This window comes from Centroberyx gerrardi, chromosome 13 (genome assembly GCF_048128805.1).
Source record: "Centroberyx gerrardi isolate f3 chromosome 13, fCenGer3.hap1.cur.20231027, whole genome shotgun sequence".
In the NCBI taxonomy this organism is placed as follows: domain Eukaryota; kingdom Metazoa; phylum Chordata; class Actinopteri; order Beryciformes; family Berycidae; genus Centroberyx; species Centroberyx gerrardi.
This window is the reverse complement of record NC_136009.1, coordinates 5,002,259-5,146,437: the sequence shown is the minus strand read 5'-3', so window position 1 is coordinate 5,146,437 and position 144,179 is coordinate 5,002,259. Positions and strand designations below refer to the sequence as shown.

At 40.7% G+C, this 144,179-nt stretch overlaps 7 protein-coding genes across 10 annotated transcripts in view; 3 read left to right on the top strand and 4 right to left on the bottom strand.

Annotated features, from left to right (window-relative positions):
- Window positions 1-8,610, bottom strand: part of LOC139917188 (uncharacterized) — a 33,334-nt gene extending 24,724 nt beyond the window's left edge. For 2 of the 3 annotated variants that reach the window (XM_071906267.2, XM_078287482.1), the window contains exon 1: window positions 631-792. In XM_071906267.2, coding sequence (XP_071762368.2) covers window positions 631-706 — 76 coding nt within the window. In that variant the 5' untranslated portion in view covers window positions 707-792. Of the gene's footprint in view, window positions 1-630; window positions 793-8,494 lie in introns of those variants that run through there. The other variant, XM_078287481.1, reaches the window with a different exon arrangement.
- A 16,852-nt stretch (window positions 8,611-25,462) lies between these two features.
- ttpa (tocopherol (alpha) transfer protein) lies at window positions 25,463-41,245 on the bottom strand. The gene is made up of 5 exons (XM_078287747.1): window positions 41,031-41,245; window positions 31,776-31,929; window positions 30,324-30,517; window positions 28,059-28,169; window positions 25,463-27,917 (listed from the first exon to the last, which is right to left on the bottom strand). Exons 1-5 carry the CDS (start codon window positions 41,223-41,225, stop codon window positions 27,702-27,704), a joined length of 870 nt encoding a protein of 289 aa, XP_078143873.1. The 5' UTR covers window positions 41,226-41,245; the 3' UTR covers window positions 25,463-27,701.
- Window positions 41,246-51,918: 10,673 nt separating this feature from the next.
- Window positions 51,919-91,160, bottom strand: LOC139915821 (xenotropic and polytropic retrovirus receptor 1 homolog). Its single transcript, XM_071904538.2, has 16 exons — window positions 90,743-91,160; window positions 75,306-75,357; window positions 64,049-64,150; window positions 63,147-63,370; window positions 62,467-62,616; window positions 62,246-62,329; window positions 61,685-61,766; window positions 60,413-60,502; window positions 60,065-60,162; window positions 59,598-59,777; window positions 59,309-59,474; window positions 56,219-56,413; window positions 55,460-55,626; window positions 55,215-55,354; window positions 54,140-54,361; window positions 51,919-53,587 (listed from the first exon to the last, which is right to left on the bottom strand). The coding sequence occupies exons 1-16, from the start codon at window positions 90,809-90,811 to the stop codon at window positions 53,533-53,535; spliced, it is 2,076 nt and encodes a 691-aa protein (XP_071760639.1). The 5' UTR covers window positions 90,812-91,160; the 3' UTR covers window positions 51,919-53,532.
- Window positions 91,161-120,626: 29,466 nt separating this feature from the next.
- On the top strand, window positions 120,627-128,198 carry LOC139915855 (dual specificity protein phosphatase CDC14AB-like). Its single transcript, XM_071904609.2, has 12 exons — window positions 120,627-120,683; window positions 120,870-120,962; window positions 121,040-121,119; window positions 122,919-122,985; window positions 123,685-123,747; window positions 124,713-124,800; window positions 125,097-125,327; window positions 125,516-125,654; window positions 126,015-126,231; window positions 126,616-126,704; window positions 127,355-127,492; window positions 128,150-128,198. Exons 1-12 carry the CDS (start codon window positions 120,642-120,644, stop codon window positions 128,196-128,198), a joined length of 1,296 nt encoding a protein of 431 aa, XP_071760710.2. The 5' UTR covers window positions 120,627-120,641.
- Window positions 128,199-131,033: 2,835 nt separating this feature from the next.
- On the top strand, window positions 131,034-133,505 carry tyw3 (tRNA-yW synthesizing protein 3 homolog (S. cerevisiae)). 2 transcript variants are annotated; one of them, XM_071904634.2, is made up of 6 exons: window positions 131,034-131,322; window positions 131,624-131,704; window positions 131,960-132,058; window positions 132,304-132,375; window positions 132,893-132,982; window positions 133,102-133,505. In XM_071904634.2, exons 1-6 carry the CDS (start codon window positions 131,155-131,157, stop codon window positions 133,261-133,263), a joined length of 672 nt encoding a protein of 223 aa, XP_071760735.1. In that variant the 5' UTR covers window positions 131,034-131,154; the 3' UTR covers window positions 133,264-133,505. The 2 variants fall into 2 exon arrangements, with proteins under 2 accessions (XP_071760735.1, XP_071760725.1); XM_071904624.2 differs by having other exon boundaries at window positions 132,893-133,026.
- A 1,705-nt stretch (window positions 133,506-135,210) lies between these two features.
- On the top strand, window positions 135,211-140,786 carry fam151a (family with sequence similarity 151 member A). Its single transcript, XM_071904516.2, has 13 exons — window positions 135,211-135,269; window positions 135,373-135,542; window positions 136,456-136,605; window positions 136,730-136,879; window positions 136,979-137,141; window positions 137,580-137,637; window positions 137,726-137,815; window positions 138,055-138,131; window positions 138,305-138,441; window positions 139,187-139,357; window positions 139,591-139,697; window positions 139,862-140,041; window positions 140,123-140,786. The coding sequence occupies exons 1-13, from the start codon at window positions 135,235-135,237 to the stop codon at window positions 140,465-140,467; spliced, it is 1,833 nt and encodes a 610-aa protein (XP_071760617.2). The 5' UTR covers window positions 135,211-135,234; the 3' UTR covers window positions 140,468-140,786.
- A 334-nt stretch (window positions 140,787-141,120) lies between these two features.
- Window positions 141,121-144,179, bottom strand: part of acot11a (acyl-CoA thioesterase 11a) — an 11,647-nt gene continuing 8,588 nt past the window's right edge. The window contains exons 12-17 of the mRNA XM_071904568.2: window positions 143,933-143,999; window positions 143,120-143,203; window positions 142,822-142,955; window positions 142,493-142,648; window positions 142,075-142,201; window positions 141,121-141,832 (exon numbers count right to left, since the gene is read on the bottom strand). Coding sequence (XP_071760669.1) covers window positions 141,593-141,832; window positions 142,075-142,201; window positions 142,493-142,648; window positions 142,822-142,955; window positions 143,120-143,203; window positions 143,933-143,999 — 808 coding nt within the window. The 3' untranslated portion in view covers window positions 141,121-141,592. The remainder of the gene's footprint in view (window positions 141,833-142,074; window positions 142,202-142,492; window positions 142,649-142,821; window positions 142,956-143,119; window positions 143,204-143,932; window positions 144,000-144,179) is intronic.

The following is a 144,179-nucleotide window of genomic DNA, read 5'->3' as shown; positions in this document are numbered from 1 at the left end:
TCACAATAACTAACTCCATTGAAACAAAAGGCCTTACTATCAGTTTTGAGCTCAGAATTTGCTCCTATTCAAATCCTTCATAAGAAACACACTGTAATCTTTGCTAACCCTGTTCTGTATTAATCTCTAAAGGTGGACAAGGATGCGATCAAACTTACTGCGACCAACTGGAAGTGAAGTAATCTAATACAACATAAGGAAATGAAACAGGCACACTGCAGCCAGTAAAATCCTTTAGTCAAGCTACACAACTCATGACATTTGCCTTAATTCATTTGCCTTAATATCCAGCTCTGCTTTGACTAGATATCCCTGAATGCAAAAATAAATCTCTCAGCACCACTATCTGATTTCATATTTGCATAAAAATTAAACTTAGTCTGTTTACATTACATGGTGAAAAATGTAAGCCCTCTAAGACATCTTAATAAATGTAAATAATTTAGCCTCAAATTTAGATAAATTAGGACTTTTTCAGACTTTTAAGGATCTGCAGATATGCTGTTGATTCAAGACTCCCCAACCCATCCACTTGCAACCACACAACCAGGCCTGATACAATGACCTCCAGACTATTTTGTCCTCCTCTGGTCTCCGGGCCGTACCCCTTACACCGACCGCCATCCTCACCTCCGGTGTCCGCGGCGATCACCGTGGGGACGACAGGAGGCGTGGTGGATTCCACCAGGGTCACCGGATCGCCCATCCCTGCCGACTGATGGCCCGGCTTACCGACTGACCGACCGACCGGTTGACTGACCGCAAGAAGTGAAAGCCCAGCCCTGCCCCACTGTCTCGTCTTTTCTCTCTCTCTCTCTCTCTATCTATCCACTGGCCCTCCCCTCTTTCTCTATTGCTTTTCTGTCGCTCTAGTATGTTCGTCAGACAGTCATCCTTTCTCTCTCTGTCTCTCTCAGGTTCTCTGTCTGAGCCTGATATGGCCCTGGAGGTCCAATGAGAGCTATTTATAGCGCTGTTAGACCAGCTGGCCCTGACACTGAGAGAGAGGGAGAGGGAAAGAGACGTCAACATCAATGCCAGGCTGGCAGGGCACTGCCAGTTTCAGAGGGGAATGTCCCCTTTCCTCTGCCCGATCTGGAGGAACTGAAAGTAGTAATCTTCGTGTAAATAAGTGTCTGTTTTGCTACTCTCTGTCGCTGATTGATATGCCACAACCTCTATCCAGTACATGAAAGCTTTTATAGGGCCACCTACAGAAACTCAAACTCCATCAACAGAAAATCCAAGGAAAAAGACGTCACAGTACTGGACACACCGTTTGATTGACAGGTGATCTATGGGAAGTGCAGTGCAGAAACACAGCAATGAAAAAAGAAAAATGGGGATCACAAGGATTACTACTTTCAGTTTTGAAAACTCTCCTAAAGCCTAAGTAACAATGGAGTAACACAGGCAACAGCAGGATGAATTTATCTGAACTCTTCCACTGCACAAGATGTTGCTATATTATGTAATCCGTGCAGAAATGTCAGCATTGGCCTGAAGGTTTCCCAAAAAAGTTGTATACTCGAGTCTTTAGATGCGCCCTCTAGAGGACAGACAAACCTCTATTTTAACAGCCTGACAGCTCAGCTATGTCAGCCATTTTTATGATCCTTTCTTTGGCCTGGGGCATTCACAACTCCACTGAGCCCTACTGACTAATACAGCAGGAGAGAGAAGCCTTTTTACTCTAGTAGCTACATTGTACAATAGCATGACAGCCAGAAAAATTACAAACACGATTAAAATGCTAATTCTAATTCAATCCAACCCTGTCTTTAGGCATTTCAAACTTGTGTCTTGTATGTTGGAGCGTAGCATGAAACTGCAAAGACCTGAACGTCGATACACTGTTACACCAAAATGTGAAGCACTGTAAGAAGTGTCCTCTTTACAGCAGCACTCAAAAGAATGCTGCTATACCATCTGGCATCGCTACAAAGAAACCCACAGGGATTAACATACTGCCTCAAGATGTCCTATGGTGTATTGTTATTACAAACAGTACCTGTATGGTGAGATATTCTACAGATAACAAGAAATACAGGTTTACGAACAGTCATACCATTGTTATTGGAATTTGTACTGTTTCACATAGTGAAATGGAGATTGAATGCATTGGAAACAAAACTTCTGATCACTTAGCAGAATTCCAATTCTTCAAATTCTTACAAACTGTATAGTGAAATCAATCCAACAGCAAAGAATGCAGGGCTACATAGAAACTGGATGCGCCAGTTCATTTTGATGGGCTAAACAAAAAATCATCTGCTTCAAGATGTAATTCTGGTAAGTATTCAGTAACTAGTCAACCATTATTCAACTCTACTGTGCTGAATAGTCTAGAGACCCAAAAACAAACAACTCACACACACATCCCTCACATGAAACCATCACTTGCACATGCACAAGCCAGCTAATGTGGGTGTGTGTCTCTCGCTCTCTATCACACAAGCTAAAAAAACTCAACAAAACCTGCCATCCAATCACCAATCACCCCCCTCCCTGCCAAACAAGCACACACTTGTGCACAAACATAAAAAAAAACAACATGCAATGACGTACCGTTCGGTCCAGCTGCATACGCCATGCTTGTACCACCGCGGCAGTTGATTCACACACACATGCGCTCGCTCACACACACGCGCACACTCTTCCTTTGCTAAGCGAATGGAAACTCTCTCTGCTGTCTCTTCTCTCTGACGCTCAGTACATATTGTTCAGTTGGAGGAGCTCCACTCGGTCTTATGTAAGGGCTGCTGTGGCCCGCCTTCTCCAACTCACTGTTCTCCCCTCTGGCTTTTAACATACACACACATTGTTCTTATACCTGTGAGGACATTCCACTGACTTGCACTCATTCTCTAACCTGCCCACTAAATGCCGACCCCTGACCCTTACCCAACCTTAAAATGGCCGCTTTTGAAAGCCAGGACCAGCAAAATGTCTTCACTTTGGAGGAATTTCTTCATGTGGAAACACACACACACACACACACGCCTCTGAGGCCATGTTGATGGAACCAAGATGTACAGAGTGTCTCTAAATAAATGTAAAGAGAGTTAAAGAGTTAAGCAGAACATGTGCATATTCCTATGCATACCGAGCTGCAAAGTACATCCACACCTTTCAGTTCAGGAATCTCTTTAGTAAATTGTTTTAAAGCTGCACATTCTGCACATTTGCAGCCCCAAATTGCAGCGACAGTTAACTCTTTGAATTTGGAGGACATTTACTAAGATGTTCTCCCTTCGTGATTTGTTCATGTTGCTTTTCTAAGGGGTGATGTCTGGTTTCCACTCCAGTTGGCCTGAAACGCATCTAATGCAATGAATGTGTGAAACAAGTATATTATTCCCCAACTTCCCCAGAAAATTTGCAAAATTCCCTCATTTTTCCTGACTGGAATACACCTATGATATTCCAGGAATTCCATGGCCAGCGGGGCAACTGCATCAGCCAGGACCCGACTGCTTCAACCCCATGGCATCAGGATCTGTGACATTCCAGTGTTGGAGGATGTGATCGAGGCAACACAATAAAAACGTCAGAAAATGAATGCCATCCCATGCTTTGCTCTGAAGAGTCTGGTATCAGCTAGAGATGCTGTTTGTTGAGCTAATGCTTACTATATGCTAATAACACAGTACCACTCCCAACCAAACAAGCTGGTCAAACACAGCACACACACGCTGCTAGTTTCAACTTCAGCAGAGTTCCTATAGGGGAGAAGATCAAGTTTGAATCTGTATACACTTTTTGTAAAGCACTCTGAATCTCTATATGCTTTTATACAAGTGCTAAATAGGTCATCAATAACCCTACTAATACTGATACTAATATTACTACTACTACCCTGGAAAATTCACCACATGCAACAGGCAGAAGTTATTCCTCTAATCTTTGAACTTGGTAATGTTTGCTTTAAGACTCAACAGTATGATGCAGCACCAAGCCCAAACTAAGTCCCTGACACACACACACCATAGCACTTCCATGCAAGGTTATATGGTGGTGTTTTATGACAGCAGGGGTCAGTTTGCAGAAAGTACACACTCTGCAAAAACAAAAACACACATACACACACAGGCAAAACAGAGCAGGAAACACAGTCTCAGTGCGGAGCAGACAAGGCTGTTACCCCTTCAGTTCTGCAGACTTCAGCAACTGAGCCCTTAGGAAGGGAGGAGGAGGAGGAGGAGGATGAAGAGGAGGAGGCCTGAAGGAGTGAAATGATAGATCATGTAGAAAGTAAGAAGATGTGACAGAAAAGTAAAAACAAACAGATAAATGAGTAACATTTGAAGCCAATGCAGACGGGCAATACTCATACTAAAGATATAGTCAAAACATGGAGATGGGATTGTGGACTAGAAGGAAGTTTGTGGCTTACAAAGTTACCTGTCCATGAAACATTGACAGAAAATTGCTTTAAAATCAATATAGGACTATGCACTCCCTGCAGAGTAAATACAACAAATAAATCTGCTAAACAGTGACGTGATAACACAAAGATAAACCCTTCAGTAGGAAGCAAACATGCAATATGTCAACAAAAAGAAAACAATGAATGCTGAAGAAAGTGACACGTCTCATCAATAACTTATCATTAACGACACCTGAGGTGCAACTTATTACCGACACCGTAGTAATGACATTACCAATACCTTATCAAAGCTCTATGATTCAATCAAATGTATGATCAATACGTCTTTAGGATGAAATTAACACACATAATGGCTCTTGACCATTTAGTGACCCGTTCAAAACATCTGACATTACAATCCAGTGTTTAGTCCCCTTTCATGCTTGAACATGAGCCAAACTCAATATTTGATAAGCCAACATCGGTTGTTTGTTCCTATAATCTAACTCAAATAAATACAGACAAGGCATGCAGGCCAACATTTCCCTGCTGGTTGTTTCATAAGTATGAGCCAGAGCGCACTTCTCTCACATCTTAAAGAGACACACTGACTTTTAACTACTTAAACCCCAAGATGACGCAAAAATAGTTTATACTGCTGCTAAGTATACAGTGCGATAAATCGTTAACATGTGAAAGGTGTGTCCTGTCCACATTTTGGCAGGGCCGGGACGTCTCCATGAATACCAATGTGACCCTCCAATCATTCAGATGGCGTTACAGAAGCTGATTTGCATCCCACTTTGAAGCTGCGCTGCCTGCTATGAGCTACTCACTAACCTACTTGGCTGCACTTTCCACTTCATACCAATGCAGCTAGAAGTGTGTTTACCACTCTGCATCCTCAAACAAAGTGCAGTGACCGAAAGAAAACTATGGTAGGAACATGAAAATAGATCAAGTAGCGGGTTCTGATTAATAACACACATTATCTTATCATTATGTGTCCATAAAATGCAGATAAGTATCCACACATTCTGGCCTGACATGCATGATCTCATCCCTAGCACAATCTGCAGAATGAGCATATGTTCAAAACCCTCCTTCCTTCATAAAGCAGACGCATTGTGCCGACTCACTGCTCGTTTCTTCGCAGTCAGCAGTGTTGAATGAGATAAATGGGAGATTAGGGCAGCGTGCCATGTGCTGGTGATGTCCAGCTTATGACCCAAATTCCATGCCACCTTTCTCTCTCTCATCTTTCCTGTCAACTGTGCACTGTCCCATAAGACAGATGCCATAACAGGATTTTTTTTTTTAATAAATCAGACCAAATGCCTATATGGCAGAAGAAAGACTCTATAGCCCAGAGGAATTAACCAAACTTCTTGTCTATATTAAAACCTAGTGAAATGTTGCTATATTGGACACAAGGAACAAAACTTTCCTACTATCCATCACTTTGAACTTTGGTTACCCATCAGCATCTAAATATACTTTTGCCTTTTATACTTTACTTTTATTTGCAAAACAGAGTTTACCCACCTCTATAGACTGACACACATATTTATGACATAAATCCATAGCACACATCATAGTAAGCAGTATCAGACTGATACACAACACAAGGATATGGTGTTATAAGGGGAATAAAAGCAATAAATCAATGTTTTTCTGAATATATATAACATTGCATTTTTGTTTCTATTAGTGGTTGTCTGATTATCTTTTTTATTAACCACTACATCACTGGTCACACCTATGGTTCTTATGAATATTGGAGAGATAAAGGATCAGCTAATCTATTTAAATTGCATAGGGAAACAGCATAAGACTGAGCAACTGTTGAACCCACATGCATTGGCCGCTTAGGGGGGCGGGGTTGGGAGAAGAACCTTCAAAACTGAACATTTTGTTCCCTGGACCTTTCCTGCCATGAGACCGCTGTTTGATCTGCGGCAACATACACTGAATACCTGCTAAATTCATCTGCCATCGCTAGAATGGAAGAAAAACTCCGTGTGCGAGTTTTGACGTTGGTATTATATTTCTTTTCAGTACGCTCTCTCCCTCTGCACCTCATTCAAAAGTTTGGAGCGACGAGTTGCGCAACCATAGGCTGCAACATGCCGTATTTAAGCATGAAAAAACTCACAGCCTACGGAACCCGACAATTAAAGTTAAGAAGTAATTTGTTATTGATCTGGATTAGTTCTTTAATAAGATATGAGAAGTTGCTCTGAACAAAAATCACTATTAAGATTCCTATGGTATTCCTATAATATACCTATAGTGGTTTATAGTATGTAGATCTTCTATGGTATCCCTACATTCCAACAGGACCGTATAGTTTTGCTGCAATATCCCTATAGTATCCGTCTAAAACTTACTATAGGATGACTATTGTTCTTTTTCATATGGGGAAAAGGTGGGAGGAGTGTCCCGTGCGGTTGATAAAGGACATCGAGTACTCAAGACTGTACCAAACTCTCCCCTTATACCCATTTATATTTACCATCAACATAGGCTACATAACACGGCTCTTTACTCGTCTACCCACAGCCACGTGTCAGCGTGGGGGTGGAGTGGAGAGGGGGCGGAGGAGGGGGAGTGGGTCCACACATCGAGATCAATTTAACTTTGATGTGCCACTGGTTTGCAGTGCAAGTGCACTGATCTGATCAGAAGATCTAGGTACAGCTATTAAACAATACACTGGGTGCAGGATTAGGATCAGGACAACACATAACAACAGGGGGAACAATGAGGGGAGAGGCGGGACAACAGAGAGCTCCATTCAAGGATAAATGGGGGAGTCTCGAGACCCCGAGATTCGAAAACAATACAATACTCCCACTATAGGTAACCAGTTCGTTCTGAGCCAGATTCTCTTATTATAAATCCCTATGTATTGCCATCAGTAGTATCTGTATCATTATTACCCAAGCTGCGTCCCCTGGCACGGTCTCACCTAGGTTGGAGACCGTCACCCCACACCCCGCACTCTATTTCAATAAAACTTGAAGTAAAATGCATGGCCCTCAGAGCGAATTGAAGAATATTGTGAGTCACAAAAGCTTATTGTTTATAGGCTAAGTTTTTTGTGAAATAGGTGATGCTTTGCGCACTTAACGCTTGCCGAACTGATTGACTGTACAGAAGATAAACTGCTTTTGAGTTTGAGTTTGGCGTAATAGCCTTTCTCATACACGAGGGCTGGTAAAGTATCAGGACTGCGTAGAAGTAACTCCTATATGGGGTCCCGATATAAAAAACTAACGGCGACCCCCAAGAGCCACGTGTAACCCCACCCACGGCCTCTCTCTCTATTGACACGTGAGCATTTGGCAAAATGACTGGGGCCACCGAATTGGGGGGGGGTGGGGTGCTTTGCGCCCCGGGGTGCATTCTAGCAAGGCTGGGTGTATCTGCGTAAAGCGTAAAATGCTGACAATGGATAGGCCTACAGTACAGGCTAAGCTTTAGGGCCTACAGCACTAGACACTCTCCCTTAAAGCTATAAAACCCACTCGAGAGAACGCGCGAGCTCTCGTGCGAGCCGGTACAGAACCAGGTGCGCGCGCTCCGAAGCTGGAGTCGCCAGGGGCAACCAACCTGGACACCGGAAGAACCGATATATCCATCAACCGCGAGAGTAGTTAACTACAAGTGGGAGAATGTCCGTTAGCCTTCAAAACACTACGTTATGTAACAAACACCAAAACATGCAAGCACTGTTGGTAGTGTGGCATTACACTGGAAACCTGAGTAAAAGCAAATAAATCATGGCGACGTAGGAGGCACTGTGCGTAAAGGGCCAACAATACACCATGTTGTCGTTACACAATAGAAACGAAGCTGCTCAAATAAAATGTGTTTATGTGCTCCAAACCTATAAATCCCAGACTTCCACTAGCCATACGGCAAGTCCTAGCCAACACGTCGACACCATTTTCTAAAGCTAAGCAGGCTTGCTACCAACGGCCCTGAATGAAATAACAGACAGCTTGACGCCCGATTAACTTTGAAAGGCCTTGCTTGCTGACAGTGGAGACTGAAGGTTGCAACGCATCATCCCCACCACTGCAATCTAGGACACAATGAAAATGAAAAGCAGTAACGCACCTTTGGCTTTTACGTGTACTTTCGCGTTTTTCCTGGGAGCCATGGCGAGTCTCTGGCTGTTGGGCTTGTAGACTGCTGCGAAGAGAGTAGAAAGGGGGCTGAGGTGGCCTAGAGTCTGTATTTGTAGCAGTAAGAAATCAAAATCTCCCCTCCTGCCTCATAAAACTCAGGACCATAGCAACCCCGTCCACTTTCTGACTGACGGCGCTCTGAACCAGTGGGAGACTTTCTACACTAACGTGGGCGTGGAGAGGGAAAATGCAAACCAATGGCATTCGAGAGGCGTTTGGCTTATTCAATCGTGTGGCTAGCCTTATCTTAGCCCCGCCCCTTCCGTCCCTCTCCCACTCTGCTCTCTGGAACGTGGCAAGATGGTAGATTCCCTGGCATCGCGGTGTTTCCCTCTGGCTAAGTTGTAAAGTCAGAACTCGTCAACACTTTGACCTACAGGCTGAGGATAAACCCCAAACTTCAACAAATCAATATTAACCTCATGTCTGCCCCGAACCTTAAACACAAATGAGACATAGTTGTGACTTTCGAAAATATTACTGATTTTAGATATTGCAGCTTGGAAAAAAAAAGTGAAACCCCCTGCCATCGCGAGATGTGGCAAGTGTTTTTCACAGTGTACTGTAATAGCTCGGCTCTATTACATAACACGGTAATCTCCGTGCCGTTTTAACTCGCACTAAAGCTGCTCTAAAATCATTGTGCATTTGATTGCGAAAGTGACTTTGATACCCAGCTCTTGCTCTCTATCATCCCAGTCAAAGCGTTCAGGTCTAACAGACTTTAAGCTGCTGCCTGCACAGCAGCACCTCTGATGGCACGCACGTTGGTTTATTCGTGCGCACTGGGCCGTGCAGTGACCGGGCAATGACTTCACACCTACCACTATCCACTGTGAACGAATGAACTGGCCTAAAAATACATGCAGATGATGCAAAAGCAGGCAACCTCCATAAATAGCTCTTTTTCTTAGCTGATATTGTGTCTCCACTAGTGATTCTGCCACAGCACACTAGTATAAATGCCAGAAGCAAATCAAAAAGCTGGAATTAATTGAATAAAAACCGGTTTTGCACTTCTTCTGGAGTATGATTGTATTCCTACTGACAAGCTATGAGTGCAAACAGCAGAAAGTGTGTGAGAAAGTAGCTGTGAACTCCAGCCCTCCATGTCTGACCCTCCCCCACCCTGCAGACTGCCCCGGCTCAGCAGGGGAGGATGTAGTGCTTTGGGCCACATCATCCTTAGAGTGTGAGGTCAGACCAGACCAGACTGGGCCATCACACGAGGGATTGGTGCTTTGTTTTTGCCTGTTTTTTCTCTTCAAAACCTAACTCTAATAGTTTTTCGGTGGTCACCATATTTCCAATAGAAATACCTGTTTTCCTGCCTTTGTGTAACCTTGATCATGTATCCTGCATAGACCACATACAGCCTGGTGCAGCTTGAATAAAAAGTTAAATGAATGATTTACAGTTGGATAAGATTATGCAAGCTGTGGGTGTGTGAGTTGGTCACAATAAGGCTTTGAAAGTGAAACAAAAGTTACAAATAAGAAAGTAAGAATATTGTGAATATTCACTAAAAATGATGTGTTTTATTGTTATTTTCTAAACACACAACCAGTCAAAAGTTTGGACACACCTGATTCAATGTACTGTGTTTTTCATTCTCTAAAAGCCATTTTGATCTAAAGGCTTATGCTTAAATGCTTGAAATTAGTTTTTTAGACAAATATAAATAGTGAAGTTGATCCTATGTATGAATTTCTTTCCAAAGCCTTTGCCTTTCCATCGAGGCAAAGGGCAGCTACTTTAAAGAATCTGAAATATAAGATAGTTTGGATTTGTTTAACACTTTTTTGGTCGCTGCATAATTCCATTTGTGTTATTTCTTAGTTTTGATGATTATTTACTATTATTATAAAATGTGGAAAATAATAAAAATAAAGAGATATGTGGTGTGTCCAAACTTTTGACTGGAGTGTAAATAACAAAGCAACTAGTCTACAGTTGTAGATAATTCCCAACACAATCTGGACCAAAACTGTGGCTCATCTGTTGGATTCCAAATCATTTTCTTGTGTCTGGGTTACAGGGTAAGAGCTGGGGTTCTAGGGCAAAACTGAAACTTAAACCCAGCTGTGTGAGTTGGCTTGTAAAATATAGATAATGAAGGTGTGAAGTCATTTGGTGTGTGGAAGTAGCGTAGAAAACCTTTTGGCACCTTTCAATCAAATGTGAGATACAGCATGCGGGCGATGTCCTGACCCACAACACCTATGGAAAAAAAATACACTCCACATATGGGTCAGCAGAGATGGAAAGTAACTAAGTACATTTACTCAAGTACAATTTTGAGGTACTGGCACTTTACTTGAGTATTTCCATTCTGTGAGACTTTCTACTTTTTCCTCCACTACATTTCAGAGGGAAATCTTGTTCTTTTTCCTCCACTACATTTATCTGCCAGCTGGAGTTACTAGTTACTTTGCAGAATAAGGTTTTACATGCAAAACATACGATAAGCTCATAAAATACGTTGCATTGTTAGAGTTTAAACTCCCCAACAGTATATGGAGCAGTTAGACAACATTAAAATACTTCTTACAGGTTAATGCTTCAATAATAACACTCTGAAAGAATGACGACTTTTACTGTTGATACTTAAGTACTTTTTACTGATAGTACTTCTATACTTTTAGTTAAGGGTTAGGGCATCTGGGCGCAAATGGAGACCAGCCAAAGCAGTGGAGGAGGCAACAGCAGCTCTCAGACATGCGGACATTGTGGGACAAGTTCAGCAAGGAACAGGAGGCCTTGGGCTAACAACTAGCCGCCCAGCTTGGATTAAGGCCACAGCACCAGAACGGAGAAAGATGGTGGTGGAGGAAGTACGCCATCAGGAGGAGGCTGCAAGGTGGGCCAAGGCAGTCTCCCTTGGCAAACAGGGACAGTGGACACGATGGGACAGTGTGGAGAGGAGGAAGATCAGCTGGAAGGATGTGTGGGCCATGGAAGCGAGGCAACTGAGCTTTATCATCAGAGCTACATACGACGTCCTTCCAACACCAGTTAATCTTCATCAGTGGCTGGGTGAAGATCCAGGGTGTGCCCTTTGTTCCATGCCAGCCTTGTGGAGGTGGGGTGCAGAGGTTTCGTGGCAACATCTACCACCAGATTGCTTAGAGACCTAGGAATCAGAGGCCAGAGCCTGCGCTTAGCCATCAAAGCTGCGTCGGAGGCAGCAGAGAGAAGCAGTCAGTGGCTTTGGATGAAGAGGCAAGACCCCTGCTGGGCCCCGAAGTAGCAGGCCAGGATGACACAGAGGGGGGTGTTTCTGGGACGCCAGAATTCACTGGCGTCCCGTGGGCTCATCAACGAAACGTCAAGGAAAGAGGGTGCCCACTTGAGAACTCCTCTGTGTCAACCTTCCATCGTCAGTCACTTCATTGTTGCGGTCACCATCAGCAAGAAGACTCTCTTGTAAGTAATTGCACAAAGGATATTAACATCTTATCCTGTGTTTTTGAAATTTATACTTTTAGTTAAGTAAAGGATTTGCGTACTTTTTCCACCACTGTGACTCAGTAGATCTTTAGAGATATGTTTAAAAAGTATACAAAATTTACAAATATATTTGCACTTGTAGACAACATTCATTTAAAATTGATTTTGGACATTGGGAATATATCTTCTTCCTATAAGTGTTGTTGACAACATATATTTGCAATGTCATCTACATGTATTTTTTATATTTTGAAACATGCACTGCCCATCAAAAGTTTGGACACACCACATTTTTCTTTATTTTTAATATTTTCCACATTTTAGAATAACAGTAAAGACATCAAAACTATGAAATAACACAAATGGAATTATGCAGTGACCAAAAAGTGTTAAACAAATCCAAACTATCTTATATTTTAGATGCTTTAAAGTAGCCGCCCTTTGCCTTGATGGAAAGGCAAAGGCTTTGGAAAGAAATTCATACATAGGATCAACTTCAATATTTATATTTGTCTAAGAAACTAATTTCAAGCATTTAAGCATAAGCCTTTAGATCAAAATGGTTTTAAGATAAGGAAAAACATAGTACATTCTATCAGGTGTGTCCAAACTTTTGATGGGCAGTGTATTTACAGTTTAATCATATTGTGAAGTATATGTGACGTGTGTTTTTGCAGTATGGGCCGGTGGTGCTGAACCCAGCCTCGTATGATGGAGCATCCTCACAGCAAGGAAGCATTCAGCCTGTTATTCTGCCCAAAGCGTGAGCCTCATGAATAACTGGTTTCTGCGAAAGTGGTATCCATTGATTTGATCAACTGAAACAGTGGTAAGAACAATTCACACCACCCCACACCCCAGTCTAAGTAACCTTGCTTTATGAAAAGGAACTATGGAAAACCTATTAGAAATTTAAAGGATACTATACAAATACCTTAAAGAGAACTTTAAACTGTATATAATATCCTGTGTAGGTATATTATAAGGATATTCTAATGATCTCTATCCACAGACTGACAACCTTCACCCCTGCCCCCTACACACACACACACACACAACCTCCTGACCGAGTGTGTCGCAGAGCGGTGACCATTTGGCTATCTCCTTATGCAAACACACCCCCAGTTCACAGACAACACAGCCCCAGGGTGTGTGTGCATGTGTGCGCTGTGGGAAGGACAGTCGTTCTCACATACTGTATGTATGGTCGAGTGATTGAGGTAACAACAGGCTCTAAAGACAAACAAAGGACGTTGAATTGACCTAATCCCCCCAAGCTGTGTGCACATTTGTGTGTGTGTGTGTGGGTGTATATATGATTGTGTGTGAGTATGTAGGACTGATTAAGGGCGTGAGGATTGATCTAATCACCTGGATGGAATGTAGTGTGAATGGTGTGTGTGTGTGTGTTTTAGTGTCACACCCAAAAACTGTAGTATGTAACTCCTGTCAACTCCCCCTGCAGGATGGAATAGGGAGAGTTACAGTACAAGTACTGAAAGTGCAGAATTCCTTTACTGCTGCTCACAGGTCTTAAAGGAAAAATCCCTCTGAAACTCTTTAACACTGTTAAAAAAAAACCAAAGAAAAACAGCTAATTGCGATGTAACTTGCATTCCTGGGTCCATTTTGTTGTTTGGTGGTGTATTTTTTTTAGTTTGATTATCTACAAGTCCCATTTCCCATTACTTCTGTGATATATGGTCTCCCCAAAATCCACAAAACACCCATATAAACTTTCCTTTAGATCCATCGTATCAGGAATTTGTCACGTATGAGGGATAAGGAGGCTGGACCCAAATGCAAGAACCGGCAGAGAGGGAACTTGGCTGAAAAAGGCTTTAATGAAAAAACTAAGGCAGAGTCCAGAACTAAAACAGGCAATCCAAAAAAGGCAGATAACAGAAAACAGGTCGAAAGGCAACTAGAACAGAAAGTCCAAACCTGGCCAGATGGCATCTTAGCAGACTAAGACAGGACTACACAGGTAACAAGGCAGGTAACTCCACACGTAACAAAACTGAACAACGAACTGGCAAAGACTACAAGGAAACAAGACTAGATATACACACACAGACTGATTACAAATGAGGGACAGCTGGCTGGCAGGGGAGAGTCCGGGAGGTGATTGGCTGAAGCAGGCAGGAGAAGAAGGAACAAGGTAACTGGGCTAATGGGTGATGGAATACAGGTGTGTGGGAGCAGGAGGGGGGGACAGGTGATGAGGGGAAGTCCGAGGATATCTAGTGGATGTCTACAAGATGGCAGGGCTGGGAGTGAAATGATGTGATGGACCAGACAACAGGAGCAGACAGGGGCAGACAATGACAGGACACAAGGGCTAGGGCTGAGATCATGACAGAATTGGTGGTTTGTTGATTTTTTTCTTAAAGATCTCGTCACCCAAAACAGTCCTACCTTAAAGACACTAAGAACTACTACTAATAAGAACCAAGAAGCTCCTTATTCTTTTGGATGGCTATCATGTTGAATCCACAGAGATTAAACCATTTTTTTAAGCTGTGTAATCTCTATGAATTCAACATGATATCTATCCAAAAGAATAAGGAGGTTCTTGGGTGACTAGATCTTCAAGAAATAATCAATCAATCAAAAAAAACTAAACAGATACAGATCGATACAGATCAATGGTACAACAATAGGTACAGCTGCAGCCCCCACATTTGCTAATCTCGTGGTTGATGTTATTTACAGTGAGAACAATCCTTTCCACTCTAAAATAAAGTTATGAAACCACTATGCTGATGACATCTTTCTTGTCTTTAATGGTACTACTTCAGAATTTGAGGATTCTGTTATTTGTCTGAATAATAGTAGTGACTGTCTGAAGTTTAAATGTGAGACTGATTTGCGCAGTGTGAATTTCTTGCAATTTTCTTGCACCTCTCAGTCTTCAAAGGTCATGGCAATACCATTCAGACCTCAATTGAGTAAGTTGAGTGAACGGAATACACTCTTACATGCCAGTAAGCAATCATCCATACCATCTTAAGACCAATATTCCCACTGGGCAGTTTGTGAGACTACAATTGCTCCATATTTGATGATTTTTTTAGACAAGGGTAGTGACATGTCCAAATGATTTGTAATTGAGAATGCCTTAAATCATGCTAAATCAGATCTGACTGAGAGAACTAAAAAAAGACCATGATCCACATGTTTGCTCTGCAACAGACTGCAACCATTGTTCTGTAAAAATCAAGGAAATTGTAATTGAAATTGAAATTGGCATTTCTTATACGCTGAACCAATACTCCAGGAAGTTACCAAACATGCTCCACTTGTTTTTAGACACTCTCCCACCATACGAGACCTCTTTAAGTCCTTTTCAAGACCAGCTGGTTATCTCTTCAAGGTAACTTCAGATGTGGTAATTGTGCTCAATGTAACAATACATCAAATCGTGAATACTTTAAGCACCCACTGCATGCATAGGACAAACATATAGGCATGTGAAATGACGAATTTCCGAATGTAAAACTGCTATTAGAACTGCCAACTTGGTGAAACACTGATCCTTCTCCACCCTCATCTCAGTTTTTCATTGGTCAAGAACAAGTCTCCTCTATTCGTGGAGGCAACATCCCCAAACTGTTGTCTCAAAGAAAAATGTTTTGGATAGACAAGTTGAAAATATTAAGGCACTTCAACTTAAAAACATAAGTTTCCTTGCTGCCTTAAAATTGTGAGTTGACTGAAATAGTACTGAATTTTTAGGTCAAAGATCATTAGTTCTAATGTAGTAAAACTAACTGATTGAACTTAAGACAATAAGTTCAATCATCAAATGTCTAGTGATGCTGATAAGTGTTTACAAGTTGAATGCATTAATTGATTAACTGCATTCCAGTGTTGCTTATTCTTCCACTAGTGAGGAGGTTTTAGTGCGAGTTGCTCATGTATCACACTGCAGTACACATGCTTGAAGTGGATACTACTTGCCATGTAATAGAGAATGTCTGCTTCACCTTATCGAATTTCCAAAATCTGTAGATACTAAATTTGATCATGTTTTGTTTTTGTTTCTTTTTTTAAAATCAGAAATTGAGTGTGGTCCTATTCTCTTTTGGATAGGCCAAACTATTGTTAGTGATCTATTGTGATGTGTATTTATGTAATGTTACTACATGAAACTTAAACCTTCACTTTTGCAGACCAAACCCTTAATATTTCAATGGAAGTCAATGAAAGTGTCAAAGATTTGATCATTTGTTTTGTAATTTCTAAGGTTGTTGTATGTAGATGTGCACATGTGTGAGATCTTTCATTCTAGTGGCCACGCTGAATGTTTCTATAGACTGGAATAGATTTGATTTCACTCTTCTCATTTCCATTATCTTTGCCTATAGTCAACATGAGTAGGTCTACCTTGTTTTGCGTGGACAAAGCTGGACTTCTGGCCGCACCCTTCACACTTGCTGAAAGGTATCATGGGTTGAGTATCGTTACTTTCTTTTTGTAACCTGATTATATTATGGAGGGATTACAGTTTCAGCTGCTATCTGATACTGAAGAGAGGGATCTGTTCTTCGGTAGATGTGTGGGAGTTTTGATGTGATGCAAACAGTGATGAAATCCACAGGTTAATCAACAGTTTCCTGCTCCCTCTCCACTTCCTCTTCAAAACACACAGAGGAGACACACTGGATGTCCTGCAGTTTGTTATGAGAATAATTTACAGTTAGTAATACTAGTGTTATTGTTACTGCTAGTGTTTCTCAAAATTAAGACTACATTTCCCATAAACCCTGTTGCTTCCTGTTGCAAAGAAGGTGTTGGTGCTTGTCCCCCATTCCTGGCATTGTTAGCTTTTAATTTGGCTTTATTGAACAGGATAAACATTTTGGAAGTGGTTTTTCCATCGTTCTTTCACTCCTTCCACCATCTGCTGCCAGAAACTCTACTTTCTGGCTCTATCATTCCTCCCCTACACTCTTGTCTCTTTCCTTTTTTCTTTGACATTGTGTTCATCTTTTACTCTGACTTTTATTGAATGTAAAGCACTTTGAGATACATATTATGCATGAAAAGTGCTATACAAATACATAAAGTTTAAGTATTTTGTAAGTTTAAGTATTTGGATTTAAAGGTGCTTTATTAACATCAATATATCATTGTCAAATGAATTGTGATACATTGGTATAATTACTGTAAATAAATGAGACCATGATGGAGATGATTGGTAGTCTCTATCTCACACCAGTGGTATTGTTAGTGTTTCTCAAGATTAAGACCAGATTTCCCATAAACCTCATCGTTTCCTGTTGCAAAGAGGATGTTTCAAGAAGATAAACATGTCAGAAGTGATTTTTCCATCAGTCTTTCTCTCCTTCCACCATCTGCTGCCAGAAACTCTTTAGCTTTATCTCTGTTTGCTCTGGAAGAACAGCGCCCTCTTCCTGTTTTGTGCCATAAAGCAATACAGCAGATTTCCCTCCAAATCTGACCTGGTGGCTCACAATGGAAAATGCAGAGTAGTGGCTGGTAGAGGCTGATTTATTGATATTAAAATGCTAATACCTTTTAAATGAACAGACTAGGAACTTTCTGGTACAACAGGATAATCTTTGATGCATCTAAGCGTTTTGAGACTTGCTCCTGCAAGTAGGATATATTATACAACTAGTATTTTTCTTTCCCTTTCCCTCACTCTTCTTTATTTTGCATTCCCATGGAATTCCTTTTCTACTGTATGTATATCAGATGCTTTAAAAGCACCCACCCATTTTTCATCATAGTGCAGCACTTGACCACAGGGTGTTTGTTAAATTAAACAGTCACTCTGATTTATATTCATCAGAGCTTACTCATTATCTGTATAGTAAAATACATCCCATATATATGCTCTAAAGCTGATGTTATGCATACGCCAACATACAGACAGACATTGAAAGAGACAGGAGACTTCTGGGTAAAAGCATTTAGACCATCATGAGACACTAAAACTCTCCATTGAAACCCTGACTAATGAAATTCTTTTAGTGTCAGCAGCTCTTTAAGGCAGAGTCACCCACCACACCTATTCAGTGGCAGGGAAACTCATACATAAGGCCTTTAAATGAAGAATTAATTCACAAAAAACATTATTGAACAGTTAAATGGATGAAAAATTAAATATAGTAATCTAACTGTAATCAAGCATTTGGGTCTAAAGGATATTCAGCACAAAAACTGACACAGGATCTGTTGCTGTGTGTCCAACCATGCAGACATGGACTGACCTTGTCCCTCCAAAAATAAACACAGTTTTGCATTGCAGCTGGTGTTGATATCAGTCACTGTCAATTCCAAAGTTGACACAACATTTCAGTAGATAACAAAGGAAATAAAAACATTTTTGCATCATTTCCCTCAATAGCTACTCTGGAGGTGTCCCAACAGTAGATGACTGTGGTTATACTGGGCAGCTGTCAACTGTCCCTAGGAAAATAAAAATCTGCTATTTAAATATCTCTAGCCAAAAGCTATTTTTTGTGAGTTATGCTACCCAATAAGCTGTATTTATTTGAAAGTAATCTGTAAAATCTCCAAAATTCATGATGAAAAATTTAGCTAAAAAACTGAATAGCTCATTTTATTGTTTGTTTCTAGGAGTTTTGACTATCCACCTTGACCCCCCAAAATGCCCTTAGTTCTATTCTAAAGGCTACACACACACACACACACACACACACACACACACACACACACATACACACACACACACTCATTCGTTCATGTACTGCATTATTATTTGAAATTGTCTCTATTTGGATTTTTTGCTTTTGAAATCATTATCTGCATTAAATTCCATGCAATCGAGCTCACTTTTAACTGTTTGTCACCCTGTGCAACTTGAAAATGTGACTTTATGAACTCTAGGTTTTCTTATTAAACTAATCAGTGAAACAGTAACACTGAATGGAGAATTGCTCATTTTTTATTTGATTTATCAGGATGAAAAGGTTTGGTAATTCTGTGTGGTAGGATGGTGTTATGGGTATTTTGGTGGTGGGTGGGTAGATGTGGACAGGGTGGTGTGTGTGTGTGTTTGTGTGTGTGTGTGTTGGGGGGGTCTTTAAACATAGCAGTGTTTGGCTGACAGCAGCTGTCTTACGCCCCCTGCTGACAGCTGCTTCCACTCGCTGCTGCTTCCTCTCTTAGAGGATGTTTTCCACCCACTTTGGCACTGGTCCACCCATAAGCAGCCCCCTCAGAAAGCACTGAGTTCTGTTGGTGCCGGACACCTTTGGGTGCCCAGCGGATGTCCCTAAATATGGCATCTAGCTATAGATTTTAAAAACGGTGCTTAGTAGTTATCTAGTAGTTACAGCCATTAACTATGCCTCAAAATGACAGCAAAGTAATGGAATAGATCATACTGTCTGTCCTTTAAGAAATCTGGAAGCAAATCTTTACACAAACATTTAGTATGAAGCCAATCTTAATTCAAGGCTGTCTGTGTCTCTGTCACATTTAAGTTAACAAAGCAGCCTAGAATTTAATAGGGAGGAAAAACAAGGATTCAAAAGGAAAAGGGTTATTAGATCAGCAAAACATCTCAATCTGTATGTATCAAGTCATGTCAACAAGACTAATATTAAGTAAGACACTGACAATGAGAGACAACCAGAGAATTAAGTTTAAAAAATGGACTTCAAATTGAAAACAAAATAGACCCCAAATTGACTGTAGGGGAAACCGGGTATAGTTGTAACACAGGATAGTTTTAACTTCTCTAATTATGAGCAAGATAGAAATCAGGTGATCACATGAGTAGATGCTCCATTTAATCCCAGGCCCACATATGGAAAGAAAAGAAGCTCTGAAGAAAACTGCCAATTTTATAGACAATTTTCTGATTTTAAGGTGAGAAAGTCATTTTTTTCATCAAAATTGTTTTTTGGATAGCAGAGTGTGTTTTACTGTCAGAATTACAGACGTAGCTTAGGATAATCAGCAGATTTTTGAGGTTAAAACGATATGGTTAGCTTATGCTAATATTACACCATGAGGCTACACTAGCTAGCTGTTTAATAGCTGATAGCTGGGGTTGGGGATGGCTGTAACAGAAAACACACACACACACACACACACACACACACACACACACACACGGTTCTGTTCAAAAGGTCACACTCTATGCTCATTACATTTTTGTTAAACTCATGCACACACACAATGTTCTGTCACAAATTGCAGCTAATTTGAAGGTTCATATGTGCACAGCAAATGTATAACAATTGTTTGTTATTAATGTTAAAATCTGTTGTTAATGTTGTACTAATTAAATTTGCTGTTAATGTTAAATGTGCACGTGCATACACACACACACACACACACACACACACACACACACACACACACACAGGTGAAACTGCTACCAACATCACCACACAACTGTTAGTTGATTTGTTACATTTAACCCCAAGTGTTGTTACAATTACCCCAGGATGCGGGCTAGAATGTAACATTTCTCTCCCTGTCTTTGAGACAGAATAACTCTTTTTCTGTGTACCACGGAGATGTTGACACTGCTCGGTTTTGTATCAGACAAACGCAAAAAATTTACACCAGACTTTGAAAGATCTATCTCAAATGAGCAAAGAGATATGGACAGAAATGTGAAAACTGTTACAATCATCCCATGTCTCCCCTAAAGCTCCTGTTGGAACGAATCAATAAAACAACACCACCAAATGAAGAGTTGAAGTTGTGCTCTTATTCAACCAGCAGTTGGCGCTAAAGTGGCACATGTGAAGCTGAAATGGGTTAACTTCATATGAACCTACTTTGCTGCCTGGGGTTTGGATAATAATTAACAACTCATAGCAAATTACACTGACTGACAACTGGAATTTTCTTTAGTAATGATAGATTTGTTTTTCTTGAATGAATCAATTCCATATTTGAGATAATCCATATGTCCTGCAATGATCTAATATATTTATAGCCCTGTCTAGAAGTGTTTAAAATAACCCCTGGCACTAAAGCTGTGTCTTGGCAGTGAGGCTGGTAAACAGGCCCTGGCTGTATCAATAGCCCACAGTGTGAAATGTCACTTTGTCCATGAGGTAAAAGGGCTTCAGAGTCTTAGCTTTCATTTACATTTACAACCTCTCACCCACACTCCTCTGTGCTAGGGTGACGAAACAGCCCAGTCAACAAGCTGCTCATTTCTCGTATGTGGTGGAGAACCTGTTTTCTTGTGTCATTTTACCGTGGAAGTCAAGGAGGAAATCAGACGACTACAGGAATAATCCATTGTGAAGTGACCCTGTGTATTATTGAAGATGATCATTTATTTTTTCTGTGACACTTTTAATCCAAGCTCATGTTTTCTATATAGGACTATTCTACAAGCTAAAGTCCCATTGAGATGTATCTGCTATCAGCAATACAAGCCAGAATTCTACACATGAAGAAGAACATACTGTAGATGTGTTGCCTGGTTCTCTGGTCCTAAGTGACTTTTTACTACTTGAAAAGGCCTAAAACAACAAAAGAGGGGTTGGAATATAAAAGTAACTGTAAATTATGAATGTGTTGCTTCTCATAACAAACTGCAGGACATCCAGTGTGTCTCCTCTGTGTGTTTGTAAGAGGAAGTGGAGAGGGAGCAGGAAACTGTTGATTAACCTGTGGATTTCATCACTGTTTGCGTCACAACTCCCACACATCTACCGATCGACCGGTAGAACAGATTCCTCTCCTCTTCAGTATCAGGAAGCAGCTGAAACTGTAATTCTTACATAATACAGTCAGTTTACAAATAGAAAATAACAATACTTAACCCATGATACCTTTGAACAAGTGTGAAGGGTGTGGCTTGTTGCAAATTTAGCCAGAAGTCCAGCTTTGTCCACTTTACTTTGCTTTACTGAAGAGGATAAACATGTTGGAAGTGATTTTTCCCTCCTTCCACCATCTGCCATCACCAGAAACTCTGAAAGCTTTATCTCTGTTTGCTCTGGAAGAACAGCGCCCTCTTCCTGTTTTGTGCCATAAAGCAATCCAGCAGATTTCCCTCCAAATTCTCTCCAATATCAACAAGCTGCAGCCGTGGAGACTGCAGTTCCAGACCAGCGTTTCAGACCAACGGTTTTAGACGAGTTCACGTGAAGTACGGCGACTCTGGAGGGAAAATAATGTAATTTCCACCTCAATAAAGACAGATTTTTAAAACAACTAACTTTTTCATAATACTTTGCGTGAGCTGCAGCCACGGAGAACCACCGCAGTTTCAGTACACAACTGTAACCTACAGTCATGCTTTTCTTACGCAAATAAAAAACTAAAGTGCTTGATATATAAACAGCTGACAAAATTAATTAATGAGAAATACTTGATAATATTAGATTTTTCATGTTTTACTTTAACACACATTATGCTGTCCTTAGTAAATTTAAACTTCTTATTACTCATAAGATTCAACCCGGTGGCACGCAATGACTGGCTTCAGTGTCTTGTACTGCTCTGATTGCATTTCTGCACATGTGACTATTTAAAATGTTGATTATTTAATCCAATCTACATTGGCTCCCTTGTACTTAATCATCACTCACTCTACAATCCTCGAAATCACTGTGGATTTCATGCTGCGTGGAACTGAACTGAAATGTTGACCAGATCTTCCTGGCACTTTCCCACTGTCATCATGAACACCTGCTACTAATGATTAACTCAGAGGTTTCCTCTGGATGTGTGCTTGGTCACCAGACCGTTCAAACATAGGAAAGTGACATTTATTTCTACATTAATCTCTGTAAACTTTCAATTATAGGCTTAATAAAAATAATAGCTGTAAAAGCACACAGTAATTTTCCTTTTATGCTGACATTATCCCTTAGTGACAGCAGGGAGTTGTGTATAGACTGTAGGTGGTGTAATGTTGACCAAGATCTATTGCAATACCTCCAACAGTGGTTGATCAAAGCCACATATCTGCCCTAGATGACAAATAAGTGACACTCTACTAACATGTAGTCAATAGCACACAGGGTTCTTACATCAATCTGGAAAGGTATGAAAAATGAATTTGATCATGTTTGATCATGTTATACAAAAGTCTGGGTGAGTCTGGAAATGTTTTGTTTTTCAGTCCCCATACACATATGGTTAGCCATCTTATATACTGTAGTTGTAAACCTACTGTTATTCCTTAAAGGATAAGTTAGGTGATTTTGGGCCTATATATAATTTGTCTCTTACCAAGGGCGGATATTTCATTTCACTGTTGGGGGGGACAATAAACAGAAAAATTTCTCAAGAGCAATTCTTGAAGGGGACACCAAAGGTGCCGCCAAAAGTACTGTTGTATTAAATGTATATAGAGGTCCATTATGAAACATTTCCATAAGCACTTCATTCCTTTCTTATGAAGATTTTATCAAATTGCCTTTGATATTACTGGGGTCTTTCTACTTGGCGTTTCGGTGCACTGAAAAATGATCGGATGTCTGTTTTTCTTTTCTCTGCCATTTTAACTGACCTGGCTGGCTGACAAATAGACACACACACACACACACACACACACACACACACACACACACACAGCATGCAGGTTATTTACAGTAGTAGGTGAGATGCAACACCCATTAACTGAACTAAAGCTAATATATGCCTAATTAGATTTAGTTTTCCCGAAAAAGCAGATCTCTAATGTTTTGCTGTCAATGTGTAAAAGTCCAGAACGCTATGAAGCCTGCCAGAAACTTACTTCAGGGTCTTTTTTAAGAATTAAGTCTTCATTTATTTCCAAAATTATAAACAAAATTACACAGTGGCAGCCTTTTTACATGCAGTAAGAAAAAAAGAATATACTTAGAACCTAATTACGTAGGGTAAGTTAATCTTAAATATTATATTATAGAAATATTACTGTTACCATCTACAAAAGATAATTTTGGTATGAAAACCCGCATTTTAATTTAACCAAGTATCCTGTATCATAAATACATGTCTGGCATTTGTAACAAACCAAACCGCTTGAAAATCGGTCGCAATCTTTAGAAACTTAAAAACGCATTGTTTTGTGTCTATAATTAGCACAAGTGCTTTCAATGCATATTATTATATTATTTAAAATTATATAGTTATGTTTACAATGATATATTGAGGGGGACAACTCTCTGTTTTTCCCAGGAAGGGGGGGTCTGGACCCCCCTGTCCCCCCCGTAATTTCCGCCCATGTCTCTTACATAGTACTGTAGTACTTGGAACCACAGAGAATATTGGCTCTAGAGTCAGCAGTCAGTTGAAACGGCGAGCTCTGTTGCCTCTTGCTGCTAACAATGAGTCCAAATGAGGTTTGTCAAAATATCGGCCAAAAATCGCCAGTAACAGTAACAGCATACCTCATACTGAATACCAACTACAATCTTCAAATCCAGTCAAGAAATGAAGGCTTGGACAATTATACATAGGTCCGACTTATCTTTTAAATACCAGATTTGAACCTACAAGTACATGCAGCTGACATAACACTGGGACATTCAGCTTTTGATTTGAGATCCATGTTATACTAGATGAGTAACTGAGTCAACAGGACAGGCCTAATGCTTACATATCTCCATATACTCCATATAAATAGTGGACTATGGTATCAGTGGTGATTTCAGTGCAGTTAAATAACTCCGCTATCATGAACTGCAGTTTATAACATTACAAATTGATGGAGGTGAAAGTGGATTGAGCCCAGGCATTTACAGTGCTGTAGACTAGATAATGCTTATGGGACTAAACACAGCTGTACTGACATAGTAACACCGAACAAAGGTCTGTCTGGGCAGGGGTGGGGGTGGGGCCAAAGACACAGAGGAGAAAGAGTGGGAGGAGGGAGAGAAGGAAAACATCCAGGGTCTGAAAGTCAAATGTAACACTTTTTAAGACCTTTTTCCTGCCAATTTAACTCAGAATTAATGTATTTCACCCCCAAAAATAAACCTGAAGAGTAAAAAAAAAGTGTATTTAAGACTCAAAGGCAACTTTTAACAGTAATATGAAGTAGATTATCAACTGATGAAGTCACCCAAAATATGGTTAACCCAAAATTATTTCTGAAAACATAGCTGTCACACACTTCAAAAACAGTTTACTTTTGTAATCTGGTTATGTAATCCAGTTACAGCCATTAGAAGTGTAGACATTTGACAGCTGAGCATTTGTTGATAGGTTATGAAATACCTATCAGTATGGGGGAATTCTCCTTTAAGGTGAGGCAGCACAGGTGAAGAGGAAATAAAATCCTAACCTACCAGAATTTAAATCCCCATGAAAAGAACTCCCATTAGCTTTACTTCCTGGATATCAGTGCATCTTTAATGGTGACCTCATGCTGCACTACTAGGAGAAAATATAAACTGATATTCCATTGGTTTACACTTTTGAATGAAAACGAACACTTTTTGCATAATAACTTTTTTTATTTTGTTATTAACATATTCAAATTAGCTCATATTTCCTAAGAATGTGCAAATTCCCATATCAGTTACAAACATTTTTTTCTCAGTGGATAAAGTCAAGCTGCATTTTCCCGTTTCATTCTGATGAATAACTAAATAGTTGGTAATTTACAGAGGGACTTGGAAAAATTGGAGTTACTGACAATACCATTGATATGATGAAAATCTGAGATGTTTCACAATTTTGGACTGTAAAATACCACATAACATAGAAATGACTGAAGATATCAAAAAGCCTCTGTAAACTACCAGTTAGGCAGCAGCTCAAAGGTTTGCTCATTAAAGGTGTTTTTTAGCTGGTATAAAAACACACAAACGAACTATTTACAGTTATTTTTGATGATTGTTACATATTTTATGAAGCTACAGTACTTACAGAAGCAAAATTTAGCAATATCTCAAAACTGACCTGGAAACCCACCATGAAACAGAATTAATACACATCCTTCATATGATTTTGGCCAGTTCAGTCTAGATTTCCATCTGGAGTTTCTTGTTTTAATGTGACACATTAATGTGCACAAATATTAACTGCCTGCGGTTTAGAACAAACACATGAAGTGTGTTTTCAGGGTGGATCTTTGCCTCAAGTATTAATATGATCTTTCCAGTTTGTGTACAAAGTCAACATCATGTACATGTTATAAGGAGAGTTAAAAATGTTTCTCTGCTATCACATGAAAACCTAAGAACTCCAACTTTAGTCTTTGCTTCTTCTTCTTTTTTTTTTTACTTAATTTTTGTATGTGCTCAGCATGAAAGCACCTAGAAAATTCAATTCCATTCAAACTCTTTCTTTTCTCTTTCATTTTCGCCAATAAATCAGATTCACGTCTAACCTTGGTCCTGACATAGTAAATAGCACCAGAAATCACAGCTGATACCACACGCATACCCATAAACATTTCTAATAAAAAGGCACCTCGTCAATTAAAACATTCATTACTGTCAAAAAACCCCACCCTCATTTCATTCGTAACTGATATAAAAGTGTAAAAATTGGTAAACCTTAAAACTACTGACAAAAAAAATGAATGAGTGAGTGGATAGATGAATGTCTAGATGGAGTCATGAAGTGGAGAGAGGGAAGAGTTCATGCTCATCTGCAGTCTTTGTGTCACAGGTGCTGAATCATTGTCCTTGGTCATATGAAGAGCACAGTGTGTAGTTTGAGTGATCTCTGCTGTACTTCCAGTCATGTGATTACATCCTGTAGGGGAATTCTCGTCCTGAGGTCTGGCTCTGCTACAGAGCAGAAACCTGCAGCTGGTAGGGATTGGTCCTTGCTCAACACTTCGGCAGGGAGGACGCTTTAACCTGTCGTCCCTACTCACTATGCTGTACTGACACACTGTAGAGGCTTTGCAGCTGTGTCACAAATCTCCTGTCAACTACAGTACATCTGGCACCATCATGGAGGTCCAGTAGAGAACTGGCTGCATGCAAATAATGTCTGAATATACTGTATAACAACCAGGCTAGAAAGAGAGAGAGCTAGCTGAAAAAGACTGTTGTGTTGTGGCTGTAGTTCCATACAGTAATGTTCTCAGTAAAAGTGAAGAGTTGGATGAGGTAGATTAGTTTCCAGATGTAGGTTACTGTGACAGTAAACTGTCTTGTCTTTAGCTCTAGTCTCTACTCCAAAACACTCTGAGTTGTAGCTTGAGAAGAGTCAGCTCAGTTAACCTGAACAAACTGTTAGCTAGCTAGCTAGCCAGCAGGCTCATTTAGCAAAGCAACAAATGTTAATGTTAATATAGAACTACTAACATTCACTAGTAACGCTAGCTGCTGCTAGATACGTTAGCTAGTGTGCTAATCAGATGTGTTAACAACAAGATAGTGATGGTTAGCGAGCAGATACGATGGTTAGTTAACTAACAAGCTGACATTATGATTAAACACCAAATCAACCAGATAGATCAGTGTTTAAAAGATCAGTTCTCAGTCAAAAACAGCACAGAAATGAACCAAGTCTATTGAATTCTGCAGAGAAGGTAAAGTCCTATGTGTAGAAATGCGTCAACCATTTTGACCCTGAACGCAACACAACATCCATCCAGGAATGGAGCCAACACCTACATATACAGAGTGAGAGTCAGCATACACATCAGCGAGAGAGAGGAACATGAACAGGCATTTTCAAAGTGTGCAAGTGTGTGTGTGTGTGTGCGTATAAAATCCCTAGCATCGCCCCTCAGAGAGATGCGAAAGAGTCTCCATCTACGTGGGGGCCGAGTCGCCAGGGGCGATGGCGATGTCGCCCGTTGGGTGGGCGGCGATCTGCTCCAGGAGATTCTCGGACTGAAGCAGCTGATTGGTCCACTCTTCACACGCCTCCTCTATGTCGGGCCCCTCCCCTCCGTATTCCGGAGGGAGGAGGGACAGCGGGAAGAAATCAGTCAAGGTGTTGCAGAAATCTGAACCATGCATATGGATCTGTAGAGGAGAGAGAGAGACTGGTTTAGTTTAATGGCATTTCTGATTTGTTAGTACCAGTAGCCTATGTGGTGGAGAGTGTAACAACAACAACAACACTATATCATTATAATCAGTATGGTTGACTGGCAGTGTACCGACCCTCTGTTTGATCTTCTCCGGCAGGAAGGGGCGGAGCATGGCGAAGACCGGCCGGAAGAACATTGGCTCATTGATCAGATGGATTCCTCTCACCTTCAGCGGAAAGGAGTCCTGGAAAACACACACACACACACACACACATTAGACAGACAGGCTATCAATCAGCCAGCGAGCCAACCACTCTATCAGCCAGCCAGATCTAGAAAATGGAGGCAAATGGTGAACAACTAATTAGGGCTGCAGCTATCGATTATTTTAGTAATCGAGTATTCTACCGATTATTCCATCGATTAATCGAGTAATCGGATAAGAAATACTTTTTCTTTATTAAAGAGCAATAGTAAATATACAAAAGAGAAAAGCTGTCCGCACGAAGCTGTCCATACGACACTGTGATTTACTGAAAACGAGGTGAAATAATAATTATTATTGATATTTATTACTAGGCCTAAATATCATACAAGTTCATAAGACTGGCTAATGTACATTTATTTACTATGTTGAAGGGTTGCCCTACACCTGCTGACCCTACTCACTGCAATCAAACTAAACTGAATATACCTGCTGTATTGGACTGGTGCATTTTAGGCTCCAATTGCTACTTACACCACCTGATATTTTGCTTTCTGGGGTATTTTATGCATCACTGTGAGGGGAGTAGGTGTGTGTGTGTGTGTGGGTGTGTGTGTGTGTGTGTGTGTGTGACTATCATAATAATAACATGAATGAAGCTCAGGCTTTCACAAATTGACTGCAGCATTTTATTTTCTGTGGTTATTTTCTTGAGCAAAACTTAGCTAACTTAGGGACATCATAACTAGCCACTATATTGATTTACGTTCTTAACTAGCCATTACATATAGCCATAATTAACGTGCATTCTTTACTAGCCTTCATCTCATCCCGTTTTAATATTAAGTGCTGACTCCGCCCACCCGGCCAGTTTCGGCGTACGCCGGTAGCAATTACAAGTGGACCATATCCTACAGTCCCTGCTCTCAGCGGAGGGAGGGAGCTACACTGTGTGGGAAGCGCTGTGACCGTCAGACCTCTCTGGATTAGACAAGCAAGTAGAGAAAACCGGCATCAGCCGAACCAATTTATTGCCAAATGCTTTGGGATTCAACACATTAACATTGCTTCCCATGGTCAGAAAAAGTCGGCAGATTTGTCGCTAGTCGCTTTTGAGAAATAAAGTCGCCAAGGGGGTCTGAAAAGTCGCTAAGTCTAGCGACAAAGTCGCCAAGTTGGCAACACTGGATCCGAAACTTTGGACACTTTCTGTCGTTTTCTCTGGCCTGTCTCTTCTCTTCGCCCCTCGCTATTTTCTCTCTCTTTCTCCAGCGCGTTGTGCAACAGTAATAATCATCCGTGCGAAACACTGAGTGTGTATATAGTTATATGGATTAAACGAAGCTTCGATGCAAAGAATTTGCATCGATGATTTTTAGTAATCGAGTTACTCGAGTTTCTCGAGGAATCGTTTCAGCCCTACAACTAATCAGCATATGAGCTGTTTATTCCCACAAATCATGACTCAACCTTGCAATACTTATGCTGCATTCATGCCATATGGGAAATACAGTAGATATGAGCTTTCTACTAGAAAATACCATTCATTTAAGCTTTCAGACGGTAAATACTACAGGTTTGATTTCTCCAACTTCCTTCACCAACAAGGAAATACCTGCAGTGAAGTGTGATTCATATCAAATGAAACAAAACAAAACGAAAGGACACAACTCCTCCTTGCTGCATTTTTGGTTTTTGGTTGACACTGCAATATTTGGTTTGCTGTAAAAACATCAACTCAAATGTGTGTGTGAAAAAAGCTGATCAGGAGCATGCAAAGTCTACATAAAACTACAGCCATGGTGTCTTAGTGTCTTCAGACAAGTTTAAACATGTGAACAAGTTGGTGCTGGAGGTGTGGGTGACGTGGCCTGATTGCAACAATATGCTGCGTTCAAATCATATCAGAGAAAGTGGAAGATCCGGATCTTGTTATTGCAGCTTAGAAGCATTCATGTGTTTAACTCGTTGGAATCAAGCCCAGATGCAAAATAACTCTTATTTATGAAGTTAAAATCAACCATAAACGAACTGCAGCAGACATTACTCACTTTTTCGTAAGTAGAGTTGGTTGTATTAGTATGAATATAACTAATAATTTTGACTTTTAATTACAACCAGTGGGTTATTTCCCAGTCGGCAGCTCGTATTTACAGTAAATCCGACATGACCTGAACGCAGCGGTAACCCTACCGACAGTACAGACGATATCTTCATGGCGAGGGAGGGGTTAATCTGCAGGGCGTGGCCTAGGGTCCAGCCCTGCAGGTCGAAGATGACCTTCAGGCCCCGCCTCTGGGTCTCCGTCTCCGTGCAGATGATCTCTGATGTCATCAGGCTGACCCGGAACACCTCGAAGGCCGACCAGTGTTTAGGCTTCCACTGGCCTGGAGGGAGACACACACACACACAGACACGTTTGTATTACTATACTTGCATTACATTCATGCCTAACCTTAACCTTTAACCTAATCTAAAACAATATTTTCTTTAGGGACTATTTTCAGGCGGAGACGTACATTCTGTTGTGTGTTCGACAGAGAGGAATGGTGCATTCACGTACTATCAGATAAATCCGAAAAATTTCCTTCTTTGTAGTTAGCCAGACTATCACAACTTTTTTAAAGCAAGAAGAAGACAAATCCACATCATCCTTTCCACGATGCCCATGTCTGCTTATCATTCGTCTTCTGGGTTTGATTTTCCGACCAAATGGGCTAAAACAAAAAACACCGGTATGGTCCTTTAAGTCTGACTGTGTCTTTATGTCATGTGGTTGGTGGCTAGATGCTGTGTTCATGATGAGAAGCCAGAGAGTTTGGGTTCATGCGTGATAAACTGCTTAAAGATGTACAGTACAAATTTGCATCTGGGCGTGGGAAGCACCACAGAGCTCTTGATAAGATATTATCCCTGAAACACCTTTTTTTTTTTTTTTTATACAATGTATTACTGTTTTCATTTCACAGTAAAGAGCTGGGATGTAGTGGAGGGTGAATCCGCCTAAATCCAGTTTACCTTTTTATTTGCAGAATTGAGTTTACCCACTGTTTTTGGCCAATATCAACCTTTTATGAGCTAAATTCATAGTGTACATCATAGTAATGTAAGTCTGAATATGGTCTATTGAGGGGAAAAAACATAAATTAATGCTTTTCTGAAAATATAATAAGTACTTTTTTGTTTACATTGGTAGTGGTAGTGCCTTATGATTTAAGAAATCTACACTCTTTCCCATACTTCCCACTCATACTTACTTCACACTTCTCACTCACTGAACTGCCAGCTGCATTATGTTTATATAATCCCTCAGTTGAATATATTCTATTTTTATGTTTATACTATATATTTCTTTTTTTCCCAGTTTTGTTTGTGCAACGGCCAAATTTACCCACAGTGATCAATAAAGTTTTGTCTTATCTCATGATGATCACCGACTGCAGCTCATAGTTTACCCACCTTTTCATTTTTTCATCACTGCTTATGAGTAAAAATCCATAACTGGCTGACTTTCCTGCACTTTTTTAATGACCACACACTCTCTCCCTCTCTGTTTTCCCCTCAAAACTAGGTCAGCCACCTAACCTCCAACCCTGGGACTGAAAACACACACACACACACACACACACACACACACACACTCACCAATCCTGTAGACCAGCACCCTGCTGCCGGCGTGGTCCCGCTGCGGGAGGACAGCATGGTAATGGTTGTTGAGGAGGCCCAGGACCGAACAGGGAGCCAGGCAGCTGCTGATCTCAGGACACTCCCTCCGCCAATGCTGGTAGTTCAGAAAGAGCTGGAGAGGAGAGGGAAGATTAACTATAGACCAGCTGATGGATAGTCTGTCAGAGAGCCAGTCAGTCAGATGTTTAACAGCATGGGGTTCCCACTGGTCATGGAGTTTTGAGAGTTTGTATTCCAGACAGCGAAAGTCAGGGAATTTGATAAATTCTCTGTGGAAGTCAGGGAATTTTACAAATGGCTCAGTGTACAGGAGAGAAAAAGACGAAGATGTTTTGTCTTCAGGTGACTCTCACTATAGTCCAAACATCGGTGCTTAAAAGAGGATATTTTCTATAAGCTTGTGGGAGTTGACACAGATCAAATAGCCCCAGTGGTTTGATAAGCCTTAATCGACTGCCAGGCCCTCAGTGTAAATAAAAACCTGTTCTTTATTCCTGTCGAGATCAAACACAGTTCAAATAAGAATACAGGTTTGAGTTTTTGGTTTGTAATAAAAGCAAAATGCCTTTTAGACACATACAGTATGACTATATCTTTTCTTCTGAAAAAGTCTGTGGAAAATGGTTAATGCAGGAAAAGTTTCTAGGAGTGTTTGTGTATAAAACTGTGCAAAAGAGTGAATACATTGTGGACTTACAGATGTTTGGGCAGATGGATTTAAAGTAATAATCCATAACATTTTCATATAACTAAATGTCCATTTTGTTATTCTCGATTGCCGAAGCTAAATTGTAGGCCGAAGCCTTCCCGTGGTTGACTAGCGGCTAAGTGGCTAACAAAATTTTCCATTGACCGTAAAGTAGTTTGTCTTCTGCAACTAAAAAAAGCAACAAATTGGTGTTGAGATTCACCTCTCAACTCACTACGCAGCATAAGCTTTTAGAGGATTTGCACGTTTGTTATTTTAGGGTGTAGAAACTTACAGAAAAGACTTTTTAACAATGGAGAACTACAACGCAGAATGTACAAACTATTGATTAGGGAGTAGACGCTGTCGCTCATGGCAGGATTTCATCTCTTCAGATGCAGTTTGGGACTTCGCTGAAGTTTGAGTTCAGGCTCATGATAGTAACTGCCGACATTTTTTCACTGTAGCTGTGAAGCTAGCTAGCTAGCTACCGTAGCTTGTTCCCTTTGCAGGAGATGGAACATTCCAACTAGCTAAATGCCTGCTGGGTAGTGTAGTTCGGTAACTAATTTTGTTGTTCATGCAAATAAGCAATAAGCCACAATAAGCCTGTCTGTGTTGCTGGCAGCAGTTTGATATCTCTCCCCAATGACCTCAACTCCTTCTATGCCCGATTTGAGAAGGATAACAGTACCCAGTTAAAGGAAGTTATCGACAGACTGACTCCTGGAGATTCCACCCTCCATATCGAATTGGATGATGTGGTGAAATGCCTGAAAAGGACGAAGACAAACAAAGCCTCTGGGCCGGACAATATAAGCGAGCAGACACTGAAGTTTTGTGCTGAACAGCTAGGTGGGGTGTTTCAAGCCCTGTTTCAGAGCTCCCTGGCCAGCGGGACAGTTCCTCAGCTGTGGAAACACTCCACAGTGATCCCCATACCAAAAAAGGGGAACCCTAAAACGCTAAACGACCTGAGACCAGTTGCTCTCACCTCCCTTGTGATGAAGGCCTTCGAGAGCATTGTGAAAAGCCACATCACCAGGATAACCACTGCAAAGCTAGACCCTCTTCAGTTTGCATACCGTGCTGGCAGAGGTTGATGATGCAAAACTATTCATTTTGGACACTATACATAAAGGGTCCAAACACAACAGTTAGACTCCTGTTTGCTGACTTCTCCTCAGCTTTTAATACCCTCCAACCTCACATTCTGGCAGATAAACTGTTCAACCACTTTCATTTAGATCACCAGTTAATTATTTGGATCATGGACTTCCTCACTGATAGATCACAAAGAGTACTGGTCAACAACACATACTCAGATCTCCTGCACACCGCCACTGGCTCCCCCCAAGGTTGTGTCCTCTCACCTCTGCTCTTCATCCTCTACACCGATGACTGCAGGACTACACATCCCAACTGCCATCTGGTGAAGTTCGCTGACGACACTGTGCTCCTCTCCTTGCTGTCTGGCCCTACATACAACCATGGGGCTGCCGTCCATGAGTTTGTGGAGTGGTGTGACAGCTCTTATCTGGAGCTTAATGTTTGTAAGACCAAAGATATGGTGGTGTCCTTCTCCAGGCAGCACGTGGACCAGGCCACATCAGTGACTACATCCATCCATGGGCAGCCAGTGGAGCTGGTCCAGCAATACAAGTACTTAGGCACCATCTTTGATGATAAATTGAAGTTTGATGCCAATACTGAGGAGATTCTGAAGAAGTGCCAGCAGCGTCAGTACTTTCTGAGGAAGCAACAAGAGCATCCTCACTACCTTCTACTACTCCTACATAGAAAGCGTATTAACTAGGGCTGCAGCTATCGATTATTTTAGTAATCGAGTATTCTACCGATTATTCCATCGATTAATCGAGTAATCGGATAAGAAATACTTTTGCTTTATTAAAGAGCAATAGTAAATATACAAAAGAGAAAAGCTGTCCGCACGAAGCTGTCCATACGACGCTGTGATTTACTGAAAACGAGGTGAAATAATAATTATTATTGATATTTATTACTAGGCCTAAATATCATACAAGTTCATAAGACTGGCTAATGTACATTTATTTGCTATGTTGAAGGGTTGCCCTACACCTGCTGACCCTACTCACTAAACTGAATATACCTGCTGTATTGGACTGGTGCATTTTAGGCTCCAATTGCTACTTACACCACCTGATATTTTGCTTTCTGGGGTATTTTATGCATCACTGTGAGGGGAGTAGGTGTGTGTGTGTGTGTGTGTGTGGGGGGGGTGTATGTGTGTGTGACTATCATAATAATAACATGAATGAAGCTCAGGCTTTCACAAATTGACTGCAGCATTTTATTTTCTGTGGTTATTTTCTTGAGCAAAACTTAGCTAACTTAGGGACATCATAACTAGCCACCATATTGATTTACGTTCTTAACTAGCCATTACATATAGCCATAATTAACGTGCATTCTTTACTAGCCTTCATCTCATCCCGTTTTAATATTAAGTGCTGACTCCGCCCACCCGGCCAGTTTCGGCGTACGCCGGTAGCAATTACAAGTGGACCATATCCTACAGTCCCTGCTCTCAGCGGAGGGAGGGAGCTACACTGTGTGTGGGAAGCGCTGTGACCGTCAGACCTCTCTGGATTAGACAAGCAAGTAGAGAAAACCGGCATCAGCCGAACCAATTTATTGCCAAATGCTTTGGGATTCAACACATTAACATTGCTTCCCATGGTCAGAAAAAGTCGGCAGATTTGTCGCTAGTCGCTTTTGAGAAATAAAGTCGCCAAGGGGGTCTGAAAAGTCGCTAAGTCTAGCGACAAAGTCGCCAAGTTGGCAACACTGGATCCGAAACTTTGGACACTTTCTGTCGTTTTCTCTGGCCTGTCTCTTCTCTTCGCCCCTCGCTATTTTCTCTCTCTTTCTCCAGCGCGTTGTGCAACAGTAATAATCATCCGTGCGAAACACTGAGTGTGTATATAGTTATATGGATTAAACGAAGCTTCGATGCAAAGAATTTGCATCGATGATTTTTAGTAATCGAGTTACTCGAGTTTCTCGAGGAATCGTTTCAGCCCTAGTATTAACCTTCTCCATTACTTGCTGGTTCCATTCCCTGGCCATTCAGAACAGAAAACGGCTACAAAGTGTTGTGAACACATGCTCAAAAATGATTGGGCACCCCCTGAGATCTCTGTCTTCTGTCTGTGGTCAGCAAATCATGCAGACAGCGAATCGGATTATACATGACCCCACCCACACTCTGTCTGCAGCATTCAAGTGGCTGCCATCAGGCCGGCGCCTACGCTGCCCTGGATGCAGGACTTAGAGGAGGGCAACCTTTGTACCAGAGGCTGTCCGCCCTCTGAACTCTGACTCCTCCTTAGCCCGTCCCCACTTATGAGCCAACCTCATGCCGGATCATTTTTTAACATTTTGCACATAGTGCCAATCTGCACTTTATTCTTGTTGTTGTCTGTGACTGTATTTTTATGTCCTACTGTGCAAGCCCTTTTTATCCCCCTCGGGGATAAATAAAGTTTTTTGAATTGAATAATACTGAACAGATTTTTGTGAAATTAAGCCAAGTGAGATGTGTTGATGCTTCCTAGAACATATTTCAAAATCAAAGTCATATGCTTTTTAGATTGCTTATATGAAGTAACCTCCCATACACTGACATATCGGGTAAAGTCAACCCAAGGGTTGACAGAAATTACATGAACTTCGGTTCCCTATAGTCAGTTCATGAAAGCTTTTACATTTGCTGTTCGAAACACCCAGTGGCTGGTAGCTCTTTCAGCTGTTCCTGGGGGCTTGATCTTTCCTGGGAAAAATCCTTTCCAGTTTGTTTGGAATACACAGAAGAAGAACAGATAAAGAAAAGAGAAACTCAAACTTCAACATATAAAAGGAAAAAGACGTCACAGTACTGGACACACTGTTTGATTGACAGGTGATCTCTGGGAAGTGCAGAAACACCACAGCAATGAGCGCTGAGCAACAAAGATGGAGACAAAATGAAAAAAAAAGAAAAGAAAAAAAGATTAACTTTCAGATTGCCATTTTAAAACTATAGGCTTGCTGGGATTGCCATTTCCCCTGCTTCCCCTACCACTCAGGTCACCAATACAGACTGCAGTCTGGCTGCTCAGTTTATACACAGTTGGCTCAATGCCAACTCTTTTCAAATGAAAACAAGCAACCCTGCATTTCTGGGTTGCTTGTACAAGTTGTCCCAAGTGACAATTCCACATTCAGTCATATACCTAACACTCTTATTAGGAGCTGTTTACAACCTACAGTGAGACTCCCAAATCTAACATGTTGAGAAAAAAACACAACAAATTCCTTCTTGTAATCATGACACCATAGGAGATAAAAATACCACAAACTATGACAAAGTCACTGTTATCTCACTATTAAGTACCACAGACACACTTCTCTACAGTAATATCAGTGACTATAGGCAGCCCCTGGCTAATTAGGTTTTGACGTGATGTTTCAGTCAACAATTCCTAAGACAACTTCATCAAATATTGCCAGAGGGATGAAAGTGATGACAGTGAGCAAAAGATAGGGTTGTTTTTTTACATGATTCAACACAGACACAATGAAAGAGCCAGTTAGTTCTTGGTACATATTTGTCATTTGATGTGAAAGTCATGCTGTACTCGAGCAAACTCTGATAATTCAGTTAAGTCAACACTAAACTGAAAGCCAGAAAAACCTGCACCAGGACAACAGGCCATCTTTGGCCACACCACACAGTCAATGGCTTCGAGACCCAGAATATCAACTAACATACAGTAGTAAAGTTTCTCTTGAAGAAAATATTTAGCAAAAGACTAAATTATCTGTGGAGAATTGGCTAAATTAAATCAATTAGAGAGACAGTACATCTTTTCAGTGTTGAAAATGATTTCTACATAAAATACACATACACTGCATTATTACTTAGCTACTCTGCGGTTTTAAAAAGCAAGAGCATTTTTACACAAGACATCATTTAAGATAAACTTTCAATCTTCTAGACTTATGAATTTGTCCAATATGAAGATGTCCTGGAGCTTATTCCATTTACATTGTGCATAAAAGGTAAATGCTGTCTTTCCTAGTTCGTACATGGTATATATAATGAAATATATCTCTGTGAGTGAGGATGCTGCCCAGTTATTCTAAAGAGAGGAAATATAACCTTATACTTAGGATAAATTCTCATCTAACCAGATAACTAAGTACTTGTGACATTGGACCTTTTGAATTTCAATACCAGTTATAGTATAAATATTAGAATTTATTGGACCTTTTACTTTTGATCTAGTAAAGAGCATACACTGAGTGGGATTAGTACAAGTTTAAGATTGATCAGGGCATTCTGAATGGCAAGGAAGTTCAGATCAGCCTGTAAATTACTGAAAGCTTAACCAATACAGGGTGCTGATGAGTATATGATCGCATCGTCTGCTTAATAATGAACGGTGCTATTTGTGACTAATGAGTCTAGATCATTTATGTATAATGTAAATAACAGAGGACTGGCATAGACATAAATGCTTCAGGTACTTCCTTTACAGAGAAAAGCCTCAGTGTAGAATTTGGCTCACGTAGTATGTTTGTAACAGATCCACACCCTTCCTCATTGCAGACACTAGAGAGCAGAGATGATTTCTCAAACAGATTTCCAGCAGAAGTGAAATGTTCATTAAAAACATATCTGTTTCTTCTCAATAACGGAGCCATGATTGACATGATTGGGTAGGGAGAGATGATTTAGTGCTTTAACTTAATATTTTGCAGGATTACTACTATAATCAGATTTACACACAAAGTAAGATGTTTTGGCATTTCTCATTTCTCTAATACACTTATTTCTCAACTGCCTAAAGATTTGCCAGTCCGTGGGGGACTCTTAGGGTTCAGCTGAGAACCAAGGATCATGTCTATTCTTCACTCTGAATTTCTTAAAGGGGGCATGCTTGTTTGCAAAAGACCTAAAAACATCTGTAAACAGCTGAGGGCTAATTGAGGTTCAGGTATAGCACACACACATTTGTGAAATCACTGAGGAATAAGTCATGCAGAAATGCTTGATCAGAAAAGTGCTTAAAATGCCATTTTACATGGACAAGAGATGGAAACTTGCTTTCTGGTATCCCTAATGCAGGCGATAGGACAGTGATCACTCAGGTCCAGGGAAAAAACACAGCTGGCTGGTCTAGTTGTTAATATTAAATCCAACAGAGTTGACTCATCAGGGTTCTTTGCATCCAGTCTAGTAGGTGTAGAGATAAGCTGAGTTGATTCAGGTCAATACAATAGTTCTTCAAACTATCAGAGGATAACCAATCAAGAATTACTACAGGCTTAGAGGCCTCATGTAAGGATAGTAAATCCTCCAAGTTACCTAAACATTTAGAGACACATCAGAGACACTTAATGTTAAAAGCTCCAATTGTTTTGACTGAGAGTGTAACACAGACACAGCAAAAGAAGTTAATTAATGTCTTAATAATCGACCATACCCACAGTTCAGTTTCTTGGCTCAAACCATACTTTACTATGTTGCATTTTTGTGTTTGGTTTGTTTCTCTTCACACTGCCCAGTTACAAGCAAACCAGGGCTTCCTGCCAGGTTAGTGAATTTGGCAGCGGAGGCAGTCAAAACAAATCTGACTCCAGACCTTGGAACTTAAGCTAAGCATGATGGGCTTGTCTGTGCTCTTTGCCGTAATTTCCCCTCTCTGATGTTCATACCAGTTAAGAAAACATCACACATAACACACACAGAGTAGATGGCAGTGTTGTGCTTTGTTAACACGGAAGTCTATCTTCAATCTGCTCCATGTTGTCTTCGCTATCGGCGGACATCAACCGGATGGCCTACAGGTAGGAGTAAATACGAAGCGACCCAAGCAGGTCTTGCGTCACCCTAAAAATGTAACTGCGTGTAGGGCGACGCAAGACCGCAAGTACCGTGATTGGCCCGCTTCGTATTCCCGCCTACCTGTATCCGGTTGATGTCCGCCGAGAGTGAAGACAATGGAGCAGATTGAAGAGGGACTAGCCGAGGAGGTTCGTAAATATGTTCATTTGTATGACACCTCATCTCCGAATTATAAAGACCACCAGATGTCACTGAATTCATGGTGAGAAATATCCCAGAACACGAGCTTCAGAGAATGTAAACACGACTACTTCTTCTGTTATTACATCCGTGTTAACAAAGCACGCCACTAGTGTTTCGGCGGTCTATGTGCAGAATCACCAACGCAGAACTAAATGCTTGTACTGGCATAGACACCTACGGCGCAGCAATGGACGTATTTCGACGCATAAGTGTAACTTGGCTTTAAATCAGCCTTTATAATTCTGTTTCAATCAGTCCTTAGAAATAGTAACACAAAAAATCCCAGCCCTACACTATCACTGCTCTTCCTGAACGGTCCACAAAATCCTATCATAATATCAAATGCAGTCCCCATGGTTACCTACTTCCATGATTGACAGCTCTCCCTTCCCATTAGCTCCATCTTAACTGAAAACACTGTTAGGCAAACTAGACTTCTTCCGTTTTGGCTGGGAGTCGATGAGAGTCTCGCATTCAGACCAATATCTTTTTTTCTGCCAGAAGCTTCGCTGATTTAGGCAAAACAGCGTCATTCATGTTTAAGGTCTTGGTCAGCTACAGACAGCAGTGTGAGATCCAGACGGGTCTTTACATTAGTAATAAGCAACTTTGTTTCGCAGTATGGTAATATTGTCATTTTAGTCAGTTGTAGGCATGTGCGAGATGAATTACGTCCTTCTTCATTAGATTATGTAGGGTCTAAAAACCATAACCCTAACACACACACCAATTTCAAAATGTACCTATTTCTGGACTCTAGTATGGCATGGCAATAACTGATGGTAACAGTGATGTAACTCATACTATATGTCATTGTTTGAAATCCCATGTAAATGACAAGTAGGCTATTGGCTGTTTCAAATCTCACTATTTGTTTAACTTTTAGTGTTCACACATATTTGTTTTAAATAAATTAAGACAGCAAGCCAATTACATGCCTGACAAGGACTTTCTCCTCTTCATTCTACATTCTAAAAACTGCTTTTGTTATGAGCTCCATTTTGTTGTTATTGTCGACCAAAAGCACGTGTATGCCTGCCAAGTCGTCTTTACGTCATTCGGTCTCCGAAGTAGGAGCTCACGAGGAGCATTTAAGGACAGCATACAAATTGGGAATTTCCGGATCCAAACTTTGATTGTAACGCAGCATATCACTCAAATCTACGCCGCCTTCTCTTGTTTCTCCGGGCCAGAGGCTTCCGCTGGGTCCTAAAACCAGTACGGATACTCAGTCACTTAACTGTTAGTTTTAATGGGATAAAAACATGAAAAGCGGTTTGAAACCTCCCTATTTGCGTCGCCATTGACACGATATACAAAAAAACCATAAAGTCCTTAACTTTCTAACCTTCACACGCACACAATACGCGCCCACAGGCATGTTATAGCAACGTGATTTGTCCCGTACCTTGAGTGCGAGCTCCACGTCGAAGTCCCGGGCTCGCAGGAACCTGATGAGAAAGCCGTCGGAGAAGTCGAGCGTGCAGAGCGGGAGCAGCTGGGCTCGCGCTCTCTGCCGCAGACCGGACACGTAGGGCCGGAGCAGCTCCGAGTCGTCCGGCAGATCGTTGAGCTGCGGTCCGGTAAGCTGAGACCCGTTCATGTCGGACAGGTCAGGTCACATTTCACTACGGCACCGCTCACTGGAGGGGGAAGGCAGCTGCAAATATAGAGGGAGGACGGGAGGGAGGGGGAGGGGGTGAGGGAGAGAAAGAGGGAGGGAGTGTCCAAAATACACTACTTTTTTGAATGATAGGTTTTGGAACCATCTCTCGAAACGTTTTCTAAAGCCTATGCAAACTGTTGTTGTTGTTATTGTTGTTTTTTTGCAATAGCCTATGTAACTTTTTATGATTAGTCAGGCCAGTCAAGTCACTTGAGTTGGAGAGAGAGAGAGAGAGAGAGAGAGAGAGAGAGAGAGAGAATCACTTTTTCATTAACTGCCCAAAATACAAAGAAATTCTAAGAATTCTTCCCAAATGAGAGACTAATTCAAACAGTAACACTGTAAAACTAGCAGGGAAATATGTAACACTATACACTGCATAGAACTGTAGCCTATGTAATGAGCCTTTTCGTACCTTTTATTTACCTGTGTTACATGTGTTAGGCTATGTATTTGTCAATTTTACTCATTATACTGGTTATTACAAATTTTCATTTTCAATATTGCTTTTTATTCATTTTCCGAATTGAATTGAGAGAGAGAGAGAGACAAATTATTCAGGAATCAGAGATTTTTACCTCCCCAAATTCAAAACCATATGCACATATTTTGAAAACCTTCCAACAAATGAAAAACTCGTCATCGTCTCAGACAGAACCACTGACAGTGTAAAAATAAAAAAGTGTGTGACCAACACTGTTTGAGAATGCAAAATATATGTATTTAGATAAATTGGTTGACTGATAATTCATTGTTGTATTTACTAATTTAATGGCGTATCAGTTGTATATTTATTGTTCATTGTCACTGTCATGTGGTCAAGTTTAATTACTGTCATTTGAATTTGTTGACTTTGCTTTGGCAAGAGACTGACAGTGAGACCAACCACACACACACACACACACACACACACACACACATTGACAATACCGTTACTGTTACCATTTTTTTTGTTTTTTGTTTTTTGTTTCATGTTTTATAACTGTTGCTGAAACTCCGCCAAGTGCGAGCACAACTCGATCAAAAAATCCTCCTTAGGTGCACGGCCAAAGATTAATAAATGAAGAAAGAAAAGCCAGCACTCATAATGTCCTTTTGTCTTTTAATTCAACGGGCAGCTATAGAGCGCAAACGACGGACGCGTTTCAATGATGTCTCATTGCTGAAACGCGTCCGTCGTTTGTGCTCTATAGATTATTGTTTATTATTGTTATTTTAATCTTCAAAGGCATAATCATTCTTATTCTTATTCTTGTTACTTTGTTATTGACCTCAGGAATGTGCTTTGGCAGTACTGTACTGATGGTCATGCCAATAAAGCCTCATTGAACTGAAGTGAATTGAATTGAGTGAGAGAGATAGAGACACAGACAGAGAAAGAGACACACAGACAGACACAGAGAGAGAGAGAGAGAGAGAGAGAGAGAGTCAGACAGAGATAGAGAGAGAGACACACAGACAGACACAGAGAGAGAGAGAGAGAGAGAGAGTCAGACAGAGATAGAGAGAGACACACAGACAGAGATAGATAGAGACAGACAGAGAGACAGAGAGAGAGAGACAGACAGAGATAGAGAGAGAGAGACACACAGACAGAGATAGATAGACAGACAGAGAGAGAGAGACAGACAGAGAGAGAGAGACACAGACAGAGATAGATAGAGACAGACAGAGAGACAGAGAGAGAGACAGACAGAGATAGAGAGAGAGAGAGACACAGACAGAGAGAGATAGAGACAGAAACAGAGAGAGAGAGAGAGGTCATGCTGCAATCAGCTGGTTGAGACAGTTCCTCCACTGTACACAGCACACTGATCTACAAATATTGTGTAAGAAGGCAGCATGTGTCAATAATCTACCTGACAAACTGTTTAGAGGGTAACTACTAACAAGAAACAAAGCTTTATTTATCAAGGGAACATGGACTGATTATTAAACAATTATACAGTACTTATGAGATAAAATACCATAAGGTATGATGAAGTCACTCTAAACTCACTGTTGTGTATCATAGACACACTGTAAGTCCCTATAGTAATATCATAGGAATATTATAGTGCTTTTTGTTATGGCATACTGCTACCTCCTGGTCATTACCATTCACTACAACACAACGCCTCTATAAGCCTCAGCTCCTAATGGAAGAGAAGAGAAGAGAATATATACAAAAATATAGTACATGTGTATGGCATTCATCAAAATCTATATATATATACAATATATATTTGTTTATACTTGCAGATACAGTATGTATTGTCATCAGTGCATAGGAAGAATATTTTTGTATGTTTTGAAACATATCTCTAATATATGTGAAATATATTTTTTGCAGTATGGGGATTTTATGATTATCCATCAAACAAATTTTACATTTATCTACAGTTTATCCAACTTTTAAATATTCAGCTTCTTTAGGAGATGTGCGGATGTATTTGACTGGAGTTTTTTTTGCCTTTGTACCTTTCAGGATATTTAAGCTTTAATCCTATTTTTATATTTTCATATTTTAGTATTTATAATTTATATAATAATGTGAAGATGTGAACAAGGCAGAGAGAAAACACTGCTTGCCTCACAAAAAAAAAGAAAAAGTCAATCAGGTTTTGTTCCTTCAATCTGCCAACTGATTCAAACAAGAGACAAGCAAAAAATGACATGTAAAAAGAGATTCCTCTGCGTGTAAGATGTGAAATGATTAGTTCAGGGGTTCCCCAGCTTTCTCAAGTCAAAGACGGCACAGATTGATTTGCTTTAGGCTGCAGACTCCATCTGATGATGACATTTTAACCTCCGGACCTTCACCTGAAAAGATTTCTCATATCTGTCTGCGCTGTAGACGGGGAGAAAACAGTGGAAAGTGAAACCTCTGACCAAAACTGTCAGTTGTAGATGTTCTCTTATTGTACTATCTTGAAATAATGGATGGTGAAACTGAACTAATCACTATTTTGTTGGAGACCCCGTGGCGTCTCTGGACTCCAACTTGAGAACCACTGCATTAAGAGAATGACAAATGTCTGCAGTCAACATTATCTGACTGTTTTGTTTGATGATTGATGTACAAAGTTGTGTGATTTTATCTGTATAGGTTTAGATTCACCACCAAAGGTGAAAGGTCAGCCACAAGTCACCGCTCTTATCGAACAAACCAAAGTTGACTACATGTGTTCACTGCTTGGTCATCCGGTCAGGTCCAACTTACTAGTGATGACATGCAATAAATGCAACAGTTGGTAAAAGATCATCTTTTTTTTTTTAACTGGTCAAGCTAGCTCAAGGCTAAAATACCCATTTATTTCAAGGAGGAATGCTAACAACGCTAACATCCACCTCTAATATGATGCAGTATGATTGATTTCATATTTATTATCGAATTGATCAATACTACACTGGTTGTCTATGGGAAGACCTTAACCTGAATTGATTTTGATTGGGCATTTTGATCAGATTGAACACATGTATGCATGAATATGTTTTATTATTATCATCCTGGGTTTCAATGGCGAGTTTTAGTGTCCCATGATGGTCTAAATGCTGTTTCAGAGGCTTTTCCACCCACAAGAATAAAATTCTGGAGGAAAAACAGAATACTTGTCATTTTCTGGCATGAAAATTGTCAAATTTAAAGAATAATTTAAAGAATATTAGCAACTTCAATCCAAAAACATTAGTATCGGTCTTCAAAAACCCCTACATACATAGAAACATCATGGTGTAACTTTGACTGAAGAACAGAAATAAGAACCCGGTCACAAACAGTTTTTGACCTTTAGTCGTTTTTTACTGAAAAACTGTAACAGGGAAGGGTTGGTGAGCCAGGCACCTCCGTAGCATCACGCTGCTACTGTACATACAAGACAACACCCACAGCACAGTCACCGATTATACAACGCTTCTAATCAATAGAGTAATCATTATATAATGTATTGTATAATCAACAGCTCTGGGTCACACCATGGTGGGATCAGAACATGGATCAAAATGCTCTCTGGGTCGGATCATCCTGCCATTAGGTTAACGTGTTGCGTCTTCAATCTCTAAAACATACTAGAACTCTTTGTTATGTGAAGACCAACCATGAAAAGTCTCTTTCTCTGTCTTATCTTGGTTCTTGGTCTGTGTTATAATTCAAATTTAAACATTATATGCTTCAACAATATGGATATCAGAGAGTTTTCGATCCACGTCCGGGTTGCGTTCATTTCTCACAACCAAATCAGCAGTAATCCTCAATGTTCCACAGTGCTGAGAAACCTTCGGGCCTGTAGGCAAGAAGCATCTCAGAGCGAAGAGTGCCGATCTGAGTCAATTCGACCTGTGTTTCCTCAAAAAGTGCAAAGCGTCTGGTGGGAACGCACAGTAAAGTTTCAATCCGACTGCGCGGACGTGTGTCCAAATCGTATCCGTGGATCGGAACTCTTGCTCTGAGAGGCGTCATGCTTCGCTGGCCCTGAGTTTCAGTGAGTACCGGAGGATGATTGGTGCATATACAACACAACTGAGGGCCAACACGTGTTCAAAAACAGAACAAGAGAACAAACGCACAATGTCCCCACAGGGCAGGGGACGCCGAACACGTCACCGACTGTGTTCATAGGTCGGAGTTTGAATTTCGCGATCCTTCGGTTGAGGAAGGGCCTTCGGGAAGTTCGTGACAACTGGCAACTGGGACGTTTCTGAGCTGAAGAGAGGGTAGAGTTGCTGTCAAAAGCCGAAATTGTGGGCAGAGGACATGCTAAATGGTAATTTTTAACGCCCCAGATCAGGCTTCAGCGATGACAGTGAGGTCTTCTTATGGATTCCTTACAGCTTTGAGGACAGAAACATCTTCGTTGCCAATTGTCTTGATTGCCCTGCAAAGTAGGAAAGCGACATACAGTTTCTTTAAAGCAGAACTCAGTCCCCTTTGTTCCCCGTTTTTCTTTTTCCATCATAGCAATAAATTCTGACCACAATCCCATGCTTTTACATCTTGCTTATCTAGATATGGTTCTCCACTACAGTCCTAACAGGCCACCGGACTCTCCAAAAGTCAACCCAAAAGAACCCAAAGGATGTCTTTTTCAACACGCACACTTTGCAAAGAGACAAGTATCTATTTAATTTTCAGCTTATCCATGACCTGACAAATTTCATTATTCAAGGAAGTGCTAAAGCAATGGCCATGGTAGCTTGAGAACTGTACGAGAAAGGCAAGACATTAGATCATTTTCATTTACAGCTTTTTACCAACATGTCGCATTACAGACTGAGCATTAAGGTGTGGAAGCAGACATGCTTAGTGTGCTGTTGGGGTTGATTTTTGGAGTCTCCATTGGCCCTATGGGACTGTATTGGAAAGCCACACCCAGGCAAGCTAGACATAAGAAGCTCTATAGGGAAGCAGCTGATGAGATTTTGGTCAGAATCGATGTGATGATGAAGATGTGAAAACAGGGTCCAGGTAGAAAATGGCCAGAGTTCTGTTTTAACATTCCTCAGACTTTCTGAAAGAGCTTCTGTTTGGTCCAGGCATTGGAAACAGCAGCTCCTGTACTGGTGGGTTTTATTTGATTGACAGCTGGGAAGGAGGCAACGATCCAATAAGAGGGGAAAGGGGAAGGGTTCCACCTGTCTGTCACAGTCTCAAATCAACTGGTTAAATCCTAGGAGCATCTTTACATCAAAGCAGTGTGGTGTATATGTAGAATGGGAGTGTGTATTTACAGTGTGTGTGTGTGTGTGTATGCTCCATCCCACTCAGTGGCATGAGGCATCATCTGGAATGTAGAAAAAGAGAAGAACTGAAAGGATCCAATTTCCGACCCATAACCCCTAAGAAATCAACAACAATGTGGTCCTAAGAAATGAGTCTGGTCACCACCCTGGCAGCTGCAATATGACATAACAGAGATAATAAAATGTTCAATAATACAGTTGGTGGCAAAAGTGACAGTGAGTTAAAGTTGGTCTTTTGGTGTTGACGTCATTTTTACATCAAACAGCCACAGTCAAAAGCCGACTGTTAGTTCTTTTGACTAATATTCATCTTTTGATCTTAAATTCGTATTGCGCTGTAGATCAGTCAACAACAAAAAACTTTTGTACTTAATTATTTTGCTCATGTTTCCAGGTAAAAAAAAAAACAAACAATCTCAGCCAATGAGCAGCTGTTGCTTCATGTGGCTCTGCAAATATAAACCAAAGCAACATAGGTTTAAAATCATTCAGCCCTCGCAAATTCACTCTTAAAACAACTCTTTCGATAGATGGATTTGGACTGCATTATTAAGACATAGATCATTCAACCAAAATCAATATTGCTTGTATACATAACGTTATTAGGCTTGGGTGTGGTATTGAAGGATTGTCCTGCTGGTCAACTTAGCTGTTAATTGATGAGAACAAAGAAATTGAAATCATCCAAGTTTGTTTTTTTTAAGCATTATCCAAATTAAGAGGACTGAACTTTTAGTGATAAAAAGTTGTTGGTGATTATATTCTATGGCCTGGAGATCCATTTTTTTTTTAATGAAATATCAATATAGCTGATGTAGCCAGGTTTATTTTTGATGAGCAACCACATATTCATCCACCGTGCAGTGATTTTTACCTGTACACAGTCTTCCATCACCCACCACATTCACTTCCTATGGAAACAGATAAAGTAGTCCCTGCTAGTATGTTTTGAACTAGCAACTTATCATTATCATTCAAGATTACTTGCCATTTAGTTTTAGAGGGCTACTACAAGTTCTCTTTTTCTCACTTTTGAGATAATGAGTCTACTATCACTCAACATAGCGTATGCTAAAGTGTTAGCATGGCGCACAGGATCCAATGGGACACATGGATGATTTTGGTGTCTATATGTTCTCATCACTTAGCGGGTAAGTTGACCAATGGAACAATCTACCAAAAACCTGGTGCATTCCTTTAAATTGACAATGGCTCTGAAAGTACAGTTGGAGAACTAAAACCCCTCAGGTGGCACTAAAGAAGAGGAGGTGGAGGATGGAGAGAAGAGAAAGAGGTGAGATGGGAAGACGATAGAAAGGAGGGAAGGAAAGCAAGGGATCGCAAAATAAATGGAAAGGATATGAGGACAGTGTTTAAAGCTTAGACTTTGCATCGACTGCTGTCAAGCATGTGCACAGTCAAAAACACAAGTATCAGGTAATGTTGGTCTTTTTTGGTAGTGTCACGGTTTTAACATGGAGGCCAATAAAGACCCGTAATAAAAAAAAAAAACAGACAGCCTACTAAGTTCACTGCCACAATACTTATGCTTACTGTATACTGTGTTATTTGGTGCATACAGTGCATTAAGATGTGTAATTGACAACATTTAGGTTTCCTTTGACAAGCTAAAGCAGATCTCTGGCTGTATTCAGTGTGAGAAAATGAAACATTCTTACATTCGTGGAGTGAGTTTGTACACAATATATTCATAACATTAGGGTTGCGTTGTCTGAAAAACACAAAAAAGCAGGAATAAAAGGTGACAGAAAACCAGGAATCTTCATTAGTGCTTGTGAATCAGCGGGCTAAGGTGCAAATGTGCTCGCGATGTCCTGAGTTCAAACCTGGCTCGTAACTTTTATCACGTCAGCCCCACTCTCCTGTCACTATTAGACTGTATGCTCTCTTATAAAGCAGAAATGCCTTAAAAATAACCTTAAACACCTTCAAAAGGAATGAATGTGTCTTCAAAAACATGAAATCCTGAGGAAAAAATAAAAATCACATCCCTGACCAAATGCCCTGCATTTAGAAGTAGAAAACAACTTTCTTTGGATGGAATGATTGTTTCTGCTACATGGAAATGACAAATTCAAGGAATCATAGTTATGTCAAGTAGTGAATGAAACGTATTTCAGGCTTTTTAAGCTGTGTAAAAACGCTTGCAGATAAAAAATAAATATATATATGTATATATATATATATATATATAAACACCCAGGAAGTGAATGTCGTGCAGAGATGACAGACAGGTGAAGAGGGCACTCCAGTTGCTCTCATCTTCTCACTGTGATTGGCTGTGTGTGTGTGAGTGTGTGTGACCCTGAGCTCTAGTGGTGAAATAAGATGTGAAAAGTAGAGAACTGAGATGTGCTGCTTACTGTTCCCACCAAAACAGACAAATTCAAGGCAGTCAGAGTACTGCAGCAATCTCAATGCGCAAGGCATTCTACACTGCAGAAAATATCCATCTAAACAAGTCATTTGTTTCCAATGCAGTTCCACTATTCCAGGAATTTTTTAGACTTTTCTAGTCAGTAGCAACCATCGTGGGTTAGCTATAACCCAAAGGACAGTGTGGAGGTATGGAAAATAGCATCTGTTGAATTGATTTAGGACAAATTTACTCAAATTAACTAGAATTAAGAATCAGAAACCTTTAGAAGAGTGAGAGCTCTTTCAATTCAATCAGCTCAGGAAGTGGATTTTCCTCAAGATCCGAATGAAAAATGTTTGGCACAAGAAGGTTGTCAACCTATTAAGAAATGAAGTGTCTTTCACAAATGATTTGTTGTTTCCATGTTGATTTGACTGAACCGACACCTGTTCCACTATCCAAGCTAGCTAGAGGATCGGTAACCTGACTTTGTCTATAGAGCACTAGATCTCTTGTCTTGCGAAGACCCAAAAGAAACAAGACTCACAACCATTTTTGGGTGCCAATCCAGTGTTTAGGAAACGCTGGTGTAATCCATCACACATCTCAGTCCTCAAAGGAATGTTCTAGATTTTGGCAAGCTCCAAAAATAGACAGTAAAATAAAATAATATGCTAAAAACCTACTAAAATTAAGCTAAAATCCTAGTTACCTTCATCAAGTCTTGGCCAGAGAGACTGCTTTAGCAATGACAAAAAAAACAACACAATATTAAAATGAAGTTTGGCATTAGGTGCACATAATCCTTCAGTGACTCTTATTGCTCAATGGTGACTAGGGCTGTCAACGAATATTCTAAATTCGATTATATAATCGAATTGTAAAAAAAAACAGACATTCGATTGTGAAAATTAAAATTCGATTGTGAAAAAAAAAAAAAGTTCTCGCGTGGGCCTGGGCCGCTGCACTGAATGCACTGCATGACGGACAGAAGTCACACAACGTCACTTTCATTGATTGAAAATGAAATGTAGGTCAAGCTGAAACGAGCGAATAATTCAACAACAACCGTGTGGTAATGATGGCAGAGAGTTCACAACCGCCCGCAATCTAAAAAGCCCTGTTTGGAAATACTTCGGATTTTGGTCAGACAGCAAAATTGTGGAACCTCGAGATAAAGTTGTGTCAATTTGTTTATTTAAACCAGTATGAATATTACCTAACCTGTATAAAAATTAGGCTATCGAATAACATATCAGTTACGAATCATTCATTTGATCTCGCTTCGAGAGACAGCGCGTTCTCAGTTCTCACTCTAGCACCAACCACGGTGCAGAGAGAGAGAGAGAGAGAGAGAGAGAGAGAGAGAGAGAGAGAGAGAGAGAGAGAGAGAGAGAGAGAGAGAGAGGTCTACGGTCTTTAAATGAAGTTTTACGGTATAGGACATTATTTTATTTGTTTATTTTGTAATGTATGTAGATCTTTTAAAAGACATGTTTATGTTTAAATAAATATACCTATACAAGTCGTTATGTCTCTCGTTGTATTGGTTTGCCCTCTTATGGACATAATGCGCAAAAATAGATATTCGAATGGTTCGAACCTATGTGTTTTTTTAGAAGGAATAATCGAACGTCATTTTTGGCCAATTTTGACAGCCCTAATGGTGACTGACTTCAGTATTACTAGTTTGTGCCGATGGATTGATCTGAATCGGTCACTGCTGGTGGATCGGAGGGAAAGAAAGAGAGGAGAGGGAAGGGGAGGGGATTGTCCAATCAGAGCCTCCTGACGGTTTTTTAGAAATGGTCTGCTTTCGTTCGCCCCAAATTGCATCCACAAGTGAATTTAAATAACTCTTGTTAGGATGAATGCAAAATGGTTAGCCATTAATGAAAGCAATGGACTGGAAATAATTACAACCTAAAACAGAACCAACTAAATGAGAACAGGAATCTACAGGAGAACCAAACCTACCTAATGTCATTATTACAGTCAGTGATGACTTAGCGTCTCTGAAACATGTTTAGCAAATATGCAGATGATGTGATGGTTGGTTGTTGAGAAACCTTTCATGTTAGGAAGCTGATTGTGACCAAGCAAATAAACCAATACCACCCAGCCTTTAAAAAATACACTCCATACAAGAGATGTGTTGAATAACACAGATTGTGCATCAAGAATACACATACAAATATATTAAAATCACTTTCTCGTAACAAATTTTTTGGACCAACTTGCGTCAAAACCGGTGCGTTTAAGGAAAACAACCTGAGTTATAACAGCACATGTCTCATAAGAGTGTGAACAGTTAAACTACACTGTCATTTAAAACCATTTGTCTCAGTGTCTGACAGACAGGTCACCGTCCCCCCTTCTCATCATCATCATCATCATCATCATCATCATCATCATCATCATCACAATGAACCAGTTTCACAAACATGAATCCACCCTGTCCTACACTAACTGCATTTTCAATAGAGATTTCAGTGGGGGGGGGGGGAAACAAATTTTAGTATGGGACTAGGCTTAAATCAGTTATTTAATGTTTCCAAAAACTGATTGGCTTAAACTTGTTTACAGGGGGTATTAGGCATCTCTCCCACTCATACATACATAAATAACAAGTCAACATACATTCAGCAAAATCATTTCAACTTTCCCAATGGCGGATATTTTTTCACATGTGGTGACTGGGAGCTACCGTAGGTCAATGATTAAGATAATCTTCATCTTCATCCAGAAACAACAGTAAAAGTCCTTCTCAGCTCCGTGGCCGAAACAATCGTTCTGACTGCTGTTCCTCACAGTCTAAACTCAGGAGTTTTTTGTTTTTTTTTAATTGAATATTTTAAGATATTTTCTGAATAATTATTTTCCATCTGCAAGAAATCACACCGTCTCCCACTTTGGTCCGTAACATATTTACAACCACGTTGACAGATAGTCTGTGTTTACGTATGTGTGTATGGTTTTGCTTCCTGGGAACTGATGTCAAAAATAGTAATGGTCGGGTGGTGTCTACTCTGTGTTGCATGTCCATGAACGATAAAGTGAATTCAACCATTGTCTGTGTGTGTGTGTGTGTGTGCACATGGCGATAGGCAATTCAGTCACTCTTTCTACAAACGGAGGTCAAGTCTTTCTTGTGTTTGTGTGTGTGTGTGTGTTCGTTTCTAAAGCATGTAAGGTGCAGGTAGGCAGCTTTGTGATGATCTGATTGGGCAAGCTAAAGAGCGGGGGGAGGGGCTAGTGCTTTGATCAGTCAAGCTAGTGACTGATTAGCGTTACGCAAAGGGACAGGGCAGGTCTCTGGCAAGGCGTAGTCTGTTGACCTGCATGACCATCGAGGGTTTCAAGAACCGTTCGATGGGTTTAAGTGAAGGACATAGGGATGCCGAAGAGTAGGAGGTCACTTTTTATAGTCTTGTGGAAGAAAAGGGCTCATTTAGAGGTCCAAATCACAGGTTGACTTGAGTTCTTGGGAGATGCCTATGGTAGGTTATATATGCAAGGCCTTTCCTTATGCGTTATAGGGCTGCTGGGAGTGTAGGTCGAGAGTTCTCCGCCAATGCTTTGAGCTTTGGTAGGAGAGTCGAAGGTAAGGGTATTATCAGGGGTAGGGAGGTAAAAATTTGGCCCTCAACAAGAGTAGGCTTTAAGTTCGTGGCCTATGTGGGAATGATCTGGCTAGGAGGGGGTATAGGGAGACATCCTTTGCGTAGGTAGGTTGGTAATCAGTCTGCGTCCCATTTTGCTGGGGTGTTCGCAAGAGTCTTTGAGGAGGGTGTGAACCCAAGCAATGGCTGAGGGTTGGGTTGGGGCTGGGGTTGATGTAGGTACTTGAGATCTAAGCCCGCCCTGGTTATTTTCGAAGGTAAGGGTAGGTTAAGAGTTCGATGGCCGTCTCGCTGGGTTTTTTCGTCAAGAAAAAGGTGGAAGTGCCTCCTCTGAATTAGTTCTGACCCCAGGCAGAGGGCTGTGGGTTGGAGATAGGGTTCGGTAGGCATATGAGTTCAGAACTCATCCTTGGGTGTTTTTGACAGAGTTCAACGCCCGACTCGCTGGGTTATTCCTTTGTTAGGAGGTGGAGTTTCCTCCTTTGAATAAATTCTGGACCCAGGCGAGGGGCGTGGCCTGATGTCAGGAGTCATCGTCGGTGTCCTCGATCAGAACCTTGGTGTCACGAGTCTTGGACCTGGAGGGGAGGAAGGGAGAAAGTGCTTACAGTATGAGTTCATGAATATTATCATTGATCTGATCTGATATCATTTGCTGAGTTGAAAACTCCCGCTTCATCATCTATTTGGTTTGAAAACCTGTGTATTCCACTTCTTTCAAACTGCCGCCGCCTTTATATTTTCACATAAGGGATTAGACGAAAAGCCTCCGCTTTGGAAAAGATGTGTAAAAAGTTTACAAAAGCTCAACTTTTAGAGACCACATGACCTGGACGGACCAATCACAATGAAGAAGAGACAGTTAAATCATTAAGAATTTATTACAAGCAACCCAAAAGCATAGACTTGCTTTCAACGCAAGCAAAACACTTTTGATTCAACTTATTTCTTCTTGCGTATAATGTACTAAATACACTGGTTTATTTGGCAATTCCTACTTGTCACCAATAGAGGTTGATAGAGGTCACTGCTTACTTAATTAGAATCAGGTTTATTTGCCTCTTTAAATGTTCAAATGGCATGTTCAGTTTAAATGTGATGAATTGTGCAACCCTAGCTCCTAGACTCACTGTGAGGCGAGTCGTGGCCTGCGTAGACTCATGCTGTAGCTCCTCTTCCAGCTCTTCTTGCCCTGCCGGTTCCTCACTCCATCCTCCTGGTCCATCATCTGCTCCAGCAGGGTCTGGTCGTCGGCGTTGAGCGGAGCCACGCTGATGTCTCTGACGGCCCTGAACTCACCACAGTTGTTCAGATGCTCGTTCTCCAGTCGGAAGAAGTTCCACACGAAACGCCTGGGGGAGAGAAACAGGGGCTGTCAACTGTCAATTTTCATACGTGCTGTAATTCACCTATTGTCATGCTTGAGTTGGGCGATAGCGTGCATCCTCCTCTCAACCAATCGTCATCACATATATTGCCGATCCCCTATGTTTTCAACCATGTCAGGCAGGACGGGAGTGATGACTTGAATTGAAACATAGCTTTTAAATGCAAAAGGAAGGGGCATTTTCACAGTTAAAATTAGAATACAAGTCATTGAAGTCAAGAAAACTAATTCTGCTGAACTAGTATGAAGTGGCGGTGCATTCCATATAGATATCCCTATATCAAGTTTATTGAAATCGGAATTTCCATCTGTGATGTATTTGATCCAATTTCATACTTTTAATTCATATATTTTTTTACTTCATGCATTCTAGCACAGTAACTGTTGGTTGTGTTACGTTTAAAAACCCCAATTTGCTCAATTGTTATTTCTATCCTATTTTCTCTTTGCTGTATCCTATTACTTGCTGCTGTAATAGGCCTAGTGGTTAGAGAGGATCAAGGGATCAAGCCCCCATTCTGCAAGCATCCACCCTGCAAGACACTGAATCCCTACCAGCTCCTGGGCTGCTGCTCTGTAGCTGAAAGAGAAAAGAGGATTTTCCCGCACGGATCAAAACTGCATCACATTAACATTATTGTGGAAAACCTACACAAGAGCTTACATGAGAGAGCGAATAAAAAGAGCAATTATGGAGATGCTCGTTTTCTAAAAAGAACAATTTCCACGCAAAATGCCTCTTGAGATTTAAGGGGCAAAGCTGGCCAGAGAAATGGAGAGATACAAGACAAAACTAGTGGAAAAATGATTGTGTATACCTAAAGACCTCCATTGGGGCCAGTATAGTAGCCAGTATGTCCGAGATGCCGGGGTAACTACAGACTCTGCTGAGGGAGACGGTTAAAGTCCACGAAAAACGCAGCAGCACGTCTTCCACTATGGCGCTGTAGTAATAAGCCTGGAGGGAGAGACAGACAACAAGACAGTTATAAACACATTACACATTAGATACTACAAATCCACCTCTGATAAAATGGAGGTTCCTGCCTGTATGGGGAAGTACCTTATGTGGGTAGACGATCTCCTCTCTCAGAAAGGTGTTCTCTCCGGCGTTTCGGTCGAACAGGCCCCAGTCCATCTTCAGATCCCAGATCAGAGTGTAACACGAACTGACCACCGAACAGCCGATATACAAGTAGAAGAAGATTTGGGTATCGGCGTGCTTTTCAGCTGGGGAGGAGAGAGGTGGCGTGGCGTGAGGTTTGTCACTTGTAGAAGAACAGTGTTATGCATTTAAAAATGTCAACATCTCTGGCCAGAGTGTCACTTGAGACTTTTTCCAAAATGTTAACAATCCACCTTTAAATTCTGCGTACAAGTGATCCATCAAGGAACTCATCTTACAATAACATTTCATCTTTAGTAGCTATTTCCTTTGTCTTCTTTGAACTTTCCAACTTCTGGTGTACTAAAGGAAAAGGTATTCAATACCACCACATACAGTCACCAGGTAAAAGCTCTGAAGCCTCAGTGAGGAAAAAAACACGACATGCATAAGTGGCGTTTTCTCTGAGAAAACACTCAACAGATTCCTCTGTCTCCTTTTTCTCATAGAGGCTTCTTAGCTTCTAGTCAGCCTTAATATAAAGGAGTTAATTTATTGCGTTGGAAGCTGGGAAACCGAAAGAGGACAAAGGTGTAACAAGTTAAACAGGTACAAAAAGTTGGGATTCTAACAATTCAGAAAAGGTCTTGAGTGATGTTCTCAAAACGTCTATCTCTGGTCAAATAATGCTCTGTCACCTGTGTGTGTCCACCCTACCTTTATGCGTGCTGTAGAGGGCGGCGAAGGTGACGACGAAGAAGGAAGTGGAGTATTTCCCAGCGTTCACCAGGTGAGGGAAGGCTCGCTTGGTGTCGCGGTAACGCCGCAGACACTGGACGAATCGAAACCAGGCAGGAAGACACTGGATCACGGCGCGAACGCCGTAGGAGTAGGAGTGGCACACGTCTTTACCTGGGGAGAATGACATGCAAAGTGTATAGTCGTTATGGTGTGTGTGCGTGTGTGTGTCACTGGATCACAGCTTGCACACCCTAGAAGTAAGAGTGACATACATCTTAATATGAGGAAACATACACACACACACACACAAAGCTCACACTCTGTATGACAGGGAGTGAAACACATTGTTACATAAGGGATCATACACTTGATGTTTGTGTGTGTGTGTGTGTGTTTCTCTATTCATTCAGTAGTGTGTATGTACATCTGGACACCAATTAATTGTTAATGATGTTTATCAAAAATATAACTTGTACATTTATTAATTTCACTGTTATTGTAGCAAATATTATGGAGCTTTTTTCCTATCTTTATTCAAGAGCGTGGTCTTTCAATTTGAGAGCATGATTGATTGATTTCACGTTCAGATTTTGTAATGCTTTCCCTCAAACCCTGCCCTCGCACTCAAATAGCCCCTGCTTGCGCTTAGATTTGCTCTGCTTCTGCTCAAACTGTATGCTTGCACTCAGATATAATGTTGCTTGCACACAGATTTCCTGCGCTCCAGCTTCAGCCCTTCTCCTCGCACCGCTGCTTCTGTGCGCTCGTGAAACGTCTGCTCTAGGGGTGGGCGGATCGATCCCAAAATATCGATACTACAGATACTACGTCTTGTTTTTGAAGATCGATTCTAGCGTCAATAGGATCGATACCAGTTTCATCAAAGAGTAGAACTATCTGTGCAAACAACGTTCCGTTGTCGTGAACACATCTTAGTGCATGCATGCACTCTTTGCTTCTCCACTGCTGTTGTCGTGTCGTGTGCACTCAAACAACCAACATACGCGTCGCGCACGCGCAGCGCGCCACGGCGCGCACCCTGAGAACCATTGCTCTAACTGAAGGAAAGAAGAATGGTTGAGGGTAGTTTGTGCTTTTGTTTAGTTATTTGCAATTTGCTTATTTATAAAAGTTGTGAAAGTTTTAAAACATTCATTGTTCTCCACAAATAATTGTGTGCAATTTGTTTATTCAACTTTTTTTTTTTCCATGTTTGCACATTCAATTTACAATAATAAAAAAAATATTTGTGTTATTTGCCTTTAAAAACTGTCCTGTGTTTTAACATGCATTTTTTGCTTTGCTTGCTACATACATGCTTCAGTTGGGAATCAAACCCGGGTCTCACAGGTGGCAGGTAGAAATTCTACCACTCACCTTACAATGATTGCTAACTTTTGGCAAATAATTTAGTAGTCATGAAAATGTATTCAGATTTAGATTATTCAGATTATTGATGATGCATTCACCTCATAAATCATGATACACTGCTCTCCCCTACATGAAAGTACATAAGCCGCTTTTAATAATAAAAAGTATCGGTATCGGTATCGATATCGACGATTCTGGCCCTGTATTACTTGGTATCGGATCGAAACCAAATTTTGCAGTATCGCCCACCCCTAGTCTGCTCTCAGATTTCTGCTCTGCTCTTGGATTTTTTGTGCAACAACCCTGTCAAAATTCCCCAACCAATAGAATGCCAGGTGTAGTGTTGACCAATGAAATGATCCCTGCCTCGTTGCGGGCGCGTTCGCTTTACTTCTTAGAGCGTCCAGTACGGGCGGTTACTGTTTAACCGGGTTCATCCACTCCCGCCCTCCGGGGCTTTATTAAATACGACTTTTGGAATAAAAGGACAGTTAATGTATATACCAGCGCCCGTACTTTTTCTTTTACTATAATAGCTACATAAAATAGTAGCCGTATAGCACACCGGCCTCCCGTCGGTGTGCTAGAGGAGAAAACGACGTCACCTTCATGACTCGCTGGCCAACATGGACCGCCAAAGTCAAGGACCTCAAGTAAGTTTTTTTATTTTAATGGTGCTATTACTTCCTTCAAATTGAATTGGTTAAGTCATATTTGCGGCACAAGAATACATCCATGATAATATGCTTGGCTTTCAAGTGTTGTATGTTATGGGAACATTGTTGCTAGGCAACTAACAACAAAATGGACGCCGCCGTGTTTCTTTTTTTCCTGTATTTTAGTGTTTAGGAATGGGAAAAGTACCAACAGCAAAAGTAACAAGCTAACACATTAAGACAGTAGAAAACAATGAGAACAACATTCAATGAGCTACTACATTTTAAAAACGCAATTGGTGTGTTGTGTATATATCCTTCTCTTCAAATGATGTTTACCGTTGCTGTGTCAAAGTCTGCTCTATCAGAAAGGTTTCACATATTGTAAATACGGTAAACACGTCCCCACTTGCAGATATCATATTCATATCTGTAACATATCTACAATTAAATCAGTTACATTGCAGACATTAAGCACTAGCTTTCCAGTTGAACAACGAGGGGTCTGTTACTGTTAAAGCTGAGGAAATCCTTAAGTTGTGTCACAGATATTATTCCAATTTATTCCAATCTCAGTTAATGCTACAGCGTGATTACTGGAGATTGAGATACACATTTAGCTACTCATAATTTCTCTGGGTTTGACTGGGTTTATAAGCATTAATTAATGGCTTCATTAATTGTTAATAAATCATTTACTAATGCTTTGAAAATCATTTAGAAGTCATTAATAGGCAATGTAACTGATTTAATTGTAGATATGTTACAGATATGATACCTGCAAGTGGGGACGTGTTTACCGTATTTACAATATGTGAAACCTTTCTGATAGAGCAGACTTTGACACAGCAACAGTAAACATCATTTGAAGAGAAGGATATCCAAACTGCTGCAATCCAAACTCTTCATACTGAAATTGCCAGTTGAGTATGTTTATATACCCCCGCATTTGCTCTGTTCTTATTTACATTCTATTATTTTCGCTGTATTCTATTACCATTCTGCTGCTGCAACGACCCCGACTTCCCCACAGCCTCACCTTCACTGCTGATGAGTCCGTCGTGCTTGTGCCAGTCCAGCTCGAAGCTGTAGAAACAGATCATGTACTCCAGATCCATCAGCACGACCACGAGAGAGTTCAGCTGGTCGGCCAGCCAGAAGTCTGCAAACTCCACGCGGTGGAATGGAGCCGTCACCACTCGGAACTACGGGACGAAGAAAGACGGAGAAACGGAGGGGGATGAATTGATGTTTTTAATAAACCAAAAACACGTAGCCTACGCAATATGTTGAGGAAGTAAGCCGTTGTATTAACACAGTGATGTTACCAGCAACTTGAGCAGCCAGAAGCGCGACTTGTAGTAGCAGGTCTTGAAGGGGTTGATGAGGAAGAGGAGGAAGAAGCCATACAGGGCCAGGGGGTTGGCCTGCATCGGCACCAGGATGTTGTCGCTGAACAGACAGGACAGCAGGCTGACGCACCACAGCACTCCCAGCAGACCTGCGATCTGCACACACAAACAATTAGAGGTTAATTAGCGACAGCATTTATCATCATTCGGTTTTTCCTGTAGGACTTGTTGTAGATGGTGGAGGTGATTTTGGCTCCGAGATCCAGATCAGGATCAATTCCAGTAGGTATTGCCTTTGAAGAATGGCTCTTATTTGGATATTTACATCATGATATATGGACAAATGTGCTGGAACTGCTATTATGAATATTGCAATATTCAATATTATCGAGTATCGGCCCAAGCCTGCCCTTCTAATCCTGTATGCATCTGTGTGTTCATACCTCAAACAGATGTTGGTGGGACAGGTTGTTTCTGGGGTTGAGTTCAAATATGAGCACATGGTTAACTCCTGCCTGTCTCCAGCCATAGGTGTTGATGCCTGGAAGATAAACAGGGTGCAGACTGGTTAGACAGGTTAGTGTGTGTGTGTGTGTGTGTGTGTGTGTGTGTGTGTGTGTGTGTGTGAGCGAGGGGTCAACACACTTTCAATTCAAAATTTAAATTGAAACTGCAGTTTACATAACATGTAAAGAAATTCCACTTCCTGAACTGAATGAACCGCAAGTGAACTGACTCCCAACTCTAGCGTTTGCGTAAGTGTGTGTTTAGGTGTGTGTAAGTGTACATACCTAACAGGAAGAGGAACTCTATTAACAGGAAGCCTCCTCTATAGATCCTGACCATAGGCCAAACATCATCGCTACGAATCACCACAGCTCCTAGAGGGGGAGAGAGAGAGAGAGAGATGGAGACAGACCGGAGAGAAAGAGTAAGAGAGAGTGAGAGAGATGAAAGAGAGACAGCGGGAGAGAAGTGAGAGAGAGAGAGAGAGAGAGAGAGAGAGAGAGAGAGAGAGAGAGAGAGAGAAGAAGAAGAAGAAGAGAGGGAGAACAGTTACACCAGATCATTTACCTGGCATCAAGGATCAGCCAATAGCAGATGGCAATTTCAGTAGCATGCTTTTTACCATTAGATGTCAGGCTTTACACAGATTTGGGTTTGGGGTTTAGTTACTCTTTAATAATAGCCCCCTCATCAGGCTGATCACTGTCATTTTTTAAATGCTGGAACACAGTGCGAAGATGCATCATCCCTCCAAGTTTCACCAAAATCATACCAGCGGTGTGTGAGATATCACCTGAGATTTCACATTTGACGGATGGATGCACAGCCTGGAGCAGGTAGTTATGAACTGTATGATTGATTACTTTAACCTACTAGTGATATTAGTATCAGTTGGTTTTAGTTCCATTTCCAGTCTCATTTAAGTCACCATTTTGGTTCTAATGCTGACTGCAGCACTAAAACTATTTGTTTTGGATACCGTATTATGAATAAAGTAATAATCTGCAACAATTTCATAAGGGTATATTTTTGTTCTGCTGCTCTCTATCACTGATTGATATAACAAAGTAGTGATTCAACCTATATCCAGTTCATGAAAGCTTTTCCATTTGCTGCTCTAAACACCAGGTGTCTGGCACAAGAAGTGATTACCATTTACAGATTATACATTTTACAGATTACCAATTTAAAACAGTATTTGTAAATGCTGAGCCTGTAACTCTCTGTGTTTTGAGGGAAATTGAGGCAGGTCATAACGTTTTGTCAATGTCACATTTTCTCTTGCAGCGGTGGCAGGTGACTTGCTGCTGTGAACGTAGAGGAAAGATACATTCATTCTCTAGTCTGATGGGTTTTTTAAGCCACAAGTGATTCAGTTTTTACTTCGTGAAACTATATTTTGCTGCCGAACAACATACTGTAAGTGTATTTCTAGCCAGGATATTAACAATGAAATTCCAGGAAGTAAAAACTGGATGATTAGAGATGCACGGCTTTGGACTACATGGCACCTCCAGTTTGAGAAGTGTGTGTGTGTGTGTGTGTGTGTGTTTTACCTGTAATAACCACGGTGACTATTAAGACGAGGAATACTCCACAGTAAAGCCCAACTCTAAAGGTGGTCCAGGCAGGAGCAGGCTGCAGACAGACAGACAGAGAAACACCAGCCTTAGACCAAGATAATACGACATGACAAACATTTACAGGTTCATTTACTGTCATCATAAAACATTAATAGGGCTGTTTGTTTTCCTGCTTCTGTTGAAACATCAGCAACGTTCACAATAAAGTGCTATCAGGGGGAAACCCAGTCATCTCCAAAATGGCAGTGTTTCATCTTTCAGGAATTACAAAAAAAACATTTTATTTTACTGTTATTCGTTTAAAGTGTACAATAGTTTTTGAATGGGTTTCATAGGCTTAAGGGCAATGAAAATTACTTTCAAAAAACTATTCATAAACAATTCAATGTTTCAACTGTAAATCAGACAGTATCTGGTATCTAAAAACATTCATTCATAGTCCTGTATTTCAGGATTTTAAAACATAGGCAACTATGTTTATGTGTGTGTGTGTGTGTGTGTGTGTATGTGTGTGTGTGTGTGTGTGTTTCTGACCTGTGCAGCTCCCAGGGGCGGTACCCTCAGCCTCTTCATGGCCTTCTGCCTGTCACCCCCCTCCAACTCTGCTGTTACCAACGCCTGGAAGAGAGAGAGAGAGAGAGAGAGAGAGAGAGAGAGAGAGAGAGAGAGAGAGAGAGAGAGAGATTAAGTGTAAAGGTGTAAAATATATGTGTGTAAACCACTATACATGTGTGCCTGTGTGTGTGTGTGTGTACCTCAGTCTCGGAGATGAGCTGTGTGATTTTCTTGCAGGTGTAAAACGGAGCCACCTCAACGTGGGCCACCCTCCAGTCGGCCCCCCTCGACGTCTCCAAGATCTTGTCATGCTTCTTCAGGATCTTCCTGAAGCCGGTGAAGTTCAGGTTCTGCAGAGAGAGAGAGAGAGAGAGAGAGAGAGAGAGAGGGAGAGGGAGAGAGAGAGGGAGAGAGAGAGAGAGAGAGGGAGAGGCAGAGGGAGAGGCAGAGAGAGAGAGAGAGAGAAATAAGACTTGTAATAACTGTATTGAAGACATTTTAAGGCTTTAAATTGAGATAATTTAAGACTTTGTCCAAACTTTTTCAGTACCTCCGGATACACTGGAATTGGCAGAATCAAATAAAGCATGTAAAACCTTCTGTACTGTTAACATGGTGGTTGAAGTAAAACTAACTGAGATACAACTCACTGCACTGCAGCTATGATGTTTCTGCACTTACATTTGCTGTGAGAGTGTGTGTGTTTCAGGTGTGTGTGTATTTGTGTTTACCTGTGAGTTCTTTTTTCTGAGAAATTGGGAATTGGTATCAAGCTGAGGTAGAATTCTGAGAAAGCCAGTCACAAGGGCTTTGTATTGCTGTGTTTACAACTCTGCTACTGAGATGGGGTGTGTGTGTGTGTGTGTGTGTGTGTGTGTACCTGGTAGTTCTGCAGCAGTATGAGGCTGAGGTAGAACTCAGAGAAGGCCAGCTGCAGGTCCTTAATGTTTCTGTGTTTAATTCTCTCCTGCTGCGACAGGGCAAAAACGGTCTTCCTCCTCCTCAGGCCCCGGGCGTGGGCGGAGCTCTCCCTCTGGGCGTCCAGCGAGGACTGCAGCTCGTTCTGTAGCGTGGCGAAGCGCCGCTGGGCCTCCGCCAGTTTTTCTGGAGGGAAGAGCAGGGAGAGGGGCAAGACGGTTAGCTTTAAAGACAGAGGGTTTCTGCAGGACAATATGCAAAACATACACAACACCAGTGAAATATTTGAATGAAACTGTGAATATCATTAACTCAATATAGCTGATGATTTCAAGTGAGACCACATTCACTTTCTATGGAAATAAAACAAGTAATGGTCCAAGTCTTGTCGGATCTTGCTAGCCCCTGTGAGTTCAAAACAGTATGTTATTTTTGTATCGTATTTTGACTAAATGATACCAATCTTCTATACAAAACTGCCAGATTTGGCCACATATCATTTAATATAGCTACAATATAGTTAATGTGCTGCTACAAGTTCTCATTTTCTCACTTTTGAGATAATGAGCCTGCTATTGCTCAACATAGTGTATGCTAAAGTGTTAGCATGGAGCCTACTATCGCTCAACATAGTGTACGCTAAAGTGTTAGCATGCAGCATCGGAGCCAACGATCTACCAGGGACACATGGATGATCTATTTTATGGTCAGGTGTAAAGTTAATCTGACTAAATCATATCTAGATACACTCCAGACATGAGGCACACGTTAAAGCCAGATATGAAGGGGGTCATTGATATACAATATATGACCGTGTGTGTTTTTATGTGTGTACACAGCAACAGTATTACTTGTGGTCATTACCAGAGTAGAAAGTGTTGATCTTGGCCAGCTCCTTCTCACACGTCTGGAAGAACTTCTCCTCGAACTTGGCGTAGTACCTCTTAACTGTATCCTCGTCTGTGACTGCGGGAGGAGACGAGATGTTAAATTAGTGAAACTCCAGTATCTTAACACTTTAATGGAGATGGGAAGTAGACAGGGGCGCAAGAAAGATAGGGGAGAAGAGAGGAAAGCATAAGGTATGGGTTGGTGAGAGTGAAGGACGGGGGAAAGGATACAGTTAGGTGAAAATATAAGAGATGAGAACATGGGAAGTGGGTGGGGTATGGATTGATTGATGTACATTATGTGAGTGAGTATGTGTGTGTAGAAAATGCCATCCCTATGTTACAGTACAGCAAAGCCCTTCACTGCCCTCCTCTGACCAGCAGATGGAGGAGTAACACAGGACAGCAGCAGAGTGTGCAGTACTTGCTTCCTAAATGATGATGTGTATATGTAGTATGTATATATATGATGTAGTATGTATATGACATGTACTGTATATGATGCTATGTAAAAGCCCTTTGAGACATCCTTGTGATAAAGGGCTATATAAATAAACAAGACTAGACTAGACTAAACAGCCATGCGTTTGATTTTCTGTGTGCACTTTAAGTCTTCGACCCTCCATCTTGTGGCTGATATCTGATATTTATTAAAGGGCCAATATCAGCCTGATATATCTGTCTAACTGTAATGATTAATGCCTTTTTCAAATGACCACATGAACACAAAGCAGCACAACGCTGCAGTCTTGATGAGCTGTTTTAGTTTGCATAACAGAGGAGGGGGGCATTCTCTCATCTGATGAACACGGGTCACATGCATAACACAGTTCACACCGTAGAGATAAAACTGTTTTATCTCTGTGGTTCAACACACACACACACACACAGCTTAACAGCAGCATGGCCAGGAGCAAATTCGTAGGCGAACGTGAAAGGCCGACTGTGGTACAAGGTGGAGGTACAAGATAGCGTACACTGCGCAAACATATGGAGATGTAAATAGACCGTTACATGACAGAGGCCTAATGTGTCCCAGAGTTTCCCTGTCATTTAAAGGGTGTGTGTGTGTGTGTGTGGGGGGGGGGGGGGGGGGGGGGGGGGGCACTCTGCCTTTTTAATGTCCCATGATGTCTAAGTACTGTTTTACAGGCTTTTCCACCCTGACAAGAACAAAAAAATTGGGGAAAACACTGAAAACTTGTCATTTGTTTTAATCGACATGAAAAATCAATCACCTATCTGCAGCTTCAGTTCAAAAATATCAGTATCAGCCATCAAAAACCCACATCGGTCGAAAAAACAACTTATTCACCAATTGAAAATTTGATACCAGCCCTTCTAAGTGGAAACTGCACTTGCAAATTGAGATAAATCAAATGTAGATTAGGTTTGTTCCAAGTACTCCAAACTACTGTGTCGCTCTCTGTGAAACTGGGGGTTTGCAGGGCGGTAATACAAGAGCCACCAACTTCTAACCACCGTCACGTGTCTCTTTCCTTGTGGCTGAGAAAAGGAACAAGTGAAACAACCAAATGACAGACAGTGCAGGTGGTTTTGAGTCAGTCTCTGCAGACTCGGTGATTCACAGTGTTTCAGACTAGCTGGTTTTAGACAAGACATCAAATTAACTAAATTGGAGTGTCTCGGCCACATACGCACACACGCGCATACACACGCAACACACACGCCAATGCACAAACACACAAACAGAAACCGCAGTCATAGACTACAGTAATCTCCTTATCCCTTTTTGGCCTTATTCTGCTCTTTTCTCTCTCTGTGTCCGCTCATGTCATCATGATTATTATCATTATTATCATTATGACATGTCTGTGTCAGTAATAGGCTATACTTTCCATCCTGACAATTGATGTTTTTTAGGTCTATTTTTCAGCAACACCCTGCCGCGCGCTCATACAGTTACACATATTCACACTTGGAAGCCACCCAGTGCATAAGTCTTCTAATGTTTAGTGGGGTTCAGTGTATTTTTATCATTAGGGATGAGCCAGAATAGCTGAATTGTCAAAGAGTCGTTTTAGAGTCTCACAGTGTGAACTGGAATGTGGCCAAACATTAACATTAACAACGCTATATATGCTTGAAAGAACCAACACAGCACAAGTAATGGTGCTCTAAAAGAAACACAGGGACTTTTGTGGACCATAAATGCAGTTATTGGCTGTGGTAACAGTTATTGTACTGACACACTAGAGCGTGTTTGAGATAATTTCACTTGTTTCCAATGCAGTTTCATCAGTTTTTTCTACAATCAAGTAACAACATCTTGAAATAAGGCATCTGACTCCACTAGTATCAAGATAAAGTCACTTGGTTCAAAGAAGTTACTAAAACAAGCTGATTTGTATTGGGAAATAAGGTGAAATCATCTCACCCCAAATGCAGATTTTCCACATTTTAAGTGTCAATACTACACCAAATGCTAGATATTTTTTGCAGAGCGTCTTGTACCTGCCAGAGGTTACTCATTAGCCTGGGTTTCCATTACAGGGTCAAACAGGGCTAGCCAATGCTTACTCATTACCTGTGTCACTGAATTTCATCCAAACTGACATTATCACAACACACATCATTTGTGAGCTTGGCTGCAGTTTCACATAAACAAATAGTTTCCAGTGATATGTTATAAACATGATGCGTTGAACAGATCAAGTAGCATTTGGTGCTGCTGTAAAAAAAAAAGTGGTTAATTTCTACCAAGTGAAGCAGAGTGTGCAGGCTACAGCAGAGAGTAGCACATACATGTCAGTTATACATCATGCTCCAGTTCTCAACTTAACTCTATTCCTCTTTGCCACCTATGTTTTATATTTGAACCGTTAAAGGAATATAGCAAGTTATTGGTAAATTGTAAACACCAAAATCATCCATGTGTCCACGATAGATCATTGGTTCCGGTGCTCCATGCTAACATTTTAGCATACACTATGTTGAGTTATAGTAGGCTCAACACTAACATTTTAGCATACACTATGTTGAGTTATAGTATGCTCAACACTAACACTTTAGCATACACTATGTTGAGTGATAGTAGGCTCCATTTTAACACTTTAGCATACACTATGTTGAGTGATAGTAGGCTCCATTTTAACACTTTAGCGTACACTATGTTGAGCGATAGTCAAACTAAACTATGGAGCAGGCTATGGAGCACTGGAGCCACATGGATGATTTTGGTGTCTATGTTCTCATTACTTAACAGAGAAGTGGACCGAAGGGACAATGTACTAAAAACTTGGTGTATTCCTTTTTAGTATCATCATATTGGTTCTGCCCAAACTGTGTACCAGTCAATCACTCTTTTTACAGCTGAACCCTTCAACAGGAGTCAGTTGATATCATTAATGACACCCCATTACCCTTGGCCAGTAAATGTAAGTCCAGGAGGTTTATGCAAGCCGGATGGAAGAGGATAAGAGTCTGCAACTTGATGTCTAAACTATAAAACATCACTCACATTAAATGGCAAATAAATCAGGTTTTATACTAAATTAATTTTCTTCCCTCTAAAACAGTGTAGGCACTGTTTTGTTGTAGTAAGAACAGTCTTAGCACTACACCTGCAGGAATTTTCAATGGGCGTGCGTGGTCAATCTTCCTTCCACTGTTATGCAAACACTCATAGATAGCTAGAAACTGAAGTTACAAAATTCACTAGAGCTGAGCAGCTGATACCTCAGTCACATGGAGAGGGGAAGAAAGAGATAGACAGTAATGGAAAGGGAGTGAGCAAAAGAAAAAGAAAGAGAGGGATCATTAGGGAGGGCATGGTAGAAGAGGGATGAGTGGAGTGATAGATGGTTAGTCGGATTGATATAACAAGCCTCTGTTTCCATGTGAAAATCTATAATAACTCATCTTTTGTCTGCCCGCTTGCTGTCCAGTGCTTTAAGTTGCTTTCAAAGCGCATCTCCTAAATATGCTAAATCAGACACATTCATACTATGTAAAGACATTAGAGTTTATGTTATTTCAGGACATTCGCAGATTATTTGGACTTACAAAAAAGCATGCTTTTTTTGGTCGCTAAGAAAGATTTCAACCTGACTTCTGCGTTAGAAGGACTTCAAAAAAGTGACCAGTAGCTGAGTAGGAACCAAAGAAATCAATGTCTCAACATGGTGAAATAAACACCAAATGCTCAACAGCCTACTCTGAAAAGGTTACAGTGTTAAAGGCTTGAGGTGTTGGGTGCGGTGTGTAGACATTCTCACATATTTGTGTTCTTTTAACACTTTTGTTGGTGTTACAAGTGCAGAGATTGTTTCATGACCCTGGGAGCAAACCATACCACTAATAATACACTGTAAAGCATACAAAAATACAATACTGAAAAGCTGAATTCTTGGAGAAAGGAGGTTTTTGCAGGACAGTTGCAAGACATTGAGAAAAACACAAAGCGTCTGGAGATGTTGAATAGTGAACATTCTCCAGACGCTTTGTGTTTTTGTCTTCAGCTCTCCTTCTGAGTCGAAGACAAATCATGGAAACATTCTTAGAATAAAGTGAACCTGGAATAGATAAATGAAAAAAAAAAAAAAGGAACAAAATGACAGTCAGTTAGTCAGTCAGTGTGTGACCAAGAACAGCTCAGTGGATTTACTTATTGGTTGGAAAATTAGATTGGAACAGCCTGTGAATCACAGCATCATATCAGGCAACAACATGTATAAAGCCTATATATAAAGACAGTGAGACTGCCACATTGGCCTGGCTAAACACCGGTAAGTCAGTCAATGAGCAACACTAAGAATACAACAATGGACTCATATCTTTGCCACACAATCAGAGGTCAATAACTAGTACATGGGCTATATAGACGAAACAGAACCAAATATGACTGTGGCCATACGGCAGTGTTAAAGGTGCTACCTGTAGCATTTTCAAACATCAATATATCATTGTCAAATTAAATGTCATTCCTTGGTGTAATTACTGTAAACAAATGAGACCATAGTGGAGACGTTTCGTAGCCTCTATCTCACACCAGTGGTACTGTTAGGACTAGTGTTTCCCAAAATAAAGACCAAGACTTTGGCTTTTCTGAAGGAGATAAACATACCTAAACAAAGTACATATACTGTAGATCTCAAGTGCTAAATAGAGTTAAGGATTAACAGAATACAGAGTACTACAATGTACAAAGGTAATAGTATTAATAAAGCTTGACATGTTAGCCTACTAATACATTGATCTGTTAAGGCAAACAGGCAAAAGCCTCCAAACTAAAACTTATGTGATCATATCTCCAAATATCACCACAATCATATGACAAAGTGTTCAAAAGCAGACACTGCCAATGCAATGCTTCAATGAATGCTCTTGATCATAGGAGACATAACTAATATTTTGATCACACACTGTCAGAGTGTAAGGCCTCACACACACTTTGGCTTTAAAATGTTTTGATGACTGCTTCAGTGCAAGTATCTGTTACCAAACTACAGGTCTAAGTAATCAAATGACCAATGTTTGCTATTTAACCTGTGAAGTCATTTGCGTAATGTATGTCATTTAAAGACGAGATGAAATGAAAAATGCCTTTTTAACCCTTTTAGATCACATCCCCGGTCATACTGTGCACCTATTTAACAATATATGCCAAAAAAAATACCAAAAATCAATTTCATTGTATTCTTATATCAAAATTCAATCATGTTTTCTTCCTGTAAAACAAAATATGCCGTGTGCTTACGTAAGCATGCCCGTAACTAATTTCAACCAATAATATCATGACATCCACCCATCAATCAATCTTCAACTTTTAGCGCACAGAGCTAAGAGGCTAAGATTCATTAGTTAGCTAGCTAGCAACAGCATGGTACTTCGGTGTGTCTTCGGGTGTTATGACACACCCACTTTTCAACGTTCAAATCAAATTCCTCCCAACGTTATGTCCCGCCTGTCTTTCCTGTTTCACTCGGAAATACGTCACGATACGGAAGTTAGATACTCTCGAAATGCCGTTTCATCTCGACTTTAATGTAGTGTGAAGTATGAAACGTCATGAGGACACTATGAATATAGTTTAATGAACGCGGCTCATTGTGTGTTGACTGTTGTTTACAGGGACAATATGATCGCCACTCTAGGAAAACGCCCAGTTAAATAACGACTTAATCACAGTGGCTGCCCTGTCAGTCAGTCAGTCAGTCAGTCAATATGGGGCCCAACATGGCTCATCATGTGACAGCCGCTCAGACTGACAGTAGGTAGAAAGAGTAGAGACACATCCTAGTCACATAATCATGGTGGATCAGGGGGCTGAAATACATACTGTGTTGCTTGTGAGCTTTAAATACAGGCTATACCTTTGAATCTATGACCTGTATCATACTTCAATCCCTCCTCTCAATCTTAAATGCCATAAAACAAACTAACAAGAACAACACATCAAAAGGCAAATCCTGTTTATAGTGAATAATGATGCTTTTAGATGTTACATGTTTCACAAATCACAATATAAAGCCAATTATGAAAGAGAAATAGAAGTTTCGGAGTTTCGGAATAAAAAATAATGAGGATTTTACATCTTAACGACACAACGACCCGTTTATTTCTGAGGAAAATAATGACATGATGTTTCAGAATGGAAATGATAACAATTACAGGGGACTCATTTAACAGCCTGGAAAATAATAACCTGTTTGTGGGAAGATAATAGAAACTTTAGAGGTGAAAAAATGATCGCTGTGCATAACTGGCTAAATGTTTCTCATACATTTTTCTCTGTATTCTGAGGCTTATTCCGAAACAAAATGTTTTTAGAATAGCAAAGGCCCTTACTGGTTGCCTGTCGAAGAGGCTTAGACTTTAAGTAATAATCTGCAACATTTTGATATAAATAAATGTCCGCTTTGCTATTCTCTACTGCAAAAAAACACCACAGCAGTTAGTGTTTAGTACCAAAGATGGCCAAATAAAATTCCCGTGGATTACCACTTTAAATGACTACAGGTTTAAGGTAGACATAAACCAAGAAGAGGGAGCCCGAGTCCAACTGGGCCTCTGGGACTGGTGCTCAGTGTCCCCCCGATTAGCAGAGATGGATGGGTCCCATCAGGGCCTAGGAAATCCCTCAACTGACCTCTCCCTCTCCACAGATAGCCCACTTCTTCATGACGTTTCGCTGAATGATGCTGAGTGACACTGACTGTTCTAGGCTGGCACTGCGAATACTTATCCTCACACTGGGGTATGCTGCAGCTCCCTTTGCTATATTTGCAATGTTTGATCCAGAAGATCTTAAGATAGCTAACAGAATACATTCATGCACGTCTTCTGTTGCTGCTGTATAGACACATTAGATATAATGAAATATGAAACAGGTTTGAAGCCTTTCGGTGTGCAGTGGAATACTTTCATCGTTGTGTGAGCTGCTGTTCCTGTGTGGAGCGACATCTGAGAGTACAGCTGTACAATCACAAGCTGATATTTCCCTGATTCTCCAGTACCCTGCTTCTCACTGCTGCCACGTAAAAGCCTTTAAACTCAGGTTTCGGTGGTTTTCATGTTTTTACATAAATTGAAGCGTCACATGGTTCTAGATCGAGCACGACTGATGGCCCTAGGGCCCTAAAACTTAATGTGATTTACAGGATAGTACCTGCCTGACCAGTTCAGCTGGCAAATTCCATACTAATAGCTCTCTCTCTATCTCTTACTCTGTGTGTGTGTGTGTGTGTGTGTGTGTGTGTCAAGTGGGTCACAGGGTTTGACTAGGCTGCAAAATTAACCACACACAAACACAGAACAAAACACGCAACCAGATCGATAGGCTGCTGGTAGACGTGCAAGTACAGTGCAGAGTACAGAGCTATGTGTCAATAAAAATTACAGCTAAGGAAGCCTCATAATTAGACCTAGAGTTACAGTCTAGTTTCATTTGTCATTTTTGCACCAATGGTTAGCAGTCCGATTTGAACCCATAATATCACAAGTACACGACATTTGCTTTAGCCCACTGGCCCACAAGAACACACCAGACTTGCAAGCTGTTAACCTGCCATAGGACTGTATGTGCTGTATGTAACATGATCAAAACATTATATGGAGTCTTTAGTCAAAGTATCAGACAAATTTAAGACCTTTTTAATGCTACCTGGAATTGAATTTAAGACCAATTTAAAAACCAAAATAAAGAAACGAAGCCGTCAAAACCAGCCATATTTTTGACTGAACATTGCTAAGGAAACTTGTGCAACTATAAATGGCCAGAATAAGAAAAAAGACAACCAGAAATTAATTGTTGAGGGTGTTTAGTAAAGCAGATAGGATGTATATTGAACTACTAACCCTGTTCTGGATTAATCTTAAGAGTGAATAAATACCTGTCATCATTGCATGGTGAAAAAATAGGACCTCTAAAAACTGGATTTAAGGACCGTGTTTATAATTAAGATTTGTGGAAAACATGTTCTCCAAATCACTCCTCACATATATTTAAACTGCATCAATTTAGGCAAGGCGAGGCAAGGCAAGTTTATTTATATAGCACATTTTGTACACATAGCTAATTCAAAGTGCTTTACACAAGGTATATAAGACATTATAGAGCAAATAGAGCTGAAAGAGAATTCGTGGTGGTACAAATTTTGCCCATGAGTCCTACTCTGGCTGATGCTAGTGTACGGTGCACTTTTGTAAGGACAGATAAAACATGATTACGTATGACAACATTTTAGCTAATGCCATATTTCATTCCATTTTCCCTTCTTCATAGCTGGTCTGTGCACGGATATTGGACACGGGGGGTTAGGTACCTTTACTCAGAAGCACTTTAATAGTATTAGGCCCTGTTGGTACCAGGTATTGAACCCGGAACCCCTTGACCTTTAAGCAGTACGCATTACCAACCGGCCAACATGAGGCACTGTGATACTAACTGGTAAACATAGGGAGATATAAGTTTAATCACTTGTATACCTCATTGGAAAGGATACAAGACTGATTAGGGATTTGTCTGGTATGTGTGTGTGTCTGTGTGTGTATGGGCGTGTGCATTAATGAGCAGGTGTAGGACCTCCTAGCCACTTCTTCGCCACAATCGTGACAACCACTACCCATTTGAAACCAAACTAGCCACCTCCCATTAAAACCAACTGAATTAATAAGATAATCACGACAGTCGCAGTCAACAAGTCAGTCAGTCATATTATTAGCATGGAAACCGCAGAATCTTAGAAGAAAACCTGTTTAGAAGGGAAGTAGGAGGAATACTTTCATGTACTTTTTTTTATATCTGCAGTGTTGCAGCTATGATGTCAAAGACAATTTTCCCTGCAGGGACAAGTTGATCATATCTTCACACACATTTTCAAGAACGTTCTTTTCGCTTTGAAAACTACCACCACCACTACTACTGCTACTACTACTACTACTGCTACTGCTACTACTACTACTACTACTACTGTTACTACTACTACTACTGCTACTGCTACTACTACTACTACTGCTACTGCTACTACTACTGTTACTACTACTACTACTACTACTACTGTTACTACTACTACTACTGCTACCACTGCTACTACTACTGTTACTACTACTACTACTGCTACTGCTACTACTGCTACTACTACTGTTACTACTACTGCTACCACTTCTACGACTGTTACTGCCACTGCTACTACTACTGTTACTACTACTACTGCTACTACTGCTACTACTACTGTTACTACTGTTACTACTACTACTACTACTACTACTACTACTACTACTACTACTGCTACCACTTCTACGACTGTTACTGCCACTGCTACTACTACTGTTACTACTACTACTGCTACTACTGCTACTACTACTGTTACTACTACTACTACTACTGCTACCACTGCTACTACTACTGTTACTACTACTACTACTGCTACTGCTACTACTACTGCTACCACTTCTACGACTGTTACTGCCACTGCTACTACTACTGTTACTACTACTACTGTTACTACTGCTACTACTACTGTTACTACTACTACTACTACTGCTACTACTACTGTTACTACTACTACTACTACTGTTACTGTTACTACTACTACTACTACTACTGTTACTACTACTACTACTGCTACTGCTGCTACTACTACTGTTACTACTACTACTACTGTTACTACTACTACTACTGCTACTACTACTACTGTTACCACTGCTACTACTACTGTTACTACTACTACCACTGCTACTACTACTGTTACTACTACTACCACTCCTACTACTACTGTTACTACTACTGCTACCACTGCCACTACTACTGTTATTACTACTATTACTGTTGTTACTACTACTACTACTACTACTGTTGTTACTACTACTACTACTACTACTACTACTACTGCTACCACTGCTACTACTACTGTTACTACTACTACTACTACTGCTACTACTACTACTACTACCACTCCTACTACTACTGTTACTGCTACTACTACTGTTACTACTACTACTGTTGTTACTACTACTACTACTACTACTACTACTACTGTTGTTACTACTACTACTACTACTACTACTACTACTGCTACCACTGCTACTACTACTGTTACTACTACTACTACTGCTACTACTACTGTTACTACTACTACCACTCCTACTACTACTGTTACTACTACTACTACTACTACTACTACTACTACTACTACTGTTACTACTACTACTACTACTACCACTCCTACTACTACTGCTACTACTACTACTGCTACTACTACTACTACTACTACTGCTACTACTACTACTGTTACCACTGCTACTACTACTACTGTTACTACTACTGCTACCACTGCTACTACTACTGTTACTACTACTACCACTGCTACTACTACTGTTACTACTACTATTACTGTTGTTACTACTACTACTACTACTACTACTACTACTACCACTGCTACTACTACTGTTACTACTACTACTACTGCTACTACTGTTACTACTACTGCGATTTTGTAATTGCAAAATATCTTGCAAGCGGCAATAAAAAAAAAAGAAAAGATGCAAAGCCAAGTGATATGATGATAACGTTTGCTTTGATTATTTTAGCACTCTAATTTGCTTCTCTTTCTGTCCCTCCTGTCCTCCCTCACTCTCTTTCCAACCCCTCTATCTAAACCAGTTGATTGACTTTGTTCCCTTAATGATTCTGTGGCTGTTAGGTGCTGAGAGGTCATCAGCTGGCTAATAATAGACCTGATCTGTGTGTGTGTGTGTGTGACATTTACCTTCGATAGATGGGGCCTGGTCCTGAGCAGAATACAGCATCTCTTTGAATGCCTGCAGACAGAAAAAGAGAGAGGAATTATGAAATAGGTCATCTATATTTCATCTTCTGAAACTTCTCACAGAAGGTAAAACAAGCGAGAGGTGGTTGACAAACATTTGCCAAGAAAGTTGCACAACAACAATCTGTATAGCGAGGCCAAGTTGTAATGTAATAAATGAGAGTTCAATGACAACAAAGTCTGACTGCGCAGAATTATGTTAATTTCTGAGCCACAAATCTTTCTAGTGAAGGCACTGGCTTGTTAAAATGTAAACAGCAATTTAAAAATGTCATTACAAAGTGTAAATAATATAATTTGGATAAAGAGCTTGTGAAATTATGATGGGCAAGTGTCTCATTTGTGATTACTACAGCAGAATAAAATGGAGATAATATCGTGATATAGCGATTCATTTTTCTGCCCTACAATACGTATTGTCACATTTTTGTATTGTGATATACTGAATTTCGATATATCATCCCATGATCCCTATCTATTTGTGTTTATAGTCCGCTAATATTCCAGCAGCAAGTTAGCCAATGCTACCATCATTAGCTATAGTTAATAGAGTGAGAGATTTAGTGCCAAGATACAGAGCTCGCTAAATAAAATGTCAATAATAATTGAACACAATAGTGTTCTAAGATAAATACACTTAACTGAAAAAACATCAAGTCCAGCATTATTTAAATAAAGAATGTATAAAGAATAAAGAACATCCCCTCCACCCCCAGCTGAAGTAACCTGTCCTCCTGTGAGAAACACTGAAAACAATGGCATTTCAGCAACATTTCAGCATTTTCACATGAAAGGTCACATTTTTCCTCCCACCCGAATTTTTTTTATTGCACCAAAGATCATGTCACTTAAGTACTGGTTTGGGGAGAGCAACCCCCATGCTACAGATGCTATCAGTGCACCTCTGGTAGCAGGAGTCTCTTTTGCCTCGCTCTCTCTCTCCCTCCATGCTCTGGTTTATATTGCAGTGCTGTGAAAGCTGCAGCCAGCCACAGTGAGTCTCCCTCTCTGTCTTTGTAGAGTAGATCTGCAGTGTATGCTGCAGTCTGTCTCTGTTGTGAAGAGGGGCTAGTAGAGGGCACTCATTCAGTCTCAGTGAGTGCTAGAAGGACAGCAGCACAGTCGCCCTCTTTCATCCCCCTCTCTCTCTCTCTCTCTCTCTCTCTCTCTCTGCAAAGCGGGAGATAGTAGAGCAGTCAAGTCAGTCAGCGCTTCAGAGTGCCAGGAGAGCACAAGACGACAATGCCCGCACTGTATGCCAGTCAGCCAGCCTGCCAGTCAGCCAGCCTGCCAGCCAGCCTGCCAGCCAGCCAGCCACAGAGCAGCGGAGGGGGACGGACTAGCTCCTGCAGCAAACGCAAGGCCAAGTCAAGGTCATGCTAACCGCCCGCTCAGCCAGCCGGGCAGCCTATACTTTCACTGACTCACCAACATCAACAACAACAACAACAACAACAGACTACAAACACCAATCAAGAAACAAAATCACAAATCGATAACAAGGCGGTAACATGACTCCAGTGTGCCTGCCGTTCTAGACTTACACCGACATTTTACATTTCTGGCATTCAGCCAACTCCCTTATCCAGAGGGACATACAATGGGAGCATCAGTCAAATACGCTCCAATTCCTAGATCACCAAAAAATGACAAGCAAACCAAAAAATAAGCAGTGTAAATACTAAAGACCGTAGCTCATGGAACGATGAAGAGAAACAGAACCAGAGCGGAGGAGAGAAGTGAATGGGATTTTTAGAGCGTGCAGAGCGAGCAGAGAGGGGAACTCGAGGATCAAGGAGACGGATTCGTTTGTTGGCCCACGGCCCCACTGAGTGTTCGGGTTTTTGTTTCATGGCTTTAGCCCGAGCAGCTGTGAAGGTGTCTTGGTGGACAGCAACATGTCTACAACTTAAACTGAAAGCTGCAATAGCCAGTTCCACATGTTGGCTGCCCCAAATGGCAGCGAGGGATAACGGTTTGGGTTTTCTGACTGATAAGACAGATGCATTTTGAAATCAAATCTAGTGCAGCTTTAAGACTTTTTATGACCTTTTTGATGCCAGCTAGAATGAAATTTGAGACCAATTACGCAACTGAAATAAACATGAAAATGAAACCAACTGTCAACCCTATCAGAATATGAATCTGCGTGACTGGTTTTATTTCTCACCGGAAAAGCAGTGCATCAAGAAACAACAATTTTTTTTATTTTTTTAAACCTCTAAAACTGAATTTATTGACTTAAAATGCTAGAATACTAGCAAAACACACAGACACACACACACAGATAGAATACAATCCATCTCTGTGTACATGTGTAGTAACAACGAATAAAAGTGTTCTCATCGACTGAAACCGAGAACGCAGCTACAGTCTGAGGTGGGAATCCGTTACCGACAAAAAAACACAGTCCATGTAACTCGAGAGATTAAGCACTCAGCGGGTAAAAGAGACAGAGAGGGCGAGATTTCAAGCATTCGAATGTGCTGACGTCCACCACTGTGACCCCCGTTTATGTCGAGCAACACTCCCACCAGATTCACCGGGCGGCCTCGCTTTGTTTTTCCTGCCAACGCCAAGGAAAACAGCTTCTCTTTCTCTGTCATGCACACGCAGTAGAGATGTGATCCCAGGTCAGCCCTCCCACCTCTTTATAAACCTGACAGTCGGAGCTAAACTGACAAGAAGGTAAACTGAGAACTATGTGACGTGAATGGACCTGTCATAACAACACAAGTCAAAGCCTCATACTCTTTTGTCAAGGTTTCCGTGTAAATAATCTGTAAAAAAAAAAAAATGTCTGTTTTACTACTCTCTAGAACTGATTGATACAACACAATAGTGATTCAACCTAGAGCCAGTTTTTACATTGTCTGTTCTAAACAGCCGGTGTCTGGTAGCTCTTTCCTGGGAAAAATCACTGGAGGAAAGGAAGTGATGTGTTTTATGTTTCTGGTTTGTATGGAATACATAGAAGAAGAGCTGGGTAGTTAGCATGAGCAGTGATAGCCACCATGGCTGAACAGACAAAGAAAAGAGAAACTCAGACTTCATCAACAGAAAATCCAAGGAAAAAGACGTCACAGTACTGGACACACTGTTTGATTGACAGGTGATATAGTGGAACTCCACTCTATGAATATCACTTAAGCATGTTCTCTGACCACCTGAAGGAAAATATGAACCCCAACAAACCAAAGATGAAAGGAAAACCTTCTGGATGTATTCTCTGCATTAGGTTTCTGAATGAGCTCGAACGGCCTTGGCCAAGACTCATACAAATGAGTGAATGCACTTTGGCTGCGTACTGCGTTGGCCCCAAGTTTAAACAAGACACAACGAGATGTAGCATGGTTTGTTTTAATATGACAGTAAGCTATGGTGACAGAGTGATTTGTTAGCTGAACCAACGTCATGCTGTCATCAGCATCACACGCACACACACACAGTTGGGTGATAACTGCAGCGTTGTCCCTTGAGCAAAACTACATGCTTTCCCACACTTCTCCTAGAGCGAGTGTCCACAGTGTGTGTGTGTGTGTGTGTGTGTGTGTGTGGTGAGTAGGCTGGCTCAGCATGTGCTAAGGCGCAAGTTTCCAAAACAAAACACACGCAGCTCAACAGGAAGGAAGGCGGCCCTGCTTATCCTCACAGATTACCCTACTTCTCGCTGTCCTTTTCCCCTTCACTCTCTCCACCTCCACCTCCACCTCTCATCTCTCTCTCCATTCACTCTCTCACCCTCTATCCATTAGGTCTCGGCCTCGTAACTCGGCCGAGGGCGTTTGCTCTCTCTGTCTCTCTTTCACACATACAGACACAAACACACACCTCGCGGCCATTACCCAGACACACACCTTGCGGCGATCACCACAGGCAGGTTGTCACACCACATCAGCCCACCACAAGTCTGTGGGAATGACCGAGTGTGTGTGTGTGTGTGTGTGACTTCAATGAATGCAACGGCACTGCATTTCTTTCTCTCTTTACCACCCTTCTCATTCTCTTCATCTCTCTCCCAGCGACTTTCCCAAATCCCTGCTTCTCGCCCCTTCTCTCCTCCTCCTCTCCCTTCTTTAACCTCTCTCTCTCTTTCCAATATTAGCTCTCTCTTCTCTTTCCCACTCTCTACCCCCTTCTCCTTCACCTAATCTCTTTTATACATTCGGCTCCCTCTTTCGCAGCCCCTCTTTCTTTTCTCTAACACATTATATCTTGACACCAAACTGTCAGAGGGATTATATGAGTCATAACTGGATTAGGCTCTCATCTGGGTCCTGTGGAAACCTCACATCCCAGTCATTTTCAGCATTTTTGTGTCATCCACGGCTGGCGCTATTCCCCCCCTCATGTGCAAAGTGCCTCAGTCGACTCAGGCCTACATGGGGCATCATGAGAGAAAGCAAGCGGTTTTTCCTTAATTTCCCGAAGACCGCCGTTTTTTTGGAGATACGATGTTTGTTGCAGGGCGGCGACGCTACGCTTCGTGACGCACAGATGACGCCAACTGCAGGCAAAACGAGTGGCTTCATTCAGTATCAACATCTGACTGAGCGTTTCTCAAAACTATGCAGGTTCTATTCATTTTCGAATAATCTACTGAACCGTATAATCAAATCTATAATCAAAAACACGCTTTTTCAAAATTCCAATGTGAAAATAATGATTGAACAAGAGGCACTTGAGTATGGAACACCGAAAGTGCCACAATGATAAATAAATGAATAAAAGAACAAATAAATAAATAAATGTGGAAATATAAAGAGGAATAAAAAAAACAATAGGGAATATAATATAAAAAATATATATGGACATAAATGAACAAATGAAAGTGAAAACAAATGTAAAAATTAATAAAAAAAATAAATGTGGAAAAAAAAGAAAGCATTAAATAAATTCCGCAAGTTCACAACATTTTATATTTCTGTATTCATTTCCAGATTTATCTGGAATTTTTATGTATATAATTTTATGTATATAATTCGTCTTTATATTTCCTCCTTTTATTCATTTATTTATCATTGTGGCACGACGATAGTGTTCCATACTTATGCCCCGCCATAATCACCATGATATATTACACATGAGCAGTTGCCAATGAGGTCAATAATTATGGTGACTAATGCATTGCGTAGCAAATATTTCTGTCAACATACTTGTCGGGCATCAATAAGAACTCCGTATCTTAAAGCATTAAGGAGTTATAGTAGTTTCGAGAAAATCTGTTTTTTCCTCTTTAATATGCAAATTTATGCAGCAAGGTGCTCCAAAATGTAACCAGATCATCATCTCTATAGGGGGAATCTGTGGTGTAAGTATGAGTTTCTATCATGTATTGTTAGTAGAGTTATCGTGTTCACAAGAATGAGTCTTGACAATTGATACAGTGTAATCATATGGAGGAATACCAGGTTGTTGAAAGGCATTGTGGGAAAAGTCACTCACTAACTGAAGTAGGAGTTGACAAAGCGGGTTGAGGGAAAGTGCATACACTGATCCCCATATGACCAGAGTACTAGCATGTCCTATTACGTCTGTGTCTACGTGTATGTGTGTGTGTGTGTGTCTGTTTGCATGAGTGTGTGTGTGGTATGTCAGTGAGTGTGTGATCCCGCTAATACCAGTCAGGTGGCAGCCGGTGCCATAAACGCTCAATCCTCGTCTTTCACATCTTTCTTACGTCTCTCTAATTCTCTCCTTCCGTCCCATTCTCTCATTCATGTCTCCCTCTTATCCTTCTCCTTCTCTACCTTCCCTCTCTCTCTCTCAATCTTTCCGCTTCTTGTGTCTCACCAACTAATTTTCTCATTCTCCATCTCTCTGTATGTCTTCTTTTGGCCCCCTCCCCAGTCGTTTACCACTTCCCTCTTTGTCCGTTTTCTCAAACCTTATTCTATACTTGTCAGCTCTTTCCGTCTACATTGACCTTGGTGTATCTGTTTCTCTCTAGATCTCTCCATCTCTACCCCCCACCCCCCTCCCCTCTCTCCCTCTATCTGACCCCTCTCTTTCCCATTCCTCCCTCTCTGGTCTCTTTCTTCTCCCTCTCTTTCAGTCCTAATCAGATGATAAGACCAGTAGAATCAGTGTCTGTCTTCCATGACTATATTCTGCTGAAGGCAGCGTTAATCAAGGACCAACAACTGAACCGAAAAACACACAAACACAGATAAAGACGCAGAAGTACATGGGCGCATATGCAAGGGAAACAGACACTTAATATTGCAATATATCACGATATTCAATATTATCGAATATCGGTCCAAGCCTATCAAGGACTTCATGATACAATATCGACTATGGGTCATGACATGATACAATATTTCCCACTGTATCAATATTAGGAGTATACGAATGAAATTTGCAGTGAATTGATACTATACAGTGCATTTTTTAGTATGATGATACATGATTATGGGCATTATTGATATGGCTTAAGCAACAAAATGAGGCAAAACTGATTTTAACATTTTCATTCTTCTTTATTAGGTAAATTTAATGTAAACAAAGTTAAGAAATTAACTTTAACTATTTTTTCAGAGGGCATTTTTTGCCCACTTGATCTAATTCTTAGGGACATTTTGGTCCTTTTGGGGCAATTTAATTAAAGCATCATATAATACATTTAAATTCATATTTTCTACTCTTTTAGGTAGCGAGCTTGGTTGTTTTCTGATCAAAAAACACTTGGTCCTCCTCCCACAGTTTCTCTTCCTGTTTCAGACCTTACCAATTCCAATTCCTGCAGCATCTTTTAAACAGTGGAATAGATTAATAACTAACTTTCTCTGGAATAACAAAAGGAAAAGAATAAAATTCAATAAATTAATCAAAGCAAAAGAATGTGGTGGTTTAGCCGTTCCTAACCTGCAGAGCTATTTTAATGCAACACAAATAAATACAATAATGATATGGTCGAAGGACAGAGCAGAAGCAAAGTGGTTATCGATCAAGAAAGAATCCATATCAATATCCATAAAAACATTACCGTATATAGACAAAAAGGATTATCCACAAATCAAAGGACTAAACAGATGGGTAGACAATACACTAAAAAGCTGGAAAAATATATGTAGAATCCACAAAATAAATAACGACCTGGTATACTTCCGAGAAATGGCATGGGATCCCCAGTTTGAACCAAACAGAACAGATAACATACTGCAACTATGGGCATCAAAAGGATTAAAAACATATTCACAAATGCTGACCAACAATACCGTAAACTCATTTCAGTCATTAGTCTCTAGTTATGATTTGGCACAAAGTAATTTTTATAAATATCTGCAAGTAAGGACTTATCCTTCAAATTTTTTTAAAAACCAAACTACTAAAGAAATGCACCCTTTAATTAGCTTTCTGATTAAAAACTATAACAAGATAATCAAAAACAGAGAAATTCATAAAACAACAAATTCTAAATATTGGAGGGAATTTGCATGGAAATTATATACAAGATTCTTTCTTACTCCAAAATGCACATTCAAAAATTAACACATCAATGAAATCAGACTGCTGGAGAAAATGCGGTGAGACAAAGGCAAACCACTCGCACATTTTCTTTTTCTGCCCCATTTTAAAATCATTTTGGCATTTAGTCATAGCGGGTATTATGGGTATTTTTAATATGAAAAAAACAATCAACCCTATATATATTATTCTTGGAAAATCACCACCATAGCTAATGCAGGAAACGGACCAGTACCTATAGAATACTCAGAATGGCAGCCCTGAAGCAAATAACTAGGAATTGGCTAAAACCCTCAAGTCCATCAGTTCAAAGATGGAAAGTAACGATACAGGAAATCTCAGAAATGGAGAGAATAACTTATAGAGTTAGAAATGAAGAGACAGAGTATAAAAGACGTTGGTTTAAGTGGATGAGATATGAGGCCATCAATTAATTTATGAAATTACTTAAACTCAGATTAACAAAAGAATTTACAAAAGGACAGAGGCAGATCTTGGGAAAACAAATAATCATATAGACATACTCAGTGAACACATCTTGGAGGAGTAGACACACACACACATACACTCTTTTTTATTCGTTTGTTTGTCCCGGTTATCTTTAGTTAGTATAATTAACAACTTTTTTAGTTAATTTATATAAGTGAGTGTAGGTATATCCGTATGCGTGTATGAAGCTATGTATGTACATATAAATATTTGTGTGCACGTGTGTATATGTATGTATGTGTATATATGGATGAATATGTAATTACTTGTTTTTTTTTTCTCTTTCTTTCTTTCTTTTCTTCTGTGTGTATCACCGGGTGTATAAAATACAAAAAATGAAAAAAATAATAATAATAATAATTGCAAGGACATGAAAATATACTGGACATCTTGTGGTTGTACTGATTTATGAATTAATTGCAATAAAAGTATGAAAAAAAAAAAACACTTGGTGGCCCACAGCGGACTGTAGTCGCGCTCACGTGTGAATGTATGACAACTCAGCGAAAAATGTGAGCAGGATGAAATGCAAAAACGTGAAATCCGAAGTATGAAGGGCTTTTTTTCTCCCTTTTCATGGGCTTTTTCTTTTGCCCTCAGCGCCTGTTCATTTCTGACCCTGCAATGCACACTTCTGTGTGCTGGAGTGCACTGAAATAACTTGTAATAACACATGAACATACACAGTGGAAATTCACAACTCTTTGTGAGATAAGCTTCAGTACACACACACACTAGACTCAGGTCCATCAGATTTAACATCCAACTCATAGCTTAAGTGGCTGGTGAATTTTGCAGTCTAACAGCCACTAGGGCCGGTTAGTTTTCTGCCATGTTGGCCATGTTTCATCTCTCTCGTCCAGCTGTCCTGTCACTCTCCCCTGTATACTGTCATATTAAGTAGAAATTTTATAGAATATCTTAAAAGCACACAAACACTCTCTATCCCTCCTAATGAATGCAATAAGCCTCTGTCTGTTCACTCAAACCTAATTTTATCCTTGTCTATCTAATGGAGGACTGCCTCTAAGTGGCCTGGTGCACGTTATTACAGTGCCTGGTCTTATAAGTATAAACTTATGAATTAGGGCTGCGCAATTAATCGACAAAGAAAATCTTGAAACCGCAATAGTGACCGCTGCAATTTCCAAAGTGCAAGAGGCTGCGTGTTTTACATACAGGGAAATGAGACTTTCATTTTATTCAAACTGAGCAAATCCTCAATCCAAAGAACTAACATCTCATTTTTTCCTTGGCCCACGTTTTGAACATTTGTAGGAAAAAGAAATGTCTAGTTAATAAGGTAGAGAGAGCTGTGTCAATTTCAATATTCATGGGGAAAAAATGACAGTATGATTTTTGTCAGTATCATGCAGCCCTATTATGGATTCAGCTGAAAGCTTACTTTATGGATTCTGGTTGATATATGCATTTCTAAATGAAAACACATCACTCTGCATCTGTTTCTCTCCACCTATCTGTATATGTATCTGCTTTTCCATCTATATCTCTTCCTTAATACATAAACAGCCCCTTATGTGGAAACATCACGTGCATGGAAAGATAATAAGCACTCATGTTTTTCAAAAATTCAACATGTCGTTAGCATGTATTTATGTCTGTGCGTGTGTGTGTGTGTGTGTGTGTTTCCTTGTGTGTATTCCCTGACAAGAACCAGTGAGTAAATACCACATTCCCATGCTAAATTAAGAACACTGCATTCTCATTGCAGAAGTACACGTAGGGGATATGCCTTGGGGGATTTTAGTTCAGCTTTTGACCATAGTCAAATGAAAGAACAACAGACTAATAAATCATATTATACAACCGGCCTAGCGATCTGATTGGTCATAGATGGGTTCCAAAGCTGACTACGAATTGACTGAAATGAGTCAAATTCAACTGAAATTTGAATAGTAATGGTATAATCTATATAAAATTGACACATGAAAGCAGGGCGCAATGAACAAACAATGCGTTCTAAACAGATAGAGAGACAATAGAGATTCTATCTAGAGTCTATGGAGCCAAGGCGTAGGGTGCCAGTGGTGTGTTCAGTTTAATCTGATGTAAAAAAAAAAAAAAAAAAAAGGCAGGTTTACTTAAGGATTATTGAAATTTGTTCTGACATCCTTAACATATACTATGGTTAGCTGTGCTTTATTGGTTGTTATATCCCAGGGGGCGAGTTACTGGTCTTTCTTATTTTCTCCTGTTTTTAAATCTTATGTACACTATTTTGAGGAGCCTTTGAGACAACACACATCGGTACGTACATATACGTTGTATAAAAGCCATAATGCCTGAGGACGTGCTTTACTGTCATTACAGGTGCCTCGCAATCTTTCAGTCACTTTCCAAGGGGTAGGCAGTAGAAACGCAGGGAGAACCATGTGCCAAGATATGTATATTGTCCATACTGGTTGGACATTCACTTGTGTAGCCATATGGATGATAAACTACAAGTTTATGGTAATGGCTGTTGTCACAACTATCGTGTGGAGCAGAAAACAATTTCCCGCAATTTCCCATATTGTTCTTGTTTTGCCCATGCCGAACTTTGATAAAGAGAGGCATTTCCAATATTATCAGATGTCAAAATCTGACAGCCTCCTTCATCGTATCGCACCTGCGATTAGCAATGACAAGAACCAGTACAACCTGATCGATGGCTGTCACACTGAGGTAGCTAGCTACAAGCTGGGTACTATGGTGGTTGTTGGTATATGTTTACACCAGAAATGACCACTACTTCTTGTTCATTTAGCAGTAGCTGCATTAAGCTCCTCTACCTGAAACACAGGACATTGTAACATGTTTGGACTGCACATTTTGCTACGCAAAAACGTGAGAAATGCCCCTTGTGTTGCCCATTGTCTTGTTGCGTAGATGATGTAACGGCCTAAAGCATGTCAGATGACAGCCATAGCAATGGGTGCTGATGAAAACATTTCATCACCTAAAGAGGAAATACACGGAAACATGTGGAAATCAAGATGAGAAATCATCCTCACACACAAATGGACACTTTTACTGCAGATTTCCTAACATCCTCATAATGGCGTAAACAAACGTATTTTCCTCTAAAACTGGGCACATGTTGCAGTGATTTTAGCTTGCACGGCTAGGTACTGGGGGAAGCTTGGGAGGTTCTGTTGTGTTCAAAGCTCAGTGGGAACAGGTCGACCGTCTCCATAGAGGAGCTGATCAAGATCGTATTATAGAGCACATTGAATTAAACATGACATCCGCGTCCATTACCATGTAATGACAAACTTCCTTTATCGACTGACATTATGCAAGGGCTGCTAGAGACAAAATTGAGTTTTACAAAGTTCTGTTGCAGTGAACTTCACAATAGGTTATAGTATAACCTATTAACATTTACGGTAGTAAATGGGCTATAACTCTTTTAAATAATCCCATAGGTCTAAATATGAAAAATGAAGAAAAAGAAGTACAGCAGTTTAATTAGGTCCATGTCACGCTCCTCATCCACATCTCTTGTGCTGCCATGGCTCATTTATAATGACACCAAGAACCATAACAGTGCTGGGTCAGTAGCCCATGACAGAGTATCCCCGACCGCAGAATAGGTGTGGTGGGTCACCCTGCCTTCAGGAGCTGCTCACCCATCTGAAACTATTCCATTAGTCTGGGTTTCCATGGAGAGTTTTAGTGTCCCATGATAGTCTAAATGCTGTTTCAGAGGCTTTTCCACCCTGACAAGAATACAACTCTGGGGGAAACACTGGCCAGCAGGTAGCTGTACTCATGTCATTTTGCATGCTCAATAGATTTTAACTGAATGGGATGGCCTGCACAACATGCCTGCGGATGGGAGCTGTTCAAATGCAAGCAGAGAATTGTTGATTCGCCCTTATTTTTCTGTCTGTTTCTCTGTTCGTCACTCCAGCTGAAACCAGCCACCATCAGCAAACTCACTTCCCATGAACGAACGTGCCAATGCTCTGTCCCACCCCGGCACCCTAGGGCTCCCTCTATCTACCTCCCTGCTCTCCCCTTCCCCTTTCTCTGTCTCTTTGCTTCTTTCTTGACACTCGCCCCTCCCCTTTTATGTCTGGTTCCTCTCTAGCGTTTCTGTCCCTCCACACCCTGCTCTCTACTTTTAATAAAAAAAAACTAAAATGTCCTTGACTTTGACTGCTACGGCCAGTTAGTCATCTAAGTTTTTCAGGCAGTCAGTGAGTCTGCTGGCTGTTTTTAATACAGATAACTGTCAAGCATATTCTCATAGTTCCTGTCTTGAAGTCATGCTAGGAAAATGTCAAGTTAAAAAAAGAACTAATTTTATCATTCAGTCAACAAACCAGCCAGTCTGTTCTATTGTCCAGTAAGAAATCATGATATCTCACACATTTTTGCAAATAAAAGACTTTTCCATAACCATATTCAATGCACAGAGGCCTCTCATACGCTACATTTTTAACCTTTTCATTTTAGGAAAGCTTATAGTTTATTGGTTTTCACAACTTTACAATAAGGATACACAATCACAACAACATGACAGGTGTTAACCATGCTTGGCCATCATGAAATTAGAGAAGCTGGCAGTCTCTGGTTCAGCACACATCCCAGCATCGTGGTACGTCTCTGTGTGTCTAACTGTCCTGCTACGTGTCTGACCCAAACACAGCTGCCATGAGAAAACATGACAAGCGTGGAACAGCCCTGGTCAGCATGGGTCTGAAAACATCACAGGCCTGAGTCTTGTCTGGGCTTCACAGGCCTAAAACCACCTGGGCCTGGCGCCAGATTTACAGCTGGGTGGAACAACAAGCTACATCTGGACTACGTCCTACAACTCCAAGCGCACGAAAACAACATGGGAGTCCGTTCGGCACGGTCGCGGAAATGAGCAACAGAAAATCACACACACCGGGTCACGCACAGTGCGTGCAGCGTGGATGTGATAATTTGAGTTCAAACGTAGCTTTTAAATGTAAAGGCCCTTTTTACAATTTAAATTACAGCACAAGTAATTGCAGGCAAGAAAAAAAACATAAACAAGTTCAAACTGAAGACATTGCGGTGCATTCTCAATAGGAAGCAGCACCACAAAACCAGCACACCCTGAGGACGGCTCCGTCTGCAAATACATAAATCAACATGAGGATCATTTTTGTCCCTGCATCTGCTTCCCCATTTGAGTGTCTTGCGCAAGGCTTTTAAATTAGCAAAGATCAAGGTCATCTAAATCGGCAAAAAAACTTGGCAAGGGAATTTCCACCCCTGATCCCCAATGTATTCATCCAATCACCAAACCCTACTGGCTAATTTGTCTGCATTTCAGAGTCACTCTGAACATGAATTAAACACAAATAACATAAATTTGTTAATGTTAAATCCACATTAACAGCTGCATTAACTCATGTTGTTGTACATGTTTGTTAATGTTAACTAATGTGTTTACTAACATGAATTAAGCATGAACAGTGACATTAACAAAGATGCGTTCATATCAAATGCACAATAAACTGCATTAAGTAATGTTGTTATATATGATGTTAATGCCAATGTATTGTCTAAATTGAAACCCTAACTCTCCATATATTACTTTAACATATCCTGGCACTAACTAAGTAATAGGCTAAGTAATATTTGTTTACAAGCGAGTGCTGAAGCTGCTGAACAGACTGCACTTCCAACAGCAGGACAAGACCTTTAGCCCAAAGCTTAATGTGACTCTGCTGCAAGGAACACAGAACTAAAACAGTGTGTCAGAGGCGCAGAGGCGATGACTGATCATTTGGGAGTTCGGGCCAGAAAGGCAGAACTCTGGTTCACACTGCTTGGCATAAAACAAAACAAATGCATGAATAAATGAACGTCTACATAAATAAAAACGCCAGCGATATGTAAAAACTGAGTCACCGGAGGCTTAAAATAGGTCCAGACCTCCTTAATGTCACAACTTTCAGGAAAGGCTTCGGCACGGTGAGGAGCTTCGGTGGCTCAATGACACCGACGACGGCTGTGCTGCAGTCGCACTGTGCCGGACCAGTATGTGACTGTGCAGAGCATAGGCGATGACTTATGAGAATACTGCAACTACCGTCACCTAACAATGCAGGTACTGCTGCTCAGTGCAGGGACAAGAGAGAGAGAGAGAGAGAGAGAGAGAGAGAGAGAGAGAGAGAGAGAGAGAGAGAGAGAGAGAGATAGAGAAAGAGAGTTCACAGCACAACTAATGTGCATACTGACATATGAAATAGTAGCAACATGCATACACACACCATATCAGTCATAACTGGCACACTAACTTTATAGCTCAATTAAATGCATGGACATCTACATACAGTTCATACCTCCAGAATTGGGATTGGACATTGAACTTGGTGCTGGTGTCATTTTTTTTAACACGAAGGCCTGCCTTAGCTCACTGTGCCAATTGATTGTGTAACAGCTAATAATGCCTCTGGAACACCCAACATGTGATAATTAATGGTAATTCATTTGCCAGGAAAGCAGACTAGCTTTGTCCCAGCCCTAAAGAGCAATTATAGGCTACACACATGGCTTTAAATATGACCGATATGGGGACATTCATGGTTTCATGGATCAGCAGCATAGTGGGAGTGGAACTGGTCTTTATACTGCAGAGTGGAGATGGGTACACCGAGATCCCAGCATCCTGTAGCCTGTATCACAATGACAATTTGACTGATGGGAGAGTATGCTCTGAATACCAAGGCAAAAAGATGCAGGCAAGCATACCTGCAATGGCATTCTTGGAAAAGTATGCAACTGTCAGTCCTACATAAGAATGAAATGCTTTATAAGATAGCAGGGTTAAATTGCATGCTTTAATAGCATCGATGTATCAAAGGTTGCAGGTTGTGCTGTCAACACCTCTCTGTCACCCATTCGTACCCACTGACCCCATCAACCCTGATGTTAAAACACCAGGAACAGCTTGGTCAGCAGTTGAGGGCAGACAGAGGGGTTAACAGGAATCAAGATTAGCTCAATAAATGATGACTCAGCCAAATGCCTTGTCTCCAAAACACATTCCAAGCAGCTAGCGAGGACAGACGGTTACGGCTAGGTTAGCCGGTTTAGGTAGCGAGCTCCGTATAGCTTAAGGTGACTGAGATGTTGATCTGTAAGGCAACAAAACAAATCTGGTTTGGCTAGTTTGCTAGCTAACATTGGCTAGCTGGCACTGCTTCCTCTGCAGGCATAACATCAGCTCACCCGTCCCCTTTCTGCTTTTTCAACGAAGCGAGCAAAAATGACAAGTACATCATCTACAACTGATGTTCAAAATGGTTATAAACAGGGATAACTGGTGTTGAGCTGTGGCTAGACCGCTAGCTCCGGTCGTTAGCTGACTAGTTAGCCAGTCAGCTAGCTAGTGGCTAGCACAGTCCAGGTTAAATGTAACATTAACTTACCTCATACTGAATGTACTGTTTTCTCCACTCCGGGGTGATGTGAGCCGAGAGATGCTCCGTGAATTTCATCTTGGCGGTTTCGGTGGCTTTCCCTCGCCGGGTTTGACTGTTATCAAGACCAAATATCGCCCAAAAAACTGGACGAATGACCGGTTTGCTAATACAAATTCAGCAGCGGGAGATTTTGCCGAGGTGATCCGCTAAACAGTGACTCTCATCCGGAGATTACGGCTGGGTTGGCTCGGTCAAAGACAAGAGAGATGCCCTTTTTGTCTTAACGTTAACCTAGCTAGCAAACGGCATATTTCAATCATTTTACAGTCGACGAGGTGACAATGGGGTCACATCGTTACAGAGAACGCTTCAGTCTCCTTTTAACTGTAGAGCGTCAATGTCGCAAAAGAGCGTTTAGTCGCTGGTACACAGGCTCAAATTGTTGGCGCTAGCTTCCTTGCTATCTCTCCCCTCCTCTCTCTCTTTCTGCCTCTGTCGTTCACTCTCTACCTCTCTCTCCCTCCTGCCTCCTGCTGCCTTCAAATGCTGTCGGAAATATCGGAATGTGACTTTAGCGCACACGAACACTGAACATGCACGTGTTAATTGGATATGGCAAGGTGTTATACTTTAGCCTTTGATTTTGTATTTTTTAGCATTACCAGATAAAAATCACTATAACTTCGTTTGGAAGCCATATCTAAAAAAAAAACCAAAGTCACATCAGAACTAATGTTCCCTCTAAACTGATACTTTGGTGTCCTATGACTAACTAGAAGGGCACTCGGAGAGCGCAGACCTCCGCCAAGGTTCGTGCTATTATTGCTTGTTCGTGAGTCGGATCCGGATCCGCTCCAAAATTTAATGGGTTCTTCCTTGGCCCATGCTACACCCTTCCACGAAGTTTCATGAAAATCGGGCCAGTAGTTTTTCCGTAATCCTGCTAACAGACAAACAGACAGACAAACAAACAAACAAACAAACAAACGGCACCGAAAACATAACCTCTTTGGCGGAGGTAATAATTGATCACATTCAACAAAAAATAATATGTTGTCAGTCCTTAAATCTAATAATTCATCACACTGACCAAGTAATAATATTCAGTCATTGCTCCACTTTTATTATTATGTTATTGCTTGCCATTGGCTATCTAAATAATTAGTATCTATGTTTCTATTTTCATTCTTTGTTCAACTTGGTTATCACTCATAATAAGTTAATTAAAACATCAATTACATGCCTGATGTGTTTTCTCCTCTTCATTCTGCTGCAGCACAAAGTAGCTCAGTGCCGCTTGATTTTTAAAATAAAACAGCCAATAATAAAATTACTTTTGTTCATTTTATTGGTGTATTTTGTCATTTTTTCCAACCAAACGCCGGTGAATGTCTGACAAGTCAATTCAGTTCAATGCAAATATGCATTATTGCCATGACATAAAAGAAACCTATGTTACCAAAGCAATAATTGGGGTAACATTATTAACAGATGACTAGTAATAATTAAACAAAACCAATAAACATCAGTGTTATCAGCAGCAATATAACATTCAGTAGTTTCAACTCAACTTTTCCATTCAATTACTCATAATGTCTTCCCTGTGTAGGACAAACATTGCCGGAGCTGAATATTCCGACGGGACCTTGAAGGCAGCATGTGTGACGTTGTCGCCACCTTTGGGAGAAGGTGACGTAGCTGTTGCGTTTGTCTTCATATGGGGGAGAAATTGAGGTGGAAAGTTTCCATCACTCCTCCGTCTTTTTAAGCTTGATTTGGTGAGAAAGAAGTCACGAGGTGTGGAAATAAACACATAGAGATACAAATAGACAGAAGAACTATAGGAATCCTATGATACATTTTAGAAGGATGCTGCAAATTTGACAGCAAAACTATAAACTATACGAATATCCTATAGGAATATTGATGAGATAGAAAATACCATAAAGTACAATTAAGTCCCTATAAACTTACTTTTGAGTATATCATAGACCTACAAGGACTATAGGAATATTATAGTGATACTATAGGAGTTTCACTATAAACTCATTACTGGGTACCATAGACACACTATAAGGAATGTTATGGTGATTTTCTGTTGGGCTGAGAAGACAAAACAAACACACACACACACACACACACACACACACGTACACACACAGTTGCATCCTTCAGCTGTTGTTATGTTTATGAGAATGTTACACTTATTTCATATAGCCTAAAACATGAGCATAACCATAACCCTATATGCACTGAACATCCTGTGTGTGTGTGTGTGTGTGTGTGTGAGAGAGAGAGAGAGAGAGAGAGAGAGAGAGAGAGATTATTTCTATATTTGATTGCAATGTTGCAATGTTACACAGCTCTGTTTACGCATTTCTTTATTCTAGTATATCTTTAATTGCACGTATATTTTTTGTTTTTATTTCATACTTGCTTTGGCAATGTAAACGTATGTTTCCCATGCCAATGAAACCCCTTTGAATTGAATTGAATTGAATTGAGAGAGCGAGTGAGAGAGAGAGAGAGAGAGAGAGAGAGAGAGAGAGAGAGAGAGAGAGAGAGAGAGAGAGAGAGAGAGAGAGAGAGAGAGGGAGAGAGATTGGGTAATAGTATCATATAGTTGCTAAATCTAACACCAGCCATAGTCAAAAGCTAATACTAGGACCGCATGTCAGTGTCCAGCCATCTCTCTCTCTCTCTCTCTCTCTCTCTCTCTCTCTCTATGTCTCTTTCTCTCTCTCTCTCTCTCTCCCTCTCTCTCTCTCTCTCTATCATCAGTGTGTGACAGAGTAATTTTGCTCACATGGAGGTGGCGAGTGGTGTACCACACACACACACACACACACACATGCACACACACACACACACACACACACACACCTAAGAAGCATGTGACATCCTAATGCACATACATTTTGACTCACTTTACATACATTAGTCTTGAAAAGTTTGACTTGTAAATTTTAAAATAAGCGTTGTGCAACTTTCCTAATGCGTTGTATCTCAACCGTAGACTGTAAAAAACATACACTTTTTTTTTCTTTTACCTCACTTTACCTCACAAACATTACTCAGCTCAGTCAATCAATCTGAATCAGAACATATCTGAGCAGTGACATAAATAGAGACATAAATAGAGGCAGTAGTGTTTTCAACAGAGAGCACCATACTGCTTTCACAAATTGGGTCTCTGAAGTGACCCCTAAACTTTTCAGGGGGTCAGAGTTCGGTTTCAGAACCTGCAGCCTATTGAATTATTCATGAAATTCATATTCTTATGATCTAGGGCAGTGTAATCAATATTTTTTAACATGAACTATTAAACAGAGAACTGAATGCCGTGCACCAAAATACAAAATCGATTGCTGAATTCGGTGATATTCCTTATAATAATATAATAATTTTTTATCCTGTCGTGTCCATGGTAAAAATATCTGTTATTGATGTTTCAATTGTTTCATACATTATTTGTTCAATTTCACCTTATAAGGATAAATGGCTTCAATTGATATTAACAGTATTCTATTGAAGCTGCCATTTATGTCATTTATGTCTTATCATGTCAATAAAGCAACTGAGACAAATAGAGATAAATACACATTCACTATAATATTCCACAGGGAAAGAGATGGATAACAACATAGACAACAGCACCCTCTGCTGTTGCATTAAGACATTGCAGCCTCTCCAGCCTCCTTTGTTTAGGTTGCTCCATTGACAGTCAATGGGAGAATGAGAGCATTGTGGACACAGTACCCAGTCAGTCATTATTTAATGATTTAATAGTGATATGGACCCATATGTTGCTTCATAACTGATAGCGCTGCAATAAAATAGAGCTCCATGCAAGTAAAAAATGTTTATGCTGAATTCAGTCATTTTATCCGATTTGATTTTCCTCACTCAGTTGCTGTTGTTATTTCTGCTACATTTATTTTTATTACCTGTTTGTTAAGCACTTTATAAATTATGTTTTTGGATGTTGGTAGTAGCAGTAGCAGTAGCAGTAGCAGTAGCAGTAGAAGTAGTAGTAGCAGTAGTAGCAGTAATGTTTCTCCAAGGGGCTTTCACCCTGTCAGAGATGGTCTTAGTTTTTAGAGGTGCAATGGAATTAATACAATCAGTTAACCTGGAGTTGAATTTCTCAACAAAAATATCGCAGGATTCAGCAGTGAGAGGAGGCAGAGAGCGTACAAGATTTGTAAAAGTTGCAGTGGAATCATCTTTAAGATAGCGCCTAGTGATTGTCCTAGCATCCCTCTTAGTGCTGGTACAGACAGACATTTCAAAGAAAACACAGTAGTGGTCTGAAATAGCCAAATCTAGAATGGGGCCAGATAAAATACAGAACTTTCCCAGTCTCTAAGTCCTGCTGGATCTCGATTGACTGCTTGAGCCAGATGTCGTTCGTACCAACATGGACAATAATGATGTGGGCAGTCGGGTGGAGGTCAGTGAGAGCTGGAATCGGTTCAACTATGTCCAGAATTTTGGCACCAGATAGACAGTAAGTTATGCCATTGGGAACTTCAACAAGTCTGATCAGGGACTCGCCAATCAGAAGGAACTGTGGGTCATCGTTAACACTTCCCCCACTGTACACGGCAAGGTTTGCAGGCGCACCATCAAAGCAGGGGACAGTATTTTCCGTGACACCAGCCGCTTTGTTGACCACACGAGTGTAGTAGTAGCAGCAGTAGCAGTAGTAGTAGTGGTAGTAGTAGTAGCAGTCGGAGACTAGTAGTAGCAGTAGCAGTAGTAGTCACAGTAGTAATAGTAGTAGCAGTAGCAGTAGTAGTAGCAGTAGTAATAATAGTAATAGTAGTATAAGAGTAAGTTATTTGTTATGTATATTATGTATATTGTTTTATGGGTTATTTATCTTGTATGTATAATACACAAATGCAGTGTGTGTGTGTGTGTGTGTGTGTAGGCTATGTGTGTGTGTGTGTGTGTGTGTGTGTGTGTGTGTGTGTGTGGCTACATAATATTATACTTCCATGTGCTACACACTGAGGATCACAACAGTTTTCCTCCAGGTAAATCCACTGCATACTTGAGAGATTAGATTATATTGATTACTTGGGAAGGGTTAGATCGTAGTAGAAACTAAGACATGACTAGTCAGAATACAACTGTAGATATGTTGAACTGGAGTTATGACTAGTCAAAACTAAAGTGAAGATAGCTCAAATTGAAGTTCTTACTAGTCAAGAGTCCTTTTAAGATATCTACAAACAAGTTATGGATATCTTGAAAGGAATGTTGACTAGACAGATCCTATATTGGAGATATCTTGAATTATCATTCTGACTAGTCAAAATGTGTTTATAGATCTCTTGAATTATCATTCTGACAAGTCAAATGTATTTATAGATATCTTGAATTATCATTCTGACAAGTCAAATGTATTTATAGATATTTTGAATTATCATTCTGACTAGTCAAAATGTAATTGTAGACATCAGACAATCAGTACGGCAAAATAAGCGCACTCTTCATTCCTTCATTACTTATGAAAGAGAAACATGCACAAAACCTGAGCATAACAACAACCAATGACCAATTTTGTTTGAACTTGAAAAGAGGTTAAGTATTTCATTTCAGACTGGGAATAATTTGATCTTGTACTAGTTTGTAGTTTGCAAGAACAATATCCATTGCGTAGCCTGGCATCAGGCATGTCATGCACAACAGATTTAACTGAGATAGTGTTTTTTTAAATGAACAAAAATTCCATCTGGTGGTGTTTCACACTGATCTGCCCATACTAAAAATAGACAAAACAGAGTCATTCCTGATAAAGATATGAATGTTTTGAAATGAACAGTGTGATGCAACCAAATGAAAGCAGCACCTAGATGTGACACGTACAGATGATACAGTTTATTCAGCACTTTGGAGGAGAGGCTTGATAACAGGCAGTGTTAGTGTCTTATGTGTTGACCAAAGCCCTTTAAAGTGCTCTTGTGGTCAGTCACAGTGTGAGCCTGTAGCGCTACCTAGAGCTCAACCAATAGGCACCTAGAGCTCATGAATATGGAATTACACTGGCTTTACTCTGTACTAGCTTTATAGAGAGAAAATGTATTCCTTGTCAGGGTGGAAAAGCCTCTGAAACAGCATTTAGTCCATCATGAGACAAAACTCTCCACTGAAACCCAGACTGATGAAATTATTTTAGTGTTAGCAGCTTGTTATGGCAGGTGACCCACCACACCTATTCAATGGTAGGGAAACTCATACATTAGGCTTTAAAATTAAGAATTCATTTACAAAAAACATTACTGAACAATTAAACAAATTAATAAAATGTGCAAAGAAAGTCAAATCTGATTGCAGGTTTTCCAGACTGTTTCCATGTAGCTGTGGTCAGGGAGAAACCTCCATCATATCAGAGGTGGATAATATGACTGGCTGATATTTGATATTTAATAAAAGGCCAATATTGCCATGATATATGAGCAAACAGATATATCCGTTTTTGTATTGAATATAACCTGGTATATGTGCATATGTGTAGTGGTGCCACCTGAAAGCAAGAGACCATATGGAGGATTTTAATTTTAATTTTAAGCTTTATAAATTTTTGTATTTTTTTTGAGAGCTGAAAACTGCCATGTTTACATTCTGCATCTGTATGTACTGACCAAAAGCAGATAAAACACTTGATTACTCATTACTGAAAACTGAAAGTGATTGGTTGATCAGTTTGGGTTAGGCCTACTGATTGAGCTGAAGTGCTGACTCGCCATACAGTAGATGGCATAATCCCTGATGAGAGAACGGCATTCACATCACACAGTTTAAAAATAACCTGAATTGATTGCTCTTGTATATCATTTCGTTATATAATATATATTTTTGTGATCTGATTCTGAAGGATTAAAATTACATTTACAATCCATGCAATCTAAAATACGTTTCATCCATGTAACTGGATCAATAGGGGAAAAAAACACTGTTTGGTTGCATAATCTGTGTGTGTGTGTGTGTGTGTGTGTGTGCGTGTGTGTGTGTGTGTGTGTGTGTGTGTGTGTGTGTGTGTGTGTGTGTGTGTGCGTGCATGTGCGTGCACATGCACATAAAACATATAAAGACCAAACAGCATCTCGTAACAAAAAACAAATCTTTATTAGTAAATGCTGAGCATGGCTGACATTTTAATTCCTGTGAAAACATCCAGATAGACCAGCAGGTTTAAATCTAGAGCAATCATTACTGAGGATTAGCAGCCAAGTGGGGTCAGATTAGGCTGGCCTTGCCTTACATAACAGGGGTGTTTTGATGTAAACAAGATTCCTGCTGCAGACCAGTTAAAAAAACAAACACCTGCTTCAGTTAGAACATCATCTCTCCCAGCATTCCCAGAATCACTGTTGAAAACAGTTTGAGCTATGCAGTTTTCAGGGGCAGCCATGTTAGCTCCAACAATATGATGATACAGCTAGCGCTTGCTGGCTTTACCCAATGCAACTAGCATATAACTTGCAACCTTCCGACTAATGTACAACTTGCTTGAAACTCAACAAGCTGCCACAAGTTGCAAACATCTCGATTTTGTGAAACTAGTCATAAAATAGCCAATCAAAAAGCAAATATTGGGCCATGTGACATTACTCTATGCTCAAAGTGAACCGATCACAGCAAATGCTGTCACTGCATTTCAACAGTGACTGCATAATGCAAAAAAGTGACAATTAAAACCCAATTAATGTTGCTCAGAGAGGTAACAAATCATTAGGTACCCAGACGACAAAACGATTAGTTATTCACCAGAGACTCATTGGATCAAGCTCCTCCAACAGTTCTGATCCATTGGTCTATCCATTTTTCATATACAGATTTTTAATCTTTCACTCAGACTTACTTTGGTTTATTTGGTTGTGGTTGTTGCTCTTTTGCTAGAGTGACGAGCATTCAAGCACAGTTTTGCTCCTTTCCTATTTTTACATCTTGGCATTAGCTAAGGCAACATATGAACAAACTGATGAAAACGGTACAATTGAACGGTAAAATTGATAAGCATGTGCTCACCTCTCAAATATGCTAGCTTCTTTTGGGGCTCTATCTATTTGTTCGAGTTAAACCATTTAATCACGCAATTGGGACTGGTGCGTGAAGAATTGGACTAGTTCAGCCAGCAAGCCTGTTCACACTGCGGAGTCTGAAGCGATGTTTTTCAAACGTCCTTTTGTTCATAGCAACCTGACAATATTCATTTCATTTTCGATTTTAATTCATTCATTCAGCAAATATACCGTGGCCTGAAGAGAGAGGTTGACTAATAGAACTCTGTGGCATCCTGAGAAAGAAACCTATCATAGTCCATTGGGCAGATGACACAGGAGGCAGCAAAGAAACAGGGCCAGGAAGAGGACTTCTCTGTTTTGGCTTTTGATGTGGATCGCCCATCACCTCTGTAACACCTACAGTGACACATCAAGGGAACAGGACCTGGGGCTACTGCACTTCCTCAATAGACCTACCAACACCCACTACTGAGTTCAACATCAAGAAGGCCAGTTCCAGGGAGACCCAGGAGGTTGTTAAGGCTTGCCAGGGCGAGCTCAGCCCTTGGACCAACTGGAGTTCTCTACCTGGTTGAGGTGAAGGTTTGCAGAGGGTGTTTGGATTTCCAAGAAGAACTCAAGGAACATCAAGCAATTCAGGCCCATCTCGCTGCTCAGCAATGAAGCAAATATGATTTTCAATGTTGTTGCTTGATTCTCGGCAGAGTACCTTCAGAAGAACTCTTCCACTGACGCTTCTTTGCAGAAGGGTGGAGTCGCAAAGGTGCAAGACTGCATCGAGCACACAGGAGTGGTCACAGGGCCCGTCAGAGAGGCGCAAGAAGACAAAGAAGACCTGGCTGTGCTTTGACTGGGCATCACCAACAACTATGGGTCCATACCGCACATGCTGGTGGAAAGATAAGGCAAGATCAGGGACTTAAATATGGACTACTACAACGACTTTATTCTGAGAGTCAACTCCAGGAATCTGAGTGATATCAGCTGAAGGGATATCATCACTGGACCAAGTCTGGCATCCAACAGCCCCCCCATCAGAAGCTTCATGGAGGACCTGGTAATGACAACTACATCAATGCAGGGCTGTACGTGCAAGTGTTTCATATATGTACATACAGAAGTTTATGTGGTTCATATGTGAAAATGAGAGAGAATTATTAGTATTTCAGAATAAACTGAAGACATTAAAAGAAGAGGGCGGGGCAACGAGTGCTGCTATGATGGTAGAGAGCGTTCACATCACGGCCGAGGCGGCAGTGCTTTCGCGTAACCTTGAGTCTCCTGCAGTGATCGATTTGATTGCCAGCTCTGTTCTCACGACCTACACCACCACTCATTCAAATGCTGACTGAAATAAATGCATTGTCCTGATCTTTGATACTTAATCCCAAGACACAGTAGCAAGCAAATCACACCATCAACTCGTGATTTTTCATGTGCTATAGTAGAGAATTATCCTGGAGTGCTACTAATGAAACAGGTGAACTGTAGCTATTAATAGAATTGTTGGCACCATTGGTAAAGGTTAAACAAGCAAGAAATGTACTTCTTTCTTAGCTCAGAAAATTTTGAAAGATATTTTGTCGTTCATAGGGAATTGTTTTCAAAAATTCCAATGTGTGATAACATTGAACCTTAAAAGAGGGTTGTCAGTGATTGGTTTTGTTGCAAAGCTAAAGGACGCCCCATGTGTTACATGGCAAGTTTCTCTTAGATTTGATATTTGCTTAAACTATAACCCATATAGTATATTTCATGAGATTCCTGGTATTTCTTTAAAATGCTGTAGCAATCCTTTACTGCTGCCTTTTGCTTTTGAAGGGATATCAGCTGGAAAATAAACTACTTTTCTGAGCAATGGCCTTTAACAGAAAATGATTTTATAAATTTTCTGAGCACAGAATTTACAGTGCAGTTGCTCAATGCTTGTGTTAAGAATTCCAGAGTTACATACATACATACATACATACATACATAGCCTACGGTACATCCCCTCCCAACTCCAACCATTCTGGAGTAATGAGACTCCTCTCTTGGCATTCACCGCGTGCCTTAATTGACTGATTTTAAATCAAGGTCCACTGTGAACACTGAGCGAGCGAGCCTAGATTCACTTAGAGAGAGAGAGAGAGAGAGAGAGAGAGAGAGAGAGAGAGAGAGAGAGACAGAGAGAAAGGGAGAGAGAGAGTAACCTTGAGGTAGAAAGTGCTGAGGTTAAGCCCATCTTCTACTTTTTTGCTTACTGTATATTCCTCTGGGTAACCGTGTCAATTGGCCAAAATGTAAATTATAAAGTATAACATAAATTGCCCATTTTTCCATTCCAAGCTTGTAGCAGCAATGTACACCATGATACTATTGTGTATTACTGTCACACCTGCCTTGGTATCAATACATGCATACATAGACAGTATAAAGGAAATATAGAAATGTACCTCCCATATTAACAATAGATTTTAAGGCAAAATGTAAGGCAGCAGTTGTCAGAATACATTTCCTTGCTGAAAACATGTTAAGGACATTACAAAGGGAGATAACACTTAAACCTAACCGTCATCGAACTGTACATTTAAATGACAACTGTGAGTCCTGGAAAAAAAACATTCAGATTTCATCTCTCTGTTTACATGACATGACAAGGGCGCATCAAGCAGGCAGCCATTACAGAATAGAGACCAGGATGCAGTGATCTGGGTTAAGAGCAGAGTGGCTGAGCATGATCACAATGTAAACAGATGGAAACTGGTGCATCTCATCTACTTCAGACTGACTGTGCTTTAGTCATCACGATAAAGATCATTTAAAAGTAAGCAAAAGGGGGGTTTAATACTAATCCATGTTATCTTTCTTATGTCAAATGGTGAGGGGGGAGGTTCTTTCCCTCAATGAAAATAACTATAGTAATCCTATAATTAATGTTAGAAGGAAATATCACAGCAAAACTATAGCCCAAATCCATAGGAATAGGTTAGTGATACCATGCAGAAAAAAAACATACAAGTACAAAGGCCATTATCTCACTAGTACCACAGACACATTATAAGTCCTATAGGAATATTATAGGAATATGATAGTGATACCATGGGAGATATAAATACCATAAAATCATAATAAGGTCTCAATAAACTCACCATTGAGTACCACAGACACACTGTAACTCCCTATAGGAATATAATAGGTATATTATAGTGATTTTTCATGAGGGTTTACACCCTCCCGATATAAAATGGAGCAGATTATTATGTAGGCCAAGCCATGGATGGAGCATTATCCCGAATGCTCTATCTAGGCTTAAACCGCGACATAATGCAAAATAATAAGAATTACAAGAAATACAATTGAAGAGAAACGACTTAACTGTATCAGAAAAATACATATATCCTTCTATTTTCGTTAGGAATAACCCGCCGGAGCCAGCCTATGTCCTATCAGGCTATTTTGCGCACAAAGGACATAATGAAACAGTGACGGGCTGCCTAAATATGAAGAGCGTCGATATCTGCAGCATAACACAGATGGAGGGTCGTTCTTCTCCTTGTCGCATTATCTCCTCCAGGATCCATCTCTCCTTCCCTCTCCTCTCCTCTCCTCTCCTCTCTCCTCTCTCTTCTCCGATCCTTTCAGCCCGCGGCGCGTCTCCAAAATATCAGGACGAAAAAATATGTCACATAATAAAAATGAAAATTAAAAAAAAAAAATCAAGGATTCCCCTTTCGATCAGCATCTCATCAACGTTCTCTCTCTCTGCTCCCGGGATGTGAGAAATTATCTTGCTTAATTGATTTAATATTCAAGATTTGGTTGGTTTTTTTTTAAATTGTTTGAATTCATTCTCCCGGACAGTGCGGCCGGGCGGGCGGGCGGTGGATTACGCACAGGGGGGAAAGCTGAAGGCTGGGGCGGGTGACGTCACCATGCAGACAGACGCTCTCTAACCCCCCCTCCCTCCCTCCCCCTCTCGTGCCCTTGAGACTAGGGTATATAGCTGAGGCTGCCATTTAGGCCTATCGCTTTGCTCTGTTTCCCCATTATTCAGCAGTTCATGTAAGAAACACTGTAAACACTGTCTAATGTAAAGAGGCTGCCACATGCAGCAGTATTGGTTGGCATCCAGATGTATTTGTTTTATTATGTGTTGGGGATGGTGGTAGCCTATAGGAAAAAAACAAGCATATTTCACATGTACTTCAGAATAGGTTTAGCTATATTTACATTTTACATTAGGCATTTATAGTTATAGTACAGTAAGCTTCAATTCCTAGACCAATACAAGCAACCAAAAGGAAGAAGAATAGAAATAGAAATAGAAATAGAAATAGAAATGGGAATGGAAATAAGAAAAGAATAGAATAGAATAGGATCTAAGGAGAGAGATAGGAGGGTTTTTTTCTTTCGGAGAACAATTAAAATGAGAGGAGAGGGAAATCATTCAGTGGGGAGACAATGGTGTCAGAAAATGTTTCAAAATATCATAAAAAAAGGTCAAAAAAATGTATTTGTACACATAGATGACATTCATTCAAATTACATACTGGAAACACATTTTCTTCCTATGTGCTGTAGACAACACATTATGTAAGTATATCCAAGATATACAGTATTTTGGCCACTCAAAAATATGATTCGAATGAACGTCATCTGCATGTACAGATACATTTGTGGGCCAATTTTTCAACATATATTCTGTATATGTGTAGCATTTATTCTGTATGGGAGTTGAATAGGTGACTCTTGCCATCTCATATAATTTGTTCTAATCCAAAAAGCAGCCAATTCTAGTATTTAAAGAAGCACTAGAAGCTATTGCCTCCTGCCTCTCTAATAGAACATTTATTGCATTCATATCCACATTATGACCTTTTGCCACACAACAAGATGACATTTTAGCGTGTTCTTTCAGCACCGTTTCCACCTTTTGTTAACATGCATCTCATATCCAGATTGTATCCAGATGTCAATTATGGGCATTTAATTTACACTTACACATCACAAATGCATCTCAGCTATCTGCACAGAATCAGCTGAGGCTTTCATGAACCTGGATATCGTCTCTGGCAAGGCGAAGTGGATTTAGACTGCTGCAAAGGCAGCAAAATTGCTTGGCAACCTTGAATGGAGTGCTACTGAGTTCAACTTTAGGGGGGGTGGTGAAGTGGTGTGTATGTGTGTGTATGTGTGTGTATTGGAGGGTGGAGGTGGTGGAGACTGCTGATTGGCAGTGATCTCTGTTTTCAGTGTGTATTCCTGGAGGCCCATAGTGCAGCATTCTGCATTTCAGGTTGGGAATGGGCACAAAATGGCCATTGATAAGGTTGTTGATCAATACCAATGACTCAACGATTACTTGGTCAGGTGCTGAGATTTCTGGATTTCAAGACTCAGTCGCAACACATCTAACCTACGAAGGCTAAAAGGCAAACGACAAAGTAGTTTTATTATTCCAGTATTTAGCATGGTGATATACTGTATTACCTCTTCACTACACGTTTCTGTTGGATCTCTGCTCACATTAGCTAGCTCACTCCTTCACATTGTGGAAACTTTATATTGAGACTTGTGCAGGAGGAAATACGTTCTATCAATGTTGTTCCTACTGGTCACCTGTAGAGGTCATAGATTACTTAATACCTCTTTAAAAAGACTCCGGTCAAGGTGGAGGTGTATTCCCTGTAGGTGCCATCATCAGCATTCATGCATTTGGGCGAGACAGCTGTGATTGAGATGCTTTATTGGTCCCAGAAGAAGAGTTTCTGGTAGTGATTCAGTGTCTTGCTCAAGGACACTTCAGCAAGGCAGATGATTGACTTGAACCCTGGTTCTCCAGGTAAAGGTCGGCCTCCTTCATCACCTTCACACCCATTTTCACTGGGAAAGATGGAATCCACGACCCACCAATAAACACGCACCTCCATGCTGTCAGTTGAACAAGGATGATGCATTTAGGAGGGACACCAAATGTGCTGAATAATGTCCAAAGGTTCCATGGAGCCAAATGGTCTCGTGAGATCAGTTCAGGCCATGCAGACATCTTTATTTTGCACTTTTATCCTTGCACTTCTTCTGGATTTGATGTGCAAGGTAGGTCATGGGAACGTGACACACTAGCACCTTTCCAGCACCAGAGAGTTCTCGCACTACAAGTGCTTCCATTCCCGGGGGAACTTTTGCCAGATTTTCCGTACAAAGCCGCGAAGACTTCCTGCAAGAGGCAATTTCACCAGGAACCGCTGTGGGAGTTGAGCTCTTTAGACTTCTGAGTGCTAAAATAGTCTTTGAGAGCGGTGATGGTTCATGCAGTGAGTGAACTGCTGGCAGGGTCTGGAGTCAGCGCAGGACTGGAAGGCTGGAGTGGTTTCTTTCATTGAGGAGTGCGTCATGGTGATCTAAGGATTTGCTGTTTTTCCTGAAGTACATCAGCTGATAGACGTGAAGTTGCATTGACGTGTATATGTGGATATACAGTATAATGGCTTCAGGTGGCTATTGAAAAGATGGAGCTGAATTGCAGTATTGCCTCAGCACCATGAGAGGGAAATGTTGGCTCTGTAAACAAATACTGAGTTACAATTCATGTTGTACTTGCGTACAGGGAATAAGGTGGATGCTTTGAACTTTCTGGCCAAGCCAAAAAGTCAAAGATTGCTTTATGTTATGTTTTTTCTATGGAATTAATGCCAACTTCCAGTTTGGCAGCAAGGCCAGACAGTAACAGCCTGGAAAGTTCAGTGACACTTCAATGTACCGTCGCTCCCTGATGTGTTACATCACCAAAACAAATCAATCAGATGGGAGCTGTGGCTGCAACTTCGACCACTCTCTGTTTTCTATTCGCTATCTTTTTCTTTCTTTTTTCTCACTCCTTTCTCTCTCCCTTCCTCTCTATGTATCTGATTCCCCTCTTCTTTTTCTTCTTCTTCTTCTTCTTCTTCTTCTTCTTCTTCTTCTTCTTCTTCTTCTTCTTCCCTATCCTCTCCTCCCCCATCCTAGTTTCTCTGCTGCATCTCAGTATATTTATCCAATAGTGGGAATTGCAACAGCGAGAGGTTTGAGATTTGTCTGACGTGACGTGTGTGACGTCAGTTAAACAAGTTAAACAGAGAAGTTCATTATTCTACTATTCTATTCTATTCTATTCTATTCTATTCTATTCATCAAAGAAGGGAATGGTTTTAATGAACTTTGGGATAAGGATGAATTGCGCGAATATGTAACACACTTCAGCAAACTTTTTGATGTTTTGATGTCTGAGTTTTGATGTCTCAGAGGTTCAACCTATAAAGGGAGAGTGCTTTTTCATAATGCCATATTGTATATCCTTTTTGGAAAAAATTCATTACCTTAAGTTAATCATTCAATATCTCCAAAATTATGTCAATCCAGGCTGAAGAAGTCTTATTTTTCTCAACCAAACACTACTATCTGTTGAAAATACATACAACATAATTGTTGTAATTTTTGCAAGCAATCATCTAGTAAGACTAGATATCGCATTTTTAAAGTGGTGGATCTTTCATTTTGGACCAGGCAAGCTAACTTTAGACTCTCTAAATACTATTTCAGCTCAGAGTCCATTCTCATGAAGACTACAGTTGTTCCTGGCAGTGTGGTAACTGTCTGCTGTCCTCAGGTAGCTCTACTGGCACACACACACACACACACACGTGCAGCATGAGTCTGCTTTGCGTAGGTGGGGAGAGGGAGTGATGAGAACATGAACCAGACATGCTGTTAACGCTGAAGCATGATTGGTTAAGTTGATTATATTGATTGTCGGGAGCCGTTCCACAAAAGGCTTCCACATTCCAAAATCCATTTTATTTTTTAAAATCTTTACATTTAGATTTCCTGGAAAATGAGGCTGGTTGTGGGAGTCTGCTGCCCAGTTTAGAATGTACTTGTATTTGTACATTCGTATATGTACTGAGAAAATGTGGTATATCCAGGAATGGTATGGTGCAGTTTTATAGAGCAGCAGTGGAGAGCATCCTTACCTACGCAATAACTGTGTGGTTTGGCAACATGTCAGCTGAGGACAGGAGACAGTTGGACAAAGTGGTACGTACTGCATCCAGAATTATCGGATGCGATCTCCCACCCCTAGCGGAAATCTATAAGGCTAGACTACAAAAGAAGGGCCTTAAAGTTCTAAAGGACCCCTCTCACCCGGCTAACAACCTTTTTAATCTTCTGCCTTCTCAAAAAAGACTTAGAAGTGTTAAGACCAGAACATCCAGATTCCAGAAGAGCACAATAACACTCTAAACTTAGCAGTGCAGGCCGCTCGGCAGGTTTAAATAACTGTGCAATAAGGCAGATGTTTTTTTATTATGCACTTACGCACTTGAAGCACTTTATCTAGTGGGTCGTTTGATGTTGCTGCTAACTCCCCTACAGGTGCTAGTGTTTTACCCATGGTGTTCTTATGTGTTGGAGTTTATTTTATTCTACCCATTTGTTTTATGCTTTTATAATTATTTTATGGCTTGGATGTTATCTATCTGTTTTATACTTTCTTTTTTGAATGTATTATGTGTTTTATAAGTGAGCGGTTCTATGTGTTTGTCTGTGTTTAAGTGAGCTCACTAAGACAAATTCCAATCAACTCTGTTGATATGGCAATAAAGTATTGAATCTTGAATCTTGTACTCCTGCCACTTTGTCCTGCTATTCAGTGCCCTCTTGCACTTTTGTCAATTTTTGTTTACCGCCTGCTTCACTTAAAGGTGCTCTGTGTAGCATTTTAACATCAATAAATGACTAACACATTAAATTTGAGACATTAGCATGATTACCATAAACAAACAAGACCATCACTGAGAAGATTGTCAGCCTCTACCAGCCTCTCTACTCTGTATTTTACATTGTGAGCCACCAGGTCAGATTTGGAGGGAAATCTGTTGGATTGCTTTATGGCACAAAACAGGAAGAGGGCGCTGTTCTTCCAGAGCAAACAGAGATAAAGCTTTCAGAGTTTCTGGCAACAGCAGATTGTGGAAGAAAAATCATGGAAGAATCGTGGGAGCAATGCAGTCTAACTCCCTGCAGGCCACATGACCCATAAAGTGGAGAACAGAGCGACCTGTAGTAGTTTTGTGTGCTGCCCCGGCGACATCCAATAGATGGCAAGTTGCCAGGTGAGCTCAGTCAGAGCAGATTACACCTATTTCCTGGCAGTGAGGAACTGACTGGTGTCCTCGGTTGTAGAGCAGCACCTGACCTGAAGTCACACGCTGACTACACTTACTGAACACATCACTGGATCCAGATTTACCAAAACAACCATCAGACTCAAATACACAGTAATCACTTGTGTTAAATTGTGTGGTGGTGTATATCTGGCTCTATTCTCAGCCTGGCTATTTCCTTTGAAATACAAAAAATATGGATATGATGCAGTTTGTTTGATTACACATTTCTTGTAGAATTGATCAATATGAGGAGACCTTAACCTGAATTGATTCTAATGAGACATTTTGATCAAATTCCAATTATTGTTAATTGTTGTGGCTATTATTATCCTTGGGTCTTATCCCTTCAGTGGAGAGTTTTAGTGTCCCATGATGGTCTAAATGCTGTTTCAGAGGCTTTTTCACCAAGAAGCATATAACTCTAAATGTACAAATTGAACACTCCTACTCTTGTTTTGTCTTGTGATGTTATACTCAAGTCAAGCTAATTTATTCATTTAATGTATTTTATTATATGTTAGTTTTTCTATTGGCCTATCATAATCTTGTCTATCTGTGAATATTTTAAATGAGATGACTATACTAAGATTTGTAACTCCATAGTGTAGAATAAATGTCTTAATATACTGATAGACTGATACTGATAGATTGTATATACTGATTGATTTTACTGATTGATCACACCTCTACCCAATACACCCTGATCAAGGTACCTTGCTGAAACGTTTGTGTCCTAAATAAAATCTCATGCAATGAGAGTTGAGTTGCGCTCTGTCCTATCTTTTATATACTGTGTGCAAAAAAACAAACAAACAAAGATCTATCCTAAATGAGACTATGTTGAGATCAACACCAAAGGTTCCAGAACCAAGGCCAGAATACATTAAGTCTTATTCAAGAGAGAAATGAATAGCATGCTACTTTAAAAGGGCTTCCAGCCACAAAACAGTCTCCGGATAAAGGAAGGACACGTTGCGTCGCTGGCTCTGTCTGGGTTTTCTTTGTGCCAAGTGTACTGTTCCACCTCTCAGGAATAAATCCAACAGTCTTTAGAAAATAACAGCCACTTACGGCCAGCAGCAGACAGTCTGCTTCCATCTGTTGACACCAGCACAGTCTCAGTCCAGAGGCTCGTCTACCAGCCTTGACTGAAACACAGAGACACAGGCAGAGGTTAGTTGGACCTTTCCTGGCTCTCTCCACCTCTGACCAACGCTCAATCCCTGCCCTGCTGCTCAGACAAGCAACTACTCATTACTTGTTACTTAATCTTATTTTTGATGACATCCTCTCTTACATTCACAAATCGTGATGATTGAGTTTCCTCTCCTGAGATTAAAACCAAACAGGAAACCAAACAGCATGGATGTCCTTTCTATCCTCCTTTGGCTCAATAAAATCAAAGTAGTGGGAATACTTCCACCCAGAGAAAGTCAACTTTTCTACCATCTCTCATCAAAGTAGAGGGAATACGTCCACCCAGAGATAGTTGACTTTTGTACCATCTCTCATCAAAGTAGAGGGAATACGTCCACCTAGAGAAAGTCAAGGACATCAAATTGATGCATGATGGTGGGATGCAGAGCATATGAGCGGAGCAGTGAGAATTTCCGCTCCTTGCTCCATACCGCTCCGCGCTCAACACAGATTTCAGCCCGCTCGGCTCCAATCGCTCACCGCTCCGTTCCAAAAAAGAAAAAAGCTGCGTTGTATTTTAATTATAGCTTAAACACTAGCCTGGCATCGCCAGACTAATTCTGCGCAGATGCATTTCTGGGTCGGACTCGGGCATGCTTCGACATGGTGTGAGCGGTACCGGAGCGAAATTGGAGCGGGATGGAGCGGGAGATAAGGCGCCGCTCCAGCTTTTTAAAAAATCCGCTCACCGCTCCACCCAAAATCCTCCCGCTCCCACTCCCCGCTGCTCCGCTCACATGCTCTGGTGGGATGTCGTTTTTCCATGATTGGACTTTTTTTGGATGAGAATGTTTAATGGTACTTGTAATATCATACTATAAAGCAAGGAATCTCTGTATGTGTGTCCTTCGCATATCTCGAGAACAGTTCGTCCGATCTACTTCACACTTGGCGGGTGTATTGCTGGGGACCCAAGGACGTGCAGTGTCAGATTTGGTACAATTTGGACACGCGACACGTTCAATATTAATAAACTTTGAATAAACAAGTGAACAGCGCTCTGTGCAGCAGTGGGGCAAACGGGCACTGCACTAGTTACTGAAATGGAAAGAGCAATTCATCACACTACGTGTTACTGGGAAAAGTCATAAAATTACTGTAACACGATATGGAATAATTTTATATTTGGACCCCAAGACATCGGGAACCACAGCCTGCGAAACTTAAAGCTGCACTATAGCCAACTTCGCACACTGGCAGCCCCAAGTGGCCGCAAGAGGTAACTGTTTGAATTTGGAGGACTTCACTACCCAGAAATCCTGTAATGTGGCGTCAGTAAACTAAATGAAGTGTCTATACCTGTCACCAGAATTTAATTTGGACAAACAGGGTAAATCTGTGGCATCTCAATGAGAGGATGGGACGCTCTTCTCTGTTGCAGCCCTGCTTTGTGATTTGGGTAGATAAGACGAGCGTATTGTTACACAAAAATCTTGGCTAGTACAGCTTTAAACTGCCAAAATCAGCCATGTCTTAAATAACATAATGGATTTTAATAGACTGATTTATGTGTATAGTTTAACTATTTTATTCCTGTTGTATTGGCCCGTTTTGGTTCCATTTCAACCCTGATTTCAATTCACCTCTGACAGTTTTATTGCTAATATTAATAACTTTTGACACACTTATTATTGTTTTAATGTCCTTACATCAGTTTGTATCTCTGTGTTAAAAAGTGCTAAATCAATAAAGTTTATTTGTCTTGTTATCTTGTATTTCAGCTCATGTCTATGGCGCTAGTGTCCTCAGCCGTGACCCTGCTTGTGTTTCCTTCCAACTGTTAATCTGATGTCTAATTGGCTAACTGGAGCGGATGGAGCTTAGACCAGGAATAGGCCTACCCGTCCCGTACGCAAAGCTCTGTGTGTGTGTGAGTGTGTGTGTTACCGTCTGTCCAGGTTAGAGGTTGTACAGAGTGTAAGGTGACTAAAAATGACCAAGTTAAAGGAATTCTTATACAACGGCTACTTCTACCAAGGGAACAGACAGTCACGTCTTACTCACATCTTACTCAAAATAGAGTTCCAGTTCATAGAGGAAATAAACACAGTAAACAATGAGTGTCTGACTTGTCTTGCAACCATCAAACCCAACCATTTCCCTCAACATTGAAAGAAAGTTCGGGTTTATCCCAGAAATAAGCACAGTGAGTGTTTGATTTGTCTTGTAACTGTAAAGTGTCTGTCAAGGTAAAGAAAGTGAGCAGCAATAAATGTAAGTATAAGGTTTTTCTTTGCAAGGACAGATACGGATATGATAGCAACTGTCTGCTGCGCTATGACAGCATTTAGCTAATGTTACAGGCCATTAGAGGCCATTGCTAGACATTGCACATTTTCATGTTGTTATCCATGACTTGCAGTGATGTCAGTGTTATGTTGAATTGCCATGTTGAGTCCCAAACAGCTCCATCATAACCACAGACTCCACAACAAGCGACTATAAACAAGCTAACGTCTCAGCTGACCTCAGAAGAAAAGGAAAGATATTTAAAACAGACTGAAGTCCTTGGAGGAAGAGAGTTCCTCTCTGGCTCCAACATGGCTGACAACACTAAAGCCTGCAGATAAACTTCCCTTCTGTCATTCACTGCTAGCTATCGAACTAGCTGGCAAGGCTAGAGAGCTAGAGAACAACCGCGCAAACACAAACCAATAATACTCTAGCTGGATTGATGTTAACTAAGCAACCATAATAGATCATTTTTAGCATTTTATGTTACAGTTTCTTAAGTCAACTTTAGCCAAGCAGTGCTCATTAAGTGCCTACAAAATGTTTAACTCTGTAATCAATGTGATTTAAAAATGTAGTAAAGTAGGCTACTTCAATTAAAACATACTCTTCAGTTAGTGGCTTCAAACAACAAGTTAAAAGGTACAGGTACACAAAAAGCTACTCAATTACAGTAACAAAGTAATTTGTTACTTCCATTACATTACAAAGAGACAATGTAGGCCTATCTTAAATTAATTTCCAAAATGGCCAATAAATTCAAAATGGCCACCTTGGTGGACTATCCCAATGCTTACAAACCACAGACCTTATGTTACTTGTGTTACATATGTTAAAGCTTATGTTACTATGTTACTTATGCTCAGCTATTTGAAACCATATTACCATTCAGATAACTCGCACACTAGGTTACACTTCAATTGATGACTTCCTCATAGCTCTTGAAGAGTTTGATATGGAGATGAAAATTAAGCTTTTTGGAATAGTTTTACTGAGACAGCATGCAGCAAATGTGAACATTATGCATATCTGACCTTTACAATTTCACAATATGGGGATCAAACCCAAAACATTGGTGTTAATTTGCACTATGCTCTAAATATATGAGTCAACCAGCCATCTAACACTAGTCAGTTTGTTTCTCTGAATCTGGCAGCAGTCTTCTGTTGGCTCAAGCCATTGACGATAATTTGTACGTTGTGTACAAAAAACTTGGTGGGCTGATGCATTTTGGTACTTCTGTGTTCTGGCGTTTAAAAAAAATACACTGATTGTCCTGACGGGGGCGATGTAATTAATGAGAAAAATGTGAACTTTGAAAGGCCATAACTTCTACACCACTGCTCCCCCCCCCCCCCCCCCCCCTTGTGTGTGTGTTGGATTGGTGGTGTAAACGTGAGCTGCCTCGCACCTCTGTTGATGACAGGTGTGTTGCCCTGTTGTCGTCAGCGGCACGTGAAGGGATGCTAGCACAGCTTTGGCATGGCGTCATGACAACAGGCCAAAAGCATGCTGTGCTCCTGGCCACTCTGGCATACAGCTAGTTGGCTACCTGCTGTCAGATAGAGGTCATGCAGAGCCACGCCTACGCAAAATAGACATTATCTATCACGCACACACAAACGCTTAGGCCTACTTTTGAGTTATGATATCACACATCGAACTAATGCTCTGGCAGCTGTGTGTGAGTGTCTCTCATAGAGACTACATCATGAATTCACACACAACAGGATGTCTCCCCAGTAGATCCATGTTGTGTTTATGACTGTATTCGATTACTGTAGGAATATTATAGTGGTAGGAATATTATAGTGATACCATAGTGATACCATAGGAGATAAAAAGTACCATAAATTATGTAAAGTCACTACAAATGCACCATAGACACAGTCTAGGTCCCTAAAGGAATATTATAAGAATATTATGGTGCCATGGGAGATAAAAAAAAACATACCATAAAGCACTGTAAAGTCACTATAATCTCACTATTGAGTACCATAGATATACTATATGTCCTTAGAGGAAGATTATAGGAATATTATAGTGATACCATAGAAGATAAAAAAATACCTATTGAGAAAGAGAAAGAATCACAGAGAGTAGAAAGAGACACATTATAAGTCCCCATAGGAATATTATATGAATATTAGTGAGGGTGATTTGTCTTTAAAGCTGCCAGAAACGAAGACAATCACCAATTGAAACACTTTTGATGTGTGCAAAGATCCTTTCATTGTATGTTTGAAGCATATGTACAGTTGGACCCATGTGGAAATTCCCAGTGAGCAGTTTAAAAACAGCTCAGCCCAACAATCTGGGTGTCACTGAAGGGCTCAGACATTTGGCACCCAGGCCTTAACTGGCACCACACCCTTGGGTGACAGTGGGAAACTACATTCCTCAGGACAGACGCTGGACGGTCAACACAAACCTATTGGCCCTTAGGAAAAATGACTATAGTAATCCTATGATACATTTTACATGGGTACAAATATCACAGCAAAACTAGAAGTCCCTATAGGAATATTATAGGAATATTATAGTGACACAATTGCAATAAGGTCACCAGAAACAGACACACTATCAATCCCTATAAGAATATTATTGGAATTATCAGAATAGGAATTTATTATAGGCATATTATAGTTGTATCATTGGAATACTATAGGAACAGAAATTGTATATTATAAGACACATAAGAGATACAAAAAAAAAATTACCATGAAGTAGGCTACCATAAGGTCAGTATAAACACACAATTGAGAAACATAGACTAAACATTTCTATAGGGATATTATAGGAATTATAGGATTTTCTTCTAACGTGCAATGTAATGTCGTACCATATCACAACAAAACTATAAATTATAGGAATAGTATAGGAATATAAAGTACAATAAGATCACTACTGAGTACCATAGACTCACTATAAGACCCTATAGTAATATTATAGGAATACTGTAGTGATTTCTCTGAAAAAACATACTCTACTCTACTACTCTACCAGGCTTTAACAACGTGCCCAAAAGTGTGTGTCTGTGCGCGCGCGCGTGTGTGTAGCCACTGACCGAGCATGTGCAAACCAGTGAGATTATCAGACCTCCTGACTCATGAACAGACTGATGCGTCTCGGACTGTTTACTGGAATAGTTCTCGGAGGGAAACACTGTAATTCAAACTCGAACGACTCAATCACTTATGAGGAACTATTTTATTCCGCCGGAGTCGGCATGTTCAGAGGAAATGAGCGGAATTATTTTGGTTTGACTTGATTTGGGAGATTTTTGGCGCGTCTGGATTGTCAGTTTGTCACACTAGTAAAACGTGGGACTCGAGCAGCAACAAATGCATCCAAATGAAATAGTTTGTTCGACTTTTTCGAGAGTTGGACGCGTTTTTCTGAGTAATGAGAGGCTCGTCGCTGGTTGAAAGGAATACTGGACCTGTTTTCTTGATATTCCATGGAGAAATAGTGCTACTGAGGACTCATCTCCACTCGCCTCAGCACAGATAACCCACAGACAAGACAACGTGTTGAATTGTATGTAGACTTGGATAGAAGGATACTCCTCTTTCTAAAAAAAAAAATCATCTATATTATTGAGTCAAATGGCAGAGGAATATGAGCAGTCCGGTGCGTCAGAATTTATCAAGGGTAAGTCACACTGATTTATCGATATTTCATACAGTTTTTACCTAATAATGATAGTGGGGGAAAAAACAAAATCACCAAATTATCCGAATTATTGCACTTCTCTAAATTACCAAACAACACCTTATGAAACAGACCTACAGTAATCCTATAATACATTTTATAAGTCTATTACACAAATATCACAGCAAAATTATAAACGAATTCTAGCTAATATCCTACTGGAAAATTATAGGAATATTACAGTGATGCCATAGGAGATAAAAATATAACTATTAAGTACAATAAAGTCACTATACACTCACTATTGAGTAGCCTATAATAGACACATTACATCCTAGGAATATTATAGGAATATTATAGTGATTTCTTCCTCAAATCACTGGATACAACTCAATAAGAAACCAACAGTTTTATTACCTTGATAGGCCTACCTTACCAGTAACTGATTGTTTCTTGTAGACAGATCATTTGTAATTAGATTACATTTTGGAGTGATATGCACAACATTGGTTACAGCACTGCTGGGATTAAGCTATATTAAGACACACATTAAATAACAGGCAGCAGTGTGTACTTTAGGGTGGTGAGCTTTGGGCACATGTTCTCATATCAATCCAATGTGAGGAGAGTTAAAACAAAGATCCTGGTTTAGAACACCATATCAGTGGTTCTCAAAGTGGGGTCCGAGGGCCTGCAGAGGTCCTTGAGGGGGTCCCCTAGCAAAATGAGGAATAGTTTATTTTCACTATAATTCATGTGAAATTATCCCAATTAGATTGTATATGACTATTGTAATCATTGGTTTCACTCTCACTTATCTCTATACAATTCAATACTAAATCAATAGCAGTAGCCATTGCTATATGGGTCCCTGGGACATAACAAACATAACAAATGGGGGTCCGTGGTCTAATGTGTGTCTATTTGGGGGTCCATGACATGAAAATGTCTGAGAACCAGTGGCCGAGAAAATGGTCTTTGATGTGGCTCCTCAGTGATAACACATACAAATTTAACTCAGAACAGTTATAGATAATTCAGTGTTCTCTGTCTGCCTGCTGTCTTTTTCCCCATCTCTGTCTATGTCTGGGTGCCTGTCTGTGTGTGTGTGTATGTGTGTGTGTTGTACACCTCAGATCGTCTGTACTTCGCCACTCTGCGTGTCAAACCAAAGAATACGGCCAACACCCACTACTTCAGCTCAGATGACGAGTTCATCTATGAGAGGTAAGTGTCTATAATAAGACATTGTTTTTAAAAGACCGGGTCAGGTCAACACAACTGGATCACTAGAAGGTTCAAATGGTTCAGCAAACTATTCTGGAGAAACAGCTGATGGGTTTTGCTAAGAAAAAATCAGATTTTGTATGAAGCCACTGGTTATGGTGCCATAGCATTCCCAACTCCTTACAATGCAAGGCAGGCTGGCAATAATATTGTAGGCTGGTAGGTTAGTAGCCTAAAGATGGAGCAAGTTTTGTTAGTTAGCTGGTAACACTGTACAACTCAAACCTGTAAAGCATTAATAACCCATTAATAAATACATTATAAATGCTTCATAGAGCATTATACAACATGTAGTTTGAGCTAAGCAATCTAGTGAAACCACACCTGAGGCCCCCAGAACACCAAGGGCCCAGAAAGTCCTGGGTTTTTGTATATAGATAAATTTACAATATCTCACAAATTTCAATTGGAATATATGCATATGCAGCAAAAATTATGTGATTGTAGTGAATAGTGATTTCTTGCAAAGCAATGCTGGTGCCAACTATTCAGATAATAGGCCCTAAATTTGCAACTGACATCTGATTTCGATCTCTGTAACCTTTTGTTCACAATTGTTACATGGCATTGCGGCCGTTGGTTGACTACTATTAATGCAAACATTACTGATAGAATTTATATAATGTTGCTAACAGGCAAACTCTTTGGCAAGTTGTTCATGATGCTATTTGTAATGAACCCTCTTCCTCCCATATCTGCTGAGTCATTTTGTGATGATTCCACATCCTGTTGATATTATCACCAGTGCTTTAAATCAGCCTCTTGTATACATTTGCATTCTCAGCAGCCAAGTGGCAGCAGGTGATCACTGTTTGAATTTTTGAAAGTACTTCATTAACCAGAAAGTCAGTAAACTAAATGTCTTCTTCTTAGTGTCTGGTGGAGGTTTGATTGGTGTGTCCAGCTTTCTCTGGACAGAGCGCTCACTCACTGCTGTTTAGGAGACACTTTTGGATTCCACTCTTATAATAATTCTTTGCCTTCATGACGATTGATTGTGTTCAAAATTTGGTAACTTACTTCACTGTAGAGCTTTACTTATCTGTGCAGGGAACGCCGCTCTCCAATGCACACTCACAACAGCTGAACCCAAATAGTGATTAAAACACGTCCTTTCAACACAATAAACACTCCACTTTGGGACTTTGGCATAGCATAGGGATTGTTGAATTGACGCCTATGTGGCCAGCTATACATTGTATACACATTTGTAGTGCATATACACACACACACCTCTTACCCTTCACACCTTTGATCCCTACAGTCTCTAATCAATCCTCAACATATTCAGTACAGCAGACACTAAGAGTTTTACCCATTCCTTCACCCTCAGTGTCATTAACACAAGTAAGTCTACACTAACCCAGGGGAGTGGAAAAAACTTCCTTTAGATGTACAGTAGGCCTAGGAAGCAGCCCAGTCATGTTAATCTCCTTCCTTCCTTCCTTCCTTCCTTCCTTCCTTCCTTCCTCCCTCCCTTCCTTCCTTCCTTCCTTCCTTCTTTCACAATGTAGACCCAAGTCTTACATTTGTATTCCAGCCCTTTATAAGCATAAAACCATTGATTTCCATCAGAAGTAAGCCATTCATTCTGACCTAAGCAATTCATTCTTCCTACACAGTAGGACAAGCAAATTCATTCATTTGAGAGGAAGGGTCCATTCATTTCTATTCAAAGCCTACACTGACAAGAAATTAGCCATTTGTTCATTTGAATTCCGGGCCTATATGTGAAGCACACCATTCATGCCATTCATTCCCATGCACGTTAAGCCAGTGGTTAGGATCCCACTGTAAGATATAGGTCAAGATGAGATCAGTGGCTGTGCCCTGATGGACAGGGATTTAGGACAGACACTGGATGATGCCATTTGGACTGGACACTTTCAACACTGGATCACTGCATCTGCTATATTATAGGCATACATTTCCCCTATTGTAGACAATGATCTTGGTCATCAGCATTAACCAAAACAACAACAACACATATACAAAATACTGTAACTATATTTCCTTGCTATATATATTATAATAACAATACAATTGTACTCAAAAAATAATACTATAGGCTTGAAAGTCCATTTAGCAATTTGTTAAGAACATCAAATTGGCCTAATTCCTTTTAGAAGATAAAAGGAACTCTATCATTAACTGTAAAACTTCCTTCCCTCTATCAAATAAACAGCATTTTTCTCCCTAAGTGATATCCCATCGGTTTACACTTTTGAAAGATCCCTCCCCGCGTTATATCCCACCCTGACATCCTGTTTCAACAGGAAACACATCACATTAAGGAAGCAAGATGCTCCCAAAATAACGTTTCATTGTGACTTTAAAAATCACACTAGACTGCGCTTTCAAAACATTACTATAAGTTACTAGTTGAATGTAAGTTGATTAAAATGACTAATCGGTTGTGTCTTCAGAGAAACTACAGAGATTACTGATTTCATGTCCAGGTTGTTCACAAATCTAACATTGACATTATAGTAGGAGAGCCATAGATAGAGTATGACCAGGCTGATCACTGGGTGCCATGTTGACACCCCTTCTCTAATACTAAGAGCTGTTGGCTGCAAAGTGTAGCAGTGCCCTCCATTGTATCACCATGGTGAGATGCCCAATATTCTAAAAAAATCAGCTTACAATAAACCACCCGCCACTAAGCTGCAGCCATAGAGAAGGATTGTGGAACATGGCTGCCAATGAAAATTGCACTGTCCACATTTTTTATCTTTTTTTATGGCTCTGCATAGGCTTGTTAGGATGTCACTTCATCATCATGGCATGTCTGTCTATAGATAGACTTTATATTAGCATCTGCCACCTTACTGCCCTGCGGCCATACCATTTAATTAACACGCAGCTTCAACCCCAGTGAGGTGCTAAAGGCCTGTGTTGTGACCAGCCACTTTTCCACTGCTGGGTCAAATGGGGCCTAACAGTGCCGGTGCCAAGGCAAAACAGATTAAAAGCTCTATTTGCTAACATGAAACTGTAACCCATTTGGAAAATCATCTCTGCTGGCAATAGAATGCAGAAAGTAACCCAGAGATGTTGTACTGGGGGTGGTAGGGTGACATACTTTGAGTGAGAATGGTTTGGCCCCAGCAAAAGGAAATCCTGGCTCTTAATAGGTGTAATGGGTCCCAGTACTTAAACAAGGAGGCCATGTTAACTGTCTTAGCTGTAGGAGATTATTAAAGTACACCAGGAAGTGTGCTGCTGTGGCCTGGCTGTACAAGACACACTAATGCAAATCACGTGCCTATCTGTGATTACTGGGTCAGTTTCATGTTCCGTTTTCTTTATTTAATGGCAGGATAAGTTCACAGAATTCCTGTTTTATTAGTCAGTATGCAGTGGAGAGTGACAGTGGCAGAATTCAACCCACAAAGCTGTGAATACATGTCATGCATCCCAGCCTACTGAGCCACAGAGTGACTAGAGTGGGCTCTGCTGTGTTTCAGATGTTTCCGTTTTAAAGGAGAGCATGAAGTCCACCCACTCAAACATTTTTTTACAGTATATACGGTGTCTGAGCTTCACACTAAACATGTTTGGAGCGGCTTAATCAAACTGGAGCATTTACTTCTTTAGTTCAGATCATTTGCGCAGGTGAGAACAATACAATTCAAACTCAGGTGGCACCAAATAACCACAACAATACGCCTGAAAATGTGTCTCAGTCCTCTTCCAAGAGAACTGCAGTGCGGTTCATTAGGAGTGAGAAACGACCCCAAAGCACAAGGGATTATGGGTATCAGGAGACAGATGTTGACATCTGATAGCCAGCAGTTCCTCATGCTTGGAAAGCCTAGCATCACAAAATGAAGTCTGGACTCATGCTCATATTCAGCTATTTCTTCATGTGTTCTTACCTGGTTTGAACACCAGAGAAGAAGAGCGCAGAAAAGTCCATCGTGCTTAGCTAAAGTTACAGCGACTGGAATCGGATTTGTTTTGACTCCACCCCCTGCCGCCAAATCTCTAACCTGGCGGGATGACAGGTTACCAAAACTCTGTCCAGTAAACCAGTCCATGTGACTTTTGTTTGCAAGCCCCGCTTCGCTTGTAAACCTAAACAAACCAAATACAAAAATGCAACAAAGTCAACTTTTCCTCTATGGAAAAATCAGTTTGTGTTCCTAGCTGGAAACAGAGTACAGAGAAATTTCACAGCAGCTGCCGGCAGATGCATATGACCCATACGACACATACTGCTGTAACGCTAACTGACTGTAGCTATTAATCCTCTGTTTCTCTGTGTGTTTCAGTTTCTATGCTGACTTTGGTCCCCTCAACCTGGCCATGCTGTACAGGTACTGCTGCAAGCTCAACAAGAAGCTCAAGGTAAGAGAGACTGAGAGTGTACATCACAAGAAGTAATAGCAAACTCGTGTATAGATACTGTCTCTTAAGGAAAAGTAGTAGTACTCTTCTGTTCTCTACTGTCTGACTGTTCATGTATTACCTATGCAGTGGGGTTGGGTTATGGGTTATTATTGATTAGGTGTTGACTTTATTTTGTCACTTCAGTCCTTCACTATATCCAGAAAGAAACTGGTCCACTACACCAGTTATGACCAGAAGAGGAGAGCCAACGCTGCTGTACTCATCGGTGCCTATGCTGTAAGTATCTATCTGTCTGTCTATCTATCTATCTATCTATCTATCTATTATAAATAATATTCGCCCTCCGCCACTAGGTAATCTATTTGAAGAGGAGTCCAGAAGAGGCGTACAGGACTCTGATCTCAGGAAACAACACAGTCTACCTGCCTTTCAGGTAGGCCTGGACACACACACACACCCACACACACAGATTATTTACTTTGTGAAATTTGGAATGGAGTGGGAAAATAGTGGGAAAATCACTGAGTCTGATAATCGTGATCACATTATTTAGCAAAATTATCTGGATTATCTCTTTAGCTTTACCAATGCAGTCCTTGTGTGTGTGTGCGTGTGTGATTGGTATCTCTCTTGACTGCCTAGCTAGAGATACTGGGTTTGCTGCAAATCCCTGTTTAGCCTGCCCCTGGCACAGACACACACACACACACACACACACACACACACTGAGGTCCCAGAGTAAGAGTGATGCCATCGCTGCAGTGTGGTTTGTGCTGCTGAGGTCTTTATTGATAACTGATTTGGTTTGGGTTCGGGCCAATTTACTGCAGTCCTGACTACAAGCCCAGCAAATCAGGCTGGGATTGGGATTAAACCGTTGGGCTCAGATGGGTCTGGGAAGGTTCAAGGACAAGCCAAGTAATGCCTGACTCAGGTGCCACCAGTTCCAGAGTGATTATGCTTGTTGAACTTTTTACAGGTCTTGTCAGGTCTCTAGTCCACATACTGTAGATGTAAGGGCCACCAATCTCAAAATACATGGGATAGCAATGCTTCTAATGATTCCAGACAACGTAGATGAACGATTCAGCCAACAATTATGACCAGCATCATTTTACAATTCTCGTGTTATATGGTACGTTTCTTTTTGCCCACTATGCTATCAACATTGATTTAGACCCCCTTCCCACTTGGCATTAACATGCATTCTGGATGATCTGATTGTGATTGTACCGTGCACAGATCAAATCCAGGTATAAATGCACCAAAGATGCATTGAAGGGCCACATTCACCCAAACTACCTCTTGAGGAGGACAGACTAATTTGGCCACATTAACAACAAAGCATAAATGTAATGTGTTTCAGTGTTGTCAAACACTGGTGCAGGGGAACAAGCCTGACGAGGTGTTTACTGTTAATTTTAATGGATGAAAATATCATGAAAGGAAGTGACGTGCACTGCATTCTGCAATTCAATTTCAGTGTGTATACTGTCTGGACACGAGACACATGTTGATGGCAGGTGTAAAGGGGGCCTTTGTCCCATTTTCCTATCCATGAAGGCAATATTGCCCATCTATATTGCCTCAAAAAGTTCCATCTCTGATGGACATTTGTTCATTTCATGTGATAGAATCCATCACCTCTGCATTCATTCGTTTCATCATGAAAGCATTTTGTCTGTGAATCAAAGTTGCAATGAAAGTTTATGTTGCGCTACAACCAATAACCATGTCCAATCAGTTTAACTTTATTGTCAATAGGTTTGAGCTGTGGGACCTTGAAATAGAGCTCTGCACATAGATTGCAGCAACACAAATGCATTTTAGATTAAAGGTGATCCTTTAGGATGTGTAAAATGGAAACTAAACATCAGCATACACATTCATCCTTATACATTCCCATCCGAGCCGCATATTTTTAGGTTGTTGGCAAGCCAAAGTGAAGCATCTACTCTATTTTGTATTTTTATCGGCCAGTTGTACTACTAACATTATTGACTCTGACCTATTTGGCTGAGAAGTGATGCCTTTGTAGCGCTACAGAAAGACTGGCAGCAACACTAGAACTAGCAGAACCCTGCAAGTCCACAGTAGAATACAATATAAAGTCAAAGTTGTATTTTATAGGTTTTTGGACAACAGAGTATAGCAGTAGCATAGGATAGGATGATGATCAAAGGGCAAAGAATAATTTGTGTGTGTGTGTGTGTGTGTGTGTGTGTGTCCTAGGGATGCAGCGGTGGGGGAATGCTCCTACAACCTCACCGTCTTCGACTGCCTACAAGGAATACGCAAGGTAAACAACAACCAAGCCTACACTAAACGGAACTAAACAAAACTAAGCTGAACTAAATAACACTAAACTACGTAAAAGTACTTTGCTGTGATGTAGGTATTTACTTCACCCCTCCATACACACATACACATCTCAACCAGGCAAGTAATGGAGGGTAACATTACTTAATGCAGTTGTTTATTATGCATTTAATATGAACTCATCTTTGTTAATGCCACTGTTCATACTTAATTCATGTTAGTAAACACATTAGTTAACATTATTAACACACATGTATAACAACATTAATTAATACAGCTGTTCATGTGCATTTAACATTAACTAATCTTTGTTCATATTGTTATTCAGGTTTAATTCATGTTAGTAAATGCATTAGTTAACATTAGTTAATGGACACTTAATGTAAAGTGTTACCGGTCATAGTTCACCCACCTTTTTATTCACTGGTCTCTACCTCCCCTCTCTCCCTCCCTCCCTCTGCGTCTTGTTCTCATGCTTAATCCTTTAGTCTTATTAAAGTTTATAGAGAAGAGAAAAACCAACAGAGGTCAGGGAGAGAGGAGAGAGGAGTGGGGTTACATCACAGAGTCAGACTGCAGGTCAGATTTAATAGCACTCTGCCCTGAGTCACGGAATAACATGCTGTCCTCTCTCCCCTCTCTGCCTCTCTCTCTCTCACCCTGTCTCTGTCTCCTCCAGGCATTACAGTATGGCTTCCTGGACTTTGAAAGCTTTGATGTAGAGGAATATGAACATTATGAGGTGAGGGCAGATGGGCAATAACGGTTATCATCGACTCATCATTAGATAACTCTCGCAAACTAGAATCATCATCATATTTCACTGAGTTACAATAATGTAAGAGACATTTTGGCTGGATGGATTTTTACCTTTGACTCTTTTATCTGATTGTTTCAAGGGATTTTCAGTACAAGACAAACATATACTTTATATACATATACTGTACATGCATCTCAATCGTACTTAGACTTACACAGTATAGAATATGATCCACAATTCTACAAGTCCAACAAAAAAAGACATGATCTTAAAGGATCAGAGAGAATAACAGAAATATAAATAAATGCATGAATATAATTAAAAAGAAAAAGCATGCTGAAAAAAAAAAAAGGGACAAATAAATGAGAGTTGCAGTTGCATCACAAATCTCCTAGTCTGACTCCATCATGGAGGTCCATTTGAGGATTAGCTGTACACAAATGGCTAAATATATAACAACCAGGCTAGGAAGAGATGCTGAAATAGATTGGGGTGTGGCTGTAGATCCATTCAGTAATGTTCTAAGTAAAAGTGACTAGTCTGATAATGTAGGTTACAGTGACACAGTAAACTGTCTTGTCTTTAGCCCTAGTCTCTATTTTCTTAACACTCTGTGCTGTAGCTTGTCAGTGATGAAATGATCAGTTCTCAGTCCAAAACAGCACAGAAATGAACCATGTATATTCAGTTCAGTTCACCCACATTATGAAAACAATAAAACCTTAAACCCTCACTGACGATATGGAACAACTAATTTGATTTATATTATGAAAGAGTGAGTTGAAGGGTGAGTTGGAGGGTGAATACTGAGACAAAGGTTTCCAAATACTCCCAAACTTAAACCTCTGAACCAATATCGTATTATAATTTTTTAAAGTTGCATACAATGGAGCACATCTGCAGTCCATTACATCACCATGTCTTTCTGTCTTGATTGTTCTCTCTAGCGGGTAGAGAACGGGGACATGAACTGGATCGTTCCGGGGAAGATCCTGGCGTTCAGCGGTCCTCACCCTCGCAGTAAGATAGAGAACGGTGAGTCTGATTCCAAACCACTGATTCCCAAAATGGGTTTAGGGACCCCCGGAGGTCCTTGAGGGTGTTCCAGGGGGTCCCCAGCAGAATGAGTTATTTCATTCACTAGAGGTTTGTCTAGTCTGGAGGTTTCAATCTCCACACTGTTGTGACCCCACCTGCACTACAGACAGTTCTCCAGGTTTCTACCAATTAAACAGCAAAACGGACTTATTTGTATGAAAATGTCACAGATTATTACTTGAAACCACTGAACTCAATGCTAACAAATCATAATGCTTCTATTCTTTCTCCAGGTTATCCTCTCCACGCTCCGGAGGCGTACTTCCCGTACTTCCACCAAAACGACGTGACGGCCGTGGTGCGTCTAAACAGGAAGCTGTACGACGGCAAGCGGTTCCAGGACGCGGGGTTTGAGCACCACGACCTCTTCTTCCTGGATGGGACCACGCCCTCTGACCTCATCACCAGGCGCTTCCTGCACGTGTGTGAGAGCACTGAAGGAGCTGTGGCCGTGCACTGTAAAGGTCAGAGTGAAGGAGTGTGTGTGTGTGTGTGTGTGACATCATTCCCAGGAGAACTCTTAACATGCGTGTGTCAGGTAGGTATCAGGTAGATAGAGAAAGATATAGAGAATACTGTGTTGCAAGTCTGAATCATAGACTTTTTCTTCTCTTCCCCTTCTTTCTGTCTTAAAACAACCATCCAATCACAGCCGGTTTAGGCCGCACGGGCACTCTGATTGGCTGCTACCTGATGAAGCACTTCCGGTTCACTGCAGCCGAGGCCATCGCCTGGATCCGAATCTGTCGGCCCGGCTCCATTATCGGCCCCCAGCAGAACTTCCTGGAGGAGTGAGTCTCAGTCTAGGTTCTTCTATGTAGAAGGTTTAGTTGCAGCATGTTTTCCCTTTGGTGTAATGGTGTTAATGGGAGACCTAGGAGTTTTCTACACTGTCGGTCCAGCTAGATAACTGTTTGAATATTTGATAGATTGAAGGACTTCACTACCCAGAAATTGTGTGACAGTTTATTCACTGGTGTTGAGGATTTTGTGGCTAGATGATCACACTTCACAGACGATCCCCCTATCTATATCAGTAAACTTCCAATAATGTTTCAACCTATATATGAAGCAATGATTTTCTGATACACGTGTATGTGTGTGCATCTACATGTATGTGTGTGCGTGTGTGTGTGTGTGTGTGTGTGTAGGAAACAGCACAGTCTGTGGGTCCAGGGTGATGTCCACCGCTCCAAACAGAAACTCATCCATCAGAGACTGAGTCGCCGACAGCAACAACGTCATCAACAGCAACAGCACAGCTCTGCCTCCGAGGGGGTGGAACAGGAACCTGTGTCCCGCCTGCTCTCCAGCATGGATGACCTGTCAATCAACACCACCCTCTACAAATCATACAGCTTGGATGAGGTGAGGGGCGGGACTTTCGGGTGTCAATCGGTTATTACGCTCCAAGGGATATTGCTTTACGGCACAAAACACGAAGAGAGTTGCTGTTTTTTTTTCCTTTATTGAACAAATAAACATCCATACACAATGCATCACAAAAAGCACAATGGGAAGAAAAAGAACTGCCAGATATTAAATTACAAATGGAAGGATTACAATAATAAATTATGATAAGACAATAAACAAAGACATTTGATTGACTTTTTACCTTTTGATGCCAACAAAGAGTCCACAGTACTCACAGAGGTCCACTTGGGACAATTTGAACAAAACATGTTTTTTTGTGTGTGTGTGTGTGTGTGTGTGTGTGTGTGTGTGTGTGTGTGTGTGTGTGTGTGTGTGTAGTATAACTGCAGGGATGCAGGTCTAACTCAGGGAGACAAACTGAGAGCACTGAAAGGACAACGGCCACCTAGATCTGCCTCCTCCACAAGGTACACTGCTGTGAGTGTGTGAGTGTGTGTTTGTGCTTTCCTGCATTTTCTTTTTTTTTTTTTGTGCAAATTTGGGCATTTCTGTGCATTGCTGGCTCCTTTCAACCTTACAGTGTGCAGTTGCTTGGGAGGGTTAAAGTTCATACCAAGTGCCAAATCATTGTTTTTATATTCTCATATTTTCTCCTTCGTTATATATTGCATATACTGTATAGTTACATTTTGCATTTCTTTTCATGATGCATATATTTTGCATATTTTTCATCCATTTCTCCTTGTCTCACTACGTTCTACGGCTGCTATTTGGCACACCCTGCAACTATGCTGTAATTCATATATTTTCATACTTTTCAATCATATATTTTTACTGAATATGTTCTAGTATTGTAATTGTTGGTTGCATTGTGTTTAATGGCCCTCCATTTGCTCTATTCTTACTTAATATCCTATTTTTCTTTGCTGTATCATATTATTTGCCGCTACCATGACCAAAATTCTCAAAATGGATCATTAAAGTTGATCTAATCTAATGTAATCTAATGGGTCTGAATCCCTCTCTTTTGTTGCATGTTAAAATCGTGTAAAAATGCTTTGTTGTTGGCAAACATTAGCTTAATATCTGTTTCTTTCTTTGTTTTCTGCTCATCCAGGTTTAACCTCTCCAAGCCGGCCCATAGTTCCATCCTTCCTCCTCCAAAGTCCTCCAAAGTCCCTCTCCCCTTCTCCTCTTCCTCCTCCACCAAGCAGCTGGTACGAAGCTCCTCCTCCTCCGCCACTCACATCAAGAGGTGACTGTCCATGTGTTTGTTTCTTTTTGTCAGATGGACGAGTGGTAATAGATTGTGAAATTGGTTTAAAGGTTAGTACGAGTGTTACTGAGTTTCTTCCCCCACCTCTAGAGGGAAACTTACAGTTCTAAGATGGACTTACAGTTCACATGCAAACACACAACAGCTGCTGGTGTTTTAAATGGATGTTGGAAGCACTTTTGAAATGTAGTGCAGTCAATGGGATTAATGCACTGACAAATATAGCAGCTGAAATGGTGAATGGCAGGTGTTAATGTAAATTTATAGCACCATGTAGTAGCCAGTCATGTCATAACTTCCCATAATGTAATAAAATTATGAAATAAAAGCAAACGTCATACTCAAATGAAAATAAAGTGATTTAAAGTATTAAATAGTATATTTAAGTATTAAATAGTATATTTAATTTAGTATATTTAAAAGTATATTTAATTTATCATGTCACAAAATTAATTAATGTGTTGCATGCTAGGTAATGCAATATGTGTCTGACTTGTTTTTTCATATATTCTTTTTGTTAGAAGTCTCTTGTCATGTAGACTAATCCTCTCTCTCTCTCTCTCTCTCTCTCTCTCTCTCTGTCTCTCTGTGTCTCTCTCTCTCTCTCTCTCTCTCTCTCTCTCTCTGTCTCTCCAGTCCCTTCAGTCTCAGTATGTTCATCACTAAGCCTGCTGTGATTCGCTGACGTCACGGTAACCGCATCATGACAGCTAACCAGGAAGTGGGACGCAGGGTGAAGTTGCCAGCTAGGCTGACAATTGACTGGATGGGCCCAAGGGACCAAAAGCTGTACAACATTAGTTTAATTCACATTCAACATGTTTTCTTTTCATTTTACTGCTTTGATGTTAAAATCAAAACAGTTCGGTGCAGTTCCATTAAAAAGACTTTGGGTTCCAGACAACTGGAGGAACTGGTGGGCTGCTGTGCTGTGGTTGGCTTGGCCTTATTCATTTTATCAACCTTGACAAATGCATGGTTTGAAGCTAGGGTCCAACCAAGTACTACACTTTTCATGTGGGGCGTTTTTGTGGTCCTGACCCAGAGTTTAAGAAACACTAACGGGTAAGGTGAAAGGACTACACCAACTTTTTTGGGAGTTCGGCCATTGGTCACCAAAATCATCTGTGTCTGTGATAGTTTTGTCTGCCGTTTTGTGCGCATGCTAACACTTAAGCATACAGTATGATAAGTAATCGTAGGCGATTAGCATTATCATACAGTAAAAGTGAGAAATGATGCATCTAAACCTGCCAGGCTTGTTTAGAGGATTGGTCAAATAGACATAAAATTCAACAAAAACAATGCACTTTCAGACTTGACAGGTGTTATTAACGAGCGTAACTTGATTTGTTTACACAGGAAGCTAGCAAAGTTAGCCAGACAGCTAAAGTTTTTGCGCTGTTGATTCATAATGGACTTCAGTAATGATGAAGATTGAGATTATCTTTTCAGATGTTATGAATCTACAGCCCATAGAATAAAAAAACAATACCAACTTTGGTTTACTAAATGGTCTATCTTCATATATTGGATAATGCTAATCACCTACGGTTACATAACATACTGTATGCTAAAGCATTAGCATGTACACCAGACAAAAATATGTACCAGAGACAGAGATGATTTTGGTGCCAATCCTTTCTTCACATATTGGGTAAGGTGACCAATAGGCCAAACTCCTAAAAAGTGGGTGTAGCTCTTTAAAAGGGACCAAGGAAGCTTCTTCACAGTCAGGTCTCCAGTGCTACATCACCTCACAACAGGTACAATCAGGGATGTAACCACCTAACTCAGTTTATACACCTTTTTAGTTTTGGAATAGAGTTTTCTGTCTTTTGTAGGCTGACATAAATGTTTATGAGGTTATGTTTCCTTTAAGGGGTAAAAGCATAAGTTTACACATGAACATAGTATTGATTTTTGGTGGTGGTTTGCCTTATGACTGACTGCAGGTCAAGGTTTATCCACCTTTTTACTTACAGGTTTTACAACATGGCTGTGGATTTTAAAATGTTATATAGATTTCATATCAGAAAATGACTACAAAGAGAAAGAACAGACTCTCAGCTTTTGATTTTCCGTCCTTATTCCCCTCCATGTTAAACAAGTTCAAATATCCTGATGACAGTCAAGGGAGTGGGGGTGGAAACGGCCATATACACTCCACTTTCAACTGCAACTGCATTTTATTATAATAACCATATTTATATAGTAGATGTTTGTTTTGAACAATGCAAAAAATGCTGAGCTATGAACTCAGTTTGAAATAGTGCTGTAAAAGTTAAATTAAATCTAATTTTGATTTTGAAATTTGGATTGCAAAACAGGGAGCAGACGTTTTGGGGGACAAGGGGTTGAGAAAAAACATCTAGTGGACCTTTTAGGAAGATTTGAATGTAAAAAAAATACATTATGAACACCTTCAAGAATGGCACATTTTCAGTGGTGGGGCGAAGGGCCTGGAGCCCTATCTGTGTGTGAATTTGTGTTAAAGAATTACACAACTTTGTAACAGATTTCTCTTACCTGAATATATTTATGTATTCATGTTTTTTCTTTTTATTGCAACGTGAATCTTGCTATGCAAATGATGTTCAATTTTAAAACAGTACTGTCAGTATCATGAAAGATATTCTGGTCATGGATTATCTTTGCAGATATCTCTTTGTGAATGTATTGTTTAATCGCTCTTTGATTGATTTTACAAAGAAAAACCTTTGATTATTTGTTATCCCCAGTCTGATAAGGTGGCTGTCTTTAAATGTTGCTGCAGAGATTATTTTCTGAATGAGGAATAAAGGTTGATGGTGGTAAACAAACTGATTCAACACTTTATTATCCATAAATATAAGTGTTTGTGTGTGTGTGTGTGTGTGTGTGTGTGTGTGTGTGTGTGTGTGTGTGTGTGTGTCATAACAGTCTGATAAAACTGAATAAATGATTGAATAAGACTGTGTTGTCAACTAGCCTGGTTAAAATACTCAGTTAACTAAGTAGTTTCCCAATATTACTGCTGTCCTCACTATCAAAATATACTTTTATATTTGCGGCGCTAAAGTGCTATTAAGTGAGCAATATCAATAGTACACATGGGGAAAGCACATGCAGAAGAGGGGTTATTCTTTAGATATAGAATGTCATTTAATTTTATGCAACAGAACCAGCATAACACCCAATATTTCGACAAGGTCATCATCAGTGGTGGGCTGTATAGAGACTGACATCTCGGGTATATGTGCACTGTGTCAACAGGTGTGAATTATCAAGTCATTAGTTCATTCATTAATTTTCAGTGGATGGGCAGCAAACATGGCACAACCTTCAACATGAGACAAGAATACAATATGAGTAAATCATCAGTCCACACTCTATATCAGTGGGTGGCGGTAGTGCGCCCTTTAAGCTTTTTACAAACCGCCGTTCAAAACAAATAGAAGAAGTAGAACTCTATCGGCCACCGTAGAAGGCGAAAGTAATTAGACAACAGTACTACAACACCATTAGCACATATTACTCCGGGTGTTATAAAGGTTATGTACTTTATCTCCCTCCTGCTCCGTCAAATGATAAACAGTGACACTGCGGGATATAACCACAACGACTCTGTAGTAGCCTCAAGCTAGGCTAACTGGATAGCTATGGAGAATGCATTCAGTCAGTGGAAGAAGCAATGCCTGAACAAGTTGGACTTGAGTAAGAAGGGCAGTGTAGATGTAGCTATTGCCCATGTTGTTTCTCTCCTCAACGGCTGTGACAGCTACTTTACCACCAGTTCGTGCTCTGGACGGATTATACTCATCGATGGGGTGAGAGAGCTGTCTCGTGACATCTTGCCTATTTAATTTGGGAAGAGTGATGTTTCTCTGGTCACTGGCTATGCTAATAGGTTAGCTAGCTGGGTTAACTTACTTTAAATGATAATGCTGGCCTCTTAGCCATATACTGGGTTGTGATAAAAGTCCCCAGTTTTGACTGTTTATCTACCTGTCCGTGTATTTGTCTCTCTACCTACCCGTCTGTCTATCTACTTATCTGCCTGTCTAACTACCTGGCTGTCTATCTGGCTGTCTAACTGCCTGTGTGTCTAACTAGCTGTCTCTCTCCTAGGTTCCAGAGAGCACTGATGTCCAGAAGCAGAACTGTGTTTGGTTGTTTGTCTCCCACCAGAAATGCAACTCTGATGACCTGGTGAGACACGATGGATTCCAAATAACACATACTACACTTTTACTATTCATATGAATAACAGTACTAGCCTAATAGTCCACTACTACTACTACTAATACATTCTGATATCTTATCTATTACTATTCCATCCAATGAAACTCTACTCCTTCTGACTATTCTAATGTCTCATTTATGAAAACGAATAATACTCCATCAAACATCTAATCTAATCTATCTAATTTACCACTACTACTTGTGTGTGTGTGTGTGTTCCAGATGTCTGGTCTGGCCCGGTCCAGTGGAGATGCTGTGTTGAAGTTCGAGCCGTTCGTCCTCCATGTTCAGTGTAGGAGGCTGGAGGATGCACAGCTAATGGTGAGAATGAGAGTTGTAGGTCAGTACATTTAGGTGTGTCTGTCCTTGCGTGTGTGTACATTGCGGCCCGTGAACAGTGAAGACTACACAACACACAGCTCTAAACTGCTGGTGGGGATGAATGTCTATTTTGCTATTTATACTGGTTGTTATGAGAGTTTGTGAATGAAAGGTGCTTTGTGTAGCATTTTAATAGCAGTGAATCACAATGACTGCTCTCTAATATCTCCTCTCTCTCCTCTCAGCACTCGGTGGCCGTCAACTCAGGCTTCAGGAACTCGGGTCTCACCGTCAGCAAGACAGGAAAGATCATCACGGTACGCTCTGAAATATGAATGTATTTGGTGTATTGATTTGTCCAATTATAGGTGACATATACAAGCTCTCGGCTTACATAGATGCATGTGGATGGCTTCCTTGTCTGAGGTTATACACCGCTTATCCACAAGGGGGCAGCGACTCCACTAGTTTTGAGGGAGTCACCCTGAGCAAGGTATTTAAAACTGGATACTACAGAAGAAATGTCTACTCTTACACAGTCTCAATTGCCGCCAAAAGATGGTATGTGCATTGTTTAAATAGGTGGAGAATGCTAGGTGGGGAATATAATTGTCTTGTTTTGCCCAGAGGCATTTCCAATATTTTCAGATCAAGCATCACAATTTGACAGTCTCCATCATATCGTCTCTGATTAGCTATGACAAGAACCAGAACATTAGTTAGACATTAGTACTAGAAATGCCCCATGAATTGCCCTTTGCATTGTTGCATGCGTTGCTTGCCTTGACCATGTAACAGGTATAAGTGCATCCTTGGTGTGTTTTGTCCCTCCAGGCGGTCCGCAGCACCCACGGCCTGGAGGTTCCTCTCAGCCGCCAAGGAAGGCTCCTGGTTGAACAGGACTACATCCACTTCCTGGTCCAGGTAGCCAATCAGAAGATGGAGGAGAACCTGAGACGGATACAGAGGTCGGTCTAGATAAAAACACTCAGATGGAAACCCAGCTGCAGTGACGCGGCTCTGATCCTCTCTGTCACCCTCAGGTTCCACCAGAATCTCCAATCAGCCCTGTCTGCAGAGCAACTACAAAAACTACAAATCCCAGACACCCCCAACTCACAGGAACTACAAAACCAAGATCCCCCTCGCAGACTGGACACAGGAAAGGGGGAAGGGGAGGAGAGGAACAAAACAAGTGTGTATAAGCGGAGGCGGAAGAGAGGACAGCAGCACCAGACTGACTGCTGTAACAGTGATGCAGACAGCAGTCCAACTGAGCTGGAGGACTGTCTGGATCTGTTCACATGAACTGGTGGCTCTCAATGTGGAGGTCCACAGGAGGATTTTGGGGGGGATTTGTAAAATGATTTATAATATGAAATATGATATTACTAATGACCAAACATGAACACGTTTATCATATTTGTGATTTGGGATAAGTGTTTGAAGCCTGTGGACTTCTTCAAATTAAATTATATTAAGTGAACTCCAGGCCTTAAAAGTTATTGAACAGCGTTAAAGAAAGCATTTTTAGTCTCAAATTCAGTTTTGGATGTCTTAAAAATTTTGTGATTTCTTGGTGTGTTGCTTTTAAAGTGAGAAATCAGCCCAGACATGCATATCTATATTCTGATAGACTTTGTTTTCATTTTAACATGCAAAATTGATCTTACATTTAATTCTAGCATTAAGAAGGACTTAAAAATCTTAAATTTATCTTGATGAAACTTGTTTTCTTACCAGCCAGAGTTTCAATGGAGGACAAATGGGGGAGATGATTTAGAGTTGACTGTCAAATACCTTTATTGAGCTAAAATCCCTCAGTTCCTTGACTGTCTCTATGGATTGATGAGTCTTCCTGGCTTCCTAGCTGGGACATTGCAATGCCTTGCAGTGTTTTTATGTGTTTATTGGTTTGCTGTAGCAGGGTACACTGTTGTCTTTTTATAATCCCAGAATGGTATCAGACCTTATGATTCCATTTACTCCCGAGCTAGATGGATATATAAAGATTAGCTGTAGATAGCTCCAAGGTTAAACACAAAGAAACAGACTGTACCTGATCTTGGCGTTAGAATAAAAGAGCTGCTCTGAGTGGAGTCAAAGTGAAGTTTGCATGGTTTATATGTAACCTGATCCAAGTTCAGTCGTGCAACTTTTTCATGAATATGGCCCCAGCTGTTTATTATGCTCAGCTGTGTATATGTTAACAGTCATCAGAGTCCATAAAATGACATCTTTGTAAACTGTTTCTTTGTCAACTTGCCTGATTAACGAAGCGTTAAATATACTGATAAATAGCAGCTGTTTTAGCAGTCACATTTGCCACCACGCATTTGCAACTGATTCAAATGATTCAGGATGAGAGTGTATCAACAGCAGATGGGGGGAACGAAAAGCATTTTCCTTTGTGTCCTGTAATAACCCGTGCTAATTTGAGGAGTTGGGGAAAATTCCTCTGCAGAGGCTGAATCCAACAGTTTCACCAGTTTCTGTTCACAATAGGTTACTAATACAAATGCCTCCTTGACTGTTGCACTGTTAGTAAAATCATTCTCTAGTCGCACTGTTGACCAGGCAGGTTTCTCTGTCCGATTTTAGTCAGCACAGTGCAGTGGAGAGACATAAAATGCTAATCTGGACATGACTGGAGGGGAAATTGTCGCATCACTAATGTCCTGCAGAAACCTCAACCCTATAAACCCCCTGCAGGTACAGTATATTATTGATCATTTTGTGCTACGGGGCAGTAAAAATCTTACTTATTGCCCCTCTAACAAACAGATTTGTCACCAAGTGCTTTGCAGAGAACAAACGGCACAAAGGACACGAGCTGGACTGATCCCAGCTTCATCCTTGACCCCAGATACCAGAGGAAAGTCCTGAGCGGCTGTTTCAAGGCAAGAGAAAACCCGTCGAGACACAGAGAGCGCGCGCACTTTAATCAGTCTTGCGAAATCACTCTGATCTCTGCTCCTTAGATAGTGCTCTGATGAGAAGAGGGTAAAAAACTCTCTCTCTCTTTCTGTGACACGCACACACTCGCCGATCCAGTCTCTCGCTCAGTTCGCCTCTGCTGCTCTCAGTTTCTTCAAACTACATTTTGGAATCCAATGGACAAGAAGGCGACCAGGGAGAAGAGGATGGAAGAAACGGAGGGCAATCGGAGAGAGAGGATGATACATGGAGGGCCGGAAGAAAAGCAAAACAGGTTGGCGACGGACTTACAAACTCATCTGACACTCCAGAGTGGCTGGGAAGTAAAGCACCAAATATCATGATGCATTCTACTGTGTTCTGCTGTGTTCCTCTAGGGCGAAGCAGCCTGACTGTGAAGATTCAGACTCAGAAAAGGAGAGAGAGCAGAGAGTCTATCTGGGATGTCTGACTAGAGAACAGCTGGTAATGATGTGTGTGGCAGCCGGACTGGCCGTCCTCCTTATTGTCATCACCGTCACAGCCGTGGTGGTCACCAACAAGTCAGGTACACACTCTTAACACAGGTGATTTCTGATATCAGTTCAAAACAGTTTCCAAAGCTGTTTTAATATGATTCTCCTACATGTTGCTGTCCATCAAATAGTTGCTGGGTATGATGGATGTGATGCAGTTTGATTGCAGATTTATTGTAGTCTTGATCAATACACTGGTTGTCTATGGGAAGACCTGAACCTGAACTGAGTCTAATGAGAGTTTGATCAGATTCCATACCAGTATGCATGAATATGTTCTTATTAGTATTAGTATTAATATTAGTATAAGTGTTATTATCCTGGTTGTTGTGTCCCATGATGGTCTAAATGCTGTTGCAGAGGCTTTTGAATACTTGCAATATTTTAATTTTGACATGACATGAACATGGTCAAATCTATCATATTGAATAATGGTACATAATATTGGCTATCAGCGACATCACTCCAAAAAAGCTATCAGTATCAGCTTGTGTTGCTGTTCATATCTTTAACACAGCCAATATAATATGACCTCTGTTGCTTTCAACACTTCAATGGCTGATTCATCTTCATGTGCAGTGTAAACACATTGCAGATTGATTATCAGGTCATCAAAACATAAATCAGTGTAAATGGATCATGTAGTTGTGTTTCCCAGAATGTCTGCCGAAGTGATACAGACCACAAAAGAAAAACATTCCAACTATATTTAATGTATTATAATTCATTCAGAAGTGAAGACTCTTACAATTAACTTTGTGCTTCTGTGCCTTGATGCGATATAGTAATAATGTAGTTACCCAAGTTTATCAATATGATTAGATAGTAATAACACTAATCAGGTTTCATTGATCAATAGTTCATATTTTGCATGGATGCTATGAGGCCCAGTGTGTTTACAGTCCGTCTGCATGAGTGTCTGTGTGTCTCTTGCTGTCCAATCAGGTTCTTCAGGCCCCCTCCTCTCGTTTCCTACTGGTGGAGACATGCTGGACTTCCTGGTTCAGACGGGTGACATCAGCAGGGCCGACGGTCTATTGGCTACCTGGTATCACCGAGCCAACAACAAGTCTGAAATGAACAAAGCTCTAGCAAGTAAACACACACGCGTTCGTACATACACATATTACTCATCACACCACATAATGTATTATCCCTTTATTAAAAGTTTATTCATTGGTTTCCCTCATCTCTGATTTCTCTCTCCTTCCCTCCTCAGGTGATGTCATGATCCTAGAGGCTGATGTCACTGTGGAGGGTTTTGGAACGGCCAATCAGAAGCCAGTCCCTATCATGGCCCACCCCCCTGACATTTATAGTGACAACACTCTGGACCAATGGCTGGAGGCCGTGCTCGACTCTAGCAAAGGTACTGGACATAGACAGAGCACATAGAATAGAACACAATAGAATAGAATAGAACTTGACCATCCAATCAATGTAAGCCTGTCCCTCTGTCTCTGTCCAGGTATGAAGTTGGACTTTAAGTCTCTGGCCTCAGTGGGTCCCTCTCTAGACCTGCTGGATAAGAAGAACCGGAGCAGAGGGATCAACAGGCCCGTGTGGCTCAACGCAGACATACTAAGAGGACCCAACATGCCGGACTTCCTGCCTCCAGTCAACGGAACCAGGTGGGTCAGACAGCCTGACTCGATGCCAGACATTTTGTGGCAGCCATTTTGCATCCTTCCTGGTAAGGTTTAATTCATTTGGGGACGCAAAATGGCACGTTTTTATTATCTTAAAGGAGAGTGGGCATGCCAGCCTTGTCCTGTATTTTATTAGCTTAAGATATACGCAATATATAATAATGACAAAAATATTTGAATATGAAGAAATCAATCAAATATGTGAATTTGCAGCATAGATACTATACAGGAAATGTGCAAAATGTGCATCATATTCCCATTAACTTACTGACTGCTCTAATGCTGCATAATAACATACTGTATATTTCTCTCCTCTCCATTCTCTTCCTTCCTCCCTCTATTCCTTCCCTTCCTTGCGCTGTCTCCCCTCCCTCCTTCCTTCTTTCCCTCCTCCCTCCTTCCTCCCTCACCACTTCCCAGATTTCTCCAGTTGATCCAGGAGAAGTTTCCGGACGTGACTTTGTCTCCTGGATGGAAGGTACTGTTTATTCTGTTTTTTATTTATTTATTTTTTAGATATAAGGCCTTTATGTCGGTCATTTTTAGTTTCTGTGTGTTTCTGTCAGGTAGCCTATGCTCCTCCGATCTTCACTGACACCTACACCAGGTCCATGGTGGAAGAAATGTATGAGATGGTCAAAGATGTCCACCAACAGGTATAAACACACAAGTGGGGAAAATAGTATTAATTTGGAGAAACACTAGCACTAATAATACCACTGCTGTGAGATAGAGGCTACCAATCATCTCCATCATTTCTGATTTGTTTACAGTAATTATACCAAGGTATCACAATTAATTTGACAATGATATATTGATGTTTAAAAATGATGTTAAGTAATTGACAGTTGTAAAAACCTACATGTAGAACATCAGGAGTGATTTGTTTCTTCAGGTGACGTTTCCTACCCACGCCCTGTTGGTTCGCAGCGGCTGGCAGCACCTCAGCTGGCTGCTCAGCCAGTCGCCACGGTAACGACAACTTCACTCTGTCGCAAACACCGTCCATGTTTAGAAGATGGGAAAAAATGGACGTAAACCCTCACCATTAATGTCCATTAACAGCAAGACATTGAGAGCAGAGTCTGGTCTGCAGCACTTTGTGAGGCTGTGAGTGTGTTTTTCTGTTGTGGTTGTCTCTCCAGGTTCAGTCTCACTTTGTGGCAGGGTTCCATTCACCCCAGCGTGGATGACCTGCTGTTCGTCCGCGACAACAGCCACCCAGCCAGAGTCTACTACGACATATACGAACCCACACTGTCTGCCTTTAAACAGGCCGCAAGTAAGCAAGCACATGGTCGAATGGGCTGCCGGCAAGACACAGTCACCCAGTTTACAAGGGCAAACTTATGGAGGTTAATATGACAAAACAAAAAAGTCTGTCAACCAGTCACTTTATCACAGTCGAGTTTAATAGGGCTTTACATACCATCATATACATGTCATATACCATACTACATCATCCATATACATACTACATATACACACATCCTATACTAGGTCTTAAGTGGCTGTGTTTGTGTCTGTGTGTGTGTGTGTGTGTGTGTGAGAGGGAGATTGGGAGGCATGAATTTACATCTCCACGATAAGCATTTCAATATATTGTCATTGAGATGAGCAGCCTTGTAGCAACAGGTAATGTAATAACTGTTGAATAATGTAAAAACTTGTCCAAATGTAATAAACTACCAGATTATGTAATATTAACTTCAGACTGATATTGTAAAAAAGTTACACCACTTGCAATGTAATAATTGCCAGTTAATGTATTTGTGTATAACATTATCAGGATAAAAATATTACAATATCATGTTATTACATTTTTGACTCATTTAGAGGGCCGTTTTATTTGTTAAATATTATATTATTGATGTTTATTACATTATCAGTTGCTACAAGTGTCTAAAATGATTTCTATTCCTTTTGTGAGCAGAGGCTGTTGGCCAAGACTGAAAGGGGTGTCTTATTTTAGGTGTAAGTATTTTGTTGCTGTTTGTGCGCATTTATTTGTTTGTTTGTGTTTCCAGGGCAACGAGGCCGTCTGAGGCGATTCTACCCAGGGGGAGACCTGATGGAGTACTTCTACCCCTCTCACAACTCAGACGCCAACTTCCTGTCTGGAGGCACAGAGCGGGACAGCCTGGCCATCCATTGGTTCACCATCACTGACCGAGCCTCCCTATTGGCTCAGCTGTCAGGTACGTTTTGGCTTGCTGTAAAACATGAACTCAGCTGTATCATCACTAAGTTCATGTGTGTTCGGTGTGAAAAAGCTGATCAAGAGCAACCAAAGTCTACAGAAAACTTCAATCATGGTATCACAAACTTAAACGTGACCATGTTGTTTTGACAGTTATTCCCATATGTTATGAACGCAGCATTAATCCTGTCCACCTTTACTATCTTGTTTGTAATGACCATGTCTGTCCAGACGGTGCTGGTGGCATGCTGGTGGTTCTGGTGCGTTCTGACAGCGACCGGCCCGACGTCCCTCTGGTGGAAGGTTCTGGTGGAGACTCAGACACGCTCACACTACAGGTACAGCTGACTGTCAACCACAAACATGTTACTGGCAGAGGAAAACCATCTCCAAACATCACGCGGTTATGAATCTGACTGATGCTCGAGTTTACTAAAATGTGGGTCACTAGAGGCTTTACAAGCTCCACAGGCTTCAACATCATAACTTTGTCTGTGTGCAGGACTTACTGGAGCTGGTCGGGTCGAGGGCCGGTGGGTCCTGGGGTGTTTACCTGCAGGTGCAGACCCAGGAGCTTCTGGAAGCTTCTCTGAGGCTGCTGGACGCAGCGTACAGCAGAGAGCAGCTCTACAGGCCAGTCTGGATCAGCATGGAGTTTTCACATGGCAGCTACAATACACAGGTACCTGCCTGTCTGTCTGTATGACAGTGTCATCCATTCCACTGCTGTACATTGTTTCTAACCCCCTCTTCTGTCTTTCAGGAGTTTGTATCCACAGTAGAGAGGCTGTTCCCCCACGTGACCCTCGTCCTGACGGAGCAGAACTGGCCTCCCCAGACCCCAACAACAGCACGGGGCTCGTCTCAGCGGGTGGCTCTGCGTCTGAAAGCAGCGTTACTGCCGAGCGGAGGGGAGGAGCTTCGCTTGCTAATGCCGATGATGGACAGATATGACCTTGTACTGGAGGAGGAGGGGGGGAAATGGATGGAGAGGAGGGGAAAAGAAGTCTTGAAGGCACTTCTGACCCAGCGTACAGGGAGAACAGACACAAGGCTGTATGTTATATCTGACCAATCTGCAGCCGACACATGGACCAATCATAAATGAGAATGGATAACGACCAATTACGACCAACTGGCAAAACTCAGCAACCATAAACCACCACAGACACAGACCAATCACGACATGACCAATTCAGAATTAGAGATATTTTTATTGTACAATATGAAAAAGTCAATTTCCTATTTATTTAATTTGTAAAAAAAAATGTATATTTTTAAATGAGAGACTGGCACTGCAATGCAATTTTACATTGTCATTTTTTTCAGTGTAATATTGAGAATGTGTACCATTACTCTCAATTCCTTATCAGTACTTGTCAGCAATGAAAATACTGTATATTCCAAGATAAAGTGCCCTCTTTGATAACAAATGCCTCATTCATAACACAGAAGTTACATTTTGTTTCATGTACCGTAGCATTCTGATTGAAAAACCCATAAAAGTTTTAAAACCCCTACAGTAAAAACATAGCAGCTAAAAATAGAGCATTAAAGGTGCTGTGTGTAGCATTTTTAATCAATATATCATTATCAGATTAATTGTGATACCTTGTTACAATTATTGTAAACAAATGAGACCATGGTGGAGACGATTGGTAGCCTCTGTCTCACACTAGTGGTATTGTTAGTGCTAGTGTTTCTCAAAATTAAGACTACATTTCCCATAAATCCCGCTGCTTCCTCCCCCCCCCCCCCCCCAGCCCTCTTTCTGTTTTATGCCATAAAGCAATCCAATTCCCGCCAAATGACATGATGATACAATGTAAAATACAGAGTAGACACCGCTAGAGGCTGCCAGTCTTTGCAGCGATGGTCTCATTTGTTTATGGTAATTATACTAATGTTTCAAAATTCATGTGTTAATGATTTATTGATGTAAAATGCTACACGTAGCACCTTTAACTGAATGTCCATGAAGCAAGAAAAACAGTTCCTTGAAACAAGTTGATTTTAGCCAAAAGAAACCCTCAATGGCTGCACGCAATATAAAAATATTGTCCCGTTTTTCTTTTTTTTTTGTTCCTGCCCCTGTGTCCGAGTACATTTGTTTACATGCTCAGGATATCACACATATGACACAGTGTTCGCCGTACCATGCTGTAAAAACAACAGTTTCACTACATCCTACGCTTCACTGATGTAAACTGGCCTGAAATCAATTCCCGACTGTCTACAGTTGGGTGTTGTGAAGGGCGAGTGACAGACTGTCAGTTACGTTGTCGCAGGTGGGATCTTCTCTGTTCTCTGCCGGGTATTGGTCGGTTTGCTCCTCGGGGGCGGGCTGTAGTCTGTTCCTGGCCAGGTATTGGCTACAGGCGCAGAAGGTGTGGTAGAAGGAGGAGGAGAGGCCGGCGATGTCTGTGGAGATGTAGGGCAGAACCTCTGGAGACGCCTGGTTATAGTAACTGATCTGGAGTAAGACGTTAACAACAGGACGTTAGATTAGTAAACAGTATATTATCATAGATGAAATTCGCATTATAGTGATGCATGCTTTTTGGCTCCAGCTAGGGAGTGAAAAACCTGAAATATAATAGAGATATAACAGAGAATAAATGTCATGCTTGTTATTTAAAGCTGCACTAGGCAAGATTTCTATGTAAAAATCCAACAGAGAAGAACATATCCCCCCTAAAGAGTTACCAGTCTTACCAGTGAGGTGTTGTTCCTGGTTTCCAGTATGGTAAATCCAGCACACAGAACCTCTCCTCTGTTAAATCCTTCAGTGGGTGGGTGGGTGGGTAGGGACACTGAACGCAGCGCAATGACGTACGGGTCACTGAGAGGGACAAAAAACACACCAACAGTAAATGGTTTTTCTCCAGGAAAGGAAAGGACCTGTTGGGAAACTGCTGTATGCAAATATATTTGTTTTGTCTTTTTTGTTGTCACATACAACTAAAACAAATTGAAGACGACTCCATAATCTCAAAAGAATTAGTTTTCTTAACATCCCAATGGGTTTGGTTCCACTATAGTCAAGCCTGTGACCTTTGACCCCTCACCTTTACTCTACCACTGCCCTAAATGGACTTGAGCTTGAGACTTTCCAGCCAATCACTGTACTGACCCGCTGCCACACGGCCTCCTCCTGGAGGCCAACAGGATGAAGTCCTGGAGAGTCTTGGGCGAGGTTGGAGTTGTGCCCCCCCCGCGACTCACCGACGGGGTCACTACGCGATACAGGAAGTCGTCGTCATCCACCGGTCGAATCAGCTCACATTTCCTGGTTTTGGAACATATAGCGTAAAGGTCAGGAACTCGGTGGCCTTACAATACTCCTGTAATAATTCCAGTGCTAGGGAAAGAAATGGAATAGGAGCTAAGGAGAGAGAGAGAGGGGATTTATGGGGGGAGGGTAATGTTCTGAGTGGAACTGCATGTGTGTGATAGCATTACTGATAATGTGTGTCCCAGTTGGTTCGGTTGCGCAGCTCGGAAAGCAGACAGAAGGCTCTGTGGGCGGGAACATCCACCTCTGCTTCCACCCGGATGCTCAACGTGGACTTCTGCTCCAGGGTGTAAAGATGGACCTGGGGACGAGGAGTTGCATTCAAAGTCAAACTCAACATGGTCTTCACCTTCGGGATAAAAACCGACTAGATACCTATGATTGAATGAGTTTTACAGATAGAATGAGTAGAAATAGAAATAGAAAGAAGTAAATTCCTTGTTCCAAGAGTAGGGCAGCAGATACCTTGTCTTTCTCAGAGCTGAGGAGCCAGTTCTTTTTAGCAGCCAGCATCTTCAGAGCTGAGATGTTGTTATAGCTGAGATACACCTGGAAAACACACATACAGTATGCCCAACATGTACACATGCATTAGTACGCAAAACACACACACACACATGCAAACATCCATGCTGGTATCACCACATTTGTGAGACAGCGCCATTGATTTACATGCATTCCCTAAGCCTCACTCTAACCCAATAATTTGAATAGTTGTGAACACATACAGTATGCTATAGACTTGCTCAAGGGCACATAAGAAGTGTTTATAGGAGGATCTATGGGTGGAGAGTGACATTAACAACTGTTCAGTTTCTAGCTTTTACTCCACAGTCAAAACCGGCAGCCTTTCACTCACAATCACTTCTTTAACTTGAAAGACGCTCCCACAAATATTCAACAGCCCGGTAATGAATCACTACATACATCAACCTTTGACCTTGGTAGTGTTGTTTATAGTAACTAGACTGGCTGGATTGATTCATCCAGAGCTATAGGGCTCTGTTGAGCCTTGTTATCAGCAGTGATTTCCATGTCTAAACAAAGGTGTTGATAGAGCTGGTGTTAGTTAAAGAGTCAGTATCTCATTTTATGGTCTGAGATAAGTGGGAAACCTTATAAAAACATAATAACAATGCTTTTTTAATGTTATTTTCATTAAAAAACAAATCTCAGTGTTATATGATAAAGCTAATTAAATACCAGTAGTATTATCAAGTAAAGTATTATGGTATCCTATCCTATCCTGAATCATTTGTAAACCTTGTCACCTCTCACCTGGTTCCTGGGGTCGCAGGGTACAGACAGAGGGACCTCAGTCTGCTTGCAGGAAATGATGTACTTTCTGCAACAACAACAAAAGAACGATTAGTTAATGAACATGAGGGATTTCATGGTTTTCCCGGGAAAGAGCTACCAGACACCAGGTGTTTAGAACAGCAAATGGAAAAGCTTTCATGAACTGGATACAGGTTCTGTTGTGTTATAGCAATCAAAAATAAAGAGTAGCAAAACGGACATTTAT

What these genes read in the sequence shown, in the direction of transcription:
- ttpa (XM_078287747.1), bottom strand. Translation starts at nt 41,225, where the DNA reads ATGAACGGGTCTCAGCTTACCGGACCGCAGCTCAACGATCTGCCGGAC. An exon ending in AGATATCGTCTGTACTGTCG is followed by an intron (nt 28,170 to 30,323) that starts GTAGGGTTACCG and finishes TGTGTTTTCCAG; the next exon opens with GACTCCTTTCCGCTGAAGGT. An exon ending in CGGAGAAGATCAAACAGAGG is followed by an intron (nt 27,918 to 28,058) that starts GTCGGTACACTG and finishes TCTCCTCTACAG; the next exon opens with ATCCATATGCATGGTTCAGA.
- LOC139915821 (XM_071904538.2), bottom strand. Translation starts at nt 90,811, where the DNA reads ATGAAATTCACGGAGCATCTCTCGGCTCACATCACCCCGGAGTGGAGA. An exon ending in AGAGTTCCTCTTCCTGTTAG is followed by an intron (nt 60,163 to 60,412) that starts GTATGTACACTT and finishes TTTATCTTCCAG; the next exon opens with GCATCAACACCTATGGCTGG. An exon ending in TCTGGCTGCTCAAGTTGCTG is followed by an intron (nt 59,475 to 59,597) that starts GTAACATCACTG and finishes TTCGTCCCGTAG; the next exon opens with TTCCGAGTGGTGACGGCTCC.
- LOC139915855 (XM_071904609.2), top strand. Translation starts at nt 120,642, where the DNA reads ATGCTGTACAGGTACTGCTGCAAGCTCAACAAGAAGCTCAAG. An exon ending in AGCTCAACAAGAAGCTCAAG is followed by an intron (nt 120,684 to 120,869) that starts GTAAGAGAGACT and finishes TTGTCACTTCAG; the next exon opens with TCCTTCACTATATCCAGAAA. An exon ending in GCCTACAAGGAATACGCAAG is followed by an intron (nt 122,986 to 123,684) that starts GTAAACAACAAC and finishes TGTCTCCTCCAG; the next exon opens with GCATTACAGTATGGCTTCCT.
- tyw3 (XM_071904624.2), top strand. Translation starts at nt 131,155, where the DNA reads ATGGAGAATGCATTCAGTCAGTGGAAGAAGCAATGCCTGAACAAGTTG. An exon ending in GGATTATACTCATCGATGGG is followed by an intron (nt 131,323 to 131,623) that starts GTGAGAGAGCTG and finishes TCTCTCTCCTAG; the next exon opens with GTTCCAGAGAGCACTGATGT. An exon ending in TGGAGGATGCACAGCTAATG is followed by an intron (nt 132,059 to 132,303) that starts GTGAGAATGAGA and finishes CTCTCCTCTCAG; the next exon opens with CACTCGGTGGCCGTCAACTC.
- fam151a (XM_071904516.2), top strand. Translation starts at nt 135,235, where the DNA reads ATGATACATGGAGGGCCGGAAGAAAAGCAAAACAG. An exon ending in CGTGCTCGACTCTAGCAAAG is followed by an intron (nt 136,880 to 136,978) that starts GTACTGGACATA and finishes GTCTCTGTCCAG; the next exon opens with GTATGAAGTTGGACTTTAAG. An exon ending in CCTATTGGCTCAGCTGTCAG is followed by an intron (nt 139,358 to 139,590) that starts GTACGTTTTGGC and finishes ATGTCTGTCCAG; the next exon opens with ACGGTGCTGGTGGCATGCTG.